Source organism: Anser brachyrhynchus (assembly GCF_964034855.1).
Source record: "Anser brachyrhynchus genome assembly, chromosome: 3".
Taxonomy (NCBI): Eukaryota; Metazoa; Chordata; class Aves; order Anseriformes; family Anatidae; genus Anser; species Anser brachyrhynchus.
This window is the reverse complement of record NC_137696.1, coordinates 115787635-115896778: the sequence shown is the minus strand read 5'-3', so window position 1 is coordinate 115896778 and position 109144 is coordinate 115787635. Positions and strand designations below refer to the sequence as shown.

General features: G+C 40.6%; 3 protein-coding genes and 1 long non-coding RNA gene across 7 annotated transcripts; 3 read left to right on the top strand and 1 right to left on the bottom strand.

Moving 5' to 3' along the window:
• Window positions 1-1598: 1598 nt before the first annotated feature.
• WDR35 (WD repeat domain 35) lies at window positions 1599-43752 on the top strand. The gene is made up of 27 exons (XM_080585707.1): window positions 1599-1756; window positions 1943-2060; window positions 2829-2900; window positions 4573-4665; window positions 5631-5759; window positions 5979-6112; window positions 7511-7676; window positions 7774-7919; window positions 9564-9689; window positions 12645-12830; window positions 15536-15596; window positions 22702-22846; window positions 23526-23595; window positions 24332-24385; window positions 26355-26464; window positions 27987-28197; window positions 28785-28865; window positions 28994-29130; window positions 32205-32408; window positions 34054-34200; window positions 35271-35403; window positions 36383-36493; window positions 37646-37810; window positions 38802-38942; window positions 40319-40475; window positions 41172-41412; window positions 42523-43752. The coding sequence occupies exons 1-27, from the start codon at window positions 1733-1735 to the stop codon at window positions 42668-42670; spliced, it is 3510 nt and encodes a 1169-aa protein (XP_080441833.1). The 5' UTR covers window positions 1599-1732; the 3' UTR covers window positions 42671-43752.
• Window positions 43753-43833: 81 nt separating this feature from the next.
• TTC32 (tetratricopeptide repeat domain 32) lies at window positions 43834-46204 on the top strand. Of its 2 annotated transcripts, none has more exons than XM_080585718.1 (3): window positions 43834-44104; window positions 44203-44363; window positions 45328-46204. In XM_080585718.1, exons 1-3 carry the CDS (start codon window positions 43977-43979, stop codon window positions 45453-45455), a joined length of 417 nt encoding a protein of 138 aa, XP_080441844.1. In that variant the 5' UTR covers window positions 43834-43976; the 3' UTR covers window positions 45456-46204. The 2 variants fall into 2 exon arrangements, with proteins under 2 accessions (XP_080441844.1, XP_080441843.1); XM_080585717.1 differs by having other exon boundaries at window positions 44200-44363.
• LOC308192295 (uncharacterized protein) lies at window positions 45970-70749 on the bottom strand. 3 transcript variants are annotated; one of them, XM_080585709.1, is made up of 22 exons: window positions 66333-70749; window positions 66108-66200; window positions 64372-64499; window positions 62789-62935; window positions 61821-61892; window positions 60684-60851; window positions 60494-60590; window positions 59391-59608; window positions 58206-58359; window positions 57056-57264; window positions 55691-55808; window positions 54638-54843; window positions 53896-54013; window positions 53649-53815; window positions 53423-53523; window positions 53219-53340; window positions 53070-53120; window positions 52790-52973; window positions 52584-52707; window positions 51490-51571; window positions 51183-51275; window positions 45970-50584 (listed from the first exon to the last, which is right to left on the bottom strand). In XM_080585709.1, the coding sequence occupies exons 1-21, from the start codon at window positions 66535-66537 to the stop codon at window positions 51202-51204; spliced, it is 2838 nt and encodes a 945-aa protein (XP_080441835.1). In that variant the 5' UTR covers window positions 66538-70749; the 3' UTR covers window positions 45970-50584; window positions 51183-51201. The 3 variants fall into 3 exon arrangements, with proteins under 3 accessions (XP_080441835.1, XP_080441836.1, XP_080441834.1); XM_080585710.1 differs by having other exon boundaries at window positions 60494-60851; window positions 66333-66391; window positions 66487-70749; XM_080585708.1 differs by having other exon boundaries at window positions 60494-60851.
• LOC308192303 lies at window positions 58357-65702 on the top strand. The gene is made up of 2 exons (XR_013948710.1): window positions 58357-58755; window positions 61742-65702. It is a non-coding gene; the product is annotated as an uncharacterized lncRNA (long non-coding RNA).
• Window positions 70750-109144: the final 38395 nt, after the last annotated feature.

The following is a 109144-nucleotide window of genomic DNA, read 5'->3' as shown; positions in this document are numbered from 1 at the left end:
TTTTTTTTTAAAGAACGTATAAGAGCACGTCCTGTTGAGTGAATTTGTAATACTTTTTATTTTAAATATAGATGTACTCATTTTATGGAAGAGTAATTATACTGTTTCACTTATTGAGGCAGTAGAACTTGACTAATGCAAAGAACTGTTACAAACAAGAACTAAACATCTTTTGGATGATATTTTAAAATCATTTTTATTCTGCTTTAAAACATTTTCGAACTTAACTCCAGCCATCTTGTTCAGCTCTAAGATACTTTTAGGAGATCAGCCTGCGTTGTTTTATAGTTCTATTACTTATGTGCTTCTAAATTGGCACTAGTTAAAAAATTGGATGCTCAGTGCTTGAAGGTATATAAGCATGTAAAAATGTACCTTCAATAAAATGATTTGACAATACCCAGCGGATGGTTCTATTTCTTTACATTTTCAGATAGCCTCTCAGACGATGGGTACGGCAGCAAACTTGATGAGACGCACATGTGTGAACCTGGCTTCATCAAGATCCTCCTTTATGGATGACATAGAACAAAGTGCTTATTTCAGTGTTTGCATTGTGGATAACTGCAATGTGAAGCCACTGTGAAACTGAGGGTGATACCCTGGAGACGTGACACTTGTACTGCATGAAGCTGGCGAGTGTTTCAAGCGGGATGCAGAAGACGTGGTAGGGGTTGCCTGGGCTCACCTTTTCTGGCAATCACAAGACAGCTTCAGCATGAAAATGTTTAATTTCGCAGATGGGTCCCATCTAACTTGCCTTCTGGCCACAGTGCTGCACAGCCAGGCTTCTCCTGCAGCCCTGGAGCAGCACAGGCATGGGCCTGATCCCACACCCTCTGCACTGCTCCGTGCTGTGCGTGGGCCCAGCACCCAAAGCGACCATCTCCTCTCTCCAAAGGGCTCCTTTACCCCCTCTAACCCACTGAGCACAGGTGGAACTGCCTGTGGAACTGCCCATTACATTAAATTAAGTGGTATATTAAGTTGTGGGTGCATGGCAGTGCCCGTGAGGGAGCAAAATGTCATGCAACGTGTGCTGCCAGCCATCGTTTACTTCAACCACCGGTGAAGCTTGGGCTAATTCTGGGGTTGGGGTAATCCTCAGCATGTACGGCTGTGAATTATGGCTTTAAACTTTTAAAATAAAACGACGGCTTTAAAAATAATGGTTTTAAACTAGAATAGGGTGGGTTTAGATTAGATATAAGGAAGAAATTATTTATTATGAGGGTGGTGAGGCACTGGCACAGGTTGCCCAGAGGAGCTGTGGATGCCCCATCCCTGGAGGTGTTCAAGGCCAGGTTGGATGGGGCTTTGGGTTATCTGGTCTAGTAGGAGGTGTCCCTGCCCATGGCAGGGGTTGGAGTTAGATGGGCTCTAAGCTCCCTCACAACCCGAACCATTCTGTGATTCTATGAAATGACACTAAGATACAACACACAAGCACTTCACAAACACTTTTACTTTCCTTTATATAAAAGCAGCACGGCCTTTACCAACTGACTGCCGCCTCCTACCAGAGGCGAAGCACCGCAACACCGCTCCCCCTTCCCCCCTCCCCTTCTCCCCCCCGCCATGTCAGGGGCGGGCCGCCCTCCCGGAAGTAGCGCCCATCTCTCCTGCAGCGCGCTTCCGGCGGCGGTTGCCAGGGCGACGGCGGCGCTCGGTGCGGGCAGGCCCCGGGCCCGCCGCCGGTCGGAGCCCCTCGTCCGCCGCTCCCCCCCTCACGATGTTCATCTACCTGTGCAAAAAGGTGCTGCCGGGGCGGCGGGGGGCCGGGTTATAAGTCTGATTGGCTTCTGTCTCGTTCTGGGGGTGCTAATCTGTCCGTGGTTATCTGCTGCGCCGTCGTAGGTGTTTGTGTTGAGGTGTTCTTGGGGGAGTTTAAAATAAAAGTTGGTTCTTAGCAACATGCAGACACAAAATACTTGTTTTTCAGATTGCAATTCCTGGTAATGTTCAGTTAAGATGTATTTCCTGGAATAAGGATGAAGGTTTCATAGCCTGTGGCGGAGAGGATGGATTGCTGAAAGTTTTAAAATTAGAAACACAGACAGGTAATCGAGTTTTTTTTTTTCCTTTTTTCTTAAGAGTAAAATCCACCGCGCTTCAGTATTCTGAAAACACAACTTCCGATTCTTTAACTTCATAGCATGGCATACATTTTAAGTCTGTACACAGATGTTTACATATTTGTATAAGTGTCAAAGATGTTGCCGCTTTCTTTTGAATATTGTTTTCTTCTAGCTTGCCTGACATGATGTGCCTGCCATGTATCTAGCTTTTATATCTACTATTTATCAAGCTTTTCTATCTACTGAACTCTTCAGTGCTTCTGCTTCTTCCAGGGCATATGCTTCATTTTTGTTATTGCTACATGGGCTTCCTGTTTATTTTCAAACTCATTTCACTAGTTCTTGATTTATTTTTAATGTTCTCTACCATTAATATAAGGAAAAAGTTGTATATTTCTTTGAAATAGGATGAGTATGCTCTGAGAAAAGTGAACTCCAATAAATTTTCTAGTTCTTTTAAAACTCTTTCTGAAAGTAAACAAGGTGCGATAGCCATAGGTTTTCTTTTTGTTTGTTTGTTTCTGAAAAAATTGCTCAGATGTAATGACTGTCTGAGTTTGGATGACAGATGTGAGTAGCAAAGACATTGAACTGAGGGGTGGGAAAATCCATCCTACAAATACACTTCTGACTACTTTTAGGGAAATTATTTTATTGATTAAAAACAGTGATTGGAGCTGAACTGTCATTACAGACAGTACTAGATATGCTTTATTGGATTTATTTTATAACTATTTTTGTTATTTTTAGATGAAGCAAAAATAAAGGGACTTGCAGCTCCTAGTAATCTTTCTATGAATCAAACTCTTGAAGGTCACAGCGGTAAGTCTCCTTGAGCATTTAATGTATTTTGATTAGAATGAAAAATACAGAATTTTGGGAAGTTGGTAGAGTAATTTTTTCTCTAACTTTTAATTAAAAAACTAAAAGAATATCAGCATTAAAATCAGGTATGTAACAGGTTGAATATCTACTTTTACTAAGTTACCTGATGAAAGACCTGTATAGTTAACCTTTCATGATTTGTGAATGAATTACGGGGTTGAGAATCCGACTGATGTAGCCTCACCCCAATTCTTCTGGCTGGTATGGTATGCATGATGCAGAACGCATGCTGCAGAAACCAAGCTGGGTGCTGCCTACAACAACTTCTGGTTTGCTTATGTGTTTTCCATGGTTAGGTTTGTAAACTTTGACCTTACAGCCTAATCTGTGTTTATTATTGCTTCAGGTTTGACTTTTTCTAAATTACTTGGGCCACATTTATTATTCTGAAAAAGTAGTACTGATTGATACTGAAGTGGATGATGCTATTGTGTGTGTTCTATCACAGAGGGACTTTTATTTTTATAAATTATTTTTAGATAATGTCTGAGATTTGCTTATATGTTATGGCAGCTTTCCATTTTCTTCTGAAGAAGTCAGTTCAGTGACTCATTATCTCATCTCTATTTTAAAAATATCTTAATTTTCTCTTCTTATTGACAAGTTATATTATATGTATGTATGTAGAGTGCAGCATGATATACAGAGTTTACACAGGTTAGTAAACAGACTAAAGGATAAAGTATTTGGAAGTAAACATTGAATGCAGGGAAGTTAGAGAGAAATCAAACTCTTCCATGTTAAATGCTCATCATCCACAGAAAAGGAGATAGGAAGAGAATGCTGAAATCCTTAGAAAATTAGAAGGAACGGTCTTTTATGATGATTTGCAGTTGAAACCTGGCAATGGATTATTTTAAGGGCCTGGTTAAACATGATAGAAGAAATTAATTTTGAAGAACTGATTTAGTGGATATTTTGAATGGATGCCTTTGATTGTGAAATAGGTTACAGTTCCCCTCAAAAATCTCTGACTTTCAGGGTATCTTTGATTGTGTCTGTTGGTAAAGCTTGTGACTGAAATCTGGAGAAATGAAAAGGATACAGAGGAAACGCATAACCACTGGTGAAGAAGTGGAAGTGTGTGATGCTGGAAGTGTCCAAGTTCATATCCAGTGTTGAACTGATGAAATAAAATGGTTGTTAAAAAACCGTTTGAAGATGTTTTAAGTCAAGTTAAATGTTCATGAGGAGGATCCCACATGAAACTTGATCTGAAGGAGCTATGTGTAGAGTGTTCTTTTTGGTAATCAGGAGGGAGATTTTGTTTTCAAACTGCAGCTCTACTGAGGATCAAATTATTTTTATGAAGAGGAGGAAAAAAATCTCTTAAGTCAAACTGCAAGGCTATAATTTGGGTTTTGGTTACTGAAACAATATTCTGGGTAGAATTTAGAAAGGATGTTGCTCAAGTGGGTGAATAAAGGACCAGAAGGATCCAATTAGCAGAATTTTGGAAGAGGAAAGGAGTGGTATAGTAAGAATGCCTAAAACTAAATCAATCTTGGCAGTGCAAATTTCTGTAAACTCCAGAGTGATAAAGTTGTATGTGTTGGTTTTCCTTAATGTATTTAAATGGCATAAACACAAACTTTGTATAATTTTCTAGGTTCTGTGCAAGTGGTGACATGGAACGAACAGTATCACAAACTAACAACCAGTGATCAAAATGGGCTCATCATCGTGTGGATGATGTATAAAGGTACTCTACAGAACGACTTTGAGACTGGATAATATTCTACATTGTGGGAAATCGTTTAGCAATTTTAATGGTTCTTTTTCAGACTTCTTATTTTGCAGATTGTAAAACTTGAAATAGATTTAAAACATTTTCCAAGTTTTTATTGTAACTGTCATGTAAATTTTTCATAGTGTTGCTTATGAAAGGCATTTGTCCTCCAGAGGTACCTTAGGAAAAGATAATGCTTCTTAGCCATGTGCTTGGTAAACTGCTACAAATATCTTATTTTAAATCTGTTACTTTATTTTGTTGGAGAAAAATAGCATATTGAACAAGAAAAAGAAGCACATAAATAATCTCTTAGTTTTGGAGAACAACCTGTATATTACTTAGTATAAATTCTTATCAAAGACAGTGGTTTCTTCTGTATGTTTTTTAGTATGTTTTCTGAAATTATGTAAGCATAGATCTCTTCCTGTAGGGTCCCTCTCAAGCTTTGGCTCTCCTCTCTGATTTCTTGTTTGTCTGTGTCTTTTTGGGAATAAGTAACTCACACTTGAACACTGGATTTCACACTGTAGTATAGTCTTGGTGGAGTTTTACAGAATGGGTGGAACAACTTTTTTTAAATTCCTTTCCAAAAGAGATTGTTCCTATAGCTTTTCATTGCATATTATATTGCAAAGTCGTATATAACTCGTTATTCCATCTTTGTTTTTATAAGCAGACACTTGACATATTTTTCCATTTTACTGAATACCTAGTTTAATTTGTTGGTAATTCTTATAAACTTCTTGTGTTTCTGTACTGTTTTGTTTTTAACAACTTCTGGAATTGATATTACTAAGAAATGTTACCATCCAATTTGCATATCTTTTTTACTCTTTGAATTCCCTCTTTGAATTCAATGATTAGCGTGTCTCTTGAATCCACTAGAGGGTTCTCAAAATAGGAGTATAACTCAGTTTTTCATTCATTACTAATAGGTGCTTGGTATGAAGAGATGATTAACAATAGAAATAAATCTGTTGTTCGAAGTATGAGCTGGAATGCTGACGGACAGAAGATTTGTATTGTATATGAAGATGGAGCTGTGATTGTTGGATCTGTGGATGGTAAAACTTAAGCTCTGCTAATTGTTGTGGTGTTTATATAGCTTCCATTTTTAAGTATCATGTATGTAGTAGCTCTGTTTATCAATATAAGTACAATTAATAGTTACTTTAATAGTTGTTGCTTTGAACTTGAGCAGTTTCAGTTTCTATATTGCTAACGTGCATCTTATTTTTAGTTTTGTGGTGTGATTATTAAGGACAATAAATGTTCTGTTACAGGCAATCGCATCTGGGGGAAAGACTTGAAAGGTACACACCTGTGCCATGTGACCTGGTCCTCTGACAGCAAAATTTTACTCTTTGGAATGTCAAATGGAGAAATTCACATTTATGACAGTCAGGGAAACTTTATTGTAAGTTTACGGTTGGTATAATAAAGGCATTAACTTTAACATGCATAAAAACTTACTTCCTCTTAATTTATTTCATGTGCATTTAGTTGGTGGATTTCAAAACGGGGCAAGGCTCTTTGTACAGCATTTACATTCAAACTCTCTGCAGCAGCACTTCATTTCTAATGAAAATATAAAAAAAATTGAGTACATCATAAATATTTTGTTCTAGGTAGCTAAAAGGTTATCATGGCAGCAAATGCCTTTTTGCTTTCCAATAGTTAGTGAAAATGTAAAAATATGTATGGTGATAGGAGCTAAATTAAATTAAGCTTGTGTTAAAAGTACTAGTGTACTTTTAGTATAAAGATGTAGTTTATTTTCCTACTGATCCTGTCATTTATTACGTAAGGAATGTTGCATGCTTCACAGGAAACCTGGTAATAAGTGGTAAAAGTGGTGGTAATAACTACAATATTGCTACATTCCTACAATGGTTGTTTACTTATTTTTTTAATCTACTTATTTAGAATATTGGAATAACTATGATAAAACACTAAGCAGAAGTAAAACTTTCACTTTGGGAAGAGCAACGTATTTGGAACCATGTTGTTTGCTTTTCAGATGCTATTATGGTGAATTTTCTTCTTTTTCTTTTCTTCCATGGGAAACTGTTACTCTTCCTATGCTCTTTTCTTTAATCCCCTCTTGTTTCCTTGTTTCTTCCTGCTGCGTGTATTATGATGTTTGTAACACGTGCTGAAAATTACTGAGATTCTTCAAATAAGTTGTTGTCCTCCCAATGCTTCCTTTTCTCAACAATATTTGCACTTGTCCTTTTTCCCTCCCTTCTTCCCTCAAGATACCTGGCAGCCCCCTTCAAAGTGATCTACATGCATTCTTATCTGTTCAGGGCATTCTGTGAAAGATGCACACTAATTATAATTGTTACAAGAGTAAGCTTACTTTAAATAGTATTTAAAAATAATTGATACAATAATACACAAATTAGAATATCATGAGACTTTTGCCTAGAAAAAAGTTACAGAAGGTTTATTAAAAATAAATAAATAAATAAAACTTGTGGCTGGCAGTGGTTTGAAATCATTTTTTTTTTTTTTCAGAGTTCCAGTGGTGGTTGTGTGTGGCTTTTGTGCATGTGCATGTTTACTTTTTAAGTTACTTTTCAAAGAGTGAAAATGCCAGAAGTTCGTCTTTGTAATTAAAATGTGCTCTAGTGTGTCTCATCCAGCCTTGAATAAGGAACTCCTTCAAACTATTAAATTTTTAATAAAGTCAAAACTTTTCTTGGTGCAGCAGAACAGTTTTGCCCATATGACTGGTCTTTTGCAGGGTGTCAGTATATCTATAAATTGTTCCTCTAAATAGCGTGTCCAATAATTAACCATTGTTGCCTAGGTGAAAATGAAACTGAGTTGTTTGGCAAACTTAACTGGAGCATTCCATATTGCTGGAATACATTGGTACCATGGCACAGAAGGCTACGTCGAACCAGACTGTCCTTGTCTTGCTGTCTGTTATGATAATGGAAGATGCCAGATAATGAGAGACGAGAATGACCAGAGTAGGTACAAAATGTGGGATGCTAATTACTGAGCTGTTCTTGACCCAAAATGTCTACTTATGCTTAGATTTTTGATGTTTATTTCTTTAAAAACTAGATCCTATCTTGATCGACACTGGTATGAATGTAGTGTGTATTCAGTGGAACCACTGTGGCAGTGTGTTGGCAGTGGCTGGCTCCCTAAAAGCAACTTCTCAAGATAAAGATGTAAACATTGTGCAGTTCTACACTCCATTTGGTGAGGTAAAAGTATTAAATATGTTTATACAGCCTAATATGTTCTTTGTTTTAGCATGTTTTGTCTATGTGTTCATTACTGGTGGTACTTGGATGCCAGAATGTTTAGTGCTTTTAACTTGCTCTTAAGAGTCTATGACATCCACTTGGATCTGGAAATAGGAAAGAGGATTGGGTCCCCTTTTAGAACAGCAAGTTGCTGGCCAGATGGAAGATCCTAGAGCATCTCACATAACACTAAATTGTAGGATATGTATAGTATTGAACTTTGAACACCTGATGTAGGTATCTGAATTCAGACTACAGTTAATAACTTGGAACGTTTAGGCAGCAGTTATGATGCTAACTAGGCAGCAGTTATGATGCTAACTTAACGTGTGTGTATCAAACCTGGAAGCGCTCGTCTTTCTCCACTGGCTGTGTAAGAGACCTGAGCATCTCTAGATTAATAGCTTACAATAAAGCTGTGAATGCTCCCCTCAGTAGAATCACTAAAACTGAGAAAATGGCATCTGGTATCACAAAGAGCTCAGAAATCTTACAAAAAGTAAACTGTTTCTGATCTTTGTCATGTTGGGGATCTTGTTCTCTGAAAGCTTTTGTATTTCTATGTGTTTTTTTTTGGGGGGTATAAGGTGTTAAAGGTTCAACAGTTGAGAGACAATTTTACTATGATGCTATTCTTGTTTCAGAATGTAATTTCGTTACTTTCACTTGCCCTTCTAGTACTACATCTGGGAATCACTAAGTTAGTGTTAAGTGTCAGCGTGAAGAAGTTTTGTCCCTTGCACAGAGGAAATACCTGGTCAGCCATAAGGGTAACTACGGTAGGGATAGAGCAGTGAGCTGTGTTGTGAAAGGAGTTAAGAAGTAGCAACCAAAAAGCTTCCCACAAACAAGTCGTTTGGGGGCTAGGGTTTTAGTGTTTAAAAACATTAATTTCTTTCAATTCATTTGTTCAAATTCAGATACTCTAACAAAATAAAGATATATTAAAAAAAGGGAAGTATATTTGCCGTTAAATTTTAAATGGACATCTAACTACTTTTCGTAGCCTTTTGAAGGGCAGGAGATATAGAGACAAAGAAAATGCCCATTGCCTTACTGCAAATTGCGTACGTATGCAGCTGCTTCAATGTATACTCTTGACATAGATTAGGTATATATTTCTATTTGTTTAAACTGTCAGCTGTAGTTAAAGGTGTTGTACGTCAACTGACTTAATATAATTTATACACTTACTGCCATTGACAGTGAAACTTCTGAGGCATGTCAGGTATCAGTACTGTTGTGTTTAATAGTAAGTGAAATAATAAAGGTGGTTTAGATTACCAACCAAAGGAAAAATGTTTATGCTGTCATTCTGTATTGTTTATTTTTCTGTTTGAACTATGACTCAATGGGTGTGTAAATTAAATGTTTTCTTTCTGACAAAAAAAAAAAAAGAATAATAAAGACAAATGAATGCTTATGCATATTAAATACCCTGCCCTTGTTTGCATGCATATGGTAATTTGGGATTCATTATGAGGTACCGCAAAGAAGATTTACAAGTTTGTATTTCATGAACCGGCAAAACTGTTATGTGATTTGAGCAGTTTTCCTAGGATATGTTCAGTATCTTTTTATTATTTTTTTTTTTCCTACAAGCATTTGCGCACACTGAAAGTTCCTGGCAAGCAGATGTCAGCCTTGTCGTGGGAGGGAAGTGGACTGAAAATTGCACTAGCTGTTGATTCTTACATATATTTTGCAAACATTCGGCCAGATTACAAGGTAAGTGGTTATGTTGCACTTAATAGGAAACTTATTAATACAATTATTTATTCTCTTTTTGAATGGGTTCGAAAAGCATCTTTTTTGGAAAAAAAAAATTCTTCTGCAGTTATGAATGTGCAAACTGTATTTTGTTTCACGTTATGAGTTGCCAGCATCCAATCTGACCAGTAAATTTGAAAGCAAAAGAAGATGCTGCCTAAGTAGAGGATAAAGGGATAGTTAGGTGATAAATAGATTTCTAAGCTAATCAGATATGATGCAGAAGTTATTCATGGAAGGTGAATGCAAAATACCCTAGTCTTTTTACTGGCAATTTTTTTCTCATTGGGCAGGAAATAGTTTTCCTGTCCTGTAATAACTGTAACGCGGAGACCCACGTTATTGTATGATGGACTCTTTTTTGCTATGAAATGGGTTTCTGTGGGCACATTTACACAGTTACGTGAAAAGAGGTAAGTGGATAAACCGAAGCATTGGAACCTTATCATGTGTGCTGATCCCATTCCTGAGCTCTGTTGTGAATTGCTTTGACTAACTTTCCAAAGACAGAGCCTGGGTAGAGGCCTAGGGCTAGTTAGTGTTAAGGAGGGCACTCAAAGGACAATATGAAGTTTTATTCCTTCCACTAAACAGCCTTTCTTTGAGAAGACCAAGGTTCAAGGAACAAAAGTATAGTGGTTGTGTCACAGTTCTCTTTCACTCTTTCCTATTGGAGTTGTTCCATGGTGTTAGCATGGTTGGGTAAATATTTACTGAAGCATATTGGAAACATTTCCTATGTATTGGGTAGGTGCCATAGTCACTGTGGAGTTGGTCTTTCTTTTTATTTTTTGTTATTTATGCAAAATAGAGCACGTTTAAACGAAAGATCTGAAAAATAAAACTAATAATCTCGTATTTGGCTACTTGTTAGTGTTTTGGATTAAGATTACACCGTAAGTTAATGTGGGGACAATGCTTATGTGCTCTTTCCTCTGTCTGTGACCAATAACTTCTTCCAGATTTTGGATTTATTCAGATCAGCTTTTAACTAAAATTTCAATGGAGTTTTTGACCAGGTCATATCATTGCTGCAGTTTTTTAAAGCCTAGCGTATAAATCAGCTTAGTTTATGATTTCTATTTTATCAACACTAGTGAAGTTTTAGTGAAATGTGTGTGGCTTTTTTGGTGACGCAATGACTTAGCAATTGTTTTTGTGATGAATTTGTGGTTCTGTTCTCATAGTAAGGAAATGTGTGCTCTGTTAGTATTAAAAGAATTGGGCATGATTCTGAATTTGGCAGTGGTTAAGGCTGTCCTGTAGGTAAGGCTACAGGAAGGGCTCCAGTATTTTCATTGCTCTTTGGTTAAACTGATTGAGCTAAGTGACACAATAGGAATTGTTTGCGCATTTACTGTCATTTTGTGGTGGTGAATTGATAGTTTGAACCCGGAGGGATGTGTAGAAACTGGAACAGCTGAGATGTGTGCAACCTGATAGGTGTATTTTCTATTTATATTTAAATTCCCAATAGACTTGCAAGTCTGTATTCAGCTAATTCTAAAGAATATTTTTATCTGTCTACCATATGGGTGTTGGTGTTTTTCTGAACTGTAAGTAGAATAGTCCTAGGAGTTATCCTAGTGATTACTGTCCTGTATACAGTATTGTATATTTCTTTTTGTCCCAGCACAGGATATGTTCTTTAATCATCAGTGCATAACCACTGTGATTAAAGAAAGAGTATAATGTGAGGAACGTAGTGCACCTGTATTGAAATGTATTGTTCCACGTGGTGGTGGAACTTGACTGGTCAGTGAGTTTTAAGAACAAATCTGCCAGAAAGCAACCCAGGAAGCAAATAGTTTGTTGCAAATTTGCTGGAAGAGGCTTTGGAAGGTAGAAGTTAGTCTTGCAGGAAATGCTACCTAATGTTTGCTCTGGGACATGTGTAACAGCTGGAAGACATATCCTGCTTTTCCTTAAACTCCTCAGTGTCTGTGAGACCACGTGTATTTCTAGATCAAGCATGGTTTTCAAATGAATAATAATTTGGAACCTTAGTTTTAGAAATTGCATTTGTAAGCTGCTGGCTTTTTTTTTATTATTACATTAAAGTGAAAAAAGTTGTGTTCAAATGATTGCTGTAGCAAATAAACTGTAATCTGTTCGTAATGTACTCAGCTTCAATGTTAAATATTTTTATGGTGAAAGATGCATGCCATTCTCAAATGAATAATACACTTTACTACCATTATGTTCTTATCTGATTATATTGGTAACAGTTTTAGGAACTGTTTCTTATATGTTGGAAAGGTTTTTTATTAATTTCTATAATTTAGTTGAATGCAATAAAATACATCTTCATAGTTTTTATAGTGTTTGAATGTTCTATTTTTCATTTTGCTTTTTTTTTTCCTTCTTGCAATATAAATAGTTCTATTCTTCTAGGGGGGAGGGGAGGATTTTTCTCATGTTGTTAATATGGAAGAGATGATGTGAGTTATTTTAGTGCTCTGATATAATTGCTTGTTTGATCTGCTTCAGAAATTGCAGTGTTTGAGGTGTTTACCATCTTCCCCCTGGGAAATGAATGTTGGGTTTCCAAATCACTTGTTGGAGAAATCATTTTCATGGCAAAGCCCTCATTACAGTGGGTATTTTGTGCGTCCTGAACAAGGAAGAAACAAGGGAAAGTGAAGTCTTCTCATTTGAGAATGATCTTCCAATTCTGATTGGGACAGATTATTTTGTGTGATAGGAAGGCCTCTTTTCCCAAATTATGCAAATAATTTATTACCAGGACTGTATTCATACACTCTAAATATCAGGTCATCACATGACAGGTAAAGAACATTAAATGCTGATCATGTATATGAAATAAACGCTTTCTTTCATAGCTGTGAACAATGTATGATTGAACTAGTGGAATTTCTTGCAGGATTTATCAAAATTGTCTCTCTTTGCCAGTGGGGTTACTGCTCCAATACGGTGGTTTATGCATATACCCGACCCGATCGTCCAGAGTACTGTGTAGTTTTCTGGGATACAAAAAACAATGAGAAATATGTGAAATATGTCAAGAGCCTGATTTCCATAACGACTTATGGAGACTTCTGTGTTTTAGCAACTAAAGCGGATGAAGATCAACCTCAGGTATAATCTTTCTTTTAAATTTCACTTGAAACTCCCTGTTTCACATGCCAGTGTTTTACAGCTAGAATAAGATGGTGTGTAACATTCTGAATCAGTCTCAGTGTGTGTCACTAGTTGTCATTTGACAGAAAGGCGATTGAACAGGTTCCATATTCAAAACAAAGAACCCCAGCAAGCAACAAAATAATAGCAAAAATGTGCAGAACCTGTTAACTACCTTTTTGTTTTACTTCCTTGTAGCCACTAGTAACTTAATGAAAAGTGCAGCCTTCAAAATTGCTGTTTCTTTAGACACGTTTGAAAAAAAACCTCACTAAAAGTAGGAAAACACTGGGATGTTGAGAAGTATTTAATCAGTTGGAACTGGAAAAATGAAATTAAGAAAGGGACAACTTTTAGGCGATATAAATGCTTGTTACAACAAATTGTTTTTTTAAAAAATATATATTTTTTTAAAGTTCTAGTGGCAGATTATAGGATAGACATATCCTTTGGTTAATGTATGTTCAGTTAACAATATTAACTGTCACAGATTTTCTTACTGGGTTCATTTCTGAATTATTTTCTATATCACTTACATATTGCTTACAAAGGAGGAGCATGAGATGGAGTCAATTGGTGCCACGGTAAAAAGTGTTTCAGTGCTGCTTTGCTTAGTTGTGTAATAAATGGCATGCTATGATATGGACTGAAAATACAGTACACATGGACAAAGCCTTTTGGTGAAATTGAGTGCAATGAAATGGGATTTTCTGGGTTGCATTTCTAAAATATGAAGCAAAGAGTGTGGGATTTAGTGTAACTTGCTTAAAAATAAATAAGAGATTTAATTTTACCGTCTGAAAATTACATGATAATAACCATCTTTAAATTCTTTTAAAATGGCTCCAGACTAATTTTTAATGCTATGGGGATCAGCTTTTAGGAACTGAAGTAAACGAACTTACCCTTTTGGTAGTAGTTCATTAGAGTTGCTTTCTGAAAAACAGATGTGTTTTGCAATAGGTTTCAGTCATTAGGGTTGTCATTTCAAGAGGGCAAACTATGCAATAGCTGATGGGGCAAAAAAGACCAATTTTGGCAGGAACTGTTTAAAAGCATTGCAAGAAGAAGTGAGTATTGGTAAGTTACGGAGAACTCAGTTTTGATAGCCACAGTGAGGCTTGAGCATTCAGCTTTGAGCAAATCAGACAGTGCAAACTGCTTGGTCCTAACGCCACCTGGTGTAGATCATGCAGTCTCTGTCACTCCATCACTCCTTGGTAGTCTCTGATCTACTGACCTCGAGTCTCAGAAATAAGTGAAGGCATAAAAGATTAATTCTTCTCCAGCATTCACTCTTTATTCAATTTATGTTAACGCAGTAGAAGCAAGCAGTAAGCAGTTAAAAAGCCAGGTGTGGCCTCCTACAGAGGTGGAGCCTCAATGTATTTTTTTCAGAAAAGGGAAAATTGAGAATGCTGGCTGAAAGTTTAACTTAACAAAGAAATAAAAAGTATTTTTGAGGGATGTTTCTGGTTTTGTTATCAGGAAAAAAGTAGGATTTAATGAAAACTCCCTGTTCAGATCTCTTTCTCTGAAAGAATATAGTTCATATAGTAGACAAAACCCTAAATTCTATAAAGTCTGCTATTCTCTGATATTCTCTTTTAATCTGTCAATTTAAAGGGTAAACTGTACAGGTGCAGTAGTCTGCCGCCACAATTACATGAATTGATCAGATAGCGGAGGAGCTAATGAACAGCTAATTATCTTCCATTTCCTGTAGAGTCAGAGCAGCAGCTCTTAGGTGATTCAAGTTTTGGCAGAACTGTTTTTTGAATTTAAAGTCTGCAGTAGAAATTGCTACTTAATTTCCACATTTCTCTTTCAAAATGTTTGTATTTCCCTGTGTGATCATAATAAAGCTATTTAACCCTTGATTTACATCTGGAAAAATGCATGCATTGGCACATCGAAGCAACCAATGAGCGTTGGTGTCTAAGCGCTTTTTGTAGTTTCATCCTCTTGAGTTTAACAGACCATTCGGAGATATCTGTGCTGATTTAAAGCTTTCCAAAGCAAGGTTACAAGATAACAAAACCAGTCAGTTTTCAGCACCTATGTTACCTTTGGGTGGAGGGATAGCCGTACTCACTGTTCTCCCTATGATCCAGCCCTCTGGAGGTTCAACATCAAGTTCTACTAAGAGTAGAACAAGAGCCCTCACTGCTGAGAGCTGGCGAGATGGCCTGTTGCAGTTTGTCAGGTTGTCCTTTGCATACACAGCTAGGCAAGAGTGGAGGTGCTGAATAACTGCTAGCGTATCGCTCATACTAGTAAATAATGTCAGGGCAGCGTGTGCTCCACAGAGCAGGGGAGTGAGGCTGGCTGTGTCACCAGCACATTGTCTGTGGACCCCACTGGTGGTACATACTACCTAGCGTATTTTGTGTGATAGACTTGCTCCTGTGCTTCCAACAGCTGGTTGTTTTCCTGTTTTGTGCTTGGCTTTGTTTATAGCGTTAATTGGCAAATACCATGTTACCATCATGTAAGCATCTTGATATTTTCTGCAGCCATAGTCCTTCTGTTTTGTGTTGCTGATCAGTGTTAGATGGTGTGAAATGTGGGCTATGAGATATGCCTTCGCAGACAGCCTTGTACAGCTTACTAACTTACAGAAAGATGTGCTGTTAATAATGCTTATGTTTATTTCCCTACAGTATGTGCTGGTTCTCTGCAATTCTATTGGTACGCCCTTGGACCCAAAATATATTGATATTGGTAAGCAATTTGCAACACTCACTGTTCAGTTTTTCAGTAATAGCAGGAGGAAATCAGCCTTGAGTCAAATACACATATTGCAAAATTCGTGTCCTATATTGTAGACTGTAATTAAAATGTAGAGTATCCGGCTCTGATAAATGACTTCCTTGTCCTATGGAATGGGTATGAAATGCGGTGGTATTTTTTAATCTCGTAATTGAAATGAGACTAAATGAGAAGATAATTTTAGTCTCATCAATTTGATGCCCTCTTGCCACCTTTTACAAGTGTGGTGGTACATCAAAATCTTCAGGAACAAAATGCTCAGGAAATTCAATACACAAATTTTACAGTGGATGGACTGGAAAAAAATAAGCGAGAATCGAAGTTAGTTGACGTGGTGGTGATGTGCATGGGTTGTTGTGTGGTGTCTCCCCGACCCTTTCCCCCCATAAGATGTCTGTATTGCTTACTAGTCTCCTGGACTTCCTTGATAGGTGGGATTAGGGTGAGGAGAGGAGGAATTAGGGATTTACAGGGCACATTTTAACGCATTTTACAGCTGTCATCTAAAATAAGTTGTATGAATCATTCCTGAAAGGGGCCTGTTCCCTCTGCATTGGATACAAAGAAGCCCAGGGCAACCATCTCATCTCTGTCAGAGATGTCTAAAATTGGATGAGATGATCCCACTCAAACAGCTAAAATTAGCTTTGTGTGTACATCTCTAACTCTGCTTTTAAACTTTCCATTTTCTAGTGTTCTGTTTATGTGAGCTTTCTAAATCAATCTGTGATTGTTTATAATGTCAATAAATAAAATGAAGGTAGCAGTTTCTTTGTTTTCCCCCATTACTACCTGTCTCCTACAACCATCTCTACCAAAGAATCTTCTCCAGTGGCTGAAAACGGTTAGAGAAATGACATTTAATTAAGAGATACAGTTATTGCGACTGCATTTGAATTGTCCTGAGGAGATGAAACAATCTGGAAGAAGCTTCTCTCTTTCCTTTAGCTTAACTAAGTTGTCCATAATCTGCTACTGTTTCCTCTGGTGTCAGACAATTTAGTACACAGGCTGACAACGCTCTCTGCTAGTGTGAGTTCATTTGTGAAAATACTAGGCATTACAGTCTTCGTCCTTACAGATGGATAAATACTTGAGGTTAGTACTATTTGCATTCTTGAGGAATCCTGAAGAATTTTTATAGTTTCAGTAGTTCAGATATAACAAGCAAGTCTTTCATTTGCGTATAGTAAACACAGCCAAAGATTCAGCTTTATTTTTAATACATACATCCTGTAAGACTTTAAAGTTGGCCCACCAAACTTAGAGAAGGGATTGAAGGTAAAAGCGAAAAGCCAAAGTGTAAGTTAAAACACTTTCAGAACACATTGCATTGGTTTTATCATAGTTGCTTTCCTTTATTGTAACATTTGAAGATAAAGCTTTATGGAACAACTTGAAATATTTTTCTTGCACAAACTGATCTTACGTTATGTAGGTATTTGTATGCAGTCAAGGTCTGCATATGCTGTGCTGTTTGTCACAGTGCTTCTTGGTAGCAGAAGGTATGATTGTTCCAGTTTGATGGGGTGCCGAACTTAAGCAGCTGGCTTGCCTTGCTGAGGACAGTATAGAGCGGAGACCTTGTAAAACCTTGAAGGCTGTAACTTAACTTTCTAAGCTTTTTTTTCCACTTGGTTCATAATTTCTGAGAAAATTATAATCTTGTTGACAAATGAAGAAAATCAGCTTTTACATTAATTATAATTATTTTATCAGGTGAGAATAGTTATTTATAAGGTATAAGCACTATGAAAACAAAATTAATGTATCTCTTACCCAAGATTATTGGAGGGTTGGTTTTGACTTGGGAAAAATGTACTGTCTGTCTGGAAAGTCTTGTTTCTTTTCTTTCCAAAACAATTTCTCTTTTTTTTTTTTTTTAACAAAGGAATAAATCTCCGCATTTAGTTCAGAAAATAATTCGATAACTTGTTTTGAGCTCATGTTTAAAAATTGTAAGTACCATCTTTCATATGTGTTTAAAAATGCTGATATTGTCACTTAATTTGATTTTTCACAAACGCTTGTGAAAAATGCCTTCCCATGTGGTAGGAAGTTCCTTAACAGACCACTTGGTATTTGTGTGCTCCTGCTTACTCTTAAGTGAGCACTTTTGACTACCGTGAGTCTAAACTATATTTTTTGATCGTGTTGATTATTGTATACTGAACAGAAAGTATATTTGGCTTTTCCAGACTGCCTCTTGTTGGAATAGCGAACACCTGACGCTCTACTGAGCATAAAGATTTTACTTCTCTTTGAGTCTTCAGTATCCTGCAGGACTCTAGGGCTGCAACCTGGTAGGAAATTGATAGTGGAGGAAAAAAAGATTGCTAATCAAGGGATGTTAAGTAGCTGACAGAGCATTTGAATAATGCATCTGAGAATGTGTGTTAAAACACAGTTTGTATGCATTGTTAATTTTTATAATATCTTATTAAATTGTTTCAAAAAGTGATCTCCTAGTGATAAAGTAACTGACAGTGTGTAATGTTTGATTTGTCCTCAGGAGATGCAAATCTTACATTGTTTGGCTCAAAACCCAGTAGTTTAAGAAGGACTAACAAAAACTCTGATTATTCCCTTCATTCTGTTAAATTATTAATTATGTCATTACCTTTCTAATGTTTACCTTTGCTAATGGTGGCTAAAAGGATTAATCGGTCATTATTGGTGGAAGGCTATCACTTTGTCTTTATTCTTTCTGTAGACACTGATTGATGGTTACACCTTGAAGCCCTACCTCATTTTCCTCTTTATTTTGTCCAAAGCATCTTTCTTCCTTTGTTTGCTGTGCTGTGTTAATAGCATCTTCTAGAATAGCTAGTGTTTGCTAGCCTATAAATTAATCCTTTTTTTATTGTCTAGTATAATATCCCATCCTACAAAGGTACAAAAATTAACCAACACTTCCTTTTGTGCTTGTTTTACAGGCTTACAGATTTTTTGTCAAAGTCCTTTCATGAGTAACTAAACATAAATTAGAGAAGGTTAAACATCATCTTATATAACGTATTTTTAATGGAAACGTAACAGATGGTATCTGCTAAGAAAATGTCACTCATGCTGGATTATGTCATCTTACACATGCTTAGGAGCATTGACAGTTAAGTGTTATCTTTCACACGTGTATTAGTGCCCAGTGAAATGAATAAAATGTCCTGTTCAGCATACGGGCAGACTAAAGGCAGAGAGCTGAAGGAGTCATGGCCTTGCTGCGATAGAATAGAATAGTTCACTTGGAAGGGACCTTCAAAGATCGAGTCCAAATGCTGGATCACGTCAGGGCTAACCAGAAGTTAAACAATCTTAACGAGGGCATCGTCCAAATGTCTTCGGAACACTGACAGGCATAGGGTGTCAACCACCTCTGTCTTGCCTCCCTCCTAGCCACTTTAACAAGTGTGGCTGAACTACATGTGAAACAGCACTTGAATTGCTTTCATTTACAGTTGGTCATTTTAAAGTTGATCATTTTTACAGGAGAATTTTAGAATTTCTTAGCATTCTGTAAACTGTGGTAATTCAGGAGTTGTTCTGTGTGCAGTTCAGTTGTCCGGGCTGTTGCATGATATTTTCTTCTCTTCATGACCTCTAGAGGCATTTGAATCAAGCTCTAAAATTAGGTAGATGTTACTGTTTGGACTGAGTTGGTTCCAGTTTCTCAGGATTTTGCAACCGTAACAGAGGCTTGTGTGAAAACATAGTTTACTCTTGTGTCTCTCTGTCAGATCACTTCCTTTCCATCAGATTTAGGAGGGATTACTTGTCTCTCTTGTGTTTGTATATCCTATTTCATATAGTAAAAAGTATCTCCGCTTTTTCATGCAGTAAAGTAATATAGTCACGGATAGTCTTTTCCATCTACTATTTTTAAAGAAGATTAGACATGAAAGCAGGTGTTCTCTAACTCTTTCTTGGATATCTAAGAAAATAAAGCTGCTTTCTTTCAGGGGGTAAGTGTTATGATGGAACAGTGAAGAGAAATGAGTGTCAAAGAGAATCATAAGGGCCCTAGAAAACTTAGAGGGCAGTTGTTTCACGTTGCCATTGTTTTAATGGCATAGTGTAGTTAATGCTTTTCAGTATTGGATCACCGAGAAGTATAACACCTGTTTAAATGCTTTTCATACAGATTTTCAAAATCTGAAAATTAAGACCTTAATACTGAAGTTAGCAATGCCCAGTATCAATGGAAAGAACTACAAAATTGAAGTCCATGCTTACCAGGGAAGCTGCTATGCAGTAGAAATGCAGAGCAGAGAAGTTTCCAGATCTTTTACCTCCTTCTGACTTAATGTACTTGCTTTTCTGTCTGCTTAAGAGTAAGAGCACAAATTTTTTAAAGGGCACTGATACCTAACTTCCAAAGGTTAGCTGCTGTTAAAATTGAGGCCACTGAAAGAGAAGATACTTTCCTATACTTAGGAATAATATTTAGGAAAGTAAGTAGTTACATCAGCTGCCTAGAAAGGGATTCTAGATCTTTCTCAGTCCACGGAAAGACTGAAATGAGCATCTTTCCCTTCCCACAAAGGACGTGAGCTATTCCTTCCTTCCCTGCCCAGCAGCAACCCAAACGTGGGGTGACTGGGGCATTCTTTCCTTCTGAAGCTAGGCTGTTACACAGCCAAGATGGAAAGCATTTTAGGAGCAGTGTAGCCCAATGATTAAAGCTCTGAGGTGGGAAGGGAGAAATTTGTACTCTAGTTCCCTACTCCCAGATATTTCTACATGGGTTGTTGTCTCTTTGGTTTGGTGTTTGGCTGTTCAGTGATTGTCCAGTATAAAGCATTCAATCAATTCTAGAAAAAAAAATTCCCTGCATCCCACCATTGTGCAGTTGCTTTTGTTATGAAGGCAATTTTGCAAAATGGTCACTTCCCACGTACAGATGCTTCTCTCCCAGATGTGTGTTTGAATGGGTCTGATCCTGATGGTTGTGTCTGTGTGCTGGGTGAAATGTTCACATTTAGCTTAAACCCAACCATAATTTGGCCTGCTGTTGCGAAGAAGGGGAAGGTCTTTACCATCTTTGCTGGGTTCTTTTTCCTGCCCTCTCTTTTATGTTGGCTCCAGCATTTGTGATTCTTTAATCCAATGTAAACTAATCTTATTTAGTTTTTGGGTTAGCTTGCAGTCAAATCAATTAACAAACTGATCCAATTTACTCTGTGGCTAAGTTACTGCTAAAGCTGATGTAAAAGAAGTGGTAGGGAAGTGGGAGGTGGGAAAGCAGCTGGATTTTGATAGCAACCATCAGTTTAAGTCTTAGGCATGTTCATAAAATGCTTCACTCATCAGACTCCTGGATGAAGCATTTGTGTGTCTCCATCTTGTTTCTGGATGACAGTATAGCTTATGCGAATATCGTTTTTTTTCCAAGGTGGGGGTACTCTGGGATATGCACAAATAAGTAAGTTTAGGCTCTGTGTAAGCTGTAGGTCTAGTGGGGAATCATCTGGTGTGTCTGAGGAATGCCCATAGCCTTCAGATGTGGGCTTGGCTTAACATTGTCTTGGTTCAAGACAATGATGTTCAAGGGCTGACTAAGCTGAGTGCACATATGAGGTTTAGTACTAAATTTTCGTGATTTGAACAAAGGGAAAACTTATTCCTGCAAAGATCAGAAAACCCTCCTATTTTGAAAGATAAAGGTGTTGTTTTTGTTACGGCAGGTACAGCTGCAGGGTAATAGAAGAACACAGCAAATACGTAAAACTTATGAATTTAATAAATGAATCTGAGGGGGCTGTATCCTTCAGGTGTTGAGTACAAGACTAATTATTGAAATGTGTTATAAGTAAATGAAGTACATCGATTGCATATAATGTAAACAACTGTTTTATCTACGCTAGTGCTCACATGTTAAGCATCGTCACTAAACCTTCTCATCCAGTATTTACATCTATACTAAAAAGTATTCTACAGCTGTTAGGTAGCTTATTATAATCCTCTTGGTTTCAGAAAAATGAAATCTGTTCAACCAGTCGTTCCCCATCTGCCTGTCACAGGACTGTTCTACCTTACGGCAGGCTTATAGCTCCCTCCAGAGTTCCGTGTTGTGCTAAAATACAGAAAAATGGAGGAGATTCATTGTGAAAGAGTGAAATTTTGTGCTCACAGCATGTTCTCTGTGACACAAATGTTTAGCTGACAGGCTGTGTTACAGACTTGAATTTGCCTGTTCGTGTGGTGGCATACTGATTTTTTTGTGGAATTTGGAGATGTTGAGGGATTTACTTAATAGGTTTCTGAGGTGTTTTTATTTTTTTCCCTATGTATTTTCTATGCATTTGCTGGTTTTGAGAAAGTTAAAACAAAATTCTGAAAGAAAAAAAAAAAGCCATAATACAGCCAAGACAGTGTTATGTATATTAGTATACATTATATATAAAGAATAATGTAATGATTTGAGTGCCTATATATATGGTTTTAGGGATAAAATAAAGAACATGTCTTGCCTTCCTGCACAGTGATATTTGGATGCTATAAAGTAAGACTGGGTGCAAGCTTTAGTAAATATTTAATTTACTGCAACGCAGGTGAAGAATTGTTCTTTGGCCCAGCTATTAACTAAGATACAAATAGCGTTTCTGGGTCTTTTCTAACTTGAAATTTGCTAACTGTTTTGAAGTGGTGTTAATCAAAGAATATTTTCTCTATTGTCATCTTTGTAGTCTTTCTTTTATTTGTATATGAATAATTACAAATACTTAAAATATTTCCATGTTTTACAGACCTTGTTAAACACTTGAGACATCCCTGAATTGAGCATTAACCTGAAAATTTATGTATTTTATACCCTCTTCTTCAGGAGAGGGAAAGTTGTTGAAATAATAGGGAGGAAAGTATTGATTTTAAAACTGATCCTTGAAATAGTTTCTTCATTCATCTGAACAAGGCAACAGTGAAATTTCTTTTCAATTAATGAGAACTTTTGTCCTTCAACTTATGGAGATATGGTTTCATCCATCTGGGAGAAATTTTATAAATTAGCATCTAGTCCAGTACTTGCTGCTCTAATTTCACAACCATTTGGGTTTTTTAACAGGGCCGTTGTTTGTCACAATGACCAAAACACATGTGGTAGCAGCTTCAAAAGAAGCGTTCTATGTCTGGCAATATCGTGTGGCCAAGAAGCTCACAGCAATGGAAATTAATCAGGTAGCACGGACCAGAAAAGAAGGCAGGGAAAGGTTTGTCTTCAAGTTTTTTCATTTTGTTTCTTTCACATAAATAATGTTTTTGATAAAGGTGGACTATCCCATACCTAAAATATGAACTCCTCATTATTGTTTTTCTACTCAGATTCGTTGACTTGCACGCCTGTAGTTTTTCGTGACAAATATGTGGTTGTTATCCAAGTCTCTTGGATAACATGATAGCTGCATGTCTAATGCTTTTTTAAATTTTATTTTCTTACTCTGTATCCTTAGTTTCTAGGCAGCTATATTCACTCTGATAACTTTAACTGCTGCTTGTGTATCAGTGGCTATTAGGGCATATTTTATCCAGCTAGTTCTTCTCTAAATAGTCTTGTCTGACTATATCTTTGACCTGTAATTCTGTATGGGCTGTTGTTCTCTGACTAAACAAGTCAAAATTGTCTTCATCCATCCTCCAAAAGTTTTCCTTCCCATGCGCTCATTAGTGGCATTAATATTTGTCACCTCCACAGGCTTGCAACTTCATGATTTTTGAAAAATATTTTCTTTCATAGAGATGCTGTTGCATCCTTCTCTAAATCTACTATGTCCTGTCACCGTATTTTATAAAATCATTAAGGTTGGAAAAGCCCTTCAAGATCATCTGGTCCAACCATCACCCTATTACCAATGTCACCCACTAAACCATTTTTGTTTTTCTTTTCTACAGGATTTATCATATTGATGACACACCTTCAGGATCTGCAGATAGACAACTTGATTACAGCAAAGCTGTTGAAGTGAGCATTGTTTTTTAGCTAGCTTATTATGGTATCACAGGTAGCTTGAAAGACTAGCAGGTAGAGTTTCTTTATGCATTTGCATAGGTTTTCATTATTAGCAGCAGTCATTTTACATCAACTTTCTTTTACTTCTACCTTTTGTACATAAGTGTTAGTTTTCTTCCTTCTGGTTAGTATGTTGTTATTTTATCATTATGTACTGCTGGAAATGTACACTAAACTGTATGGAACTTAGGAAAAAGTTTATTCTGTACTGTGGAGAGTTAATGGACCCCTGCTGTTTTCTTGGTGAGAAGCTGAGAAGCAGCTCCTTACTTCAACAAAACATAAGCTTGTTGAAACTCTAATGCTTGTAATCTGTACTAGTATTTTTGGCCTTTTTCACTTTATGAAAGCACGCACACACACATATCATTAAACGGCTGAACTTAATTACGGGTCTCAAGTCAGGGATTGTTGCCTTCTTGTGTTTTATGTTAAATCTCTCTTCTATTTTTTTTTCCTGGTGGAGGGGCAGGAGAAGAAAGGAAGCTGTTACTATTACTGTTGTTATGTTTCCTATACCAAAGGTTACTAATGTCATAAACAATCCGTTTACTGTACAATGATTAGCCTCTTTCGTGTGTGTATTTGGCAACTTTCTCGTATACTTAAATATAACTTTTCTCTTCTTTAGAGGTACATTCTTATTGCAGTATTAAAACTGGTGGTGTTATTGCTTGTATACTTTCAGGGAACAAGAGATCCAATTTGTGCAATAACAGCATCTGATAAGATTCTACTTGTGGTAAGTTACAGGATTAAAATAGCTTCTTCTGACTGCAACCCTGGTTCCCCTGTGCCGCTTCTGGGGAGGAGTTGGAAGAGGGTGGATGGGGGAAGGTGTTTCTGGTTTTCTTTGTTTCTCAATTTTCTAGCCTGTTAGTAATAGGCAATAAATTTGTCTAATCTCCCTATACAGAGTCTGTTTTGCCCGTCATGATAATTGTTGAGCGATCTCCCTGTCCTTACCTCAACCCTTGAGCCCTCTTCATCATATTTTCTCCCCCCTTTCCCTTTGAGGAGGGGGAGTGAGAGAATGGTTGTGAGGGAGCTCGGCTGCCCAGCTGAGTAAAACCACCAAATAATTGCCACATGCTCTTGTAGGCAGGAGACTCTTCTGCAATTAACTCATAAGCAGTTGTAATTTCAAAAGCTTTTTTGAATTCAGGGTAGGTTAGTCTTTATGATTTAGGTAACTGACTTGTACATGGGTTTTAGGTGGAGTGGTCCACCTTACTAAGTGCTTAAACTCCTTCTGTTGTTTAAGGCTGGACATGCTGCTTTTATTGGCTTTCAGGATGCATTTAGGTATCTGAACTTAACATAGATGAAATCCCTTTCTAGATGTCTTCAAAGATGACTCTACAGGTTCTTCCATTAGCCTGGACTCTTTCTTTGGGAGGGCTAATTTACTAACTGCTTGTAATTTAAGTATAGACAAGGTGTCTGGTTTAGTACTTACAGGTAGAGTTTAATTCACCTTTCTTAGGATAAGGTCCAGGTCAGGGCTCAATTCTGTGACTGGAGTTCTGGGAGGTCTCTTTTAGACTGTATGTAAATGCCCAAAGATGTACAAAGTTTTCCTATTTACATATTAATAATATTATGTATGATGATGTGAGTTTCTGTTACCTATCATGGTGATAACAGACTCTCATGGATTAATCTCCAGGCAGCCTCTGGCCTCTTCTGTGACAGACGATGCAGTTAATGGCATTGCTGGTTCCGTTTCTTCATGTGCACTGTAGATAGGAGGTACAAGAAATCTCCCAGACTTTGATTGCAAAAAAAGCTCACCATGTACTGTAAAAATGGGCAGCCTGGTCTAGGTGTCAGATAACCTGCAGAGGTCCCTTCCAACCTCAACCATTCTGTGTGATTCTGTAAATATTGCATTTATGTATTTTGCCATATATATTGCATTTATGTATTTTGCTATGTTAATACATTTATGTATTATACATTTGTAATTTGTGAGATATTGTATCATGCCATACAGCTGATGTGTGTTTTTTTTCTGGTCTGAGAGGAGAGATCTCATTAGATGAACAGACATAACGCATGGGCTGTAAAGCAAACTAACCTAGCAAAACAAAAATATGAAGAGAACATTGTCTCTTCATCTTAACCACCCCCCAAAGAAAAATCTCAGTGTTTTCCCATGCTCCTACTCCAGTGATTTTTACGACATCTTTTGAATGGGTTTGACAAAATCAGCGAGTGATTGGAAAGAAAACAAATGAAGAAAGTATAAGGGTCGGTAGTTGACTGTAGGATTCTGTTTGTGCTTGAAGAGTAAAAGTGAGAAAGAGAAATGAAGAGGGTAGGAGGGTAGTTAATCAGTGACTTTGGTTAACAAAGAAGGGAATGAGAGGAAATACATATGAGACCAGATCTGGATAAACATGTTAAAGTCAAATGAATATTACAGTGGTCAAGATTTTCTGACATTCCTGGCCAAATCTGCTTTTCAGTTTATAGAGTGTATATATATGTGTGTGTGTGTGTGTGTGTGTAAAAAGTCAAACGTGAAAGGCAATTTACATGAGGATCTTAGGAGATCGTCTTGGGTGCAAGAAAAAAAGAAAAGGAATGAAGTTTGGACTACCTTAAAGTAGTCCTAGACTAAACTCTCTAGTCTAGGACAGCATATAAAGAAAATCTTGTTAAGCTATGTATTTGTAGAAAAATAAGCAAGCATTGCTTTTCTCTAGGGCAGAGAATCTGGCACTATTCAGAGGTACAGTCTTCCTAATGTTGGCATAGTTCAGAAGTATACCCTGAACTGCCGGCCATATCAGCTGTCTTTGAACTGCAACTCCAGGTAAGTCACAGGTCTGCTTCCAACACAGCAAACAGATTTTGGTGAAAATACTAGTAATTCGGCAACAGCTTTTCTTCAGTATAAATTACTTATTTTGTTAGGCATTAATGGTTGCTTAACAACTTACTAGTAATCAGTCTGGCCAGTCATCAGATTGCTGTGAGAGACCGAGTAACTAGAGCTTCCTTGTGTATTAAACTCTTTAAGGTGTATGTGGGAGGTTTAAGGAAACATATACAGGAAAATATTTTTGTATTATTAGGTAAACCAAACATAAGCCATAAGCCTCCTGTGATCATGAATTGATGAAGATTTTGTATTTCTAAGGCTTTTTTCTGTTTCTGTGTTTGTTCATCCCATGTTAATTTTTCCAGTGTTACAAGCTGTAGCTGGTGGTAAAGCCCCTACCAAGACTAGTTCTCTTAAGCTTCAGCTGTGCCAATACTGAAGCTGCTTTGTACTTGGCAGACAACCACTAAGATTTAAGTGTTTTTTTGTTTTTTTTTTTTAATGAGAGTGTGGAGAGTCTTGGCAGAAAAGGCAAAAATAAACTAAAGGGCACTCATAAGACAATTTTAATCACTTCAGAAAAAAAATTATAATTTAAAGCAAAACTTGTAATGAGCATGAAGGTTGCTCACCTCTTCAGGTATAGACCAAAAATAGATTACTTGAAAGGCAACATGATCTAGTCATAGCTGCATTAGTCTTGTTTTGAACCCAAGCTGTTACCTTCCTCAATGATTTTGTGTTAGTAGAAAAGGTTCAGATCCACAAGTGTTTTGAAGCTAATTGTCTGAGTTTCTTTTGAGATTTTAAAAGGATTTAGGGTGTCTAAATACCTTTCAATATTTAAAAAATGCTTTTAAAATGGCCTTGTAGTAAATTACTAACAGTAAATCCAGGCTACTGTGATTCCCTGACAACCTATGTAATTAGAAATTTTCAAATGTAACCCATTAAAATATGTGGAAAATTCAATTTCTAAATGCCTTAAAAGATTAATTGAATTATACTTCATATTGTCTAGAAAAAATATTAAGAACACCCTTTGCAGAAATATCAGAAATCCTGTTTTAGAGATGAACACACTGGATCACACACTGTATTTTAATTTAAGAATCTGCCTCCTAGTAAATAATGAAAAGCACATATGTTCAATTTTTAATTTTAGGCTCTGTGAAGAAAACAGTTTGAGGGGCTGAACCTGTAGTTTACTCAACTTTTTATCTGAAGTACTAAACATCTTCAAAATGATGGATAAAAAACAGGCACTTTTCGGAACCTTCCAGGGCCAGATCCTTGAGCAGATGAAAACCTTGGTTTTGAGAATATCTTCTGTGTCTCTGTTCTCTCTCTGCTGTATGATAAATGAAAGCCACATGCATCTGAATGCATCAAATTAGATTAGAGGGGAAACTTGGTTCTAGTGTGCCAGCTCAGGAAATTATTTGATTTATAGGTTTGAATAGTATTATTTAGCAGTCCTATTTTTTTTTCTTTCCTTCCCCTGCTCCCCAAGTCGCGTTGCTATCATCGACCTTTCAGGTGTTTTGACTTTCTTTGACTTGGATGCACGGGTAATAGACAGTACAGGACAGCAAGTGATAGGTGAACAGCTGAAACTGGAACGCAAAGATGTCTGGGATATGAAATGGGCCAAAGATAATCCAGATTTGTTTGCAATGATGGAGAAAACAAGAATGTATGTCTTCAGAAACTTGGATCCAGAGGTAAATATGAACTATTCATTTTATAAATTCACTTATAAGTTAATAGCTCTATTTTGAATAGTGTTGTTCTTGTGTTTACAGTTTAATTAGGTAAGTGTTTAGGTATATAAACTTTATATAAATAAATAACTGGAAATCTCAAAATCTAGTCAACTCTAATGTGAGGGTGTTGTTTGATGAAACAACTATAAAAAGTGAACTATCACACCTACAAAAAGTAAAAAAAGCTGTAATTTTTCTTGCATGTATGACATTTTCAGGAGCATAATTTATATATGCTTTTGAAAAATAAAGAACTGACTTTTTATTAGAAAAGTTACTTGCAGATCACCGTTCTGTTGAATCCATATATTGGCAGGTTTTCCTTTATCGTTTTCTCATAATCTGGTTATAGAAAACAAGGATTTTTAATTATGTTGGTTTATATGGAATTACCATTTATGCCAAGGATTTTAGTATTTATGTCCTGTTAGAAATACTCTTAAATCCTAGTTTGGACAAGAAGGAAATCTTTTTACATATACCTAAGAGGTTTGTTTAGACTTTATTTAGAATACAGGTTTATTCCCTTTTAACTTTACTTTAAGGAACCTATACAAACTTCTGGATATATTTGCAACTTTGAAGATTTAGAAATCAAATCTGTTCTTCTCGATGAAATACTAAAGGTAAGTGTAATGAATTTTATTTTGTAGGAATAGTTGGTATCTGTCTTAATGATTTGAACAGTAGGTATTGACAGGTGAAAATAAATGTAACATAAAATAAAATTGTGTTTCTTTATTAATTGTGTTAGAATCCTGAACGTCCTAACAAAGATTACATCATCAATTTTGAGATTCGCTCATTACGAGACAGTCGAGCACTGATTGAAGAAGTTGGGATTGAGGAATCTTCCCAATTCATAGAAGATAATCCACATCCCAGGCTTTGGTAAAAATCTCTTAATAAGCCACCTTTCTTTGTTTAAATTTATTTTCTTTTGTATTTTTTTTCCTATTCAGATAGAACTAGCTATTCAAGTAAAAAAAACACAAAAATTTCAGACTAAGAACAGCCAACCAGTATACACTTTAATGAGAATCATTATTTTTTAAATAAGAGTGCTCAGCTGCAATCTGAAGGGCTGTTATTCTAAATGAGAGTATGTCTTCATGTTGAGGCTGAATCACCTAGAAAGAGTATTATAGTGTTTATGTAAGGCCTAAAGAGAATCCTGCAGTCCCCTGCTAGCCTGGTTCCCTACATCTTTTGGAACTGGTGTGTTTGGACAGTTCCAGGCTATGTGGTATGTTTTTCCAGAATGCAGGTATGTTTTCCAGAACTTTTTCTTCCTAGTCATGTATAATTAATTAACCATGCACCATATTGGACAGGTCATGAAGGAGAGAAGTGAGGAGGGTACGTCAATCATGATTTGATACAGGCTTTAGGAAGGAAATAATCTGAGGAAAGGAGCTGTTGGACTCAACAATTAAACTAAACTTAAATTCTGCACAGCAAATTTGAAAGAGTAAATGTGAAAAACAGTGCTGGAAATCCACTTAATGTCCCATATTGTAGGTGCTAGAAGAATAAATGCCACGGTATCTAATTAAAAGAAAAGTCAATAATTTAAAGAAAAACAGTAACAGAAACTAAAACTCTCTGAAGTTACGTGTGGCATTATGCCAGTTCTCTTTAACTCTCTGGAGATTTTCTGTATCTGTACCTTTCTGTAGTAATTTTGGCTCTGCTTTGAAGTTAACTATTGTATTTAAATCCTGGACATTTGGCTTGCATTGGGGGAGTTTGAGAGTTCGATTAATTCTAATAGTTCGGAGGGGAATTTAGCTAGTGTTTGAGTAATTCTAAGACAACTTGCATTAAGGGCTGTCCCCAAAAGCATTCCTTAACTATCTAGTTGTGCTTTTGTCTTCAGGACTTACTTTCTGAAAAACAGGATTTGATAGCTACTTATTGAAAGCTTCTGTAATGCTAATATAACTCTATTAGCTTGAGGATGACGGTAAAATGTTTTTTTTTGTAAGTTCTCATTTTTACTAATATTTTGAACTAGCTGAAAAGTTCTGGAATTTTGAAGTTGTTCATGCTTTATGCTAGTACCATCTGCTTATTTAATATAAAACAGCTGTTAGTTTTTGAAACAGTCTGTGTCTCAGTATAAGTTTTCTGTAGTAAAATCAGAAAATGTACATCAAATGCAGTTCACCTTGCTCCAAAATGGCTTGATCTTCAATATGCAAGGAAACAAAGGATGTCACATACGTGTACAGAACAGATCACACAATCACAGAATGGTTTGGGTTGGAAAGGACCTTAAAGATCATCTCATTGCAAACCCCCTGCCATGGGCAGGGACACCTCCCACCAGACCAGGTTGCTCATAAGCCCCATCCAGGCCTTGAACACTTCCAGGGATGGGGCATCCACAGCTTCTCTGGGCAGCCTGTGCCAGTGCCTCACTGCCCTCACAGTAAAGAATTTCTTCCTTATATCTAATCTAAATGTACCTTACTTTAGTTTAAAGCCATTACCCCTTGTCCTGTAACCACAGCCCCTGACAGAGTCCCTCCCCAGCCTCCGTGCAGCCCCCTTTAGGTACTGGAAGGCCGCTGTAAGGTGTCCCCAGAGCCTTCTCTTCTCCAGGCTGAACAACCCCAACTCCCTCAGCCTTTCTTCACAGGAGAGGTGCTTCAGGCCCTTGATCATCCTCATGGCCTCCTCTGGACTCACTCTAATACTTCCACGTCCTTCTTGTGCTGGGGCCCCCAGAGCTGAATGCAGGCTCCAGGTGGGGTCTCACAAGGGCAGAGCAGAGGAGGAGAAGCACCTCCCTCACCCTGCTGGCCATACTGCTTTTGATGCAGCCCAGGATATGGTTGGTTTTGTGGGCTGCAAGCGCACGTTGCTGGCTCATGTTGAGCTTCTCATCAACCAACATCCCCAGGTCCTTCTCCTCAGGGCTGCTCTCAATCCATTCTTTGACCAGCTTGTGTTTGTGCTTGGGATTGCCCCGGCCCAGGTACAGGACCTTGCACTTGGCCTTGTTGAAATCTTGTTCTAGAAACACTGGCTATACAGCAGATATATTCCACATGAAAACAGGACGGTTCCCTTATTGCTGCAGCTCAATAAAAAGGCTGAATTGTGTTGCACATTGATTAAATTTCTGTATATTTTTTTCCTCTTGGTTTTACTGGTGTCAGTGGTGAACACTTGAGTTGAAGTGATATTAACCTTCTCAAATTGATGCAAAAATACTTAGTTAATACTGCCAAAGCATGGCTTACATCACTGAGTACAGCAATAATATTATTGGATTTATCAGTTTCCTGCTGCATTAACTTCATTTTAAGATGTCAAGCAGATAGTCTGAATATACCTAGTCTTATTTTTGCAGAAAATTCTAGAAACTTGCAAACCACCTGATGGGTATAGGTTAGTCTGAAGGTAGAAATTTTCTATTTGCAGAACTCAACCAATTAGGCAGTACTAGTACATTTCCTGAGCTGTTCTGCTCTCCCAAACTGCTGTGCTAACTGGACAAAGAACACTCAGACGGATTAGAAATATAATTTATTCTTCACGGCTAGTTTAGTTGGAGCCTGTATACTAAAGTTGCCATCAACGTTTAAAGTTATGATATGCATAGGCAGAAAAATTTAAACGGTGCTGCATTGAGGCTACCCACACATTTCACACAGACAAATTGTAACACTCAAATACCGTCCTTTCTTACCAATCCAGTGTCATTCTGTTTGCTGAACAAAAGAATATTAGCAATTTGAATATCTTTCCTTGAATCAGTACGGAGTAAGTACTGATTGCATGTTAGATCACAGAATGTACTGGGGACAATTAAATTAAGGTTAGTTAGCAATACAATTGAGTATTGCTGTAGCACTAACTTGAATGTCTTCTTTAAATAATGACTGGTTAATTGGATTGTCATTTAACTTATTTTATAGTTGCTTTTATATGTATTATGTTTGTTTTTCACACAGGCGTCTTCTGGCTGAAGCTGCTCTTCAGAAGCTAGATCTGCAGACCGCAGAACAAGCTTTTGTGCGCTGCAAAGATTATCAAGGTATTAAATTTGTAAAGCGTCTAGGAAACCTGCAGAGCGAGTCAATGAAGCAAGCAGAAGTGGCAGCCTATTTTAGCAGATTTGAAGAAGCTGAAAGAATGTATTTGAATATGGACAGAAGGTAATTGCATGTAGTCATCTCAGCAGCACATAAAATAAAAATGTCTGGGGAAAAAAAAAATGCTTGCACTAATAAGGAATGGCTGATTTAGCACTGAGGATTCTTCACCGGTTTCTGGAAACACAGAACAAGATCAGACAGAGAGAACTTTGTTATATCCGTAGGTAAGCAATTCTGTATGTGAATCAGCACATCACAAACTGCAAAACCTTAGCTGCTCTAGGTAGTGCTGTGTTTCATAGATGTTTCTAGCAAATATTTTGTAGGTATTTCATCTGGGAATCCAAAAATACAAACAAACTAATGTTTAAGTACTGTTTGCTCTTAGTTAGCTAGTTGCCAAGTACACATTCTTTCCAATTACATATACAAACAATGCAGTTTTTAATTAACTGTAATCTCTGGAGAAACAGAAAGGACTGAGGATGAAATTGTGGACTAGTGGAGGTTTTTGCTCACGAATGAAAACAAAGCAAAATGACAGTAATACTGAAAATTATAAGTTACCTAGCTAGCTAGCTAGAGCGCTGTATATTTCTCATTGTCCTTTTTCAGTAATAAGCAGCAATTGTTGGATGCAGCATGTAGGAGGTGGTCAAACATGAAAAGAAGCATGAATCACTTCTGCATATGTGAAACGTTTAGGCTTTGGTTAATGTGGTCATGCAAAAAAGTAGGGAATGTTGGAGAAAAAATAATAATTCTTCTTTCATGCTATAAAAATGAGGAATGTCCCCCTTCCCCAATTTGGAGTGGAGGGGGAAGAAGGCAGGAGCTGGGGGAAGATTCATATTAGAGCCTGGTAATGGGAAAAATTTGCACATAATTAGCCCTTGGAAGTATGCTGTTTTGAAGAGGTGGAATGTCTCACAAGCACTTGAGTTGCACAGAAACACATTTTTTTTTTTTAGATATGACACATTCCTCGCCAAATAGCTGAAGAGAAGTTTGGCCATTATAGGATTGTAGAATGCAAAGACTGATTTCTTTTTTTACTAGTTTCTTCAGCATTAGAACATCGTGTTCTCCAGGAAAAAAAAACAATTCTGTATTGACCTTGTATGTCTTCTCACCACTAGAAAAATCTTGCTAAGGACCTACCATAAATAAGGCTGAAATATACTTTGCAAGTACAATTTTAAGTTTTTTACATAGATGTTTTTATTTGGCTGACTGCACTGACTTGCTAGTGCATTCCTCAGCTCACTTTAAGTTTAGAACATTTTAAAATGAGCTATATATATTTCTCCCACTTATTTCCTATCCACCTGTGGAATTGCAGCATTTGCACACACAAAATTCCAATGTTACGTGGTAGGAAATGGGTAAATAATAAAAAGGAAGGATTACTCCTAAGTCTTTCTCCTTCACCCAGAGTCATCTTGAATTTGAAAGAGAAGTCTCTGAAATGAATTTTATTATGTATCATCTTTATCCTTCATTATTCATATTCCTTGCCTCTTGGCCTTTCCCCTTACTAATAAGTATTTACTTATACAGAATATTGTTTAAGTTGTACAAGGTATCACTGTGATACCTGTTTGTACCTTATGAATGTGAAAATGTTTTTGGATACCTATCTCAAGACTTTTGTTAGATATTTTATTGTCTTTGGCTTTCCCCTGCTGTTTTCCGTTTATATTAGAGATCTTGCCATTGGACTACGGATAAAACTAGGAGACTGGTTTCGAGTACTGCAGCTGTTGAAAACTGGCTCAGGTGATTCAGATGATGCCCTTCTTGAACAAGCACACAATGCTATCGGAGATTATTTTGCAGACCGTCAGAAATGGTATGTTCTGTAAAGGAAGCAGTAAGAAGGAAAGTTTGAAGGAATCGATAACACTGGTTACAAGACTTGTTATGCGGAGGCATAGATGTCGGGAAAGACAGGATAATACATAAAATAATTTTAGAATTATGAGATTTAGCACAAACATTTATGGTTCCATCATGGCCTGTACCTTTGAACAGAGAGTTGTTGATCAACTATCTAAAGAATGAAGGAAATAAAAATAAATAAATCAATCTGTGTTGTCAGAAATCTGGTTCCTTCAGAGCAGGGGGGTAGAGAAATACCTATACAAACAGTTATACTCTCTATATCTAGGCTAGTATTAAACAAAAGAAAATCATTTAAAACAAAAAAAAAAAGTAGAAGAAAGGTATTTAAATATCAGTGAGTTTCAAAACCAACCATAGATTTTCTAGAGTGCTAAAACTACATACTAGACTTACTGAACTAGAAGTGGTGTCTGAGTGGTTAATGACCTGCAATGAGATTTTCTTTCATACATTTTTCTTGTTGCTTTTTAAGCCCATGTAAATTTTTTAGTATCCAGAACATTCTGCCTGATGGTGTTCCACAGCTCCACTACATACCACAATTACCTGAATTGTAATATCCCAAAGACCTTGGCCCCCGAAGTAGGTGGAAACTTTTGAGTAGATTCTGTAAACATATTTTTAGATGCTTTAGGGAACTTAAGAGGATGATCTTGGAGATGTTATTACTTGTGTGTGTTTTAGAGTACAGAGGCACTCAACAAAGCTTTCAGTTTTGCTACAAGTTGCTGTTGACTCTCAGCCATGATCTGTGCAGGTGTGGGAATATGGTTTTAAGATTCCTTGACTTATGCTAGTCAGAAAATCAATCTTGCTACTACTTCAGTATAACAATCTCTGAAAAGTAAAACTTTCAGTGCATTTTAGGAAAGCTGTGAAATTCTAGCTACAAAACCTTACCTATTTAAAATGTCACTTTAAATTTACAGATGAAGCTGGCTTACCCAGTTTGAAGTTTTACTTGTGCCTATATGTCAGATAGCACCACACTTAACACTTTTTTTTTTTCCTTACTAGGTTAAATGCTGTACAGTATTATGTACAAGGACGAAACCAGGAACGTTTAGCTGAGTGTTACTACATGCTGGAGGACTACCAGGGACTAGAGAATCTTGCTAACTCGCTTCCGGAGAATAACAAATTACTCCCTGTGAGCAAGAAGCACCTTTATTTTTCATTGGCTTATGCTGAACTATTTATTTAAAGTATCCCATCTTGGTAGGGTTAAGAGAAAAACAAAGGAAGAATGCAGAATATGACCTACTTACTTAAGCATAATGGTGCTACTTTGGTATTGATCCTAAAATAATACTGTTTTCATTCTCCATCATTCTTCCTTTCCGTTATCGGCCAGTTCCCCAGATAGATGTGGTTATTGGTCATGCTCTGTGGTTAAGTTCGGCTAAGTTGTAACTCACTGCTTCCCTCCCTACCTGTGGCATTTGTCTCTAAAATAACTGTGCTTCACTAAGAAGTCACTTCTCATGGCTGGATACTTAATTTAGCTTTCATTTTGTCGTCTAATTCACACGCTCTTTTTTTCCCCCAAATTCTTCCTGGTTTCTATCACTGGTTTAACGTCTTACATAATAGCTCTGGTGGGAATGTTAATGGGCAGTGAAAATTAGAGATCCTCTGCTGAAAGGAGGGAAAGCTGGTGGTATGGCCTGAAATGACCTATTGTCCTAACTAATTTAAGCCTGTGATATGATTGATTACTCCAAAATGCTTGAAAAATGCAAAGCATGCTAACTTGATGTTCGTTTTTAGTTGTTTGAACAAAGCAAGATGTAGCACTTTTTTTTTTTAATCTCTGTAATTGCAAAGTTTCATGAGATGGATAGTAAATAATAAGAACACAGTTCTTCTGGTATGATTTGATTTGAAAGAAAGCTTTTAAGGTAGCATTTCTTTAAAGTCAGAAGCAGTGTACGTTCCAGAGGTTAGTGTGTGAAAGTAGCATACCGTTCAGAAGATTGGCAACAGTGCACATTATCTTCAGAGTCCATAAAACAAACAGCCCCTTTCTCCAGCTTTTTGGAATTAAAAATACAATGGTGTTGTAGTTACTATTCAATACAGTAAAAACTTGAAAGTGAATTTAACATGGTGCCGATGCTTTTTTTCAGGATATAGCTTATATGTTTGTAAGAGTGGGAATGTGTGAACAAGCTGTTTCAGCATTTCTGAAATGTAATCGACCAAAGGATGCAGTGGATACCTGTGTACATCTCAACCAGGTAGGACAAGAGGAGATGATCTGCTTTAGCCATAACAGTTAGCAGTTGAGGCTTTTATTCTACTACCCAGTTAAATACAATTCCTTGTTAATTGTCTGATTCTTATGTATGAAAACTCATACTTCTGTTCTTAAGCCAGTTATCTGAAATTAGTGCTAGATCAGTGAAAGGACGAATCCATACGAATTTACAGCAATGCTACTTCTGTGTGTGTGGTAAACATGCTCAGCATACAGAAATATGTGGCCATGTGGCCTTTGTAGCGCTAGGCTATAGTTAGCTTCGTGTCAGCAGAAGGCAGCCGTGCCTCTTGATGGAATGAGGGGAAGACCAGAGAGCTTCTGGCTGCATGGTTTCCATATTCCCCCTCCTTCCTTATACAGATGCAAATGTGCTTGTGGCTGCACTGGCCTGTAGCTGGAAAAGAACTACTCTGAGAAACGATCAGCATGTTACAGCTAGTGCTGTTCCCCAGTATGATTCACCTGCACAGACGTTCGCATCAACACAAATAGGAGAGAAAGTGTGAATGGCAAAGAGGAGCTTGATGTACAGGCATGGCAAGGCTGGTTAATGTTGGCCTTGTGTACAGTTTCCTAGCTGATGGATCTGAAGGGCTGTCGGGTATGAGATTCAGTCAGGAGTCTCAGTCCTGCCAAACTTCAGTGGGCAAACACAGTAGCCAAACTGTTGAAGATAAGAAAATTCGTGGACCAAAAATGAGGTGTGTAGAAGGATAGGTGAAGTTCAATTGTTTATGCTGCGAGCTCATGGGCTGATGTCCTCTTTTAGATGTGCTTTTGAGAGTCTGGGTTTCAGAAATACAAGTGTTGAAATCCACACGTCCAACAGAGCAGCAATGAAGTGATTTTGCTTTTACCAAAAGCAAAGCTTTTACCAAAGCAGAAGCAACTGCTTTCTCTGTGGTTTTGGACCAAGGTCCAGCATTTGTTTCACAGGCATGCTGTATCAAATGATTGGCAATGATGTTAGCATTGGTATTCTCTTGTTTTTTACTTTTTGTATAGTAGCCTCATTCTAAATAGTGATGAAATACTGCATGCAAATGTTGCAGATTATTCATGGCAAAGCTTGTTCTGAGAATGTAATTGGAAAATTGAGGTTGATTTCTCTGTTTGCTTTTATTTCTAGTGGAATAAAGCTGTGGAGCTGGCTAAAAATCACAATATGAAAGAGATTGGATCCTTGTTAGCCCGATATGCGAGTCATTTACTGGAAAAGAATAAAATCCTTGATGCTATAGAACTCTATCGTAAAGCCAATTATTTCTTTGAAGCTGCTAATCTCATGTTCAAGGTATTGCAGGTTTTATTTTTATGTCAAATAATAAGCTAGTCCAAAACCCCAGTTATTTCCATGCTGTCTTTATTTTCTTGGTGTTATCTGGGTGTTAACCATGTGCAGGTGGTAAGCATGTGCCATTATACAGGATACTGCCAAGATTAATCCAGTTCTAAGTTCAAGGTATCTCTATCTGAAATAGTTACCCTGGATGTTCTCTTTAGCCAGTGGTGAGACTTTCAGAACACAAGCCATCTGATTTATTTTGAGACTGTCTCTTCAGAATGAGGTGAACTGCACCTCAGAAAAGGTCTGTTGTCTAGTTGAAAGAGTATAGTAGACCAGCCTGGGTGCAAAGTCTACATTGTTTTATGCTGCGTGGACTGGTTTTGTCTCCTTTATTTTAAAAATTAATAATGCTGTGAAGTGCAAGTTAAATCTTGGTATTTCTGCCTTCAAACAGAAACTGCTTATGTGTTTTTAAGATAAGTACTTTGCCTAGATTTGGTTTGGCTGCAGAGATTTATGTACATATCTGTAAGAGTGATATGCAATTTTTATAGCAAACTTATTTGTGTGTGTGCTTGTGTTACTTTCAAGATCCATTCTTTACTGGGAGAACCAGTAGATCTTGTTGAAAGCTACGTATTTCTTACACATTTCTTAAATTTAACTGTTTAAAAATCTGTTATTTTTTGGTTTATTTTTAGATTGTCAGCAGACTTATATATGGAGATATGGTTACACTGATTTATCTTTTCTGAGTAAACATACTGAATATGTGGTATCATATACTTCTAAGCTAGTTAAATACAGAATGATGTGCATTCTTCACTTAGACATTCATTCAGAGTTCTGTTTGCAGTCCAAATTATTATATTCATATACAACATCCATCCATTTTGGCATAATTTCCTAGGTTTGTACAAGTGTGTAACTGTCCAAGAGAATTAAGTGACTTTTATCTGTATCTATCTACAATAATTGCTCGGTGTTGTTTTTTCAGATTGCGGATGAAGAAGCAAAGAAAAGAACAAAGCCTTTGCGAGTTAAAAAGCTTTATGTATTATCAGCTTTACTTATAGAGCAAGGCCACGAACAAATGCAAAATAAACAAAGGGGAAAAGTTAAAGGAAAAAGCTCAGAGGTAGAGTTGTCTTTTTTTTCCTGAGTTCTACAAACTTACTGTTATATTCTACTTAGTGAGAATAAATAAAACTGAGGCTTTTCTTTTTAAATAACACCTTTCCTTTCAAGAAAAAAGCTTTCCTTTCTTTACTTAAAGCTAGTCTTCCATGAAGACATATTGTTTAAAATAATATTTTAAACACTTAAATCATTTGTATTATTAGATACTTTTCTGCCTATTGTTTAATGTGTTCTTGTAATGGAAGAATCTTTCTTTCACTGTAACAACAAAAACATACGAAGATACTAAGAAGATACTAAGAAGATACTAAGAAGATACTAAGAAGATACTAAGAAGATACTAAGAAGATACTAAGAAGATACTAAGAAGATACTAAGAAGATACTAAGAAGATACTAAGAAGATACTAAGAAGATACTAAGAAGATACTAAGAAGATACTAAGAAGATACTAAGAAGATACTAAGAAGATACTAAGAAGATACTAAGAAGATACTAAGAAGATACTAAGAAGATACTAAGAAGATACTAAGAAGATACTAAGAAGATACTAAGAAGATACTAAGAAGATACTAAGAAGATACTAAGAAGATACTAAGAAGATACTAAGAAGATACTAAGAAGATACTAAGAAGATACTAAGAAGATACTAAGAAGATACTAAGAAGATACTAAGAAGATACTAAGAAGATACTAAGAAGATACTAAGAAGATACTAAGAAGATACTAAGAAGATACTAAGAAGATACTAAGAAGATACTAAGAAGATACTAAGAAGATACTAAGAAGATACTAAGAAAGATTTTTTTTTTCCTGTGAGACTTTCACTTTACTAACATTCAGGAGTATCAGTCCCAAAGTGAGATTTTGTGATTAGATTAAGCTAAACTGGATATAATTTAGGAAAGAAACTGCTCCAGGTATAGGGGAAGCAATTGGATGATTTTTTTTTTCTGCTTGCACTTACTTTGTATGCATAAATGAAAGAGGTTAAACAAAGTTTTAAGAGATTTGGTGTTGAAATGGAATATTAACCCAAACTATGAACTAGTCTGCAGATGTGCACAGAATATATTTGTACAAATGTATATGATATTTATCTTTGAAAATCTGCACCATATGTTCCTTTTAGGCACTGTGTAAAATGCCTATCAACATAGATTTTAGGTCCATGTATTTATATTTTTAAAATATATTTGTAAATATATTTTTATATTTTATATTTTTTAAAATATATTTTTATATTTATATTTTTCCCCAACTAACACAAACAGTTGGTATAATCACCAACTACAGAAAAGTTATTTTCATATATCCCCGTTTCCTTCTGTATCTGTCTCGTATAAAAATTACTTGTGATACTGCTTGTTTTCAGGCTGCTTCAGCTTTGGCTGGTTTGCTAGAAGATGATGTTCTTTCTTCAACTAATCGCTTTGCAGACAATGCTTGGCGAGGAGCTGAGGCTTACCACTTTTTCATACTTGCACAAAGGCAGCTTTACAAAGGTTCTGTAGATGCAGCACTTAAAACAGGTAGGATATTGTTTTTAAGCATGTAAAGAAACTGTTCTAATTTTACAGGCTTGCGCAGCACATAATTTCATTTATAGTTGACATTTTTCTATTGTTGCTAGATCCACTGAATTTAAAACAAAGCCATGTAACGAACTGAATATAGCTGTAGTCAAGATACCTGGAAAGTACATTATTGGTTACGATGGAAATCTAACTTGCCAAATATTACCTGTTAAATTGGACAGCCTTTTTATCTGTTCTGCTAACTGTTTTTTTTTTCTGTCTTTAAGTTTCTTCTTTAATTCACATCAGACCTCCCTGTAAAGCTTCTTAAAGAATCTGTGGGAGTTAGAGAAGCAAATAGTGCCCTCTGCTTTCTCCAAGTAAAATGAAGCTCCATTTCAAATACCTCTAGCATGTTTTAAAAAAAAAAAAAAAAAAAGGTCAGGGAGGGAAGTGTCACAGCATCAATAAAACTCCTTCAGTTGTCATTCAAGTCCTCTTGGTTTTCCTTGTTTTTTTATTGATTTTTGGAAATGTGTTGAACCATGCATGCTTCATAGCCATGTCAATGAAGAGACTTCGGTTTTTATTGTCCAATGGAATTACTGTCAAGACTAATGCTATATACTCATAGCAACTATTTCTTATAGAAGCTTGCATTTCTCAGAAGGCACATAATGATATCCTTGGATTTTTTTTTCTATCTCTTAGCTCTTCATTTGCGAGATTATGAAGACATTATCCCTCCAGTTGAAATCTATTCTCTTTTGGCTCTCTGTGCATGTGCAAATAGAGCATTTGATACATGTTCAAAAGCCTTTGTTAAACTAGAATCCTTGGAAACTCTTAGCCCAGACCAGAGGCAACAATATGAAGATCTTGCTTTAGAGATATTCACGAGACATTGTCCTAAGAATAACAAAAAATCTGATCTGGATGTTGTTCTTGAGAGGTGGGTTATATTTATAGGATACAATAACAAATCACCTTTTTGTTTGTTTGTTTGTTTTGCTGTTTTTTTTTTTTCTGTGGCCTGTATTTGTGTTTGAGCAGTTTTTGTGTGACCAAGTTAGATTCTTTGCTGCTTGAACCAAATACTGAGCAAGAATGAGGCCAGTGTTAGCCCTTTCACAGAAAGGGTAATACAACATTATTTAATTTGGGAGAATAGAGATTGTCTGTATTCAAGGAACTAGTCAGGTCATAACTTCTTAATTTAAAATACATGTGAAGCACAAGAGTGCTTCACTTAAGACCTTCACTTTAGTGGCATGTGATACCTTAACAATCATGTTACCATGTTTGCATTACTGTTGTGGTGTGATGCAAATGTGAATGAGTGAATGTTTAACATGAGTGAATGTTTAACTAATACAATGCCTACAGTGTTTTGTGAATTACTTACATTACTTACATCTATACACTGTGAGAAGATGAATAAGTGAAAGAATCAGAAAATGAAAAGCAGGTGTAACGGGTAGTTCTTTGGAGCGGCTGTACCCAAAATGGAGTCTTTGACATCTTTTTCGGCTAAAAGCATGGAACATATGAGTATGGAAATTGTGAATCAGATTTATTTTTAATGAACAGGATTATTATTTTTAATGAACAGGATTTTAACTTGTTTGATTTTTACTTCATGGAAACTCACTAATAACTTTTGTTGACCCTTCGGAAGAATAAATGCAGTAGAAGTGCAGGTGCCAATTGAGCCTTACCTTTGTATATCCTTTACTGTTTTTCACTTCATCTTTGGATCTCCTGGCCCTAATTTGTTGACTATATGGTTCTCTGGGTGTGCATTCTGTTGAGTGAAGATTTACAGACTTGGCTGTTCTAACTGTATAAATATTATGACGTAATAACTTCTAATAAGGAATTAGCACACATCTGAATAGAGAAGCAATATTTTACAGACAAACATCACCAGTTTTTTAAGTAGTTGTAAGCACACAATTAGCATATAGTTAAAGGTGTTATACGGTTTGCAGATGTCTACAAAATAAGTTTTTGTTGCTACTTAAAAACTGTGTTTTTATCCTTTTATTTACTCTTTAAACAGTGGAGATGGGAAACTTCCTATATGTGTTGCAACAGGAGACCCTATCCTGGAGTATCGATTCTGGATGTGCAGTGTGTGTAAGCATTGTATGAAAGCCAAAGAAAGAAGCAATTATAACTTCTGCCCTCTGTGCCACAGTTCAGCATAGCAGAGGAGAGAGGGCTCTATCCTTGTATCTGTTACGTCTCAAACATACTGTCTAAACTGTAATTCACATATGATGTTTTTATACTGTATTGTCACAGATAATGCTACTATTACAGAAATGTTTCAAAAAAAATTTAATGGTTCCATTTATGTGAAGAAATATCTGTTAACTTTTTTTACGAAGGTTTAAGCCAACACCATTCTTTATGAATTGTAAATTGAGCCTAATTTCTAAACCATGCAAACTGAATGTAGGTTTGTTTTAACACATTTTACTTTGAGTGAACTCCACTTTTTTCATTTCTATAATTACATAGGAAATAATTGGCTTTCCTAAAATTCACAAATCACAACTGTTTTATTAGAGTGACACTACTAGTTTAGTTATATGCCTGTGCTATGTTCTTCTGCCAAGTGTAATTAAATCCACAACTGTAATAAAGGACTTGCTAACATTTAGAAATCAGTGCTTTCAGTCTGCAGTTGGGTTCACGAGCTTTCTCTGGTGCTGTGTTTAATCAGTGCAGGAAACCACTGTGAACCTTGAAACTGAAATTTGGTAATGAGCTGCATTGTACCTGCAGGTAGCTCGAAGGGAGCAGTGATAACTGTTAAACCTTCATTTCGAAGGAGGATGACAGTTCAGCTCTTGAAATCTGTTCAAGGAACATAGCTTTACTTAGACCTGAGCTGTTCTATTTTATTGCTAGCTTTGAGCCACAGCTTTGGTAGTGCTGTATGGAAAGGTTGCAGGCCCTTTCTCCACTTCATGAGCTTTCTCCATGAGTCAGCACTTGGCAGGTTGCAAGCATTATAATTCACCTCAAGTCACTGTGTTTTTGGGAAAAGGGGGTGAGGACTCACTAAAAGACACCTGGGGAAAAATGTATTTCAGTTAGCATTATGCTATGTAAGAATAAATCCCATTTTGTTTTAGAATATGCTTTATTAAATATTTTTTTTCTATTCTGGTATCGTTTTTCGCTCGACCTGAGGGAAAACGTTTTTGGTTAACATCACACTACGTAAGAATAAACCCTATTTTGTATTTAGAATACGCTTTATTAAATATTTTTATAGTCTGATATCTGGGGTTGTCTCTCGCTGGCCCTGAGGGCCTCCTTCACAGCTGACGCGGGCGCGGCTCCTTCCGCCGGCTGCCGGCCGGGCTCCTCCTCCCCTCAGCGCCGCGGGGCCGCCATCCCCGGCCCTCCCCTTCCCTCCCTCCGTCCCCCCTCAGCGCCGCTCGGCTCCCGGCCGGCCCCGGCAGCCCCGGAGGCGGCCTCGGGCCCCGCGGCCCCTCGGCCATGCAGCGGGAGGCGGCGGCGGCGCTGCTGGCGGCGGCGCACACGGAGCTGGCGGCGCAGCAGCTGGCGGCGGCCGAGGAGCTGTACGGCCGCTACATCGCCTGCTGCGCCCGGGCTGCCCCTCAGGGGTAATGGGGGTGGGTTTCTTTTTTTTGGGGGGGGGGGACACACGACACACGCCATGCGCCTCACGGCTTCTCTGCCTCTCTCCCCCCCCCCCGAGCAGCGCCAGCCGAGACCTCGCCACCGCCTTCAACAACCGCGGGCACATCAAGTACCTGCGGGTGGAGTTCGCCGCCGCCATGGAGGACTACGCGGCCGCCATCGAGAGCCAGCCCGGCTTCGAGGTGCCCTACTACAACAGGGGCCTGGTGCTCTACCGCCTGGGTACGGCATAACCCGGCCGGGCTGACCCGGGGCAGGGCAGGGCGACACGGCCCCGAGAGCGCGGCTCGGCCCTGGCACGGGCTGCGGGAGGGAACAGGGTGCTGACACTGCTGGCTTGTGGCTGGCCAGGTTCTCCGAAGGCTGTTCAAAGTGCATCCCTCCGTTTTACAGGCAGCTCCTGGCACCGTCTGGGGACGGGTGGCACACCAGGAGGGGTGCAGAGGCACCTCCTTTCTCTCCAGTCATAGCAGGGAGTGTTAGCTGGAAGTCCCCTCTGTATGCTCACACACAGTTTTTGCATCATCTAAAGTTACACTATGCAGGGAACCATCAGAGAAAGATGCGGTTTTAGTTTAATTTTTTGGAAAACCTGCATTAGTGGTCATTAGCCAGTCAATTCCAAACATTTCTATTAAACCTAAAACATATATTGAGTTGGTACAATCATAGCGAGTGCACCCTTCTCAATTTGCAGAGGGCTGTCAGTCAGCTGTCATTGGGGGGAATTGATGCCCCTCAATTTTAAATATGCTGTAAGAAAATTTACAGCCCTGTCTTTTTTGTTGGAGCCTGGCCATTGCATGGTCAGGATCTAGAAACTTCAGGACCAGAGGGAACTCAGGGAGGATGGAGCCTGGCCTTGGCTGGGAAGCAGTGTGCCAGTGTTCCAGTATTAACACAGCCTGGCTATTAGCTGCCTGAGCGTGGGCCTTGTGGCTCTTTCTCTTGGAATAAACTGCCTAAATTAATCCTTAAGCCCATTTTAGGTTGAGAAATAGGCACTTGGGCTTTTGCTTTGAAGACCTTTGGCTCCTGCTTGGACCTCTGGAGCATCCAAATGTAGTGCATCCATTAGGTACAGTTGATGCATTGTTAGCAAAAGCATTAAGAGCCCTTCTTCTGTTTTGTTTTATGAGTGAGTAGTTAACAGAAAGGTAATTCTTTTTTCTTTTCTTTGGGACAGGATGCTTTGATGAGGCCATAAAAGATTTCAGGAAAGTTTTAGAGTTAAACCCTCAGTTTGAAGATGCTGCACTAAGTCTAAAACAGGCTATTCTTGACAAAGAAGAAAAACAAAAGCGAGGTTATTGAAAATGCAGCTAATGGTGTGAAAATGTTTTACTGAACACTGATGTGATTTTTTGACATTGATGGATGAAACAAGAACACTTACGTCTGTTATACCCTACTGAAGAAACCTCATTCTTGGGTAAATAAGTTTAAAATGTATTATAATTGCAAAATATAAATATATTTTTATATTGTCAGTGTTGGAGAAAGGCCTAATTTTAGATCCATGCGAGATACTTGTCAATTTGTACAGAAGCTGTTCATAAAAAGCTGTTGGAAGGTCAGTAACAGCTAATGAAATCTGTAGTTCTCTCATTAAAGCTGTGTTTCTGTACTCTTTCACAGATTGATTTAAACGTTCTTTATGGAGAAAAATCAAACTAAAACATTTAAGTACTTAAGACTGGCATTTGTGAAAGACACTGTGATTTAATAATCATGATAGTGTTTGTCCAGATTTAAATGTAAGTTTGATTTAAGCTAAAAGTGTGCAGTTGTTAATTACAAGGTGTTATCCTTGAAATGCGATGGTAAATTATTTTCTTTTCAGAGTGTTCCTGCATTAAGAAAAAAAATCTTTACAAAGAGACCTTTTTAGGTGACAGCAGCTGTACCTTACATGAGGAATGCAGTACAAGAATTCCATCCTTTTTAAAGTCATTGACTCCTAGAGGTAGTTTAAGGAGTACCTAAACAGGTATGAACAGGACGTACCTGTTTTTTGTAATCCCATTGTAAAGGTATTGAACAGTCAGAAATTAATAACTGAATGAATAAAACAATTACGTATTTTTATCTCGATATCTGTAAAGACCTTATTGGTAAAGAATGCAGTTGAGCTATTCACAATAGGAATTACGGCTTTCTCCTTTTTATTAAAAAGGCCGATGGCACAAAATACACAATGTGAAAGCTGTCTGATTCAACTGGCTATGAATATCCCGGAAGATTCATTTTTTGCATGGATGAAAGATGGTTGCTGAAATCTAAAAATGATTTATAAGGAACATGGAAATAAAAGTTTTAATAAAAGAAATAGTCTTGGATTGCCCCAGTTAGCATTAGGCTATCTATATATTTTTAACAAATGATGCTGATGACAACTCTGCTGCTTATGGTGGCTTTCTCCACGTGTGATCCAGGAGCTTGCATAGTTGATGATGGAAACATTTGGAAAGTAGGTTCTGAGACATTTATGACCAGGTTTTACAAAGATGAATTTTGGATTTCTCCAGGTATACGAGGTACGTGCTCATCTTCCATTGTTATATCTCAATGCTCTGTCTCCAAAATAACATTTAAGGATTTGCATTTTTCACACCACCTCAGTCTCAAAACCAAAACCATACCAGCTCTTGTTTGATGGTGAGAAGGTGAGCTTGAGGTTTAAGACTAAACCTGTTCTTGATATACCTGGCCATGAAAATGAACTTAAAACACAACATAGACAGTTGAATATGATCCTTGAAGTTTTTCTCTGAGAGAGGTCACATGTGGTTCTGCACAGTACACTGAGGATACAGATAAAAATCAGAAAATTAACAGCAAATACATATTTTGGAAAACAAATCAAGGATGCTAGTAGTAGTATCCCTTATACTTCCTACCTTGTGTTTCTTTGTGAATGTTGCTCAATTACTTCTAATTTATCCACTATTGTCACAGAAATATTTCACTGAACTGGGAGCAATTATGTAGCAGATTCTCCACAGTTTTCCTCATTTGTCTGGTTAAAGGATGAACTGTTGTGGTACATTTTGGCATAACTTGGAATTCTTTCAAGGTGGTTTCAGCCACAAAGATTCTCACACACATTTTCCCCTTCACAGGCATGCACTTGGCTCGCTGTCTTTCCTTCACATTTAAGGTTAATCAGGGTTTTCATTCCAAAATTATTAAATAGTCCTGTGTGGTGGTCTGTTGCTCAGGACAGCTGAAGGGGTATCACAAAACATTATCAATACCAGAAAACTTGATGTGTTTAGTGACTCTCCTTGACCTGCGAAGTTTCTTGTTCATAATATTTTAAGAATTAAAAGTCTAATTGAGAGCTGTAAATTTTTTTTTTATATAATGTTCCATATGAAATTGAGAGAAAGCTTGTAAAAGAAGTGTGGGCTGTGTGCTTTGGATGCTTCACAATACAGAGGTACTGCGGCTTTACACCTTCACCAGGCTTTAGGGGCTGCCTGCTTGAAAATTGCAAACCTCTGTAGTGTCTGGGTCACTCCTGGCTGCCCACTCCATCACCCTTGCGAAGTGATCGTGAGTCACGGCTGTGGCACAGTACTGGTAGGTCCAGCGGGAAGCTGCTGCTTATTTATATTGACTGGCTCTTCATTCTGGCCAGAGATGTTTCAGACATGAATAATTCACAGCCTCTTGTGCAAGGTTTCCTACCTATAAACCTGCTCTCCCAAAGCATCATCTCTTTCCTTTACACAGCCTTCACTGGCAGCCCCTTCATTTAGTTTCTTCCTCATGGTTGAGATTAATTTAGCAACAAATAGCAAATCACTGGGTGAGAAGTTATCTGTAAGCTTAAAAAAATGACTTGGTTTCCTTGATGTGTTACAGACTGTTTTTTTCCTTCAGCACCTGGAACAGCCTCTAAGATCTTACTTGCTTGGAGAATGTGGGAAAGAATAGCATCATCATCCTGTGCTTTTTCCTAGCACCCTATTTTTCCTTCTCGTGCTACACTGGAGGAGTCACAAATCTTGCCTGTTTTGTAGAGGTGCAAGGCCTTTCCCTTGCTTCTGCAGACAAGTAGGAAAAGATGACCACAGCCCAGGCTAACAGGCCAAAAGCAGGGCACAAAACAGTCTGAGAAGCGTTTCAGATACGGTTAGCTTGTGAGGTGCAGCATGGAGAAAAGGAGAGTCGTTCTGAAAGGGAAGTGGTGGCACGTTGAGGGGAAGGGGCTAGGTTGTCAAGGGGCAAGAAATACATTTCGTTTTTCACGTGCTTTACCTCTGCGTGGACAGCAGAGGTAAGTCAGCATTAAAAAGCTGAAAATCTTGGCTGTTACAGTGAGGGCTGCACTTTTTTCCTATGAGAAAAACTGATCATTGCTTTCCAGGCTTGTGTTGTTGCTCCTGTGTGCGTGTTACTGCACATTTAACGTGTTTCGCGCCTCCCTAATGCCTTTTCTCCACACTAGTTGAATAATGAAAGCTTGCTCAACCAGAATGGTGTGGAAAAAAATAGCTTTTGAGGGCTTAGCCCAGGAAATAGTTTAAGTCCATAGGCCTGAAAACCAGAAACTAGGAGTTAGATGCCGAAGGTCCATCTTCAGTGCCTGAGGAGAGGGAGTGAGCTCGGGATAACCTAGGCGTAAAACAATGCGCCGTGCAATAGCGTGACTAAATCCTAGTGTGGGAAAGATGCACTCTGTAAAAGAGTTTGTATGCTAAGAAGAGCAACCAAGCTAGGAGGAGGCAGCCAAGCACATGGAATTTCTCTGGCCGATCTGCGAGAATGTGGGAGCCTGAAATGCTTGTGGAAATGGCAGTGCAGGTGTGCCTCACCTCCTCCCTTCGCCACCCAACCTGCCAGGAGGGAATTGTCTCCCCATCTGTCAGGTGGTGGGTGGGCGGGTAGGGAACCCTGCTGGACCCCTTCCTGGTTTCCCAGGGCGACAGGGAAAGATCTGGGATATTCCACTTGCTGCAGAGGAGTTTTTGGGAAATCTGCAAGATGCAAAGTGAGTGAACTTCAGTGATGCAACAGCGACCGGATACGCATCTGTGTCAAATACGACAGTGTCCCGTGAGGACTGGGAAAAGGAGAGTTTGGATTTAGTCATCAGTATTTAGCCTTCATCCCAGTTTACAGGTTTCAAAACGCTTTTTAGGTTAACAGAAAGCAGTGGGTGTGTTACTGTTAGCACCAAAACCGGGGAAAGCGTTTCCTTGGAAAACAAGCGGGAGCGGTGCGCTTGCTGGGCTGTGCAGTGCTGGCTCCGGACAGCAGAGCGCACTGCTCATACAGCGGAGAGGAGGGCATCGGGCTGCTGTGTCGGGTCCTGGGAGCTCAGCACCGCCCGGCTCCTCTCAGCAACACTTAGTCCTTCAGTACATACAGCTTTAAGACTACATGTATTCAGCAATCACAGGCATGACTGCAGATTTTGGGAACTAATCAGTCTGTGCAATCTAAACTCAGGCTGCACGAGCTGTGCAAACCCACCGGACACAGCACACATGTGGGGCGTTAGCCTGAATTAGCATGGGTGCAATTGCCCCGTCTTCAATGCTGCTGGACACTGACAGATGCTGCAGTCACACCTTCAGTTGGCATAGGCACATCCCAAGAGTGATTTACAGGTGGTCATGTATCTGGTTTGCCCTTCACCTCTGGAAAGTAACCCCTCTAATTTTTATTCTCTTAAACAAGATGTTTTCTGTGAACACACACAAAAATATATATCAGGTGAATTGTTCATTTTACTGATGTTAGGGCATCTGTCTTCTCCCATTTTGTAGAGTTAGGCTTTTTCCAAACACAGGCAGGTGAGAAGAAAGCAGAGAACTAACAGGTTTCCAAGAAGCTCAGGTCAATGCAATGTTTTAATAAAAATTCTGCACCAATGGAGAAAAAATGTACGAGTATGACATTGTGTTGCATGTGGAAGAGGCCCTAAGTAGCAGATTGCTTGACATTTTGGAGCCAGTGTTAGTACACCAGATGGTTGCTGTTGCAGGCTAGCAAGGAGATGTTCTGCGCTTACATTGCTTTGTATGTATTTTTATTTGACTTTTCAGATTTGCACTTTACATTCATATGGGGGGATTGGCAGTCACTTTATGAAGTATTACAAGAAGCAGCCATAATCAGGATTGGAATAATTTTAGTGATCTGCAAGTCCGTATTTCAACAGCTGGAAGAAACAAGAAGTGTTATTTTGAAGCTTTGGGTTATTTTCTGGCAAGTTTTCTTGTGTAGCCACTTCAGAAAGGCAACAGGTTACAACATCGGCTAATCCTGTTGGCAGACCCTCGCACTTTCCAGTGTTGTAGAGCTGTCTTGAGTCCCACAGTCTGGACTTTTCACTTCAAGCAAGATAATCCTAGTGATCACTGTAAGAGGTAATTCCTATGTCTAGCTGCACATTTATAAAGCAGCCAGCACAGCAGAGCCTTCAGGTGCTGTTGGGGACACAGACGGTGAAGAGAGGAGTGAGGCTGGAGTACACAGCTGAATAGCTCTGGTCCTCGAAAGACTGATGAAGCTACAAGGATAAACCCTAACAGGCTGAGGGATTTGGACCCTTGGAAAGAATTTGGGATATGACAGCAATTTGTGTTTGTTTCTAAACTTTTGGATCCATTTTCTTTCAGCTGAATCGTGATGACTGCTGGGGGCAGTCCAGTTGAAAACCCGATGAAATAACACCTTCCAAGTTTCCAAGACTGCCTTCTATAGCCCAACTCCAGCTTGCACTGCTCCACTGCTGGCACCTTCTCCAGAGCCATACCACCTGTGTTTGACTTGGCAGGTAGCTCTCCTCCTTCCCTCTCCTAGCGGTCAAGCTTAGACCAGGAGACTGCAAACCCTGCCTGTTCCCTAGTTCTTGCCTCTGCCCCTAAATGCTTTTGAAAAGATAAGAGATCAAAATGGAGAAGATGGGAGATCAAAATGGAGACTGTCCCAGAACCTAAGGTCTCAAAGGACAGGCTATGTATCGGTTGTGCCACAAAGCATGGTGACCTGTCTAGGTGAATTCATGGTGCCTGGAGTTCTTACCAAACTCAGTTTATGTCCTTCATCTTAGGTCTGGATCGACAATCTGGACTGGTCCAGCAAGTACGTAACCCTGGAGGCTGGCTGAACGGTGATCTGGAAAGGACGAGAATGACACACGGTGTATCTGTAGTTTTTCAAGAACACGTAAAAGTTGCACTTTAAGTGTTAATGTATTAAAGTAAGAGCTAAAGGTAACGTTACCAGGTCTGCTTTCAAGGCATTTTAGATGCCAAAACCAGGGGTCCTAAATCTCTTAAAGACATCTGGCCAGTACTTTGCAGTGGCTCCTCTTCTCCTGAGCACTTACCGTTCCTCTCCTTGCTTGGGCTGCACTGTCCTCTGCAGGGGCTGCCAGGAGAGCAGACTGCCACCAAACAGTGCACATACACCTGAGAAGAAGGAGAGTACCACTTGGTCCATATCAAATCCCCCTTTGCAGAGCAAAGTTTTGTCTTTTGTTCCCTTTTGCAGAAGTTGCAGCTGATTAGACTCAGGCCTGGCTGAATGCTTGCATATGGCACATTCTAGCTGGACCTGCCTTGAATTTCGACTTTGGTGTCAAAGAAGCCCTCAGGCAGTTTGGTAATTGAGAGGCTGAGACAGGAGAAGCGAAAACCTCACAAGCTGCAGCGAGGCTGTGTATCAAAGCTAGACAGAAACTCAATCTCGTGCTAGATGCAGCTGCCCATTTAGGAAGTAGCACATGCCAGAATTGCATCATATTCATTTCTAGCAAGTTCACAAGTTGAACTGCTTATGAAAGGCCAAGTCAAAAAATTGTGGTTGCTTAAGCTGCCTGGGCAGGGGTACTGCCATGGCTTGTATCAGTACGTGTGCTAGAATTGACTCAACCGGGTGCACCAAGAGCAGAGCACCCTCAGGTAACTTTTATGGGTTTTCTTTGCTCTTCTCAGACCTGTTAAAGGAAGACAGAACCTCAAAAATGTAAGGCCGGACCCACATGCCTTTGTTTCCCTGCCCACTGGGCTGGTGTCTGAAGACATGGCTGAGTGGCTGGGCAGATGGGAGACAACAGAGCTGAACTTCATGAGGATGCTATGGTGCATAAGTTGACTTTTCTGTTCTAGACATTTTGAGTTGAAGTGCTATGAATATGCCCCTATAAAAAGTCAGAAACACCATATAAAATCATGTTTATATACCAAAATTTCATTTTGTTTCCTCCAGCCAGTCCGCTTTCAAGTCACTGAAATCGTATTACAGAGTAGATCTGAGAAGAGAACTAAATTAAAGCTGCACACCAGACAGGCTACTTGGGCTGGACGCTGGCTAGGTCTTAAGTCTGTGAGGTGTTTACATTGGCTGTTTTTTTTAAGTGAGTTTAAGAAGTATACAGGGTAGGGTCCATAAATGCTGGGTGAGCCTTTCAGTTAATCTTACCTGTCCCAGTTGACGTGCCAGGGTCCTCACTGCTAGCCTTTTAAAATGAGAAGGATGTCTCACTCTGGGGCTAGCAGCTACTGAGCAGAACTCCGCAACATACTCACTGCTGTTAATCTTACACCTATTTGAGAGAACAGAACAAAAGTTCTAAAAGAAATCAGTGTTTCTCTGATAAACATATAGGATGTTCAATAACTACTTGCCCATCCACGGTGATGTTCCATCTTGGGGCGCTGTTGAAGTCCAGAGACCCTGTCACCCAGCAGTTATCCAGGTATAACTCAGCGTTAGGGCTCTCATCTTTCAGCTCCACCTCGAGAAACACAGACTCCACGGGTCGCTTGAGTATTGCCTCGTTGGGCTCATAGAAATCCATGAAAGATTCATCTCGAGAAAACATCACGGCATTTTGTTGTTGGTTAAAATTTTATTTAAATCAAAGCATGTTTGGAAATTTTATGATTTTATTTGAAAGACACTTACTTTTGGACACTCTTGAAACTACATTCAGGGCTTTTCTTATCCTTCTGTATACTGCAGAAAAGGAAATGTCAGTGAGGTTCCTTAGTAGGAGGCAGCTTACAACTGAAAGAGTCACAGGAGTCTTGAAATGAAGGAAGAGAATTGCCTACCTGCAGTATTTGATCTTGGCACCATTGTACCGGAGCCAAAGGGACGCGATGTGGATGGCTCACTAACGAAGGCACCTAGCATCACTGTCTCTTTTGCTCGGTAGTAGCACGAGACTGTTAATCTATAATTGGAAAAAGGGTAATTTTTGTGTTCACCTTCCAGCACCAAAGTAAGCGTTGTCAGTGAGCAGTAGCTGATCCTACCTGTAGTCTGGATCTCTTGTGATTTTCGGCTGGCTCTGGCCTGGAAGAGTCTCTTTCTCATAAGAGATTTCATTTTCGTAAACAATGTGATCACCTTCAAACTGTGCATATGGGAAGCTCATTAAAAACTGAATCTTCTCAGGAGCTGGGGGCAGGGCAACAAAAGAGGAAATGCAGGAGAGACAGAGACTTCCAGCAGATGTATTTGCTCTGACCGTGGGCTTACCCTTACTGAAGTGCCACAGGTGGTGACGTGGAACATGAAGAAGGCATGTCCTATGTTATACTCTTTAGGCTTGCATGAGCTATCCCTTAGTTTGGTTTTACTCATATCAATGGCAGGAACTGTCTTCATTTGGGCAGATATCATTATAGTACCATCTGGGTGGCATACTGAGGAAATCAGAGAGTTGGTTATAAACTCATGGGAAGACTTACGATCTTTTTGTTGATTGATCCTTTGTACGACTTACTTATAAATGCCGAGGAATTAAAATTGCAGCTAACGGAGAATATCTGCAAGGTCTCCATAGTTCTCACTTTCCTTAGGGCAACATCGAACCTTGCTTTAATTTTCTGAAAGGACACTTCCTGTGAAGGAGGGGTTGGAAGAGATCTCCTGTTAAGGCACATGATCAATATGTACAAAATTCTGCTCTTCAGCTTGTGCCACTTGAACACCAACAAGTCACGAGAGTTAAGTCAATGTAATGACTCAAACCTCATGCAGCACGGGAACAGGAGTTTTCTGGTACAAATTAATTGGTTACTGTCACAGAGAGATAAATTCTGGCTGATTATTGTAGAATGCTTCAGATATTTATTACCACATCAATTTTCCCAGCTGTAATTTAACATTTCTACAAAACGTTCCTTTAAAAGAGTTTCTTTCATAAAAGCTATATTGAAATACTGTTTCTGGCTCAGTTTGGGACATTTTGCCTCATCTTACTAAAAATACAGAGGAATTCGTTGTTGAAGACTTGGTGCGTATCTTTTAGAGACAACTCAGCACTGCAGATTACATAATATATGACATTACCAGAAGGGTCTGTGTCTGTTACGTCTTGTCCTTCTTGCACTGGCTTAGAGTCATTCCCTCTAGAGGTTTTCCAGCACACGTAATACTGCAGCACTACAAACTGACTGCAGGGCTGTGCCTTTATAAGCATAGTCCTATGTGCTTTAAAGAAGGCTGTTATGCAGTTCATGTACCTCATAGGTAACTCCCACAGCAAAGAGAGGTATTTGCAGGACCAGGTGGGTAGAGTTGCTAGCTGCAAGGTACCCATTTGTGAGCGCCGTGTGCCGGTTCAGAAGCTTGGCACCAAGATACAGGTTCCAGTACTGGTGCAGGCCAAAAACGGGAATGGCTAGGTACAGGTTTTCTTCATCGCAGTAGCCAGTTGCTTCTGGTATTTCTGTGGCAAGAAGGTGGGATGAGGAGTTAGCAATGAATGAGAGTTTGGCTCAGGCATGGGTTTCCATCATGGGTAAATGTTGCACTGGCACCGCAGCAGTGCCGCTATGCGTGTACTGGCACCGCCTGTGCTCTGTTGGCTAAAGCATGAGGATCAAGAATCCTCATGCTTTAGCAGTGGCCTGTCAGCTTGCTTCCAGGATTGCTCCCTGTTTCTGTAATGCAAGCTGAACTACACATGTAATTTTTTTTTTTTTGTCAGCCTCCTTTGGGTTGAACCCAGAGCTACTTCCAAGATAAAAACAGGACAGTGAGCAGTCTCTGTCACCTTCGTGGCATCCAAAATCTAAGAACTTTGAGGAAATACCAACTGGACCTCGTGCCAGTTTCAATAACCTGTTAAGTGCAGCTCTTAGCAGCTAATTTTCTCTTTATAGAAATGCTGTCTTTGGAGTTCACAGTGATTTGAGTCAGTTGAGTTTTGCCCTGGACGCGGAGGCAGAATTGCATTTGAGGACAAACTGAAACTCGTAGCAATGTCTGAAAGTTTTGCCAGTAGATATATGTTCAAGTTATGAGGCATCTTGTTCACTGAGTTTGCTAGCCAACTTCTTTTACACACTAGTTTTTATTGCTCTCAGTGTCTCGAGGGCAGACTGTCTTGCCAGTATGCAGAAGAGCTGCCATCACAAAAGCAGCAAGTTGGCTATGTTACCAATAATGAACTATCGAAGGGTGGGGTTTTCCCAAAAGCTCTCATCCTCTGCCTAACTCCATTCTCACTGAATTCAATGAAAATCTGATCCATGCAGTTGATGCAAAACAGTTAATATCGGGGCAAAGCTTACCAATATCAGCAATCACACATTCCACCTCTGCAGAATGGTAATAGAGCACCATCTCCGGACCCACACTTAGGGTGTAGTTAACAAGGAGGGTATATTTTGTTTCATTTCTGTTCACATACTGAAAGAGAGAGAAAATGTAAGGCTGCAGTAGCAAAGGATTCCAGCACAGACAGGAATGTATATCCTGAGCAGCACTAAATAATTATTCCAGCACCCTCTGCTCCCTAGCAAATAACTCTGTCTCCAAAAACATCGCTTCAGTTGGCCTAAAACTACTCAGAAAGCTGGACTGGATTCAACAGCTCTTTTGGCAAAACATAAATGTGGAGAATGTAGTGCCTGTTCAGAAAATGGAGGCAGAAGTGAACACGGTGTTGTTTCCTCTGTAGTCCGCTGGTGAAAGAGCCCGAAGAGGGAGGTCTGGATCCATATCTTTATTCTTATTTGCTCAGAGTGTGGTCTGAACCCAGAAGAAGGAGTAATCAGTAAGACAGAAGGTATGAGGAGATGCTACAAGACATCTCTCAGTATCCTTATTTACTTCAGTAAAAGTGCTCTCAAAGCAAAACTTGGTATGTAACCTGAAAGAAATACTTAGCTTTGCTGAATATTTTTGGCTTGCTTTGATCCTTAATGCAATTTAATTGTGGTTTGACTGCTGTCTGAAAATTATTTGTGCAAGTCCTGATCCTGTGTGTTCACAGTGTTGTTCCTTGTAACAGAAAATAGCATTGAAGCTCTGCGTGATTTAGTTGAAACAGAGGTTAGAGGACTTGCAGTTAAGTGCCCTCCTGCTAAAATGAGAGGCTGAATTTCCTCCACGAGTTTATACTTTTTACAAATATTTAGATTGAAAAGGGTCTGAAGCTTAGCAAAATATGTTCAGAATAACCTGAGTCGGCCTGTACCTGCTTGTGAGGTGCCTGGCCCGTGCCAGTGGTCAAATGGCTCTGCATAAACAGTAGGTTCAGGAATTACTGGATGATGGTAACTGCTGTTTGCAGGATTGAAGTAACTGATTTATTTTTACAAGGCTCTTCTGTTTCAAGGGACAACATTTAACAGAGATTTGACAAACCTCTTCCTGCTGGGCGTTGCTCTTGAAAATTAGCCATGCTGACAGAGACTAAAGGAAGTCATACTTCATACTATCTTATCACACTGGATGCTGCATTTCTCCTAGAGGCCTAGCGAGAGCAAGGTGGGGACATACAAACCTCTAATCTTAATTAAGATGAGTTCAGACTAATTGACACCTTTATGATTGAGGAACAGTTGTTGGTTAATAAAAGCCAGGCACATGTTCTGAAAAGGGACTACTCTACCTCCTCCACTCAGCTGCTCAAGTGGCCTGCTGTATCTTACCTCCTTTAGAACATATGGATCATCAAAAGAGACTTCCAGGATAAATCCTTTCGTTCCATTCGAAAAAGAAGTTTCATAAATCTTATACCCACGGTGCTGTGCTTCTCTGAGGGTAAATGGCACATTTCCTATTGTGATTGACACCAGGGAGACATCAGGAAGAAAGTGTCCAAATGCAATATTAAATATCCTTTCCTCTGGCAGAGTATCTGTAGGGAGAGAACATCAAATTACTGCTGATGTGGATCAAGTAACTAAGGCAGTTGGGGTGGCCTCCCATTCATGTTCCAGGAAACTTCGCCAACAGCCATCTCTTTAATGGCTCTGATTAATGACTGTTTGTGTTCTAGTCAGATCTGAAATACTCTGAGTACATGAGAATTGCTTCAAGCTGCAGGAGATTAACAACAAATACATACAACTTCAGAGAAAGTGGGTTCAGTAACTTTCTAGAGGTACACTATGATGTGCAGTGATTTTAATGAAATCTAGAATCTAGTTCAGCCACATAAAATGTGAGAAAACTATGATAACATATGCTAAGAGGATCCATTTTTTTTTCTTCTGTATCATTTATCCAGATAGCTCCAAAGATGACTAGTATCTTAATGCATTGGAAAACATCATTAAAAGAAAACAAACAAAAAATATTACTGCACAACTGTTTGGCACAGTGATTTCAGTATGCTCCCAGATAACAAATGCAAGTTGGTCAGAGGTTGGACTCGGTGATCTTGGAGGCCTCTTCCAACCTAGATGATTCTGTGATTCTGTGGTTTGGGGAGAAAATGCCATCGATTGACACTGTCCTTAGACAGTGTGATAACTGCATAATGCAGCATCTTTATTCTAGGTCTCAGTGCTCACTGGAAAAATATGGTGGCTAGAGTGACAGAAATGTTCCTGTTCTTATCAGCAACTCATAATTTTAATTTTATCTCGTAAAGACAGGTAATAAATAGCACATCCATTCATGCTAAACATTTGTTTTGTTTTATAATACCTTGAAACTTGACTTTGGCTAGAAAATTGGAAGTGAGAGTTGAGAACATTTTGGTGAATGAAGGTGTATGGCAGAGGTAAAAATGGACCAGGGTATATTGCAGCACAAGGAAGAGACTGGGAAAAGTCAATGAGAAGAATGACTTACTGTTGATAACAGTTGGTATTTGTGGCATGAAAGGGGTAGTGATGGATTTGACGACAGTATACTTAGTGGTTTGCCAGTCTGCATCTGTCCATGTGTGCTCCAAGAACAAATCAATACTGTAAATGATTCCATATACACCACAAGATACAGAGCTCTAGGAGGTAAAATTTGTGTTAAGCTTTAAAACTCAGTGTCTCGATGGAGGAACAAGTGAATAAGGTTAAAATTCGTACACTAGAAAGAGCAAATGGTATTTTAGGACAATTTGGGATGGATTTTGCTAGGTGGGGAGCTTGTTTGTTTCTCTGCCTGATCCATTTGTCTGGTCCATGTAAAATCTCAGATACTGCTGAGATTTTCAGTAAGGAGGTGTTGGGTTTGGGAGGTCCTCAGTAAGTTTAGTAAGTAACCGTATTTGCATGTGTTTTTTTGCAGTCGCTGGGCTACCAGTCACGTCTCTCATTCTGTCTCAGTTCACCTGGAAAGTTTGTCAGTGCTTCCAGCCGTTCTTCAGACTGTGTGTGTCTGGTGTTACTGCACACACGGTGATGTAAGTGCCCACTGGTGTACCAAAAAGTGAACTTCTGAAGGGGACAAGTCAAAGTCACATCAGTGTCACTTTCGTAACTGTAACTGGTAAAGAACCTTCCATGAATCCTGACAGCTCCCTTCTACTTGAACATTTCCTTGGACATTGTCCCTGTGCTTGTAAAATATAGATTGACATAGATTATACTGTGTCGAAAGCAGGTGGCTGTGCCCAAACTATATTCTGGAAGTAAACCCTGTCCCTTACTAACTCATACTGTCTGCATGGAAATTGTCTGGGAAGTTGCTCATTGACCCAGGCCAGATGTATGCCAGGACCTGTTTCATAATGTAAGAGCATGCATGATTGATCAGCGGTGCCCAGGAATCCCTTCCCTCCTAACTTATTAATGTAGTTAGTATAGATTATCAAGAAACAAAACAAAACAGTCTCTTGCATCTAGCATGTTTTGTAATCAAAGATACTTAATTTCTGCATAAGTGCTTTTGAGATACAGAGAAGGGAGCATTTAGGTCTTCTGATATTTCTTGTATTTAAGAATTTTAAACATTAATCACTATTTTGAACATTGTTTGGAGACACATTCCATGCTGCATCCCTTAAAATATGTTAGTCAGAAACAGGTTCATACTAACCTTTAGTTTGCCTCCTTCTGCTCCAATAGGGATAGTTATTCCAATGTGTGTCTTGTTGTGCTCCAGTAAGTAGTTGTTCTCCTCTGGGTTTACTATGACTTGGCCATCGACTCCCATTACAATGTTTTTTGACAAAAAGGTGGATTCTTGAAGCACTAATGTTGGGATAACACTCGGCACAGTCCATGTTAGCGTAGTATCAGTGAAACTGGTACCATCTGTTGAGTTAGACAGACAGTCCCAGAAGGCCCCCGGGCAGTTGGAGTTCCCCATGAATTCACTCTGCAATGGTTCTTTCCCTGACTCCTTTCCACCGCGGTACCTCTACAGCTTTCACTAATGAAACACCGTGTAGGGTATTAACCAACTAACGGCTGTTCTCTCACAGGAACCCTGACACTCAAAGTAGGCTTGAATCACCAGTTTCACACGAGTAATTAATATATTCAGAAGTACTGACAGCTGTGCTCCCCCTTACCTATTGTATTGTCTTTCTGGTCCTAGGAATTTTGCCTTGTTGGCAAAGGAATGAGACATGGAGCCACTTATTTGGAATTTTTTCCTTGAAATATCGGTTTCAAGATTGTGACAGCTTATGACCTCCTCCTTCCTCATCAATTGATCAAATTAATTGATGAAATTAATTGTTCAAATTGATCTGAGATTTTTTTTTTTTTTCTGCAAAAAGCCAGGCTAGCTCCACATCTCCACAGAAGAGGACTAGGTGAATCCCAAGGATACAGAGCTGCACCCCTGGATTGAGTTATGTGACAGTAGAGAGCCAAGGCGGTGGGGTTAGACCAGGGGAAGCTCCCTGGCCCTTCTGCAGCAGTGTTATCTGTCTCCAGTTCCCTGCATGTAACTTGGGGGTTTGAGAAAGCACAGAAAGGCACGACTGCACCATGAACACAAGTAATGTAGTGTCACAGCAAGGAACATGTTTGTCTGGCACTAAAGACATGGGCTGTTAGCTCGTGCTGCTTGGAGAGCAGCTTGTAAAACTCTTACAGAGTAGGTCACAGGGAAATGGGGAGACTGTGTTTCCTACTAGCTCCTAGTAGGAATAGGTAGTTATTTTTGATGAACAAGGAAGAAGTCCTTACCAAGAGGACAGGAGACAGTCGTGTCAATCAGCATAAGCAGCCACCGCTGCCTGTACATGGAAGTGGAAGTGACCAAGTTCATATTTACACCACTGACCTTTTGGGATGCAGAAAAAAAAAGGAGAACTGATGTTCTAGGGAGGTAGTGGAAGCAGCACAGTTTTGTGTCCAATTGAGAACAACAACTTACCATGCTGATGTCAGACTCATTGCTGTGGTAGGGCGCACGGAGGTACACGCGGTACAGCGTGTTATTGAAGCTGTAGCCCAGTTTTGCTGCATCGCTTACCATTATTCTCTTTCTCCCTGATGGAGAAACAAACATCAGTTGCCATAGCTGGTATGCAACATTTTGAGTCTGCAAGAGAGAGATGAGCTGCATCAGACCAAAGACTACCAAAAACCCTGAAAAAGCTGTGATGTTGTAACATCTGTTTTCCTACTAGGATCTATAGTAGGTGGAGTCGCACTGGACACTAATAGTCCACCCAGGCAAGAAACACCATTAATATATAAAAAAACCTAAGGAATCCTATAGCTTTTTAAAGCTTTTTTAGAGATAGTCTTATAATTGCCCTGGAAGAAACTTAGATTGGTGGTCTTGATCAAATCCCCTTGGACAAAACACCTATACAGTTAATAAAATGATTGTGTCTGTCAATTTCTGGAACAGTCCAGTGGCCAAATGACAGACCACCTTTTATGATATGGAGCCATACTGTGTCAAAGATAAGATGAGAGAAATGTCTGTACAGGTCTAGAACAGTCTTCTTCTCAAATGATAACTATATGAGTGGATAACCAAAAGGAAAAATGGGCATAAGAAGAAACATAACATGAGACTAAACATGGGAAAGACATGAGAAAAATAGGACAAGCATATGCATTTTCCCTAAGCATATGTATTTCCCCTCTAGCCTCAAATAATGTTCAGCTCAGAGACTCCTAAGTGATCTGTAGCTTCTTTGTATTTTGCATGGATTTCTCTTCTGTGAACTTTTCCAGACTAACCTTGGGACCATGCAAGATTTTAGCAGCCACATTTTTGACAAGACATTTGACAGATTCACTACCCATTGTGAGAAGAACCACCTACCTTTGCTGGTTTTGTACTCAACTTCCACCAACATAAGAAGCATATGGCTCTACTCTCCCACCTAAATGCCTTTCTGCAGTCTAGAGCTCTAAGAAAACTGGAGAGGTTTTTCAGTACTCGATGACAACTTTTCTGTATCCCTTTTATGACAGAGATGGAGCTATTCCCCAAGAATGACTCATGAGGTTAGCAAGAAGGCTGGGAGCTGCTAGGAAAGACTCTCCTTCATACCTCTGGAAGGGCTGACATCCATGCGACGGTGTAGTCATTTGAAACTGCAGGGACATCAGTCTTCACGGACACCTGGAAACACAGATGAGATTGTTTGGGAACAGACAAATCTTCAGCTTTATTACAGGCACGGGGAGCAGAGAGATGTCTTTCCTTTCTTCTCCAGCGTCTGTTGGGATTTAGCAAGTTGCATTCACTGGAAGTAATTAAAGTGTTTCCAAACAGGTTCTTCACTGCGGTGAGTTCTGTGACCTTACACTGGAGGTTAAAGCCATGGCATCTGTAGCAGTGCATGTACAGAAGAGGGAATGTCTTTGTGTTTGATGGGGTAAATCAAAGGTCCGGTTTCATATCTGGGAAGCTGTAGACTAGATCATGCTCTGGAGACTTTCAGGGGCATTCAGGTATCTCTACAGAAGGTATAGGGAAGCAGGATATCTGCTTTAACAGAACTGGTTCCCTCTTCCCATGCAGGTTAGATACCCTAAAATGTAGGATCTCCATATCTACTGGCAGCAGGTTGAGCATGCAACTAGTACCACCCAGTGGGAGGCAGGTTCTATCTCACTCCTCTGAGTTGTCTGATGCTGCAGGGTTGCAGCTCTGCCAGCTCCAGGTTTTATTATTTCAAATAGAAGGATAACACTCTTGTGAGTGCTGCAGAACTTCATAACATAGAGGTATTCTCCTGAGCTAAACAGGTTGGCTGCTGGTCTGCCTGTCTGCTGATTTGCTTGCAGTGGCTTGACTTACAGCATCTGTACACTTAACTGAATTTCACTGCATGCAAAATACCCGTGACAGGTATGTATACTATTAACAAACATCTACAGTTGCACCCTGTGCTGAATAGCTGCATGCACACATAGTACACGGTGTAAAAACAGCTTCTGATGGGAGTTTGTGAAAGTTGCTGTGCTTGGCAGGGAGCTTAGATGGAGCTTAGCCTTCAGTGGGAAAACTTTTACCTCCATGTAGTTTTCTTCACACACAATTTCTCTTGGAGCCCAGGAGGAGTAAGAGCAGTACATAGGGTAGGTGTAGGTCACAGCTGCCCTCATGCTTGCAAATGAGGAGACCTTGATGTTCACAGTCAGTGAAAACAGCTCATCTGCCTGGGAAGGAAAATAGGAGATTCAGCAGATCCTTTGGAAGGTCCAGCTCATACACAGCCAGGAGCAGCTGCACAGGACCATCCAGCCCAGTGTCCTGTTTCCAAGAGGATTTGGAGGAGGATGAAGTGGTTGGAGGAGCACTGAGGGCATGTTTACAAGGATGAGAACAAAGTTGTTGTGAAAGTTCCTCCAAAATATGAGCCTGTCTTAAGTGGTTTGTGCACAAGGGCTTTCTGAGCCAGAGACATTGTCTCAGTACTTAGAGCCTTTGTCTCAGGTCAAATCTGTGCAATGTTCTTGCCACGGTATTAAGGTGCAGATAACCAGGGGAAGATACCATTATCTGACCTTCCTCACTATGTGTTACATGTTTTTCCCGTTCATGACTGCTGTGTGCCTCTTCATGGAGGCAGAGGACCAGAGTCTTTGGTTTGATGTAGGTAGTTCAGATCTGTCTTACAAATGCTGTTTAGTGTCCATCTTGACTGGTTCCATTAAGAGCTCCTCTTGGTCCTTCAGCTCTACAGGAGCCAAATGTGAAGCCATGGACTGTGCTCCTATCTGACATAGAAGTGTTTTTATTTACAGAAAAGCAAAGGCAAAACTTTTGCAGAGAAATGTCTGGTCTGGTCATTGCACAACACTGTGTACTCCCCCAGGTTCATGTCAGCATAAGATTTGCCCATACAGCTTCACCTTTTTTTTTTTTTTTTTTTTTTTTTCTGTGGGGCTTCCAGGATCAGCCAGACTAAACATGGACAACAGATGAAGGTTCTGCCCTGATATGTTCTGTTTCTAGGTTCATTTCATCTCAACTAACATTTAGAAATTAGAAATCCAGGCTAAACTTTTACACGTATTTTAGGAAGGAGTGAATCACCTTCCGGTAGATGCCTGTTTCTCTCCATTGACTATTGTGGAAGCATAAACAACCAGTTTAGACTAGACATTATCTTTCAGATGGCTAAAGTTACATGAGGCAAATTTGGGTCTAATAGATGTGTGTGATCTACGTTCCTAGGCATGTGTTAACAGGAACATTACCACACAAATTAAGCCAGGAAAAGATCTGCCAGAATCACACTGCAAATGTTGCTTTTTCAAGCAGATGCCTACTTCTTTCCAGAGAGGCTTTCAAGAAACTCTCTGGCAAAGCAGCAGCAATAAGGATATGCTTGAGAGCTGGCAGCTAGTCAGCAGCATTAGGCTAAGTGTCATTTCATGGAGAGAGGAAATCCCATGTCAGTCACACTGAACAAACCACATACCGAAGAGCCATTGCCTATTTGTTTCTACACACCATCGACGCTAACGCAAGTTCACTGTTTCTTGGGTTCTCAAAGCATGCCATTGGACTGCCATCTAATATCTCAGTCTGGCCTTGTTGGAGGAGCTGTACCATCCGATGTGGATTTGGGGCCATTTCTAGGTCTTACCTCATTGACCACGTGGCAGCCAAGCACTGACGCACGGAAGACGGGGTTGCCCCACACATCTTCTGACAGGACATAGCCACAGCGAGATGCCAGTTTCTCATCCAGCAGAACGGGGCCGGCATAAGGATCTGCAGAAACAGGGCATTGAGGAACGGTGTGTGGGATGGACAGCTTGGGGCAAGTCGGTGTGCAGAGCAGTACTGAGGCCTCCTCACCTTGCTCTCATCAGAAAAGAGGTCCAGCTGGGTTGGGTGTTCTCCAACAACACGTGTTGTTAAGGAGCTGGCGAACCTGTGCTGGTATGTGTTAGAGTGCATGTGATAGTCTGGCATGTCTCAAGCTCACCCACATCACGTTCACTTTAATGCCCATTTCACTGTGTCCAGGAGCTTGTGCCACAGCCACCTCGAAGTACTATTACAGAGAGTTCCTCCGAGGCATCACATGTGTCTCCTCCCCTGATTTTACTCTCTAAAAAAAGAATTATGGGCCATCCATTTCTAAAAATCTTCAAGTTGTGGTAATCTGCTGCTCACTCTGATCAAAGGATTAATTTTGGACGGGCAATTCCACAAATTGGTCAGGTTTGCTCATCTTGGCAGGGTGCTATGTGCTGTTAGGCCTATGGGGGAGCCAACAGGCACATTGGGAGATGGCTGTGCTCAGCTCTTGGTGCTGGTAGAATTAATAACATCATATTCTGTTAATTATCTGCTCTTCTGATTAAGGAGCTATTTTGGTCTTGGGTTAGACACAAGAATCTGTACAAACAGATAGGGTTTAACTAGCTGCCTTTGTAATTTCAAGATTTATCTGTCATCTTTATATGTCGAACAGTACTAATAACTGCTGTTTCAGTAGATGTATTCTTGCAGCCAGGATAGACTAAGCAGATAAGTGAGAGGAATTTTGGAAGAAGAGAGAATAGCTTTTATGAGACCAACTGATAGAGCTGGAAGAAACAAACAACCTTTTTGTGCCTGAAGGCTTGTCTGCTTTTTCCAGCAATATCAGTTGCTCTCATAAAAGCTATCACTTCTCTCCACACCCTTGCTGTACTTGACTTTTCAGTTCTGCCTCCAAATCAATTAAAAAAAAAAAATGAAACCCAGAAAAAAGTGGACTGATCTCAACAGAAAGAAATCTGTTTTGGGGTCAAATCACATACTTTGTTCAATTTGATGTGAACATTTGCTGTTTTTCATTTTGGTTAAATAGGTTTTTGTTTTTCTCAGCAAAATGGAGACCCTTTGTTCAATCTGATATAGGGCATTTTGCTACTATTGTGATGTTAAATAAAAAAAGAAAAAATAAAAAGTCCTTTAATTGCTGAAGCAACTTGTTCAGCACTCATTGAGAGTGTATTCTGTGGGTATTAACCAGCCTCCAGAGTGTTGTTTTTGGTACAATGAAAGCCAAATGTCAGCCCTTCCTTACAAGACCATCCTTTCTCCTCTCCCCTGGCACATTAGACATAAGAAGCAAAGGGGACTGTGGCTGTAGACACAAGCTTTGCTCATCGGTAGGGATACTGGCCAAACTGAGCTGCGAGAGTTTGGATGTAGGCAGCAAAGATGTTCCGCTGGTTCTTTGGGGTAAGTGACCAATTATCATGTAGATAACAGCATCCAGATCACACACACCGTGGTCATGTAGGTGATTCCCCAACCTTCATGGTGGTCATGTAGGTGATTCCCCAACCTTCATGGTGCTCGGGGCAGACACTTGTGACTCACCATTGATTTCCAGCTGGAAGAACTTTCCCTGGAGCAAGAGTTTATTCAGTTTCATCCAAAAAATCCTGGAGTGGCAACTGCTCTGTACAAAACCTGGCGAGAGCACATACAGAGCACATAAGCCAGTGGGACTGTAGGGCAGCGAAGAGGCACGTCTCATTACAAGCAAAATAACAAGTTCTCATCCTTGCCTCTCCCAGTATACTTTTATCACGTTTCACCAACCTGGGGGAGCCATCTGCCTTCCTTGTCCCAGCCAGAACAGCAAGAAAAGAATCCAGATCCTGCAGCATAAACACACGTATGGATGATGGGGTGAACAAAGAAGAAAAAAGATCAGGATGGAAAATGAAAGAAGCAGCAACCGAGGTCTCGTTACCTGCATAGCGAGTAAGCCACAGACTCCATCTGTCCCCAGGGACCTGTGCATGGGCAGTGAAGTCCTCCCGACTTTGAAGTAAAGCTCACCCAGCTGTGGAACTCAGTCAGACTCAGGAGGAAATGTACAGCTGACCTTTCACAATGGAGAATTTGCTCTTTCTTCTCCAGGCCCCACGTGTGGATCAGGAGAGGCCAGTGGCTTTGGTCGCATGGGAAGCCTGGGCTGAGTCCTGCAGTGCCCTCCAACGTTATCTGAGCTCTCGGCAGTGGGAGGCAGCGTCCCTCTCGCTCAGCCCCTGGGAGGGCAGAACACCCTCCTGCCAGGTATTTGCAAGGTCAGAAGCAGCTGCTGAGCCTGATTTTACTGAGTGCAGCAGGGGTGCTCCGAACTTTCCATCAGCCCCTGGGAAGCAATCTCATTCCCTGTAAGCCAGTGGGGTAGCTTTGGCTTCAGGTCTCAAGTGCACATGAAACATTTCCCTGGAGGTATTTTAATTGGGTCTATACAGGAAACACATTTTTGTTTCTGTAACATGTCCCAATGACCCAGCCATGCCAGAGATAACAGCAGTTCTTTGGCAGCTACACATTTCACTTTTATGGATCCAGTTAGCTCGCCCTTTGATTTGTTTGATTATTGGAGGGTGTTTTGGTGAAAGCGTCTTGTTTTTAGAAGTGCTCCAATATCACTGGATCGGTCAGACCATGTGCAGGTCTGTACATGGCCCAACGTGCTGCCTGGGAAGAGGAAGCCATTGCAGCTGGTGGGAGCTGCGGCCTATGACTGGCAGCGCCCCAGGGGAACAGAAAGGCTGAGAGGCCTGGTGAGCCACAAGCACACCTTGTGTGGCACTGACGAGGTAAGGTGGAGTGAGAGGTACAGGGCATTCAGGATGACATTTCATCCACTGGAACCCAGAGTTCAATCTCCTTTGGTCCCCATTTTGGGGTGTTACCCAACCACTGACGTGTGAGCAGAGCCAGGCAGTAGAAACAAGATTGACCCCCACACTGCTTTGAGATCAACAAAAACCAGTGAGCACATCCACTCACAGACATAGTGCAGTCTGTCTCATTTTCTCCTCGGTCCCCCTTGCTCAGAAGACCTCTGCAGCAATGGCAGAACCCATAAAACCATCCTGCAATAGGCACGCTCACTTTATACAGTGGGGTCCGACGGCACACTTATATAAGTGCTCTGGAGCACAGCCCCGGGGCTTGAGAAATCTCCCAATTCTTGTCTGTTGGTCACAAGACCCTTTCCCATTCGGCAGGAGCTGAGGTCCAACTTCTGCAACAAACTTCTCATGAGCCCACACAGAACTCGCCGCATGATCCTCGCCTGCGGTAACTCTGTGTCCCCGGACTCGGAGTGACTCTTCATTGAATCCAGCTGTGGCTGGAATTCGGCTGGAAATGGCGGTGCTCAGATACCACAGTGATGAGTGTGGTGTAACAATGAGATTTTGATTTTTGAGTGAAAACTTCAGTGTATTTGGACAGCAAGCCGTTCCAATTCTGATAAGCCACTTCCAAGAGCCATGTAGCATCTCTCCGAGATACTGGGAGTCAAGGTCTGAGGGAGCCATGTTTGAAACAGCGTGATTGCAATTTATTAATGAACAGCCAGCCGTCAGGACAGGTACACAACAGCAACTAGCATGCACTCCTTGTACAAGCAGTGGGGAGATGAATTTCCATGTACAACCTTGTACAACTCAGACCACCATGATTACTTTGTTTCTGGCATTACTCATGGCTCTAAATATGGCAGACACGACTTTGGATGTGATATAGCAGTTGCGGTCAGTGTGTGATAGCCAGCTGTTGGCCTCGTTGTCAACCAAGCAAAGCAAAGCAAGTCCAGGTCAAATGGTCTTGGCTTGCAAAGATCACTTAACTGCTGCGGAAAGCATTGTTAGCATTGGGTGGCTGGAGGCATCGGCTGCTTGTGGTCCCTATAGTCCCTCTGGTACTTGTTATAAAGGTAGGGAGAATAAACTTGTGCATTTCAGGTGGTTGTATTTTGTCTGCTCAGTTTTCCTTGCTGTTCTGGCTGAATAAGAGCACCCATCATAATGTTCTTGTAGGGTAATAAACAGCTGCTGTGTTTTGACGTTGAGGTGATGGCATTCTGTGGTGGATAAGATGATTCATGGCTTGGGTTTTTTTGAGCTGAAAGGTACTGTATGAATGTAATATTTTCTTTTTTTTCTCTCCCTTTTTTTTTTTTTTTTTGCATGGGTTTGGAACTGGGTTTTGCGTTATATGATGTGACTGAAAGTTTAAAAACGGCCACTTGGAGCAGCATACGTATAGCACCTCTCCCAGCAAGGCTTGCTTTTGGTGGTGGAAAAAGGCTCCAAACCTTTGAGTCACAGTGTTTGTCTTTCTGTTGTTCTGTGGCACGGAAATCCCTGGGTTACTTAAATGCTACAGAAAGAGACTTTTTCATTTTTCACTTTTTCATTTATGAAAGTCAATTATAGCTTTATTTCCAACTGGTTAAAATGGAAGTTTTTGTTTTGTTTTGGTTTGGTTTGGTTTTTTTTTTTTCCACTAGATCCCATATGATGATTTTAAGTAAGCCTTATAGTTTGATATTCGAGAGTAGAATGGAATAAAATGGGACCCATTGTAGGACAAAAAGAAATCAATGAACAATAAATGGGAAAAGAAAGGGGTGAAGTCTGGCTTTAATGTACCAAAAGCAGAATATTTTTTTTAGAGATGGGAGAAGCCAAGATAAGAGATCCTGCTCTCCTTGCAGCTGCAGGACTGGTAAATCTGAAATAAAGACAGAAATACTGCTCTTTCAGTTTTTCTAAACCTAGAAATAGCTGCCCAAAAGGGTGACCTAAGACTTGATAAACAAATAGAGACACAAGGAAAATCTTCAAGAAGGAGGCGCTAGATCTTTTTATTGATTGGAAGATCTGCGCCGTGTAGTAAGCTGAGAATTAGGTATCCAGGCTGCAGGTTCAGTGGATGAGAAATGGGAATGATGCTAAGCTTTATTGCCGAGACGTGTTTTCTTAGGATGTGCCTCTGTGAGACACAGAGAGGTGCCAGCGACCTCCACCTGCAGGGCAGGATTCCTCTTCTGGAAGGGGCTCGACCACCTGAGCAGGGACGTGTGCCCAAGCTCTGCCCTGCATGCTCTTTGCATACACCAGGAGCTCGTAAGTGCAGTCAAAGGACTGTTAAGTCCCAGGGGAAAAAGAGCATATAAGCATAGTTCTGGTTTAACTTCATACGGTACCTCAAGGTAACCTTATTGATGCAACTAAAAGACTCCATCTCTATTCATATGCATGCATAGTGCTTCATATGCATGCATAAGGCTGAGGCCTTACTGTTGTGTGCAGATGTTGCAGACAGAAAAATACCCTGTAAGGAACAATTACAGAATAATCGGCTGAAAGAGGTAATTTCTTCCTATCCCCATGAGCTAGTAGTTGGCTTATACCCTGGACTGTGAGGGTTTACATTCCTCGTTTGTTATTATAAAACTATTACTATTATTATTGTCTGTATAATGTGTGTTTAGAAAGTGCCCTTGTGTTTTTGTCATTTTTAACCTTTAAAACATGCCACACTTAAGTTTGTATGCACTCCAAAAAACAACACTTGCTATCATTGCATGCCACTAAATTGTTTAAGTGGTGGAAAAAGCACAAACAAGCAGACCTGTATAATGGTGGGCTTTCAATTTTATTATCATTTATTTAACGTGCTATTGGTGTTAATTTCTGTGTGCCTGTAATGTTTGTGTTCACTGTAACTGAACAATAGAACTTTGTTTTTGTTCTTTGTGTAAATTAAAAACATCTGTTCTCTTTATACGAAAAGTTGTTTTTTAAAAGAAGCTGGTCTGATCTAACTAAATACCAATGCTGTGTCCACAATGAGTTACTATTAATATTTGGGAAAGGCAACCATCCAAAGCAAGTGTAATGTCAAATCACTGGCGGGAGTGCATATTTATTGCTAGAAGTGACAGATAAAAATGCAGAGGTTACAAAAACAAAATTCTTGTGGATGACTAATGATGCGTATATATGCCCCCAATGCCCCATCACCACATTTGCAATTGGCAGGGTGTTCTCCACAGCCTCCCGCTCCCCAGGATTAATCGACAGGAGACTAGTAGCTTGGCACCCTCCAAGGAGGATCGACGCTGCTCCCACCTTCCCTCCAGCAGGCCCTGAATGGAGTGACCTTCAAGGCGTGCAGGAATCTGATCCATCTAACTCATTCCTCTGACTTTTCCCCCACCTAGCTCTGGTATTTGATTGCAGGGGTTTATGTTCCATCAAGGGCATGTGGCTTTTTTTCCATGCAGGTGCAGGAGGTGGAGCACCCACTGCATGCTCTTGCAGCGCCTGTGACGCCGGCTTGATGGACGTCTTCAGAGCTGTCTGCGAAGTGTTGATACCAACTAGCTGGCAGCCTAAGGCTGAAGCCCGCTGTCTTCCTCGTGAGGAGCAGTGCTGCACTCAGCAGTAGCCTTGCTGGAATAGCTGGAGGTTATTTCAGGGAAATAAATGCACTGTTTGTGGCAGAACGGAGGTCTCAGAAGTTCATAGCTCTGTCTGCCTAAGCCTTGTCAGTAAAGTATTTGAGTACCTTGGAGACTATGAAATTATCCTCACAGACAGACATCTTGGGAAGGAAATACATATAATTAACATTTCTTGAGATCTAAAGGGCAACTCTGTTTAGTGCAGCAATTAAGCTCTTGCTTAAATCTCATTTATTTCAGTAAGTTTTTAATGCATGAGTAAAGGCTTTCCAGAACCAGGGCCTGCAGGGCCCAGATCTGCTTCTCCCCTTCCTGCTACCCACAGTGCCCTGTGCCAAGGGTGTGCCGCCTCTCACTGGCAAGAACCACGAAGAAAAAGGCGCTGTGTTAAAGAATTAGATGCTTCATCGATGTTATTCATTCCCACCTCTTTTCACAGTATCTCTGTGCTTCCTACCGCAGTGCCGCCCTGTCCCGTACCTCGTCCCCTCTACCTGCCCTCGCTGCAGCTCACAGGGCTGGGGAGGCTGCCTCCCGTGGAGGCCAGCTATCATCAGCTGGTCGGTGGTATTTCGCCTCCGTGTCAGGCACCATCGGCCGTCTCCAGGATCCAGCTGAGTTCAGAACTTGCTGAGTCACATTTTCACCACGAAACACTGATGTGCTTCCCGAGAGTCACACTGTTATAGGCACGGCTTGGCCGGAGAGGAGCAGACAGTTCTCACCCTGAAGCGCATCCAGGAATGCTGGCAAGAAGTTGCTTTTTATTTCCTATCTCGAGTTACCGCAACGTGGGTTAGGACTACAAAAGCTTGAAATCCCTGGCAAGCTAACACTGTACATCTGTCTAAGATGACGGCCAGCATGGACAACTGTGGGCTTCAGCCCATGACCAGTATGAAGCACTTTGCTCCTTGCTGAGCAGCTGTCATTAACAGTGATCTGTGGGGTTTCTTCCTGATTTCACTTCATGATTTACATGGCTGCTTTCCCCTCTAGCGAGATCTTCACACTTGTCTCTTTGGCTGTAGAGGTGATCCACCAGCTGGAGCCACTTGTTAATTGTTCTCATCTTTTTGCTCTTGGCTGTTGTGTCTGTCTGCTTGATGAGCCACAACCTCCCGAGTCCCCTCAGGTGGGTACGGACAGAAAGACAACCTCAGTTCTTTCAGCTGCAAAATGGGGATAGTGTTTGCTCCCCAGGGTGGTTGCGATGCATTAACAGCTTTCCTATCGGCAGAAATTGGAGAGTTAAAATTTGGTGCACCAGTAGAGCAACTGGGCATTTGCCCACGTTTCATGAGAGACCCGTCAGACTTCCCATCGTCCCAGCAGGACCTGGGGCACAAGAAGCTGCCTTTATGGTCCACCGTGAGGACACAGCGAGGTACAACATCGCCTGTGGTACACTCTTTTGTTCCTTTACGAGTTTAGTTGCTCTTCAAAACTATTTTGGCACTGATTATCCCCAGTTATCCAGAGGCATGGTAGTGCTGTCACCTGCAAGCATGACATGTTATTTCTTGGTGTATGGCTAGGACAACAGCTGGCTCACCTGGCCATATTTTGAAGATCTGTACTAAAAACAACAGCTGTCTGTGGCTTTACAGGGTCCTCTGCCCTGCCTTTGCCCTCCTGTCAGTGCAGCCATAACGTGGCCGGGGACACTGGGCAGCGTGGCAATGCCACCACAGCGGCAGTGCCACTGCAGCAGCGCTGTCCTCAGATCCCTCTGCACATGGAGCCTGTGCCTGCTGGTCGGAGCATCCCCGTGCAGCTGGGTGTGGGAAGACTTCTCGGTCTCATGCAGAATTGGCCCCCTGGGTGGGTGGCAGCTTTGCCACAGAAATGCCGTACGTGCCACCCACGACCTGTCCTCGGCGTGGGTTCAGGGCTGACAGCAGCACGCCCTGCAGACACTGCCGCCCAGCCCCGCTTCACTGACAGACCCCTTCCCAAATGCCCTTACACCTCCCTGCCCACTGGGGAGAAACCCGCGGGGCTCACCCGTGCCTTCCTGTCGCTGGTGCACTTTTGCTGTGGGTGCTTTTTCTGCCTTTTCCCATTAGGTGTCTCCCTTTTCCTCCTTTTGAACAAGCAGGAGCCGTGCCTATTCTGTAGGATGATCACCTCTTAACAGCACTGGTCCAAACTCGGGCACCTGGTGAGCTGCTGGGGCCAGAGATCCCTCCTAGGGTGCTCCTCTGTGTTACAGATGCAAGAAGGAAACAAATGCTAAGCTATGTGCAAAGGTGCCTGCTCCCTCCCCAAGTCCCAGTGCGAAATTATGTCAATGATATTTCTGAACCTTTATCTGTGGGGAGAAAAACTTTTTTGGGCTCTGTGTGCCAAGGGGATGAAAAATTCTGCCTGAGCCAACTTCAAGGCCTGTTAATGCTGCTTTGCTGGGAGGCTTTTGACTGTCCCTTCTGCAGCTGATTTCTGAACCTACCTCTGCTCTAATCAGTTTGGGTCCCTGTGTAGCCCCTGTGACTTTTCATGGAGCTGTCTAAAATAATTCAGGTTTTGTGCATCTTCACACTGGGCACAGATTTCTGCTGATCCAATATTATTTGGTGCCCAAAATATAGCAGATTGTGAAGGCAATAGCAAGGACAGAAAATATAGCAGGCTGTGAAGGCAATAGCAAGGACAGCACCCTGAATGCTGCACCATTCAGAGATCATCCAGTCTCTGCCGTGGCTTGCTCCTCATCTACAAAGCACCTTGCACATGGATTTATATGGCACTAAACCTTTTATGGCTGACTGCTTTATTTTATTCTTAATTTACATACGATGCTGAAGAGCTGCCACTGGCACTCCTGCAGTGTACACGTCTAGGTCATCTTGTCATCATTTTGTAGAGAAGAGGACTTAATATTCTAAGATTTAGGTGCTGGAGTGGGACTTGTTCTTGTTTTTTCTTTTTTTTTTTTTTGTTCTGGGCATGGGTTCCTGTTGTTGGCAGTGGTGTTAGTACAGCTGTCACACAAGCAGGGGTTGGTTGGCCCCAGATGCAGCTGCATCTATAATCTTTTGGATAGGTTGACTTATTTAAACATCATGTAGCATCTGGTCTGTGTGGCTGGGGTGACTTACCAGAGGTCACACAGCAGAGACTGGGATGCAGCCCAGCTCTCCTGCCTCTGAGCACTCTGCTCAAACTTTTACAACTGGTTTCTCCACCACGGAGTGACATTAGTGTCCCCAGGCAAGAGAAGTAACATAGCTGTAGCCAGGATGGGGAGATGTGGAATACAAGGTGACTGGAAAACTATCTGGACTGCTGTGATTGAAGACGAGTGGTCCATGAGCTGAAGTCTGTCTGATGTGACACCCCTTCGCTGTTGGTAATGAGATGGATAGGGCTCAACACCTTCATTGGTGCCCTGGGTGGTGGGATGGCAGGCACCTCAGTGATGTGTGGATGATACCCAACAAAGGGGAGCATTGGGTGTGCTGGAGCTTTCACTGCTATGCAGAGAGACACGACAGAGCTGAAGAAGTTGGTCTATGAGAACCTCAGGAAGCACAACAACAGAAAATGCAAAGTCCTGGATCTGGGATGGAGTAACCAGCACAGGCTCTAGCACAGGCTGGGGACTGGCTGCTGGGAAGCAGCTTTGCAGAAAAGGACCTGGGATTCCTGGTGGACACCAAATGGACCAGAAGCCCACAGTGTGCCAACATGGCAGTGAAGCTCCTGTGCACCAGGCTGTATCAACCACAGTGTAGCCAGCAGGTTCAGAGAAACGATTATTCGTTTCCATTTGTTGCTTGCTGGGTCTGGAGCACTGTGGACAGTTTTGGGCCCCTTGGTACAAGAATGACACGGACAAACCCACGTGAGTTCAGCCAGGGCCACTGATCTGGCTGGGGGCTGGAATACATGGTGTATAAGATGAGGCTGGGAGAGCTAGGCTTGCTCAACCTGGAGAACAGAGGCTAGGGGGATAGTTGACTGTTGTGTCCAACTGCCCAAAGGAAGGTTGCAGAGAAGGTAGAATTGGCCTCTGCTCAGGTATTCACGGCAAGAGGGCAAGAGCCAATAGTCATAATGTGCAGCAAGGGAAATCCTGACTGAATATAATGAAAAAAAAATCATAATCAGTGGTTAACCACAGCCATAATTGTCCTGAGAAGCTGTACAATCTCCATCCCTGTAAATTTTCAGAACATGACTGAACAAAGCCCTGGGCAACCTGATCTAACTTTGAAGCTTTCAGCATGAGTTCTGACCAGATGACTTCCAGAGGTCCCATCCAACCCAATTTATTCCATGACTCTACAATAGCTGGATACCTTCAGTGTAATTCGTGCTGTATTCCCCAGTGAACTGGACTGAATCCTTAGTCAGTACTGTTTTCACAGGCACACCTTTCATTACCACCACATATATCACAAAGAAGAAAAAAAAAAATCCAACACCGAGAGGAAAAATTGAAGCAAAATAGTGTGCAAGAGCTAGACAAAAACTCCAGTGTTTCAAAGCTGCTGGTTGCTGCTAGTGTTGGCATGAGAGGAAGCATAAAGTGGATTAAGTGCAAGGGCAAACAATCTGCGGCATTCTGCTAGCAGAGTCTCCTGTCATCCTCCCGCTTTTCAACATGATGGTGATCCAAGCTGTGCGGAGTCTTGGATGCGGCTCCAAGCGCTGAATCATTTTGACTCCCCTCCCTCCCCTGCAATGATCACACATAGAAAACAGACATGACTGAGAGAGATTCGGGCCAGTTTATAAAAGGAAAGTCACTTTTCAGCGCAATCCTCCCTGGAAAAGGATTGTTTGGTTTTGTTGCTTAACAAACAGCCTGATGGCCTGATGAGAAACATTTGTCAAGCTGAGTTTCCTTTCTTGGACTTGAGGAAGGTGGGGTTAGGGAACTAGTTGTTGCAAAAAGGTGTTTGTAAGCTTGAGGTAGGATCTGCCCCTTGGTGGCCTTCCTCTCCCACAGCCCCCAATCTTGTTTCAGTACCAAGATGCTGCAAACGAGTAATTTACCTTCTGTTATGCCAGAAGAGTGCATTGGCAAGGTAGTTTTAATGTGGTGTGAAACCTTTATTAGTAGAACGTTAAGACTACAAATTGAAACTCTCACGATGATGTAATATTAGCTCTGTTCTCTTAGTAGAATGAATGAGGATATGAAGTTGTAGCAAGCTACTGGCATTGGCTTCTGTATACGTGGGAAATGGAGCCTGATCTAGATCAAACTGGTAGCACAGCAAATGGTCATTCAACGGGTGTTTGGTTGAAGACTATCTGAGCACATCTGTGTTGGTATTTTAAACTGTGCGAGGGTACAGGCACAGGTTGCTTTAACATTTGTGCCCTGGACAAATCTGTACTCTTTAAATTTCCCAGAGACAGCCTGGCTGTTAACAGAGGCAGGTAGGAGATCTGAAGTGAGAGGTTAATGGTGTAGATACAACAAAAGAAAGCTTATGTTTACCATCATAAGTACTTTTCTGTGCTTGGCTCCTAGCCCTCCTCATCCCTGGACCTTAGTCTTCATTCCCAACTTTGATCATGCCTTCCTTGACCTCTACTTTCTCACCAACCTGCATCAGACCTGCCTGCTCCCTTCACGCAGAGTAGCCCTGCCCTGTGCATCCTGCATTAATCCTGCTTTTCCTTAGATCCCTGACTTTGCCCCATCCTCTATCTTGGATGTGGTTTAGATCATTTCCTCAACTTGCAGGCTTTTCCCATATTCTACAGGCTATGATCTTGCTTCACCTCTTACCATGTTCACGACTCCTGTGGTGTCTGACCTCATTTTGCCTTAATTTTCATCACTAATTCCAGACTGGCCAAACTAGTAGGCAGGTCCATGTTGCTGCGACAAAGCTGTTTTCCTCAGGCTGCAAATCAGAGAAACACTTCAGTATGTCCTTAAATCTATCCCTCTCAGTGTGCTTACGCATGTTGTCCTGTTGCCCCGAGTAAGGAGGATGCCTTGTGAGGAGTGAAGCAGGATTGCCTAGTGAGTTGATTTAGGCTCCTGAGCAATGTGAAACAATTCAGAGAGTCTGGGCAGGACTGATGCTAAATCACAGATGAAAACAGCAATCTGTCATCAGCATGTTTCCTGTTGTTGTTGTGGCCCAGACAGTATTGCTGCTGAAAGGCCACAAGTGACACATATGAAGAAAAGATACCAATAAATACAGGTCAAGGGGAATATTCAGTATACTGTAATCTGTACTGTAAAACAAAGGAAAAAAAAAAGGAGCAGCCTTTACGAGGTTGAGCTTGGTCTACGCTTTGATAATTCACTCTAGAAATTGGTGATATGGTATAATCTGGGGAAAATGAGTTCAGAATATGTTAAGCTAACAGCCATCCCTAAAGCTGGAATTAGCACTTCGCCCTTACTTGCACTTAGTATCATACTTAATCCAAGATCTGCATCAAAACTGTTTCAGCTGTGTTGGCCAGACTTTGAGACCTTGATAATCATTGTTTCCTTCTTTGCACCTCTGGTGTTGGGCTATTATTGTTTAAGTTTGTTTTTCTTTGTTGCACAATTTGACCTTTCCTCCCCCTAAAACCAGCCTTAAAATAATTTTTTAAAGCAATATTCCTGAGTTTTTTGCCAAGTTTGAGCAGATTCTCTCCATTGGAGTGAGCCCATGTGAAGCTGCCTCAGCTCAGTTCCTTTGGCAAGGGAGAAATCACTATAATTACAGGCTGGAGTCCACCCTACCTGGGGAAATATGGGCAGCTTCAGGCAGTGAAAGGTAGTTAGCAGCTCTGTGGTTAGCCAGAACAGTTTCAAGCAGTAATTACAACCACTTTTTACCTGTTTTACCTAGAGGACCTGAACTGCTGTGTCCTGCTGCCTCGCTACCTTCAAAACCTTTGGCCATCGTTTGAGCATCACCATTTGGGTGTTCTGCTCCAGTGTGCTCATTGCACATGGCCAAGTAATCCCAATGTAACAAGCCCATTGACTCCAGGAGGACTGTTCAATGTGCGTCAACTTATGCGTGTTTACATGCAGTGCTTGACTGGGCTTTACCGTGGCTTACCACCAAGGAGACTGATGGGTAAGCTATTCAGAGGGTAAAAGAAATAATGAAGCATTGTCTATCAAGATTTCATTCCAAGCTTAAATCATATAAACACTCCTGTAATAAGCATCCTTGGCAAAATCTGTGACCCAGCTGTGCTACTTTTCTTGTAGTACTTCTGCGCCTGGATCCACCCTGCCTAGCTGGAGGAAATGTGAAGTGCTTGAGTAAGCACCTCCTCAGGTTGCACTACTGCGACAGTCGGTAGAGAGAGGTCAGGTCCTCCAGACATCGTGCCCAGTCTCAGCTCAGCTCTGCTCTGGAAGTGGAGACGAAGAGATGAAGCCTATCTTTCTTCTGGGACCATACTGGGAATTTACTGCTCTCTGACACCTGGTGCCTTGGCTAGGGATTTACCCTAACGCCAAGGGCAGAAGGGGATGGTCTCAGGTCTCCAAGTCGAAGAGCAGCCTATTTGTTTATTAATAAAACCCCTTCACCCAAAACTCCACCTGACCTTGATCTGTTTTTTTCAAGGTTTCTGAACTGGTCCTTGCCCTGCTGCAGCTCCTTGCGCGGGTCCTGAACCAGAGCCATGGGCTTGAGTGGGGCTGTGGGTGACTGCAGCCGTCTGTCCTCTGTGCCCAGAGCTGTGAGATCAGAGTCTGAGCATCCACATTCTCCACGCGGATGATTTTGCACTACACGTACGAACCAGATTATTGTCAGTGAAGAATCATGTATCACACAGCATGTTAAAAAGGCAAAAATCTTGCCCTTCAGGAATTAATTTCTAGCTATGGAAAATTACAGATAACATGTATCCACGACAAAATATGAGAGAATACCTCAAGAGTTAAATCTGATGAATACAAAATATTGCATGAACTATAACTCAAGATATTCACTACATTTGTTGCAATCTCTCTCATGCAGCATTTTAAAAGACATTAACATTTTTTAAAGCAATCTTTTCCCAGCTATTCTGTATTAATAACTATTTACATAATAAGTTTTTGTAAAAGATATATGCATAACATATTTCTTTGAAGATATGCATTGGATAACTTGGAATAAATCCTACCTCATTTAATACAGATTTTCTGAGACAAGTAGAAAAATGAGAGTCCTGAAAAACCTGGAAAGAATTCAAATCTGATGAAAAACAAAAATATTATATATGATTAAATTTTCCAACCAGCTTTAATAAATACACCGATATTTAAAACAGAGCAAAACAGAACAGTGAGGTATGTCAACATTTTTCAAGGCTTCTAATCATTTTGCAGAACATGAATACTGCAAATTTATATCCAGTTGTTACTGTTCCTTTTTCTTCTAAAAATGGCTGTGAAGTAATCAAACAGGTAAAATAGTATTAGAATTTGCTGTTAAAAGGTATGAGAACACCTAAATGCTTTCAACTATAAACAAAATAAAATAAGGATCACTATAACAATAAAATGATTTAAAATGAAACTAAAGTTAACACATTAAGAAAAATAGTCTTTTATAGAAGGGAAGTGAAAAGCTGGAAAGAATAACATTTGTCATATAAGATTGACATTTGTTAATAAAATCATTAATTTTTTTTTCTTTTAAGTCTATATCACATGTAAACTATTTTCAAATTCCCATTTTTTAAATCCTGATTTTTCAGGCATTTCAACAAAGATATTTTCTGTATATAAAATTCAGTTTTTCATTCACTGAATGCAAGTTTTTAAGATGCAGTACCTGAGGTTCCACATAATTTCATTATCTATTTCAGAGCATTCTTTCTAGACTGTCACTCGTGCACTTCTAATTTAAACAGAGTTAAAAGGGGGAAATTAAAGCAAAACAAAAAAGAAAATGAAACATGAGTCTGTTCAGCTGCAGCACAGCCTGTCTGTTAGAGCAGATCCGAACACTAATCTCGTTGTTGATTTACATCAAATTCCTTTAACTTTTGTCTGAGTCTATACTGAAGCTGTTTGAATCAGTTTGTAAATGTAGATTGAAGGAGCAATTTATACCATTATCTTGACAGGCAGCTAAATCACGATAATTCATTGAAAATATCTACTTAAAACTCATCAGAGAGGGAGAACATTTAATGCTTTCCTTTTTCAAATAAGTAAGGATCATTTACTAAGGAAATGGGAAATTGAAACACTTTTTTTTTTTTAATTTTATTTTCTAGAAAACAGATGTACTTATGGTCTTAGCTTTCTTTACATTGATGTGATAATTCATGATGCTTTCCAAGTCATGAACGAGCCTTTATAAGGCATCTATAAAAATTGCTTGCAAATTGTTAAGTTCAGATTTTTAATAAGTAAATGTTTACCAAACTATAGCAAGAGAAACAGTATCCAGACTAATAGAGATTTATTACGACTTTAAAACACAGGCTCCGATTCAGCAAGTAAGTTTAACATGTAGTTAAATAGATGGACAATTCCCCCAAATTAAATGTATAATGAACCCCGTCACTGCAATGAAGTTCGGGCATCTAAATCAGGAATCTTTCCAGTGATTAATAAGTAAAGCACTCACTTTCTAAGACCTGCTTTCCCACATGCTTCAGATTTAGGTCCTGGATAGGAGAGCAGGTTATCTAAACGTCAGGGATAGATTTTTCCTGATGATTTCACTGCTCAGGAGGCCTTATTTATGATTCTCAGTCAGGTGGATCTTCTCATCACCTTGTAATGTAAAGGAGGGCTAGCAGGCTTGCAACCTCTGATATGGAATGGCAGGATCCCTAAACCTGGAAACCTAAACCTGGCAAATGGACCTTCTGCAGGGATGCAGCTTTTGCCAGACTTTGAAGGCTGCTCTGTGTCAAAATATGAGGGCTGGCAATGAGATGCAGGAAGGATTTTCACGGAAGATGCTAGGGAAGAGCAGGAGGCTGCTAAAAGGGACTTCTACATATTGGTACAAAAGGTAACCCCCTTGATTGACTTAGAGGGCATAGCTCTTTGTAGAAAATGCTCAAACATTTTGCAGACAAGAATCCTGTGAAGGAGTTAATATGTTCTTATTTCAATAACAAACCTAAGACACAGAAAACTTCTTCTTTTTTTTTTTCTCCAGTATCACAAAGGCAGCCAGTGGTGAAGAAAGTCTTGAGCTCTGGTTTCATAATGCGGCCACTAGGACATGTGTTTGCATTGCTTCTTCTTTTCTTGGGGAGTTATTAACATATTTATGTCTTGTATTAAGTAGAGACTTACGATATTTTAAAATATACTGTGGAGGAAAATGGGAACAGGATGTGTTAGTCTGTAACTGCTGTTTCAGTGAACATATCTAAATCTTTTTGGTTTACATGTGAAAATAGTGGAATTGTTAATGAAAAAAAACCTGAAAGCGCAAGTAAAAAAGTTTTTAATATTTAAGAGAGTGGACATTTTCAGAAATTCATAGACAACTGACAGATGGAAGAAGCAGAGGGTTTTGGGGGGCAGGAGGCTTTCCTTGTGTCCCGTCAAGCATCTGGTTCCAGCAGGTTTGCCTGGGGGTGCACAGAACACCCTTACTCTGGAAGCTGAGCCTATTTTTGGAGGAAGTTTTAAGCAGATAAGGGCTGTTTAAACTTTTTCAATTTTAAAGGCTGCTATTCAGCACGGAATGAAAATGATGAGTTTTCCAAACAGCGAGATACAATGACAGAAATTGCACAGCAGCACTGGAGAATAAATGCACGCGTTTCAGGCTGATAAGCATCGGGGTACAAACTGAGTATGAAGATAATTTATATTTGTTTTTCTTTGGCTATTATGAACTTTGATGATTTTCATCCTAATTTAATAGCACAATAAATCATTTTTATGAACGTCATGCTCTTTAATTGCTTCCTTGTTAAAATGTGAGCTAATTGTCCTTGGTCTTGGAATAAAACTTCAGGGAAAATAAAATACATTTCTGAAGAATAACCCCAGTCTCTTAAATTCAACAAAGTTGCAGCAAAGTGCAAATGTCAGAACAGCCTGTTGTTGTGTTCCCCTCTGGAAATGATAAAAATGAAATACACTGCTGCGCATTAGTCAGTGCTGTTGGGTAGAGGGCTGTGTCTGACGAAATTCTAGCAATAAGAGTCAGTGACCACTGCTGCCTCTTCTGACCGTCGCAATGACTAATGCCAAAAGCACACTTATCTAGGCAGGCCTGAGCACCCAAGTTGAACATGGTAGTGCTACCTTCTCTCAAATGTAGCGCTTTCTGTAGAGAAAGAGCTCTGCTGCTCAAAAACTCAAAAACTTGTATGCCTGCTCCTTGGGAATGACACCAAAGAATACCTTATAAATGAAGTATGCTTCCCATTAGGGATTACAGCATCACTTGATCAAAGTCCACTGGAAATAGCTCTTGGCAGCATAGACATTCTCTGTAACTCTTCACTCGCTTGAGTCTGATTGGCAAAGTTGGGAAAGCAAAGCTGGTTTGAGGGCTAGAGGAGAGAAGAACACAACAGGGGTTTTATTTTTGTTTTTGTTGTTTTTCTCCTTGTTTTAAGGAATGGCTGTGTGAAATTGTTTTTTCGGATGCAAAGAAAACATTGGCAACGGGCTTATTCTTTTACAGAGTCGATCGTGCCCTACATGCTGGCTCAACTTCTAAAAAGTAATGCAATACAGGCATCGCTTAAAATTAAACAATTTTTTGGCAACTCTGGTGAAATATATTGTCATCGGCTGTAGAGCATCGACACACTTGATAGAGTTAAAGAATGTTTGGAAGACTTCTAGCTCTCTCTGGTTTGAGTTTAATGAAATCTGGGCAATCAAATTGTCTACCTGGCAGCTCACAAGAGACACTTCATGTTCGTTATTTTGTAGTTAAACTATTTATCTGCCCTGATGTGCAAGGCTACAAATTTGTATACATTTTTATATAGTCTATTTCCATTGTAAATTACCCATAAATTAGATACAGACTTTTAGGCACCTCAGAGGTTTTTTTTTTCAATCTCTATTTTGGTATTAGGGATAGATATTGTTGAGTTTTGTACATTGGTTCCTCTCTTGAGAAGATCAGGGCTTGCAGCTGGGAGAGAAATACATCACTCCACTGCCTCTTCTTCCCATTCTATGAGCTGTAAATCATAACATTAAAAAAGATAAAATACTGGTGCAGTGCCATTATTTATGGCTTTTGTCTGAAGACTGCAGAGCATCTGACAAATGTAAATTGATCTTGACAAAACCTCAATGAGTTATTATGCAGCTAAACATGTCCTCTGTAGAGACAGCAAAACATAAGTGACATGATTTATAAAAACCTCCATACCCCAAATTACCCCCTCCTCAAATGCATTGTAAGCATAGTACTATTTAAATAAGTTTAAGTCAGTTTTCATGTTGCAAATAAATCTACAATGATTTTAAGGCCAAAGGCAGATGAAAAAAAGAGCAGATCACTCTGTTCTGCCATATTCTGTGTGTCACTTCAGTGTTTTCACTTAGGTGAAAGAAAAATAAGGACCAGTTTATTGACTTGATTGGACTTTGTCTTGATCCCAGATGATGGTACGTAGCTTTTGGACACAAAGATGCATATGCATTTGGTTTTGTCCTGTCAATAGAGAAGATGAAGTCCTGCTCCCAGCTTCCTCTCCTTACTTGAAAAGTCTGCTGAGCTATATTCAACTACTAGCTATTAAGCAAAATGTCCCATTGTTGGTTTATGGGCCATTCCATTACACACACACACACACCCAAAAAAAAAGAAAAAAAAAAAAGAAAAAGCTGTAAACGTATGGCTCCTACAAAGCACCAAAGAGAATGGAGGATAGGAGTGCTTTCCTGGTGAAGCAGGTCCTAGAAGAATTTCTCTGAAAGGTCTTCAGGCCTCTTTCTCTCCAGACACACATGTTCCATTTCATTTTACTTTTATTTCCTTTTTGTGAGTGTAATGTGCAGATTACGCAGTTGTCTTTTTGGTTATTAAATTTTTTTATAGTTAAATATATCTCATGTCTGTGTCTATAATGGTCCCAACATGTTTATGACAGGTTATGTCATTGGTTCCCTTGTTAGGGAGACTAACAAAGCTCCATTAGCTTAAGAGGCCTGGGAATTTTGTGCATCCTGTTCTTGTTGCTGTATGTCAGTGTTGGGCAGAATGCCATTATACCTCTGTGCATAATTCACTGGTTAAGAACATGTGAATATGTCTCCCTCTAATGTGTGGCTCCAACAACAACCTGCTCATTCCCCAAAGCCAACGAAGGCAGTCTTGCCAATTCTTGTGATTTTATTGTGAGTCTCTTGACATTTGGTGTGTGCCTTAAAAAACACAGCTCCTGGAGTTAAGATGAATGCATAAGAACCTCAGCTTTCATTTGAAAAATAACATAAAATAACATATTCTGAGCCTTCCTGTTGTGAAAATGTTTAGAAGTGGACCCCAGTGGTTAAAACCCCAGAAAGTAAATGCAATCAACCCCAAATGTGTTATTAAAATCATATCTCGTGGTGTGATTTTTATTTAAAGACAAGCTCATGACTATGGGAACCTGTCTGTAACATTTGGATGGCTCAAGCTGGCAATGTAAAAGGCTCTGTTCCTGTTCAAGTGCTGGGCTTTTGTACTTTTGATGCTAAAATTCCCATGCTTGATTCCCAATGACAAATATAGTGCTGATCTGTGTGCTGCTAGGGATTTGTCTCATCTGCAGCCAACAGCCTCAGGCCAGCCTGTGGATCTGAAATCCAGGTATGTTGCACTTAGTCAAGAACAACTCTGCTTTAGTTCACTTGCTTGGAAGAAAGATCAGACCTGTACAGGTGCTAAGTGAATTCCTCCCCGGTTATATCTTCATGGTTCAGAGAGACCTTAGCTCCTCTGGTCTCAGCTCCAGAAGCAACACAGCGATGAGCTCTGGTTAATATATCCTGCATTTCAGCATGGTAACTAGTTTGGGCACTCTGCTGCACTAATACATTTATATAACTTCCTGACAGGAGCTGGGTTGCAGCTTGAAATTTGGGGTACAGCACACTGGCCTGTCCGCACCACTATAAGTAGACTTATCTTAGCAGAACTTTGGGAATTGCTTCTTTGTGGGAAACTGCTAAAGGGAGGCCCTTTGCAACCGAAGCTGAAGGCTGTGCTTTCTTGTGCTCTGTTTCTGCGATTTTTTGAGAAGTGTCATGTTCATACCTGTTCAGAAATGGAATATCCCTGGCTGGATTTACAGGTTATATGTTGGGTTTTTAAATATACACCCATACATGTATCTGTAAGTACTCTCTTACCTGAGCTGGGCTTCATAGAGATCACAGTCCTTCCATCAGAAATTGGCACTTGCAGCAACTTCAGCACTGGCCTGATGATGCTTTCTGCCACAGTCCCTGATATTCTTCATCTTGCTGTCTTTTTCCATCCTTTTCCTCTGTGGGTTGAGCCAACACCTGTGGTCCCATATGGGCAACTTTGGCAGCTCCAGGGGATGGATAACAAGCTCTGGAATATATTTTTCCAACTGTGTCATCTGGCTTATAGGAGAACTCTGGCTTAGCTGTACTGCCAGTACTGGAACGACTCTGGAGCCGTCTCCTAGTCAAATGGTTGTAGAGCTGGCTGGCTTGCTTTGTTTTCCTGGACAGTGTATTGTCTTTTTTTTTTCTTTTTTTCTTTTTTTCTTAAATATATATATATATATTATTCCCTTTTTACTGTGAGAAATGTGGTCCATATGAAACATCTGACATTAAAGCCTTGTTTTAAATTCCTTCTGCAATCTGTGTGTTAGATCCATTAAGATAAAAGAAAGTCTTTTTCCAGTGTCCATGTATGTTCACATTATATCTGGGAAAGGTATTCTAGGAACTACCTGTGTCTCTGTGAACATCCAAATCTGAGCTCTAAGAATGAGAGTAGGCTTCCTCACTTGCAAAACCACAGCTGTGGTTAATGACTGTAATGGAGATGAAGCAGCACATTTTCTTGTGAACATTAATAACTCCCATGCACATTGTCCACATTTTGCAACCACATTTTCAAACCACTGCATGTTTTTGAGAGGAAAGCTGCTCGAGGGAAGCCTCTCTTGCTACCAAATGCTGGCACTTTGTTTCAAAGCTCTGCACTCCATTTAAAGAGTAGAAATACAACAGAGTTGGTGGCCTGGTACTAGAAAATCAACAGTCAAATAAACCAACTAACTGCTATTGATCTCAATTTCCCCAAAAATGGTATTGGACTTCAGCATTCCTCAGACTGAAGGGAATGAGGAGTTCATTTTTGAGTTCTTGCCATGGTGCATATGTCAGTATTTGCCACTGACTTTCCCTCAACACAGCCATCTGCAGCCGTCCCGAACAAAATCATGTGCAGCATTGTGTTTAATGTTCCTGAAAGAAAAGGGAACATGTAATAATTATTTTAAAATAAACACCAAAGGGACAAGTACTGTGTTCTTTGGCTTAATTCATACATGGATGAAATCATTTCTCTACACGGGCCTGCCAATGTCTTGTTGCAAAGTCTGAGCCTCGGAGGAGGCCTGCGATCACTGAATGAAGTGTCGGCCATGCCTCCCTCCTCCCCCCTCTGCCTCAGCCCAGCGAGCTGCAAACCACAGCCACCACAGCACGATGGCCACGGCTAAGAGGCATGAAATATCAGCTCTGGCGAGAAATACAGCACGGGCAATAAAGGCAAGAGGGCCGGCTTCAGCTGCCCCCGCGCTGGGTGCGGCCCTGCCTCCATTTTGACACGCAGCCGCGGCGGTGCGAGTCCACATGCCAGTGCAGGGCCGCTCGCAGTCAGGAAAAGCTGCTGCTTTGGCTACACGGCTCTAACACGTGTGGGGAACCTGCTGCTCCCCAGGGGGAGCCTGGGGGTGTGTGGGTGCTCCGTGGGTCTTCTGCAAGCTGTTGGAGTGAGGCACAGCCCACGCTGTGTGGTGCTTCGGCTGCTGGCATGGGCAGCATTAGCCAAATGTGTGGGTGGAAAATTTGTTTGTGTGCGTATTGGGTATGCACATCATTTTCCTTTCTTCTTTTTCCTTTTCTTTTGGTCTTTTTTTTTTTTTCTCTTCCCCTATCTTCCTCCCTTCCTTCTTCCCTTCCTCCCTCCCTTTCTCCCTCTCTTCCTCCCTCCCTTTCCTGTTAGTACTTTTATTTCTTATCTCTTTCCTCTGTCTCTATTTGTCCCCCCACCTTCCTCCCCACTTCCCATCCTTCCTCACTTTTCTGCAGCCTCCCCTGTGCACCCAGTGAGATCCCCAAAAGCCCCCAGGGGAAGGTGCTCTCAGTCACAGCATACCTGAGACTCTCAGACCAGATGTCTGTCACCGCTCCATGGCAGGTCCCCAGGACAGCCCAGCAGCTGCTCCAGTCCAAGCAGGTGACCATGGCTGTTCTTCCCTTCTTCTTGCCCGTGACACTGTAGCCACCACAGTGGAGTGGTGGTGGCATGGAGAAGGGGCCCAAGATGGGTACACAGCACAGTGAATGCTGAAGGTCACATAAGGCTGCCTGGCTCTCAGCCCACACAAAGAGGAGCCATTAGGCAGACCGTAGAAAGGCACTGGGATGTCTGTGAGTTACCATTGCCATCTGAAGTATGGCACGGCGAAGTCCAGGATAAGGTATTTCAAATATATTTTTTTAAAGCTGATTGACACAGGAAAAAATGGCATTTGTGAATGTACTTGTGAGCAGTTGCAAGAGTCCAGCCGTGATGACCTCTTCAGTGCCCTTTCCAGGCCTGTGCTCCTGTGCTACCAACATGCGGGGACAGAGGACCAGGCCAGGGCATCTACCACCTCTTGGCAGTCACCGTCCAGTTTAATTTTTAATTACCCCCGAGGCCAATCTCAAAATATTACCAATGCCCTTAGCAGGAGTTGCATCAGCCTATATTCAAAGATCAGAGTGAAAACTCAAACTTTGCTTTGGCATTCATTCTGAGGAATATTTTAAAATTTTAGTACAACTTAGATACTCACTTATGTTTTTTTCCTTTTTTTTTTTTTTTTTTTTTAATTTCCAAATCATTATTTGAATTCTCTGAAATGGTCACCATCTTGACAAAGAGGAGATGATACATATACTGTTTATTTATTGTTTATAGTAATCAGTAAAAACTTCTCCCATGCAGGGGACCCATGTAGGACTACATAATTCCAACAAAACAATAATTTAAAGCAGTAGGCATTGTCTTGTCTGTCTGCACAAGGTCGACTTTTCCCTAGCTACCTACCCTACTTTCCCTGCTTTTTTCCCTTCCCTACTTTTCCCCTGTTGCGAGCAGCCCTGAGGAGAAGGACCTGAGAGTGTTGATTGATGAGAAGCTCAACGTGAGCCAGCAATGTGCGCTTGCAGCCCAGAAGGCCAACTGCATCCTGGGCTGCATCAAAAGCAGCATGGCCAGCAGGGCAAGGGAGGTGATTGTCCCCCTCTGCTCTGCTCTTGTGAGACCACACCTGGAGCCCTGCATTCAGCTCTGGGGCCCCCAGCACAAGAAGGAAATGGACGTATTATGGTGAGTCCAGAGGAGGCCATGGGGATGATCAGAGGGCTGGAACACCTTTCCTCTGAAGACAGGCTCCCTTCGTTGGGGTTGTTCAGCCTGGAGAAGAGAAGGCTCCAGGGAAACCTTACAGCGGCCTTCCAGTAGGGGGGGCCTACAGGAAAGCCAGGGAGGGACTCTATGGCTGGGAGTGTGCTGATAGGACAAGGAGTAATGGCTTTAAATTAAAAGAGGGTAGGTTTAGATTAAATGTTAGGAGGAAGTTCTTTACTGATAGGGTGGTGAGGCACTGGCACAGGTTGCCCAGAGAAGCTGTGGATGCCCCATCCCTGGAAGTGCTCAAGGCCAGGCTGGATGGGGCTTTGGGCAACCTGGTCTGGTGGGAGGTGTCCTGCCCAGGGCAGGGGCGTTGCAGAGATGATCTTTAAGGTCCCTTTTCTATGATTCTATCTGTGTCATTGCTTTAGTGCTGAACCAGAACAATTAATGCCAAAGAATGCTGCACCAGCATGAGGAGCCTTTAAAGACAAATCATGCTGCAGAAGTAGACAGCACACAGATAGAATATAAATGCTTCAAAGACTTGCAGACATCTTTGCAAAGATGCTGATCAAATGAGCAACATCCTGAACAGATGTCTGCTCTGTAATTGTTTGCGTGCGTGTTAACACTAGCAGGTGATGATCTGACCTTGGGGCTGCACGTGCACATATGTGTGTGGGCGTGCAGGTTCGTGTACAAAAGAGGGTGATTTTCTTGATGACGACAGCTTGATGCACAGTAGCATTTGATGAAATGCATTGTTTCCCCTACAGAGGAACCAGATCAATCACAACGGGTTGAGCTACATCTACCTAGTCTTAGTCGTGTTACTCAGTGGCTAGGGAGGAAATTGTTACTCCCCAGCCCGAGTGAAATGAGTCATGAAAGAAGCCAAGATGCTGGCTAGAGATCCTGCGTGAGTTTGATACAATGTTCACTATGTCTTGGAAGAGCTATTTTAAGAAGAATTTGGCCGGAATCCTTGACTTTTGATTATTCTTTTTTACTTCTCCTTGAATTTTGCTGTTTCCCTGTAGCATGTTCTAAATGTTGTGTTTTGATTTATATCTGTAAATAAATCTCCTTATTTATGAAGATGTAATGTCCCTGGGGTCCAGGAGGCCCCAGCCATTCCATGTAACTGAAAGAGACGTTACCTAAGTGGACCATGAATCAGAAGTGGGGCAGACAGGGAGAACTATTTTTACCGACCCGCTTGACTTGTGAGGAGGTCTGCCCAAAAGGCAAGTGGGGACAGCTGGTGGGTTGACTGGGAAGGTGCTAGTAATTATGCCTTGGGGTATCATTTTTGAACATTACAAGGTGCTTGGGCTGTGCTGAATTATGCAAGAAGGGAAGGAAACAGGAGAGACGGTGGGAAAGGTTTTAGGATTCACATGCTGTCTAAGCAATAGCCAGGGCATTCTTGACAGAGGAAGAAAGGTAGAAACTGGTTGAAGCTGATAAAATGGATAAGTTAGTTTCTGCTGCTCTCTTGCCAGCAGCAACCTGATGAAAACGTAGCAATTTAAGTTAGGTTGGTCACTGTGGAATTGCGGTGCAGCTTTTCCCTGAAAAGAGTTTCCTTGTAGACTTTGCTACCATTCCTCCACTGCACCTCTGATGCCATGAAATAAAGCCTAGTGTTTATAGTTCCACTTCTGGCTAACATCTATGGAGATATTTCCTTTTCAGTCCACCTGTTTGGGAGGGAAACGTACAGAAGATTTTTGCTTCTCTTGGGAGGAAACATCCTTCCACCTTCTTCTGGGCAGGTCCTGTTTGGAGAGGTGTGATGTGATCCGCAGCAACTCCAGCTTGTGGAGTGGAAGTATGTCACCCAATTTTGCTCTGTATTTATGGCCATTTTTGGTACGGTTGGAACCTTATCCTGATAAGACTATAATTCCTTTTGCTGTCACTGGGAGATTTCACAGACTAGGGATCAAAAATCTTTTCTTGCTTATTTATTTATTTATTTATTTTAAATTGGGATTTATTTTTCAGGAATTTGTTTTAGTCATTTATCTTGGTAATAATACTCTGCTAGCTGTTCTCAGTGAACTGGAGATGAAGGATAGCTTTAAGTACTTCAGCAGATAGTTCTCAGAGTCTGTTGTTGATTGTATGGTGCTGAGCAGTGGTTGGAAAAGTGACTGTCTTGGAAATGCCATCTTCTCACTCAAAATATCTGCTCTGGATTGTTTTTGAGTCTAAGTTATTACTCTCAGTCATTATTGAAGATAATATGATTATTTTAGTGAACTAAAAATGTTCTACTAGCATTTTTTGTTTGAAAATATTTGTATTGAGTTTTTCCTTAAAAGGCCCTAATTTCATGGGAAGATTTGTTCTTCCATATGAAAAAAATGCAGGAATTTGAGGAAAACCGGGAAATATTGCAGGTGGAAACCGTCATTACACAGTGCCATTTCAGGCTTATGTCCTCACTTTCTCATAGGGGCCTGACTGCCATCTCTGTGTCCTGTTGGAGCCACAGTGTTCCCATGTCATACTGCTTCACTATGACCCAGACGGACATCACGGTGTGACAGGAGATGCAATCCAAACAGCCATTACCATTAAACAAGCATCATGGCATTTCAAAATTAAAATGTCTGTTTGTCAGTTATTCCCCCAAAAGGCAACACTTTTCCAACAAGGGGGAAAACACTGGCATAGGTAGGAGGCTGACCAAATTCCTTGACATGTCGCTTCAACACAGTTATCAGCTTAGTAATGATGACAATGTCTCGTTACTAGTAGTGAGGTAAGTGGCAGAAAGCAGCCAATGTGATTATCAACTCCCTTGAGGAGTTTGGAGAGTGATGAAGAAGAAAAATTGTCTTTTCGCCTTGCAAATAGACCAAATATGATGTGTAATCACAGAAAAAGAGCACACACCGAGCCAGTCTTTGTCAGCTGTCTAATTATAGCTAAAGCCAGCTAAATAGCCAGCAACATGCAGTCCTCATTAAATCAGTTGCTCACGCAAATTATTGCTAGGGTCCAGAGAAGCTGGGACGGTGAGGGTTTGGACAGAAGCCATGCAGGGGGGAAACTGATTTGAAAAGAGGAGTCACTCTGTGGTCCCTCACTGCTGCGGACCAAGGAACTGCAGTATTAATACTGCTAAGTCCTGTCTTGTCTTATTTTTTTTTTTTTTTAACATATCAGCTTGTGAATCACCGTGGGATGCTAAGGATGATTACTCAGCCACTCTCCGTGATACTTCTGAAGTTGTCTCCTGCTGAAAACTTTCCTACCCACCTTTTTAAGATCATGTTTTCCCTTGCTCTGGCCTCTTTTATGTTGTTTTGCTCACCAGTAGGAGATGGAGCTGCAACTCTTGTCAAAACAGATGAATAAATAAATAAATAAACCTCCTAGGCATTTAATACAAAAGAAAGTTGGTTGCGTGTGGGCAGCTGCTGTCAGAGTACCAGCACTGAAAACAGCAGGTAAACACATGGCAAAACTGTCTAAAATGGTTGGGAGGTGTTCAGGTGGCAATATTAACACAAGGTCTCTGAGACTCTTTGAAAGCACCTTGAAATCCAGGGTACAGAACATTTTGACAGCTACTTTTTAAACATACTGGCAATACATTTGCTTTTCCTTCTTTCCACTTGTCCTCTCCCTCTTAGGATTCTCCTGTGGAGGAAATCCCTTCTTGAACTTTTGCTATAGTTATCTGTCTTCTGCTTCACTTAGATCATGTGCAAACCAGAGCCTCCAGCTATATTAATGGTTTGATTCAGTAGCCGTAGCTCAACGAGATGGGAATAGATCAGATCAGCATTTTTCTCCTGAAACAGTTCTCCAGGGAGGCGTAAGTTTAAAAGGTAATGAAAATGTATGCAGAAACAAACAAACAGACCAACAAACATGTTTTGGGGATGCTCAAAAGCAACTTGAAAAATCCCTTGAATTTTTCTACAAAATGCAAATGCCTGCTTGCAGGCAGCTGCCGCCAGGACAGACAGCTCTTGCTGTGTAGCCGGGAGCAGGCAGCATGGGGAGGCTGCTGTCAAGACGGGAAGAGAAACGAGCTCCTGGCTGCTTCTGCCTCCCTCACCTCCACCTCCCTCCTGCCTCCACTGGTGTCAGCAGTTAGGAATGAAGGGAAGGGCTCTGTGGCCTTTCCCTTTTCATTAGGAGCTTGATAGCCATTGCTTCTAGACCTAAATGCTTTCAGCTTTAAATTGACGGTCTCTGACGTACTAAATACATACCTCTGAGCGGAGAGGTAGCATATACAAGCCAGTCACTGAGAACTAGGGGTACCTGCTGAGAGCTTTTGGGTCTAAAAAGGCAAGGATACACAAAATGCACAACATCTTACTGACGACTTTGCTTCTATTTAGTCTTAAAGACCAATGTGAAAGAGTTTAAGGGCTGAATTCATTCTTAGTTGTGCACTGAAGTCAACGGAGTTAGACCAGGACTTCATTTGGCAGTATTTCTATATCCTGCAATTCAACATGGAATATGTAATCATCTGACAGAGGGTTCAGTATGTTTAGTTGTATAACTGCTAGAACAGATAAAGGATCAGCCAGGCAAACAGTGAAATATGAAAACGGTTCTCGTAAAAACATCCCAGCCTTGGGGCATGCATCTGCCAAGACTACTCCGTGGTGACATGAATGGACATAGCATTTAACTACTCTCCAAGAAAAGAGAGGATTACAAGGAGGTGGGGAAAGCAGAAGAAGCCAGTGCAACTCTGCCAACAATAGCAGGTTGCAATACTTAATCTCAGTGCTTGTGCCAATGCGCTTCGAAGCTGCTGTTGTTTTTATGAGGAAAAATGCAGAAAAGACTAATCTGTGTATTTATGTCTGTCTGGAAATGTTATAAGTGCCGTGTGGTCATTCTGATTCCAGAACCAATGGGGTCGGTATTCCCAGGATGGGGAGACTTGGACAGAGTGCCAGAACTCAGCAGCTACACGTGAGACCGAAAGCAGAGATTGAGTAAATGGAGGGATTCAGTAAAGTGGGAGACCTAGGCAAAGCAGGAACTCTATCGACATGTCCAAACAGCATGATTTTTTGGCGCTGTTTCAGTTCAATGCTACAAGTCATATGCCCTTGAGAAGGTCTAAAGCATCGTCTTCAACCCTTTCAACCCTTCTCTATTGTGCAGTTAATTTGCTCATTTGTTTTCTGGTGTGACTGCAATCACTAGTGTTATTTGGGGGGAGTTTATGCTACAGAAAGCATCCTGTGTGCTGTAAGCTTTAATTAATACACACAGCAAGCGCAACAAAGGGGCAGTGTTGGCATGATCTTTCTTCTATACCAGTATTTTCCTGTGTTTGTCAGCTAAAAGTTATTTAGAATAAGTGGCTGCAGCTTGTTATCTACTCTTCTTTCTTTTCTTAAATACAACAGAGTATTTCTTTAGAAATTATACTTTTTTTTTTTTTTTTTTTTAAAATGATGACTACTGCAGTTTGGTCCTTGGTTCCATGTCTCTCTTTCGACAGTGACAGGAGAAGTGCTAAGTACAGCATTGATTTTTTGAGGCCACCAGGATCTATATTCAGATCATAAGCACATTGCATAGGTTATCGAGCAGTGTTGGTACAGGCCAGGTTTAATACGACTGCATCCTGTTCCTGTTCCTTAGCTACTGCTGTTACTGCTGGATGCTGGGGGAACGGGTGCTTGGTGTCAGGTTATGTCACTGGCGAAAGAGCAAGAAGGAAGCAGGTTTTCTGCTGGCTGTTTGAAAGATCTGCAAAAGAAGTAGATTTGGATTCATCGGGACATGCATTCCCAGAGGAGGGTGGAGGAATAACAGAGATGATTTGCTGCTACTTCATACTACTCTTTGGTTACACGAAAACATAATATACTGATCCGTCCTTCCTATCTGATCCTGCCATGGTAGTCTCCATGCTGTCTAAGAGTTTGTTTGATAATCTGTCTCTGGTGGTTTGCACAGTTATGCTTTAATCCAGCTAAAGCTTAGCTCTGTTTGACTGGTAAAAGGCAGTGACATGTAGGAGTAAGGCTTCTTTGGCTTTCTTTGTTGGGTAGGACAGATATTTGGCAGCTGAGTTTCCCAGGGACCTAGAGATTAAAGTGAACCTTGAGTTTCTTTTTTACTTAAAAGTCTCCGTCACTCCAAACTTGACATTCTTCTTCTATATAAGATATAAACTACTGCAGGGAAGAAACGTTTTCCAGATGACAGTGCTCCATAAATGGTGTTGTAGGACATTGGTTATCTGGGATGGGAGTCACGTTTCTACAATACCCATGGGATCTCTTTTGCAATGAAACGGGTTCCAAGAGAAATGAAATGTATGTAGACAGGTAAGAAGGTGATAATTAACATGATCCTTGTCTAACACAGGTTAATCCACATTTATGAGCTTCAAGCAAGTTTGGTGAATTTGGTTAAACCAGGGCTAACCTGAACATTAAATTGTTTGCATCCATTAGATGCATTTGTAAAAGCTTTGATCTCTTAATGACTCTAGAGCTGTCCTGCAGATAATGATCCTACACATATTTAAGGAATGGGAAGAGCATTTCCACCATAGTTGTGTCATACCTACATTGACGTTCACTCAAGTTTGTTACCTGCTAGAGCCAAATCTGACTGTTTAACATGACTACCTTACATAGCAAGGAGATTTTCAGAGTGTTCTGTGCTGATGGGGGTTTCAGCTGAAGTGCAAGACTGAAACACTTAGTTTGGAAAAGTAAATAACAAGGAAAATGAATGTTCTGTAGTGTAGGCGCTTTAAATAGAGAATCCTCCATGTTCTGCTCTAATTTGCCTTGATGATTCCGTGAAAACCTTTTTTTTCGTGTTATCTGGGATCAGATTTCTCAACGATACAGGACACTGTGGAGAGGGAGAAACTGTACTTCAGATGAATAAAACAGACTAAGCAACAAATAAATAAACCTTGCATTCGTGTAGTCAGACACCGATACCGTGTACCTAAAGCTGTAATATCATATGAAGTTTATCAGCGGGTTGGAACACTCAAGCTGTTGTCCTTGCCAAATTTCTCTTGGGCAAATTACTATTCATCTTCCTAAATCCTCTTGGCAGTTTCTCTTGGAGAAAGAAAAAAGGTTTGCCATGTGCTGAGGCCCTGGACTATGCTTAGATCTGGGCTCATCCTCTGTCTCTGTGCGTACTCTCTGTCTGAGAAAGACAGCTTTTACAGGCTCTGTGGGTCAGTTGCCCACTAGGCTGATAACTTCGGATGGCTGATCAGGGAATAAATCATGGAGAGGCTTGAAGAGTCTCCGGCAAGGGCAGCCTAAGCAGATGAAAGTCTTCCCCTGTTCTAGACACCTGCATGCTGCTACCGTAACAGCTCCAACACTCGCTTGCTTTTTCTTTCAAGGCTGTTGCATTTCACTGGTATTATGGATGGATGAAGTGACTCTTGCAAGCATGTAGTGCAAATGAGTTGTGTGAGTGCCATAGTACACGGAAGAAATGTGAGTCATAAATCATCATTAACATCTGCTGGAAAACGTATCCGTGCCCCAGCGGTTGTAGGTTACTCTGTCAGAGGACTTGACACAAGACCCAAGACTGGGATTGTTTCGTACATTTGGGACACAAGTCCGTACAGATTGAGACTGCTAATGGCTGCTTTAGCAGGCATGTCAGTTTTGGCTTAATGAATAATATCAAGCAACTTTCTTCCTCCAAACAATGGTGTTGGTAATTCACAAGCTGTTATTCTTGGAGCCCCAGTGTAACAAAAGCCAGCCTCTCTGTCTGAATGTTGCTGCTTTCATATTTTATTGCAGAAATTACACAAAAATATTTGGCTTGTCTAATCAGGGCTTGACAATATAGTATATATTGCTGAAAATGTGTCATCGCATTATTTCTACAAAAATAAACTTTCGTGTTTTTTTCCCTTGTCCATTGGCATTTTGCTAGTTCAAACTGGGGAATACGGGATGTCGATGTAACTTGTCTAATAATACAAAACAAATGATTTGGGTGTAATGCCGGTGTTATCAGGGCTACACAGATCGTTCTTTTGAACTGATGCTTGTTTTTCTCCCTCTTTAGATCTATAGGTTTAGATTTGCACACTACATTAGACTGTGCTGTTGGCATCTGCAGTTTCAGAGGTTCTGGAACACGGTACTTGACCTTCTCAAATGTCCTTATTAATCCGTGTTCTTACATGTGCTAGATCATGCAATTTATTTTGCAAGAGGCCTTCAGGGCTAGAAAAGCTTATTGTGGTTATCTAATCTGACCTATTTCATTACAGAGGTCACTGAATGGCCCCCACAGGATTTCCTGCAGCTGGGAGACAGAGTACTTGAAGAAAGTTTTCCATCATGATCTGAGATGGCTGAAGGCTTTTTGGAAATGTAGGCAAAATTTCATTTCAGGGCAGCAGCAGAGTAGGCTGTGAGAGGAGGAGGGCTGGAAGGGGCCAGGGGATTTGGGGGAATAGGGGTGCTAATGGTGGGACTGGTCAGGAGGGCTCCAGTAGACAACTGTGAGATAAGTGAGCTTTTTGGAGAATGTGAGTGTGAAACAGGCTTAGGGAAAAACACAGGGGGCTGCAGAGGAGATATGAAGGCAATTAAGATTATTTTGTGGTGGGCGTATGATTCAGGAGGAAGCCACAGGGCCAGGTGGTTTCAGGTAGAAGCTTTTCAGGTGGAAATGAGGAGAGGAAAGGTCAAGGTTTCCAGAGAGGGGATAGAACAGATTAAACTTTTGGAAAGCTCTGTGTGTGGGGCAGGAGAGATTTGGAAAGCATGGGAGGTTTAAGAGGGTTGTCCTTTGGGGCAGAGACCCCTTTGCTTCCCCTCTTGCCCCATCTAACCCCTTCCCCTCTGGACTTTCCTTATATCTCTCCCTTTTTGTTGGCGTGAGAGTCCCCCAGCACCAGCCCCTGCTTCACACAGCAGTGAACCCCTGCAGGAGAAAAATGCACTGCCATTTTTTTCAGCTCCTATTTGTTCTACCATGACTCAGGGTATGAAAAGAAAAAGGATGGGGACAGGGCTTCAGGTAGGCATGAGGTTAGAGGGGAGAGCCCCATGGGCTCCCACCTGGGGAGTGGTGCTTTATGCTTCTGCTGCTGGAGCATGAGGATGGGGCATGAGCTTCTTCCTGCTCCGGCTGTGCCCCAGCCACCATCTCCCTCCCTCCCTTTGGGCAGGATTAGGGCATTGCCCTGGTTCAGAGGCTCCCCCCCTCTTTTCTGGCACTGCACAAGAAGACAGCCTGTGGGCGCCCCTTCCTGCTGTTTGGTGCTCAGCCCTGCTCACCTGCTGCCACGAGTTGGGTCTGATCTTAAATAGAAGCCATGCAAGTGATGGAGAGTCTACTGAGGTTCTTAGTAAGTTGTTTTGGTGAATGTTGTGAAAAAGGTATGTCACTTTACTAGCCTGAATATATTTGCTGCCTGAAGTGTGGGAGAAAAAGAAATGGGGCAGAAGAGTTTTGGCAGGGCTGGTTGACTGCTGGAAATAAATAAATGGCAAATAGGGCTCTTCACTATACAGAGGGTTAGAAACACAGGCCAGAAGAGAAGAAAAAAAAACAATAACAAGAATTGGATTAGGCAGCTAATGAAGGATTGAAGCAGTATTTTATATTGCTGCTATGGAGGAAAATGAATACCTTCCTCCCAGAGATGAGAGATGAGGAAAGAAGTGGATATTTGTTCAGCGCAGAGCACAGAAAGCTGACTGTTGTCTTGTTGGGCAACAGGATCATTGGCTCTGTGAGAGGGAAAGTATGGAACAGTTAAGACTTTCAAACTGGGACCAAAGATTTATAAACTGTTCTTATAAAAAGAAAGGGGAATTTTGATTTGATAAACAGTATTTGTCAGATATCATATCTTCTGTGTCCAATGCGGTATTCCTTTCATGACACTTGGTTCTCCAGAAGTTGGTATATTTTGTATAGAGCACACAAGCAGTAGCTTGTGGAGGGCGTCAGGCTACACATGGGCACTGAAGTCCAGTTTTGCCTGCTGACTACCTCTAATTCAGTCACTGACTGTGTTCTCTGTCCCATGCTTAATGACATGAAGCTTTGTCAGGGAGGGTTCAGGCTGGACATCAGGAAAAGGTTCTTCACTGGGAGGGTGGTCAGACACAGGGACAGGCTCCCCAGGGCAGTGGTCACAGCACCAAGCCTGTTCAAGAAACATTTGGACAATGTTCTCAGACACATGGTCTGATTTTTGGGTGGTCCTGTGCAGAGACAAGAGTTGGAGTCAATGATTCTTGGGGGTCCCTTCCAACTTGGTATATTCTATGATTCTATGATTTTACTAGCTGTGCTGCTTGACCTGTGGCTGGAAGCAAAGTTAGTGCATTGTAAGCTCCCCGAAGGACTGTTTCTGTCACAACACTGAGCAAACCCCACAGAATAAGGGGGCAAGAGGAGACCCTAAATCTAGACAATAGCATTGCTAGTTGGATGCTGGGCTGTGCAAGCCAGAGCAAAGTGACATAACCTTAGAAGTGCAGGAGATCAAAATAGGATGACCCTGTTTCTGCTTACCTGTTTATTAGTAGCGGAGAAATACAGAGATATCACTTGCTAAATGGAAATGAAAATCAAAATGGCTTTTTTTGAGAACTGATCCAGGTTCTGGGAAAATAGTTGTTTAGCTCCATCTGTTAGGAAATCTGCTGCTTTAGGCAGTGTTTCATTCACTGTCTGGGCGAAAGGGCTTTTTGAAGAAATCAGGTTGTCTCAGTAAAGGAGTGGGGGTCCAGCCAGCTGTTTAGGGTGTATTGCAGGGCCAGTACACGTCTGGATGCACTAGGTGGCAGGGTCTGCCTGCGACAGAGAAACATGCAGTGGGATGGTGTTTGCATGGGACAGAGCAGCAGGTGGAGAGCATATTTCTTTGGAGATGCCAAAAATGAGAGTCCAAAAGATCTCTATCTAAAGATGGTATGCAATTCATTATCAAATGCAAAACAGCCTTCTCCAGCATAGTTCACTGGTGAGCAAGAGAGACTTACATTTAGTTGATGGAAAAGGAAAAAGGGGAGTTTTGCTATCAAAATATCTATGAACCATGTCTTTGGGTAGAAAGAGAATACCACTGCAAACAGCTTAGCAACTTCTTCCTCTGCCCTTTAGATATTCAGTAGATTTAAAATTGTTTGTTAAGTCTTGGGCAGACTGAGACTCATGTTTGCTCTCACATCCTGCACTTGGCCAGACAGAAACAGCTTTTGATTCTTGTTTGGAAACTGCGTTCAAAACTAACAAACTGCAGGTGTGTGCAACGGGAGGGCCTGCTAGCCAGTGGGGCAAGGACCTGAGGTCTTCTCTACCGTAAGCCTCACCTCTTGCAAGAAGCTTTGATCCAGGGGAGGACTTTTCATGTAAAGGGTGTTAGAGGTGCTGGTGGAAGCTATGAGAAATAAGAGCAAAGGGAGAAATCATATCCCTGCTTCTGCAGAGTGGGATTTAAAGGTGATGTGATTTGCCCAGGGCTCTATGGGAGGATAATAGCAAGGTGAAGACTGTCACCAAATGAACTCCCTGGAGCCGTAAGCGAGGATAGTTTGACCACATTTAGAATGCAAACCAGAGTAAGGTTCTGCTTTCTAAGTTATGGGTCAATGATATTGTAAGGTTATGCTTTCTAAGTTATGGTCAATGATACTGACTGGCAGAAAGAAGACGATACTTGGGAATAGCAACAACCCTGACTGCAGTATATGAATGTGCTCACCCCAAAAATGTGCTTTGATGGAGAGACAGCTTCCGCTCTTCTCCACAATAAAGCATGATGGTATTCGGCCTTCTTTTTGCAGATTGCAACATGTCATATGTTAGGTGTATGTTTTCTATATAGAGATCCATTCCTTCACTGGGAAAGTTTTAGGGATCTCCAAGTTAAAAGAGCTTGAAAACCACCAGTGTGGTTGTAGCCTGCTTCATATGTACTTCAGAGGCATAAGTATTAAAGACAGGCCCAAACCAAAACAGGGATCTTCATCTTCTGTTCCTGTGAAGGAATTTGAAAGGTCTTTATTTTGTACATTGAACAGAGTAATAGCATGAACCCAATGTGGGGCTTTTAATTTTAGGCAATGACTAAATGTTATTTAGGTCTTGACTTCATGTGGACGTCAGTTGTTTTGACTTCTGTCTGACAAGTAAATAGTTAAAATAAAAACATGGGCAGGTAGTGGACGAGACTCAGACACACTGCCCCTTTATGTAATTTTTTTGAAGAGTCTATGAACAGACGATGTTGCTTTTCCCATTGCTAAATTTCCCCATAGCAACCAACCTCTGATCTATTGGTCTTGTTGTACATAATTAATTTTGTCTGTCATCATCCGATCCCTCTTCCCACATCACTTGCTCCTTATACCGCTGAAATTACAGCCATTGTTTAATTTCTTCTGATCTACAAAATATTGAGAGAAAGTATTATTTTCCCTTCAAGATCTGTCCCGACCAAAACCTATGTTTGATGTGATATACTTGGACTCACAAATAAAACCACAGGTAAGAAAAACAAACCTACAGATACTTTGCCAGGTAAGCAAAGAAGGAAAGTAAAGCTGACCTCTTCCCTGCTTCCCTCTTCTTATAACCAAAAAGGAAACTTTCAGAGGACTGAAAATCAATGGCTTATAGTTGAAGAGAGAAACTTTTCATTGCTCTGCTGATGCTTGAGGACCATGAAAAGGGGCTAACAAAGAGAGGGACCTCAGCTTCCTGAGATGATGTAAAGCCAGCAGTGGTGTTTGTTTTTTGTGGGGAATAGAGCGGGGGCTGCACTCCTGATTATCCTCACATTGTGCAGTGTGTGCTCAGGGCTGCTGCTTCCTCCTGAAGCACAGTGGCTCCAGCGTATGACAAAGGCCTGATGGACTGTATGCAGGGATCGTGAAGCTCTGTCAGGTCATGCACTGAGTGCCGAGTGCTTCCAGTGTAGTGAGTTTTTACTGCTTGGAGTCCATAAAAATGCCTTCATAAAAATTGGCATAACATTTGGGCAATGCTCCAAAGTAAGGGCAAAGCAAATCCTCCTGAGCTGAAAAGCTGCATTTTAGCTGTATGTGACCACTTGTGCATTAACTCTACATCTCCGTCTTTTTCACTGCTTCACTGGATTCCCCTTTCATTGCCAATTACCCGCTCTTTCCTCTCCACTTACCCCAGTGAATCATGCCTCTTTTTCTTTATTGGCCGATTTCACTTCCCCGTATTCCTCTTGCCTTTATTTTGTCATCCCATCTTTCCTCTGGTGCCTTACCAAGATCCTTTGCCAGTCAGAGTGCTCTTTTCATTAGCAACATCCAACACTCGTCTTGCCTCCTTCCAGCAGATGAGCCTGGAAGAGGCCAAGGCAAGTTCAGGAATGGCAATCCAAGTGCACCAGCAAAACACACAAAACCAGCACACATGAATCAATACACAGTTTTGCCACCAAAATCTGGACCCGGCAACAAGAGAATGTTAGTAATCAGGGGAGATGGAGTGTTTTTGGCAGCATAAGGGAATGAGGTCTAGTCAGGGCTTTCCAGGTACTTGCAACATACAGTTTTATTTCCAAGAGCTTTGGGAAAAGAAGACACTGAGGAGGTAATGTGGGCAGTCTGTGGTGATGCATGTCTGTCTACAGGGGGACAAGAGTGATTTTCTAGCCCACATTTACAATGGCCTATCTATCAGTTCAAGGAGCAGTCTGCTGCCCTTAGAGTAGCCTGAGCTGGTATCCAAATATGTCGGATGGACTTTCCTCTTGTAAATGCTTATTTGTTTCCAACAATGGTTCCACCAGACACCAGTCAGCCTTGACCAGGCTAAATTCACTCGGCAAGTACCTCAACTCAATCACTTGCTTTTGGATTGTCTGAAAAAAAAGAAAGAGAGAAAAAGAAATCCCAGGAAAAGTGAACATTTCTGAGAATGATGGTTGTTTGCTATTTCACTTCAATTTTGTATGAACTATTTGGGTTGGCTACAGCAGAGCTGCCAGGTGGCTAAACATGCCGAGTGAGTGTGGTCAGTGCTTGGGACACGCACTGTGCTCAAGGCATCCAAAAACTTATTTCTGACCTTCATTTAGTCTGCCAATCACTGCAGGCTGCCCTTACATCACATTTTTCACTAGCCAGTAACAGATTCATAGAAGTTAGGGATGGAAAAGACCCGTTAGGTCACACAGTCCGTTTCCCCCCCTCCAACCCCTCCATTCCCTGAAGGTCAGCCCAGGGCTGTTCCTTACAGTGTATTTTCTAGTGCTTTGTCCAGTCTTATTTAAAATGACTCAAGTGGTAGGGCTGCCAACAGCTCCCTCTGGGAGCCTATTCCACAGTCTAATGGGCTTCATTGTTAATTTTTTCCTGATTTCTAGCCTAAAATATCCCTTTGCTGGTTTTGTCCCATTACCCACTTGCACCACCCTCAACAGTTCCTATCCTTCCTCCTTGTTAACAGTGCTAGTACTCCACATTGATCAAGTACCAGTTAGCTGACAATTCAAAAGTGTTTTGCAAAAGTGAGTGCTATTGCTTCCTTCATAGCCAGTACAAAAAGAAGAAGTTAAGGAGCTGGGAGAGAAAGTGAGTGATGACTAGAACCAGACACAGAACGCACGTCTCCTAACTTGTTTCATGGCCTTCGTAGATAAAAGCCTGTTCTCACCTCTCCAGTCAAATTTATATGCAGGGAGTTGAGAACGAGCAGAGAAGAGAAGGGTGAATCTGGGGTTTTGATGCTGATCACAGCAGTCCCTTGAGACTTCACTTTATTGAAGTGGTGACTGGAAAGAAGGCTCAGAATCTTTTTCTACTCCATCATCTTCTCCAAAAAGATGTCTTATTGCTGTTTGGACTTAGCAATATTCAGGACATTTGTTTTGAATGGGTTGAGGCAGGTTGCCAATGTATTCTGACGAGATAACGTCCCAAACCAAATTTCTGGATGTAAACAGATACTGTAGTAGTCTGACTCCAGCTCCAAGCTTCACAGCTGGGCCTTGTCTTTAATGATACATTGAACCAAAATCCCAGCTCCAAACAGGCACAGTATCAGATATGGATTATGAGTCTTGAACCTCTGTCTTGTCAAAGAAGAGAAGCTTTTTCAAATACCCTTCATCAAGTGTTTTCAAAATTACTCTCTGACTTTTAGACCAGGTCTCATTACCAGGGAGACCTTTGTGAAGGTGCTTACTGAGTCAAGTTAAATCGCAAATATGTAATAACATGGTTCTAGCGTTATCTTAGTTCTTGTATTAATGCTCTTTGAAGCAATCTGACATGGCATGGGCCCAACCTGCAAGGTCCCTTGAGGACTGGGCCCTCAGAAACTAGAGATGGAAGAGACCTACAGGATTAGATCATCCTGTTCATTCCCCCGCCAATACAAGTCTGTTCCCTACGGTACATTTTCCAGTGCTGTGTCCAGACTGATCTTATTTTTAAATGATTCATATGATAGGGTTTCCTCCAGTTCCATTGGTGACTGGACGGTTGCCAGAACAACTTTTTTTTTTTCTTTTTTTTTTTTCTTTTTTTTTTTTTCTTACTTTGACTTTATATCTTTGGATTTGTCCAGAATTTTGAGGTCTGCAATTTGTACTGAGCATTAACTGACAGTAGACTGAATAACTGCAGAGAAAACTTTAAGGACTTTATCCCAGTTTCTTGAGACAAACAAATCCCTGAAAAAAGCCAAGAAGAGTGTTGCTCAGTGAGATTTGCAGGGAAGAGTGTTGTTTCAGTGACTCGTAAGACTAGCCCGTCAGTGAACGTCCCCTGTGAAAGACAGATGTAGGTTTGTTTGGAAACACCTATCAAAGCCTTGCACTGACATCAGTGGTAAGGCAGACACTTTTATCTGTGCTATTGAACTTTCATGGATCGTGACTGGGATTGCTTTCTTCTCTGAATTTACACTTACAGTCTGAATTTCATGGGAGTGTGCTGGGCCAATGATTAAATAGTGCTAGCCAAGGAGTGTGGAAGCAGCAGGACTGGCCAGGTACATTACTGTGAGCATGGCCACTTGCTTTGCCATTCCATGTCGTAAACGCTTTGCTTACTTACCATCACATACTGTTTGCCCTCACTGTCGTGCACACTCTTTGGAGTCCATGGATACTGTAATTTGTGCCCTCAGTATCCCATCTTTAACGAAGAACAAATTACCATCTTGAAAAACAGTTGGGATGAGCACTACAAACACATTTCCTAAGGCCTTCAGTACCCATCTGTGGGCAGCTGCTTTCTCAAAAGGACAAAAGCTCAGTAAGCATTGCTCCCTCCAGCCCAGGAAAGAACTGAAGCTAGTAGCAAGATTCCCACTGTTCAAGGGCCAAGATTTCACCCCTTGTACTTTCTACTCCTTTTGAACACTGTTTCTCTGCTTCACCTCCAAAATTCTTTCTTTTCCTTTTCCCAGATGCTTCATTCTGAGGGTGGGGTGCAACCTCTGCCTTCAGGAACTGGTGCATGTATAGCTGCAGCTATGGGTAGGTAAAGCTTAAGATAATGCTCCTGTTCTGGAGCTTCAGTCATTTCTGCAGTTATCTTCAGGCTGATGGATTCCCTGCAAGGGACACTTAAGAAAAAGAAAAGGTGGGGGGGGAGGTAGGGGGGTGGGGAGTGATTTGGAAGCTGTATAGAAATAACCAGAGAAGGAAGGCAAGGAGGTGGTGGCCACTCTGAGCCACCTCCTCAGGGAACACAGCAGACCAGAGTCCCTAAGAGCTTTCCTACCCTCCTCCATCACAGGAGCCATGATCTTCCTCAGTGGGATGGAGTTACCTCCAGTGGTAGGGCTCAGTTTTCCACCCCTTCACTCTAGGCCCTGAAAATACTGGGCCTAGAACTATTTCTACCTGGTCTATTTAGGATTAATTTTAAATTGCAAGAAATCACACATCACTGAGGGACAAACTGTACTCTGGTTTGATTAACCTTAGGAAAAGAGCTGGGTTTTCACCAGCATTGTTATTTACTTTTACTTAAAAGAGTGGCAAAACCTAATTTTTTCTTCTTTCAGTTAGCCAACTGCAATAGTCTTATCTAATGAAATCTAACAGCACTTTATCTTCTTGCTTGTCCTCTCAGAGATGCCTACATGTGGTTCTCATTCTTCTTTCCTGTAGGTTTTTCTTGGAGCTTGAAATAATTTGTCTATCACTGTTAGACCAACACCGATTTTTGTCCCGTTTCAGAGGTGGGATCCAGACTGCTCTGGATGGTAGAGTGGCTTCCAACACGACAGATTTTTATTAAATTATTATTATTATTTTTTAAATTTCATAGCCAAAATATGTGACATTAAAATAGGTAACTGCTGTTCTAGAAACCTATTGTCATTTTTCTTATGTAGAGGAAAAAGTCTTGAGGTAACCTGTATTGGCTTTAGCAGAAGTAAAATTATGGTTCTAAATACTTTGATCTGGAGATATGATGTACCATTACCAAATTATCTCTAGAATAAATGTGTTATTTATTCAACATTGACTGAAATGGAAGGCTGACCAGAAAGTAAATGATGTTAATTCTAACACAAATTAGCCAAAGCAAGATGAACAGAAAGAAATGAGTAGAAATCTAAGCTGGAAAATTGGCATGGATGAATTTATTCCAATTCTTTCCATAGTGCAGGTGATTCTAGATAGTTTCAGCCTGCAGTATATTTTGTAATAAGCTGGCTCAGTGAATGCATTCAGTGTCGGCGTCTGCAAGGGTAAGTTCTGTGGTCATCCATATGGTGTGGGATACAACTTCAGATCTCCTTCCTTCTCCCCAGGAAACCTACCACTCCTTCAACAGTGTTAAGATTTCACAGCTGAGATCACATTTATGTTATTTGGCTTTTCTGTGTGTAAGAAATAAATCACATTCATTCATATTTTTACTTTTTTTCCCTGATTAAGCTAAATTCTGAATGTCAATCACTATTGTAGACAGACAGGAGATAAAAAGGTGATCCAGTTTCACATTTACACAACACAAAACAGAGATAACCCTTTTTTAAACCATCCCACACAGCTTAAATTTAACAAGCTTCAGGGTAAAGTGAAGTGAGCATTTATTTTACCTGGCATGTAACTGATTAAAGTGAATGTAGTTTTGGTCTGTTTAATTATAGCACCGCCAGTATTGTAGATATGGTGGGTTGCAAATTTTCTGTCACAACTGGTTTTGGATGGAAATTTTGCTTTTGACAGAGAAATTCACTTTGCTGAAAAATGCTCACTCTTGGGAAAACGACAAGTTTCCTCTGAAAACATTCTGGCTGAAAACTGAATTTTTTTCATTTTTCAATTTTTGATGAAAAGTCAAAATTTTTCATGGTGAGAAAGGAAAATTCTGAGTAGCTTTAGCATGAGGTGCTTTATAGATAGGCAAGAAATAATCTTGCCTCAAAGGGAATATAATATAACTGACAAAAATCTAAGAAATTTGGATCAATAATTTTGAAGTTACGAAAGTTTAAATTCATCAACTTTGCATGTGTTTATTAGAACATCTCCAGTGATGTGTTTTTAATGCCTCAGTTTGGGATTACCCATTTGAGAACATCTCATTCCAATCGCAAAGTCCTTTTCCATAGTGTTTAAAGTCAGTAGAGACCATGAGATCATCTAGCTTGGCTTCCTTATGTATAATTCAGTTAACCCCTCTTTGAACCCAACACTTATGATTGGCTGAATCGCAGATACCAGAAAAACACCTAAACTTTGCTTTCAGACAGTCTGGCTTTTTCATTTGTTGTTTCTTCTGTTGTTCGAGCTAGCTAAGCATTAAATTATTTAAACATTCAACTGATAATGTGTTGGTTTGGCTATTGGCAGTAGTTATCCTTGTGTATTATCCAGTAGATTGAAGATTCATTGTAGTGGCTTTAGTCTCACCAAAGAAAAAAGGGGAATTTAATCTTTTTACAAAACATCCTCTTAAAAGCTTTAAAGATTTCCCAGATCTGCAGCAGCACTTTTTTTTTCCTTTTTTTTTCTTTTTCTTTTGCCACAGCATGATGCTGGGACTTCAGCCTGGCCTGCTCTGGCTTTTAAATCCATCTCATAATTGCTTCTTGACCAGAAGACCATTCCTGTTTTGTAGGAACAGACCATTTTTTTCTTAGATATTTGAATTTATGAATTTAGGAAAAGACTTTTATCTGAATAGACCCTCATTACCTAACAGTTCAGATCAATCTGGTTGTCCTCTCCCCACTTTCACCTGCCACTCCAACTGTCTTTACATCATCCAAAAAAAAATTATCAGCAGTAATTTTATATTTCCTTCTAAACATTTGAGGATAATATAGCATAAGTCTCATGTTTATAGCCATTATTTTGTGACCTTCCTAGAAACAGCCCTATTTAGTGACACTACTTACAAATACTTTGAGGTATATCAATTAGCTAATTCTCAATATATTTTATATGCAGTTTCTTAGTACAATATACTGATGATTTTTATATCAGAATGTTGTGTGGTACCAAGTCAAACAGCCTATAAAATTTTATTACATTACACAGTTACATTTATCCAAAAAAAACTTCTCAGAGAATGAACTCAAGTTTGTTTAAGCAACACTATTTTCCATAAAGTATTTCATGTTGTCTGGTATTCATTATATTATTCTCCTTTATTTTGTTATCAGTCAAATTCCACATGAGCCTTTTTATTCTTTTGTTTGAGGTTGATGATTGTAACTCTGGTAGGCACAGTTTGCCCCTTTCAAATGTTTGCACAAGATGATCACTCGTCTAGTATTTTCAGACTTTGATATTCTAGGATTTAGTAAAAATAAGCAAAAACTGACCAGTGATTTCCTTAGGCAAGTTCTTTAGGATACTTGGGTTCAAGTTATCCAGACTGATGGCTTTAAAATGTGCATCCTTAGTAGATATTATTTCATTCCCTCTTTTGGACAGGTGAAATACAGATGGTCTAATCAAAATTAGTTGATTAAAACACATTGTTGTCATCAAACAACATCCCCACCCCCCAGATATATATATATATTTTTCATTATTACTATTTAGAATTTTGCCTTTGTCACTCAGAAATCTGCCTTAATTTTCTATGATCTCAGTATATGTAAACTTCTGACACCAACTTTTGCCAATAATAACTTTTTCCTGTAGGATCTTTTATAATTTTTATGTACTCTCTACACCTTACAACTACTAATCTGTATGGTTTGATCTGTGTTTGGTATTTTTTCCTATTTCTTGAATAACACTTCTGAAATTCTTGCATTCAATATATCACTAAACCAAGTCATTGTTTTCTTTTTTGTTGATAATATGATGCTGTCTGGTCATCTAACAGGTTCTTGAAGAACTCTGTGTTGTCTTTCATATTTTTGCCTACGTTTTTCCTATTAGAAAAATTCTCTTATAATTTTTCCAGTGTCAGAATATGTTTGGAAGTAACCAAGTATTTTTGTTATTTGGATTGTACTGAGTTTGCATACATGACATAGAAACTGGTCATGACCTGCAGTTTCTAATCAAGTACTGTTTTACTGTTCAGAATTCAATTCATCTTTATCCATCATAAAGTTACCACATACAATTACCTCATGGATTTGTTTCCCATTAACAG

What these genes read in the sequence shown, in the direction of transcription:
- WDR35 (XM_080585707.1), top strand. Translation starts at nt 1,733, where the DNA reads ATGTTCATCTACCTGTGCAAAAAG. An exon ending in CCCAAAATATATTGATATTG is followed by an intron (nt 15,597 to 22,701) that starts GTAAGCAATTTG and finishes GTTTTTTAACAG; the next exon opens with GGCCGTTGTTTGTCACAATG. An exon ending in TCTTTGAACTGCAACTCCAG is followed by an intron (nt 26,465 to 27,986) that starts GTAAGTCACAGG and finishes CTGCTCCCCAAG; the next exon opens with TCGCGTTGCTATCATCGACC.
- TTC32 (XM_080585717.1), top strand. Translation starts at nt 43,977, where the DNA reads ATGCAGCGGGAGGCGGCGGCGGCGCTGCTGGCGGCGGCGCACACGGAG. An exon ending in GCCCGGGCTGCCCCTCAGGG is followed by an intron (nt 44,105 to 44,199) that starts GTAATGGGGGTG and finishes CCCCCCCCCGAG; the next exon opens with CAGCGCCAGCCGAGACCTCG. An exon ending in CCTGGTGCTCTACCGCCTGG is followed by an intron (nt 44,364 to 45,327) that starts GTACGGCATAAC and finishes TCTTTGGGACAG; the next exon opens with GATGCTTTGATGAGGCCATA.
- LOC308192295 (XM_080585708.1), bottom strand. Translation starts at nt 66,537, where the DNA reads ATGCACAGGTCCCTGGGGACAGATGGAGTCTGTGGCTTACTCGCTATG. An exon ending in GCTGCCACGTGGTCAATGAG is followed by an intron (nt 62,936 to 64,371) that starts GTAAGACCTAGA and finishes TTTCCTTCCCAG; the next exon opens with GCAGATGAGCTGTTTTCACT. An exon ending in GGATGTCAGCCCTTCCAGAG is followed by an intron (nt 60,852 to 61,820) that starts GTATGAAGGAGA and finishes TCTCTCTTGCAG; the next exon opens with ACTCAAAATGTTGCATACCA.